A 144,179-nucleotide genomic window follows, 5' to 3' on the forward strand; every position below is an offset into this window, starting at 1 on the left:
ATCTGCCAGGTCCTATACTGTAAGCAATAGGCGGTTCTGTCACCGTTCACATTCTAAGAAATTCTAGTAGGTTTTGGTATCTTATGTGATATCAGCTGGCGCCTCGAAGACGGGTCAAATTCCCCCCGTGCAGGATGGAAGTGTCTTACTGAACTCCCTTGTGTCTAGATCATAAAAAACATCCCATTTGGCACAAATGGTCACTATTGGCAGCAGTCTCTGTAAGAGGCATGGGCTTGAGTGGTCATGGAGGCTGTATTACACATTAGCTATGAGTGTGCCTGTCAGAATAGATTTGAGACCTCTTAGTGAGGCCAGCTCCCTTGCTGCTGCCTGTGGTACAGAACCTATCCTGTGCAGAACGTTGTCAGATAGAAAGCTAAGAAACCCCATGCTACTCCGTGGCCAGAGTAAAATCTCTCAGCGCTCGGAATGGTTTGATTCTTTGCACATTCCTCGATGGACAGGGTCAGTTTCTAGCAAGCAGTCAGACATTTCTCTACTGGCCTATATGGATCTCAAAACTATAAGACAACTGGAATAGGACAATCATCTCCTAAATCCAAGCAAGACAGGCTTGTCTTATCTCCAGAATAATCAGTGTGCTTTGAAAGCAGAAAAATTTTTCTGGAATAAAATATTTTTTATTCCAGAATGGAATTCACATGGGAAGCTATTCCAAAATAGCTTATTCCCTTATAAGTATGCCAGTCAATTTTTCCAGGTAGATAAGCCCTTAATTTCTATTGTTGTCAGTTTGGCACCTTAAACAGTAGTATATTTATGCACTGATACTAACCCACTCAGGAATTCAGTTCTGTCAGTAAGAAATGTGAACACAACTGCCTTCTGCCCTTTGTTTTAAGCTAATAGAGTTATGACTAAAAGGAAATTCAGGATGTGGTAGAAACTTATCTTTACCAGGATGGGTGTGTTAGAACTGTATGTGCCAGGGTACATTTAAAGGCATGCTTGTTTTTCTATCGTCGCTTATTGTTCATTTATAATTCACCTCACATGGAAAGGGGTCACATGAAGTCTCTATCAAGCAGCAAGGTTTTTAAAAACAACACTATTTAAAGCAGCTTGGTTAGCGGATGGTTCCCTTTTTGGTAGGCACAGTCTGAACAACTGGCTAAAGATGCCAGAGTGAGCATCACCCTAACAACCCTATCTCAGGAAAATGAGGAAGGGTCGGCAACAGGACAAAGAATCTTGGAACATCTTTGGAGAGTCATTAATGGCATAACTTTGAGGAGCGATTAAGGTGGCAGGCACTGAGCACTTTTAAACATATGGGCCTTTGTAATTAAAGACCAGATTTTGACATCCTTATTCATGTTGCATAATACCTTACACATGAGTGGTCCCACCTTAACCCCACCCCCACCTTTGACCCTATTTGCTTCTCTAATTACCATCCCATCTCCTCCTTCGTCTAAGATCATTAATACACCGTCTACCATCACTGTCTGGAGTTCCTCTCCTTCTGTTTATTTCCTAGATATTTTCCAATCTGTCTTTAATCCCTTGCATTCCACTTGAACTGCTCTCCCCAAAGTCTCTAATGACCTTTTCCGAGCCAAAGCTCAGAACCAATACTCTATTCTCATCCTCCTTGGCCCGTCAGCCTTCTTTGACATCAGTAATGCTCTCTTTGAAATCTTGTCCTCCATTGGCTTCCATTTGTCTGTCCTCTCCCAGTGAACCTACCTCTCTAAGCTTTCCATCAGCGTTTCATCAGGAGAATCCTCCTCGGCCCCCCTCCAGCTTTCTGGGGGAGTCTCTCCTGGCTCCATTCTTGGCTTCCACTTCTCCCTCTTTACCTTGTCCCTGGGTGATCTCATTCACTAACATTACTTCAGCTATTAGCATTATGCTGGTCATTTATAGATTTACCTTTCCACTGTAGTAGACCTCTCCTCTCCAAACTAAAATCTCAGTCTCTGTTTCTGACATCACCTCATGGATGTCATCAGCTGTTACTTGGAGGTCTTTATGACCCAAAAAGAAATCTTACCCTTCCCCCCAAAACTTCTCTCACCATTCTTTTTTCAATTACTGTGGACAGCCATCTTTTCCCTCTCACTCAGGTCCATAACCTGCGTGTCATCTTTGACTCTGTCCTCTCTGAAGGCCTACACCTCTAAATGTAGAAATCTTGCCAATTTTCCTGCACAGCGTAAGATCCAGCCTTTCCTTTCCATTGATAGGGCTAAAATGCTCCTCCAAGCCCTTTTTCATGTCTCACCCACTGCAACATCCTCCTTTTGGGCCTGGGGGAATTCAATCTTGCCTGAGTTGTGTCTGATCAAAAGACTACTGCAATAATCATTTTTCTGGCTTGTTGTTTTGATCACATAATCCCTGATTTTGCAATCCACTGCTAGTTCTCACTTCTCGACCACAAACAAACACAGATCTATTGGTCGTCACTTTTAAGGAACTTCACAGCCTATTCCTACACTACCCCTTCTATACAAACAAGGTACCAAATTAGGTTTCTGTTTGGTCAGTAAGGCAAGTTTAAATTGCCTAGTTGTCAATATTTCCAACAAGCACCTTTGTGGTTTCTTCAGCGTTAGCCCCATGCCTCAGAGGAGCTACTCAAAACAACTGCTAAGCCACCTCATTGTTTTCCTCCAAATCTCTCTTTAAAATTTTACTTTGCTGTGATGCCAACAAGAAAGGTTACAATGTTTAGGTAGCTGGTATGCTGTGGTCGCTTCTTACCCTGCTGACTGGTATCGTCGCTTTGTTACCTGGTGCTCCCCTGTTTGTTGTATCCACTTTTCGCCTTTTCATCTTATACTTGGATTAGAAGCTCTTGAGAGACATATTTTGGTTCTGTATTTGTACAGCACCTGGCACAATGGGGCTCTGATCCTTGACTGGGAGCCCTAGGTTCTACAACAATACAAATAATAAAAGGGATAAAAATTTGGCCCGAAGAAATTAGTCACATATTGAATTGCAAAGAAATACTAGAGCTTAGGCTCTAATAAATTTGTTAGTCTCTAAGGTGCCACAAGTACTCTTTTTTTAAAAAAAAAATAAAGAAATACTATACTCTCTAAAAGTTTTCCAAGGAACCTGGTGGCTGCATCTCTAATGCCAGTCAAGAGCTAAGGATGCATCCATTAAATATTCAGTGTTCACAACTTGTTTACTTCATACCATTGGCCTTTTAAACCCCAATGCTGGGCTAAGCAAAGTTAGTGCAAATTTATTTTTTTAGGAGAGGGGATTGGCTGGAATATCAACAAAGGATGTTCATGTGTAAAAATACTGTGCTATTCAGGATTCTGCTTCCGGAACCAAAGATCACAGACAAAAGGTGTTCATCAAGATACGCTGAGAAGACAAGTTACCTATGGTTTTATAAAGTTAGGTTTAGAAATATTTAACCGCCAATGTTTTTTTAAATTTATAAAAGCTGTAAAAAACATTAAAAAACCCCCAATAGGCTGTGTGTATAGACAATGGCACTAAGTTGTGAAATTTTGACAAAATAGTTGAAGATTTATTTTCAAAAAATAGTTTTGGGTTTTGATCAGCGTGCAGAGCTGGCTGGAATTTTTTTAAAAATTGCAATTTCAATGACAATTTTTGGCAAAAATGGTCACCATTTTTCATCCCGCTCTAGTGCTCAGTTGTATGTGCAACACAAATGTCTTAGTAAAACAGTCAAATGGATTTCACAGACACTTAAAAGTTGCAGCTGAATAACAGATTCATGAAAACCCAAATATGAACTCCAAAGTCTGGGTCTGAACACGAAGCAGATTGTTTTACCACAACTCAGCAGACTGTTATACCATAATGGTCACTCCTCAGACCAATCAGACAGTGATTCTAGAGTTTCTTTTCCATAGCGTATATTATTATCAAGGTTCACATGATAGCTGGTAACTCTAAATAGCCTGTAAGCAGTTTTGTATTATCCTTCTCTATTAAATCCATTAAACCACACTACCCTTTGCAAATAGCTCCTTTGATGACATTCCAGGAGGTGCTAAGCTTAGTTTTGGCAAACAAGTTACTGAAGTTATCAGACACCAAACTCAAACAAGCTGGTTTTCCCTGATTGTGTGGGTTTAAGCCAGATTCTTGATATTTTGTGTGTGTGGTTTTAGTCTCATTTTGTGCTTTTTAAAATAAAAATAAATAAATAAATGAATGATGACATGGATAAGACAATGTTATAAAGGGATTCTTTGCCACCATGACCATCTACTTATTGCTTAGGAACTAATTCCCAGACGGTCATACTGAGGTCCAGAACCATTTCACACCTCAGGGTTGTTAATTAAGGCCAATCTGGTTATCAAGCCTGTTCATCCACAAAAACGAGAGAGCCTGATGGCTTAAAAATGAGAAATAAGTGGTTGTGTCAAGTATTCTATTTAAAAAGAAGGTGGGGGAAAAAATTGGGGAATTTAGTACTATACTCCAGTTACCACTGAATCTGTGCAGCAGCAACAATCCCGGCTTCCCCCCTTTGCCTCATTACCCTTTCTCAGCCTTGACATGGAGGAACCACCTTTGTGTATGAGAGAGGGTTAGTAATTCTCCTCGTCCATATAGCACCAGATTGTGCATCACTTACTCCCACGGGTAAGCAGCTGCAGACTTCAATATAACAGCTCACCCATGAGAGTAAGTGAAGTACAATCTGGCCCTTAAAAGATTTATTTTTAAGGTGCAGTCTCTAGAAAAATTGTACCTGAATTTGCTCTTTAAGTATTCATATCATGGTGCAGAACAAATAGTCAAACAGCTAAAATACAGTGGAACTAATGATCCTACAGCCCTCAAATGGCAGCCTCTTCGAAAAATCTTGGCCAATACAATTGCTATTCTTCACATGCTGGTAGATATTAGCCTCCATACTACATCAAGCAGTCTCAAAATACGTTTTGTTAACAATCCATTATCTTCTACCATTATCAAAGCATCACAAGAGAGACAAAGAGCCTTTCTGCACCCTCAGCAGATTTACAAACTGTAAAGTTTTAGATTTCTTTTCAGCAGCTCTCCTTGACAGGAAGAGACAGAAAATACTGAACAAGCAACAGAGTTCGCCATGCAGCTTTTAATAACAATTCCTCTGGAGGAGGAGGTGGTGGTGGTGCTGGTGAGGGAGACAAATGGGGAAAAAAGACTACAACTTCTACTAGATCAGCTGCATGTCAAAATCTGTAATCCCCATGATTCACTCAGATGGAATTAATTTATGTTGTAACAAAGAGGCAATTATTGCTTTCCCATGCTCAAATTTTATTCTCAATTGCTCTTTCATTATATCACAGCCCTGCATTGCCTTATGCTGAAGGTCATGTCCCAGGATGCCACCTGCAGTTCATTGTTAGCATTGTAACTTCATTTATTTTTGCTAATGTGAGTTACACCATTCCAGGGAAATGTAATGGGGGTGGGGGTGAAAGTCAGGCTGCAGATGGATTAGGAAACTAATACTATCAGTGCTATCTCACCAGACAAAATATGGATCCCCCTTTCCAGTGGTCCTGAGACTGCCTTGTGTACCCAAGTGCATAAGGCTTGAGTCACAGCTGCTGGGAACCCAAGACAAACAGCTGGATCCTGTAGTGAACTTTTAAAGGGAAAGGAAGAGATAAAAGAGAAATACTGGAGGGCTGTTATGCTGGGGTTAAGGGTAGGGCAGGAGTCTATGAGCATAGGAGCTGGCCATAGGGTGGAAAGTTGGGGGTGGGGTGGTGGGGGGAGATAAATGGCCTGTGAAGAGTCACAAAGGGGTCATAGGGAGGTAACAGTGCAGTGGCAGGGTGGGGAAGGAGGGGACTAGAGACTGGGATTTAAAGACTGGAGATCTTGCATTGTTGGCTATTGCTATGCCAACTTTCTCAGTCAGCTGGGAAGGAGAAAGCACCAATTTTCCCTTTTCCTTCTCTGTAGGTAACATAACAGGCACTCTCTCTCTTCACACCTTATCACGTCCTCTTTGAAAGTGGAAAAGATATGATCTGGGTGAAGTTCAAATGTGAAATCATGACACATTAACAAATTGGAGTTCCATTTGCATGGAATTAAATCTCCTTTAAAATTATATTAAGGAGCCAGAGAGCCTCCTGTTTCAAAGGGCCATGTGAACATTGTGTAATGGAAACTCTGTGACTGTCAGGAGTGCTGCAAGAAATACTAATTCAGTAATGGGAAATAAATTCTTCTGATATATTCAGTGCGGAGTTAAATGTGGATTGTTAATAATGCTTAAGCAGAGCCCGTCTGCTTTTTCTATCTCAGCAGATGCTGTTTTCCATCTGAGCCACAGACTGTGCATGACAGAATGCTAGCGCCTTCTAATAAACAGGAATTTAAAAAGCAAGAGTACACCCCTCAATGTGTGTATGTGTTTTCAATCGGACTGAGTAGGAGTCCAGGGTAACCCTTGGTGTATAAAGAAGATGCATCAAACAGCTGCATTAAAAGTTGTTATTCTGGCCTCTGCCCTGATCCTCTTGGAGCCAGAATTCGTGGAGCCAGATTTTCAAACCAGATCAGCTCCTCTTTTGGGACCAAACTAAGATGTCTGACATGGTAATGAACTCTCTCTCAGAAAGATGCTCAGACAAAAGATTATATCTATAATGGCACTGCGAGCTATTTGCATTTCTAATGTTGTAAGGAACTCATGCAGTCCGTGCAGAGCTTGTAATTAAATAGCATAGCTTACCTTCATTGATTGCTGCCCACGCTGGCTCTAGAAGAGCTGACTGGCACTTGTTTTGTCTACACCAGAAATGCTACACCGGCACAACTTCAGCTGTGATGCCATAGTGTAGACACTAGTGATAAAAGAGGCTCCATTGACCTAGTTCTGTCTACACTGGGGCTTAGGTCGGCTTAATTATGTCATAGCGATGTAGCCAGATTGACCTAACTTTTTAGTGTAGAACCAGCCTGCAGCATCTGCTCAGTGTTGTGGCTGCCTTGCTCTTTACCCACTAGGTGCTGTGCTGTAGTCTTGGAATGCCTGATGCTGCTTCAGCTGAATCTGGGTGTGTTGTAAGTAAGTGTTCTTGTTCCATGACATGTATCCATCACCAGGGTATCTACAGAACCTATTACAGTGCTCAGACTTCACAGAGCTCTGTCACTGTACCTTGCCGTTTAGAACAGATTTAATGGGACCAATAGAATCCAGACTCCTGCTCTTGAACACTTAAGTGGAGGCATGAAATGGTACAATCCAGTGAACAAACTGATGTGTTTATCACTGATGGACTTCTCAGACCAGGCAGGCTTTAAGGTGTGATCTAAAAGATGGGCTAACTGGGAGTCCATTAAGTTTATTAAAGTAGGCAGGAAATTTGGGCTAGGAGAAGCAGCACTGAGCAGAGAGGCACTAATGAGTAAACTGAGATCAAATGCAACATCTTGTTCCCAGCAAGGTCCTGATCTGTTTGGGAGTCAGTCAATCCAATTGTATTTAAATAAGGTATAAGGACAACCAAATGAACCAGTGGTTTAGATAAGCTTAGAACCTATGTAACCTGACTCACTGCCCCCTCTGCTTCTCAGCCATTGTACGTGGCCTTCCTCTGAATGCCAAATGATGGCACAAAACAAGATATAAAGCATGAGCATAAGAACGGCCATACTGGGTCAGACCAAAGGTCCATCTAGCCCAGTATCCTGTCTTCCAACAGTGGCCAAAAATGGTGATGGTGCAGCTCTTCAGCAGGGGCATTTTAAAAGAATGTGTTATTTTTAAAAAAATAACCCATTCAATAGCTGAGTTTGTAGGGAAATGGTTGCATGTGTGCCACTTAATGTTTCTTGTTGATGTGCATAGACTTTTAAAACACCTACATCATGAGTGCTTGGCAGGTAGCCAATGGATGCTATTACAAAGGTAGCATTTTCAGTACCAAATTGTAGGGAAGGGGTGTCCCATGTTGTCCAAGAGCAACCTCTGGGAACAATTAACTATCAGCAGGTTCCAAAAGAGTTTATTCTGGCTGAGATCAAGCATGAGGTATTTCAGCTCACTGATTTAGAAAGGGGTAAGCAAGTGTCAATTGGGAATTATAGTGAAAGGGTCTTAGCAGTGCACTCTCTACCAGAACTGTTCAGAAAAATTCTGACAGAACCATTTTCTATCGGAAAATGTAGTTCCTTTGAGATGCTTCAACAAATAGTGTCTATTTCACCAACATTTTTTGTGGAGAAAAGCCCTTCGCCCAAAAGTTCTGACAATGTTGGAATGTCTGTTTCTACATTTGCAGAATGAAATGTTTCAGCTTTTCATTTTGAGATGATTTTCTTTTTCCATTTTGTATAATGTAATATCAGAGACAAAAAACAAAAGATTTAGATAATTCCGAAAGGTTTCAGAATTTTCCTTCTGAGAACTTCAAAATTCAGGTTTCATTAGGATTCCAAATTAAGTCAAATTTCAAGCTCCTTTGTGAATCAGAATGGTCACCCTTCCATCAGCGCTATACTGTACCAGTCAGTGTTTAATAGAATTTCCTCAGGTGCGTCCCTTATCAGGAGTGACTATTATTGCAGCATGCTGTATTTCCAGTTATTGTATTAGTCCCCACTCCCAAGAACACTGGTGCACGTTTCACTGTATGCCTAAGAGTAGTCATGTTGACTTGACTTCAAGGGAAGCACATGTATAAGGGACTGCAGGCGTGAGGCCTTACTGGTGTTTTTTCATTAAATACAATCATACTCAGGGACAACGCAGGAAACTCACACTTATGGCTCCAGTTGCAACTGCAATGTTGCATTAACATCCGTTTTGCATTTATCTTTCCTCACACTTAGTTAATGTGTGTGTTTTTTTAAGAAAAAAAAAGTGGAAAGAGCTGAGTTGTGAGGAGGAAATGGTGCCTAAAGTAATGTTGACTTCCATTTGTCACATACTCAACTAAACATGCATACGCTTATTTGAATGTGCAATATAAAATTGACATCTTGCATCTCGTGTTGCATCTAGTTTCCCCAGACATCCTTCCTCCTGATTCTTCCATCTTAAATGTACAGTACATTGTTCATTCAAAACCAGTAGGAAAGTGGTCACTTTTAATATAGTGTTATCTTTGCTCAATAGATACCTCAGTATAGGCCTGTCACAGGGACCATCGCTCACTGTCAGACTGATGCCTCCTCCTGGTCACTCTGGGGATTAGCTCAAGGCCAACACGCCCTGTCCACAGCTTGCACACTATCACGCCATCTCTGCATCTGCCTGCCACCTTAGGAACCGCAGAGTCCTCTTTGTGACTCAACCCTCCGGCTGTGTCACCATCCATGTTCCCCCGCCCTTCCAGGGGTTAGTGTCTCAGTCCAATAAACATGCCACTTCCCCAGTGGCAAGTGCGTGTGTGTGGGGAAACTGGGGCTCACCCACTACTCCAGGTCCCAGCCCAGAGACCCTGTGGATAGCAGCCTGCTGCTGCACCTCTAGTTCCTCTCACCGCTGCTGCAATCCCCAGAGTCACTTCCCCATGGGCCCAGCACCTTCTTTACCCTTGCCTCAGGGCACTCAGTTGCTTATTCCCTGGCAGCAACTGACCTCTCCATGGTGCTAGCTTCCTTTCAGCCTGCGAGGGACACAGTGGTCACTCCATGGGCTCCCCAGAGCAACTGACTGTCTCTGACCTGCAGCTCCTTTTATGTGAGCCCTCTGGGCCCTGATTGGCTGCGGTGTGCAGCCTCCCTCCAGTTGGCTGCCTCCTGTGCAGCCACCCTAGGCTGCTTGGAGGATGCATCTCCATTGTTCCTTTTTGGGAGAGGGTGTGGCAGGCCCAGCAGCACTCTATTAACTGCTTCTTCTCTGGGTGTGGGGTGAACATCCTATCACAAGGCCTGGTCCAAAGCTCATTGAAATTGTTGGGAGTCTTCCATCGACTTCAATAACTTTAGGATCAGGCTCTGTTTGCATTATTACCTATCCTTACCTAAAGTCATTAAAGGGAATATAGCGTGTTTTCACTTAGTTATCAAAGGCAGCAGGCAAATTTGTAAGAGTGACCATTGTAGCCTAGGACTAGTCACTGCTGGTGGAGTAGCATGGTACCCACAATCTTGTAGATGCCTTAAGACATAGAAGGGACATGGGCTTGATCCTTATCTCCCTTACCACTGTAAACAAGGAGAAAGTCTAGTTTATAAGACTGCACACTTTTTGGGGCAGTGTCTGGCTGTCACCTGGATATTTACAGCAGCTAATACAATGGGACCGCGGTCCTAAATGAGGACTTCGGCTGCTACCATAATACAATAAATAATAATTGAAGCAAAATGATTAGGTTTGGAGAAGTAACTGGAATCATAGATGGAAAAAGCCCTAATGTTACAGGTCTTTCTGCTCTGTACCTATATTGTTTTGTTTCTTCTCAGTCATTCTAGTTAATGAGGTATCCACTGCAGTTGCCTGGAGTTTTATCTACTAACATAATACCAATAACAAACATCTTCACAGCATAATAGCAATTTAAACTTAAGCATTAAGAATAGAAACCAATTTTAGGTCACTGCATTTCAAAAAGACACAATTTTCTGTGCACTCAAATCTTCTAAATGACTTCAGTGGCATTTCAGGGGTGCACATAATGAAGGATCAGGCTTTAAGTGTAAGCAGTGATATATTTTTGTACATGGCATGCTTTGCTATATTCTTTATGGCGAGTTCTTACATTACAGTCCTTGTAAGTACCAAAATCATGTTCACTCACCATTCAAATTTGCTTTTTGCTTGTGTGACAACCCTCACTAACAAAACAAATAAGTGCTTGTTCTTTTAGATAAAAGTTCAAAGAAATGAATGGTGTACCTGATTCTCATCTCAGTCACACCAGTATGAAGCGAGAATAACGGCAATGAATTAAATGAAGTTAGATTGGTACAAAACCATTTTAACAGAACCTGTTTCCGTGCTAAAAAAAATTCTCATGGAATGACAGGCGTGTAGTGGCAAACAGTCCTCTAGTCCCTTGCTGTTTATAATGAATGTCAGAATCAGAATTCTTATTATTGATGTCACAGAAAAGGGGAGATCTGATAATTGCAGTTAAACCCCCTGGTTGACATTCTAACAAGGTGCTTTTCTCCCCTTTAATCTTACCACAAGCTCTATTGATTTTGTCAGCAAGATCTAAAAGGCTGAGGTAAGATGAGGCGATAAGCCTGAAGAGAAAAATGGTATGGTTACTGAACCAGGAGCTCGAAAAGTGAGACTACTTGCCAGTAATGGGAGCCCTTGTTGTATTGTCATTCTAGATCCAATTTGGAAGGCTGTCACCATGAATGTGAGCCATGGAATAATTCAAGGGAGTGGGGGGATACCCACAGTATTCTCTAACATCCAAACATACCCTGACAGTCTCTGGTGCCAGGATGTCTACACTGCAATTCAATATCACAATTGGTCTGTGTCAGTTGACTTGGACTTATGGGGCTCATGCTGCAGGGCTGTTTGTAGATGTTGGGGCTCAGGGTAGTTCCTGGGCTCTGGGACCCTCCAGAGCTTTGTGGAGTCCCAGAGTCAGGCTCCAGCCTGAGCCTGAGCATCTACCCTGCAATTAAACAGACCTGTAACCTGAGCCCCACGAGCCCAAGCCAGCTGACACAGACCAGCCATGGGTGTCTAACTGCAGTGTAGACAGACCTTAAAAGGCCCAGCCCCTATGCCCAACTTCACTTATTGTTGTTTCCATTTGCAAAAAGGTTGTGTAACCACCACTCTCTCTTAGCTAGCAATAGTAAAAGTTAATATGAGTTGCAGTACTAGTTTTAGTGCAGTTATGTGACTGGATCCCTGGGAGGATGGTTAAAAGACATGTGCATCTCTGAGAACAGGAGTCATTGGTTTCTTTGAGAGTCAGTCAGTCAATCAAGTTGTACATTGGACCAACTGTAACAAAGTGAACCAGCCAAGCCTCTTTATTACAACAGATCAAAATTACATCTGTGCACCAAACAGTTGTAAACATAGTTCGAAAACAGTAATGCTTGACAATAGAATAGCCAGTCAGCCCTCTTGTGTGAAATTACATTAAAGAATTGAGAGATTAATTTAATGAACAACTTATTCACTGAATTTCACCTTTTGTGTGTTGATGTGGCCATGAACAGTCTGATTTTTCTCATGTGCATTCACTTTTCAAAGCTATTCACCAAATGATTCTTGCCCTGTCGTTGGTGTGCAAGTATTCATTGTGAGTATTCAGTATACAAATGAGCTGATTTGAATGGCTGCACAATGGATGACATGTTTCATTTCCTTAATTGCATGAACATAACTCTTAGAACCATGCTTCCTTGGCGATCACTTGTAATTAAAAAAACCCAAACATTTACCTTCAGCAAATGTTCTGGAATCTGCACTTAAATTCAGTGCTTGGATTAACATTCCTGCCCCAGTAAACTCAAAAGTGAATTAAAAGGGCATGAAAAGAGCCAAATGATTTTGTATTGCACAAATTAACGTTTGTATTTTATAAAAAAAAATTCCAGGAAAATATTTTTGCTCTATTTGCACAGCTCAAATTATTAGTCTGTCTCCACCCAGTGTAACAGGGGCCTTGTCCTCTGTTCTATTTGCCTCAAATAGAATGACAAATGGGGATCTCAGAAACCTTGAGGTTATGATTTTTTTAAAATCAGCCTTCCATGAGAGGATATAGATAGAACTCCATCAACAAAACACCTACATAACATAGCTCAGCGTGTTGTCTCGCTCTTTAAATTTGGCAGTTGCAAGCTCAGTTGACTTTACTTAGTCCTCTTCTTTCATTCCACACATTTTTTGTGCTTTCCTTAAGGAGTATAGCCATTCAACTTTAGTTTTAAAAAAGTATGAAAAGTGTGAACGGATTTTTAAAAAAAGGCAAACCATGGAAACAGCAAAACATCTGTATCCAGTTCTTTATTGCTCCCTTCCTCCCAAGTGCAAAGAGTCTAGGAATGCGAATAGGCACATCGGCCTAAACACCCACTTAGGTCCTGCTTCAATACCAACAAAAATGGTACTTTTATTTGTTGATGTCAGAGCACTTAACGAGTGTTACCATCCCCGTTTCACAGGGGGAAAACAGTCAGAGGTGAGATGACTTGTCCATAGTGACACTGAGTAAATGGTAGATTCTGGAATTGTCCAGCTCCAGATTCAGCAAACAAGGTTGTACAAGGCTGTTTGTCATCTAACGAAGCTATGTTGGAGCAGAAGCTGAACTTACCAATTGTTTTAAAATGTCCTATAGCGGCCACCGGTCCCTTGACCTAAAGCCCACTAAGGAGTCAACCTATCCAGGCCAGTCCTGCCTTGGGGGCAGTGCATGGGTATACCCCTACTGCAGGCACTCAAGGAAACATAATGCCTCCCAGAGCTCTAGAATCCACGGCAGCTCTGCAACCCTTTGTAACAATGCAGCATGTATTCTCCTCTGTCCACCTCATTTTATTGGCCAAAGGAGTCTGTGCAGGCCTCACACAGACTTCGGTTCAGGGCTGTCATTGTTCCAGCCCATGCATAGGAGTGTGTCTGAGAGAGAGTTCATTGTGCCTTCTTCCCATCTTTGCACACCTGATCAGGGCCGGGAACAACCTTGTGGTATGACAGCATGTTTTCTGGAGGCTGAGCCTCTGCTAGTCAGTAGAAGAAAGCTGCCTCTGGAAATGCAGCAATGAAAGGGAGGCATTTCAGGTAACTTGCCTTCAGTGATGCTAAACGTTTCTGCAATTAAGTAAATTTACATCTTATGTAGGGTTGCAACACCTGCTTTTTGTTTACAGACACAGTAATTAGGAGCCTGGAGGCACATGAGACAAATAACAGTTTAAGAATTGCTTAACCACACTGCAGGAGCTGGAGAGAGAGTTCTGGTCCCCTACAAAACTCCATCCACAACATCCTCCAGCAGGGTATCTAGTGACAATACACCTACCTGGTGAAACTCCACCTGAGAACCACCATGTATCATTCTCATTATTTATCATTTATATTCCAGCCATGCCTAAACGCCCATAGTGCTAGGTATTACATAGTCACAGAATTGAAGATAGTTTCTGCCTAGCACTTACAATCTAAAAGATAAGACAACCAGCTAACGACAGACCACAAACAAAGCAAGTTGCCAAAAGTGAGGTACACTTTCTCCCTGCTTTCCACACATCACAACCCCCTCACCCTTCCTCCTCTCTGTTCAGCCAACTCCAAGTTCCCTTCTTCAGCTTTACCCATCTCCCATAGGGGAGCAATCAGCCTCACTCTGGTTTCATCAGCACTAACTTGCACTGGCTGGTTGATTAGGGTACAATGCTGTATCAAACGACTTCAAAGAGCTGTCTTTCGCAAGTTAATCCTTTCATGGCTGTCACAAATAGGAACTTCAGGAGCACCTATAATATGAAAAAGCGTGTGAATATTTTGCAAAAGGGACTCAGGTTATAGTTGCACTGCAATCAGGGGCTGTAATTGCAGCACGTGGAGACATAGCTGAGGTAGCTTATTCTAGCTAGCCCAGATACTAATATAGCAGTGAAGTCACAGCAGCACATACTTCAGCATGGGCTAGCTGCCCAGGTAATTACCCAAGATTCTAGGCAGACTTCTACAGCCCACGCCCAAGCCCATGCTGCCACGGGTGCACTGCAATCCATACCCAAGCTAGCTATACTAAATCTAGGTTGAGTGTGTCTACATGTACTGCAATCACCTGATTGCAGTGTAGACATACCCTAAACGCTAACTGTGCTAGCCCAACATTCCCACACGAAAGATAGCAGTGCAGATGCCATGGCATGGGCTTCAGCATGAACTAGCCATGCATGACCAGACCTGGGATCCTTGCTGTGCTTATACAGGCCGTGCTGCTGTGTCTGTGTTACTATTTTAGCTGTGCTGCAATCACACCTCAACCTGAAGGGTAAACATACACCTAGAGATTTGGTACCTTAAGTCCCATTGAAAGTCATGCTCAAAAAGTCAAAGCCTCATGAAAGTCAAAGGCTACTCTGTGCACAAAGCCATATCTACACTGCAAACTTTTGCTGTCATCACTGTCAGTCAGGGATGGGAAGAGAGGTGATCCCTGACCATCATAGCCATGCACCGACTGTCGGTGCAGTTATATTGGCAAAACACTCCCAGTATAAACCTAGCCTAAATGGTTTTTGAGACTAGGACTGAGGCTCCTAAGTCCCTTTTGAATATGTCATGCTACATTACATTGAATGCCCTTAAAATGCATTTATTGCGTTAAATATTTGTGACAATTCCACATTCTAAGAAATACCACAATTACTATCATTACTGCAAACATCATACATAATGGTAGTTGATGTCCACTGGGTTGAACGTATCTGTAAACACACACACAAGTATGTCACTACAGAAATGTTTAGGACCTGACCTACCTGTAAAAATAGAGTGCTCTGAAAAGCATGCAACAATCTCATGGGAAAAGATAAAAGAAGGACAATTAGGAAGACAGACAACTTTTCCAGAGGGTTTGTCCTCATGAAGATATTTAAAACTGTGTGTGTTACTGGACACATACACACTAACATATAGAACATTTCTGAAAATCAGAGAAGTAATACTTCCAGACTTCATGAACTCTGCACAACCATGTTTTCAAAAAGTTCCTGCAACTCTCCAGCTGGTGCACCCAACAATAAACCAAAATTATAAACATGTAGACACTAAAGAACTCAAATATAATGGGAGTGGGGTGGGGGAGGAAACCAGGTGTCTGCAGTGAAGAAACCCATCTGTCCAAGAAATGCATTAATATATTGGAAAAGGAACTCTTTCCATTTTCTGCACTGCAAGATCATCACCTATCTCACACACATAACAGCCTGAGATTTTGCTGGGTTTTCATAAGACTGAGAATGAAAAAGAAAATTAAAGGTTGTTGAATTTATCTTTATTTCATTCACACCTAAGAACATCCAGTTATTCAGATGAAATGTGTTGCTTTTTGTGCAATACTTGATCAGGGTGTTTTTAGGTGATAAATGAAAAGTTGAGCTTTTATTTATTTCGGTTTTGTTACATAGCCCCAGTGCAAACTGAGTAGCGGGTCTTCAAGATGCAAAAGTGCCTCGAAGAAATTGCCACATCTCCCCTGCCAGTTAAAATTGCCACTTAGTTAGGGAAGTGAGATAAGATTTTATTTTGACCTCATTACATAGCATTTATAAATGACTGTTCTTTACACTTGCACCATAAACAAACAAAATTTATCCCCAGCAGTTCAACATAAAGGTTTTGTCTTTTGAGTTAGGGTTGCTACTTGCAAGTATTTGTCTAACACTGATCATCAGGATGACTTAAGGGTGGCTTCACTGGATGGTAGATTAAATCTTACCAAATGCTAACATTTGCTGACCATCCATTTTGGTTTTTAAATATTTTAGGTGGTTTATCATTTCATTGTGTATGAATAAAAACAAGTTGGACAATACAGCGTTGTATTCATATTTGCATTATACAGTCCTCTTCAGTGCTACTGATATAGAGTGTGTATATGTAACCTGTCATATTCTCTCAAATATACTTTTGCGGTCTGTTCATGTTGTGCAGAGAGCTGGTGGGGAGAGGGAAAATAGAGAAAGAAACGGAAAATAATAGAGCAAATACTCTGGTATACAAAGGCTACTTTGCAGTGCTCTGGTTGAGCAAACATCCCTACATTGAGTTTAAGTGGCTGCTTGGGGATTACATGTGTCTAGGGGAATTGCTAAGTGGTATAGAGCCATGTGCCTCCCCCAGGTAATGGAAACAGGGAGTTAGTGCAGTGTAAGGAGGGGGGCACCTATCCTTTTTTCCCTGCCCTGACAGAGATCTTGCCCAGGCTCTTATCTCCAATCTTGGACACTCTAACCTCCTCCTTTGCCTTCCTAATACCCATATTGACCCCACTCAAATCCCTGTAAAATACAGCTTCTGTGATGCAATTGTGCTGTGTAGTTCTCAGATCCTACCACCCCACGTATAGCATTTGTGCAGCCATGGGATCCTCCGTGGTTTTGGAGGAGGGCATGAGCTGTGGTCTTTGCTTTGCTCTGCTCAGAGAGATAGCTGTCTCCTTGCCTGTTCCCTCATGGGCTCTCTAGACCCTGCTACAGCCTCCTCACAATATTTTAGAGCACTTCACCTGGAACAATGCATTCCAGTGAAAAGGAAACTGGGCAGTGAGGAGAGGGAAAAGAATGGAAGAGAAATTGAGGGCAGAAGTGTCAGAATATTCCAACATTATTAATGAGGTCAGTACTGCCAATCGACAACATATCCTTTAGCAAAGATCTTACGCAAATAATGGAAATGAGTAGATGCCATGCTCTTTTTCAAATAAATCTCCTATGGATAAGACAGACCAAACAAACCAGGCATCATTCTCACTCCCTTTCCAGAGAAATATACTGCACAGATACTGGCTGTTTCTATAGTCTGGCATATAGATAGATTTTAACGTTAATGGAAAGGACAAAGTCCACCTTTGTGTTTCCACTGAAGAATACGTTTCTAAAGAACCTCCCTTAACACGAAAGGGAACTGGGTCTGCTGATACCTATCTCGTTAATTACCTTCTGGCAATCTCTTCTGTGGCTCCACCTGCTGCTTCTCCATCTGCTAGATTTTTTTTAGATCAAAGAAGCGTTTCTGAATTATACAACGAATGTCAGGCTTGTTGCAAAAAGGCTTATGGCTGATTTTAAGCAGTTTAAAAATGCTCATTATGAGTGTGTGATGGTTGCACCCCTTCTTTATATTGAAGTAACTAAATTTTAAAAAAAGTGAACCATCAAATACAGATTAAGAATATGACAAACACTGCAAAGAAACAAACATGGAGCTATTAAAGGCTAAATCTTCTCTATTGCACTGGTAATTCAGGAGTGACTGTTGAAATTAATGTACTTAGGCCTGATTCACAGCAGTATAAATGAGAGCAGCATTCAATCTTTTCACATGTGACTCACATCTTGGGCATATATTTATTTTTTATTTGTATTACAGTAGCATAGAGAGCTCCATTTGAGATCAGAGCTCTATCGAGCTAGACATTTGACAAACCGACACAGAGTGAGATTGTCCTTGCCCTGGAGAACTTAGACTCTAATTAGACAAGATACACAAAGGAAGTATTAACTCCATATTATAGATGGAAACTGAGGGCCAGAGGACTTGCCCAAGGTCACACAGCAGTCTGGCAGAGCCGGCAATCAAACCCAGATTTCCTGAGTCCCAGTTCAGTGCTTTAACCAAAAGATGACCCTTCATCTCACATTATATTTTAGAGTGGAAGAAAAAGAAAAGGAGTGGATTATTGAAAATTCACCCAATGATATCCATTTTCTTAAGCAGCCACTTAGGGCTGCCTTCTTTGGGGATGAAGCTGTTCTCTTCAGGCACATAAAGCAGTATAGGGCAAAAAGTTCCTTGCTGTGCTTTCCAGCTCTACATCTGAGTTATGGTACATCTGGGAATGACATTTACAGTGCTGAAAGGATTGATCCTCCCACGTTCTAGCAGCAGCAGGTTCCATGCGGATGGAAGAGGTTTTGTCATGCTAAACGTAGCTCACACTGAGCCTTAGCTGGTGTAAATGGGTGCAGGTCAACTGAAGTCCATGATGTTGTGCCTATGTGCATCAGCTGAAGAGCTGGCCCCACGATCAGGGCTGGCTCCCTTTAAGGAGCCTGGTGTACTGAACTTCTACCATCCACACTTTCCCTCTGCATTCTAAAGGGGGAAGAATTTGGGTCTGATCCAAAGCCCACTGAATTCAATGGAAAACCTCCCATTGACTTTGAATCAGGTCCCTGGCATATTCCCTCAGCAGTGGGCCAACTGGTCAATATAAAAGAGGCTGGAACGATGACTCATCTCACACATTTTGACTTAAAATTCCCTAAAGTCATAGGCTTCAGTCTCAGCCCTGCCAAAACATTCCACGATTGATGAAGATACGACCTAGACAAATGGTATCTAAAAAACAAAACAAAAAAAAATCCCCCCCAACAGTTCCTGCCTTACCAGAATGGAGAGAAGACCAGGAAAACTCTTTGAAATCCACTGGGACCTCACCATGTTGATTTGCTTTGCCTGAGAAGAGCTTAGGTATCATGTTATGGGTGCTATAGAAGTCACTCAGATGAGGCCCATTTCAAAGGCCGTTGAAGTCCACGGGAGTTTTGACTGTAACTGGGCTTTGGATCAGGTCCCAGAGTACCCAGATAACATTGTGTGATGCATAAATATTTTATGGATACCTGTCGGCAAGACCAAGATACTGTCCACAACTGCACTTCAAGATGGGCTCCAGCAACTCAGCAAGCAGCACTTAGCAAAGCCTTTGGCGGCAGTAGCCTCCATTCTTGATGCTCTGTATTTGAGAATTACACTTTGATATCCAAGTCATTGGGCTCCATTCATCGCTGTGGTTAAGCCAGGGATGAACATAACCCAAAGTGTTTCCCTGCTTGTCAGGAAACTTCTGGGTTTGCTATCAGGTTTGCCAGAGCGAAAGAGTGAAAGATAGGAAAACGCAATGTGGAGGTGAGTCAAGGAGCAAAGAACCCCAGGAAAGCACATGCATGTCCCAGTGAGGAAAACAAGTTGTCATAAATATAAAGGGAAGGATAAACCCCTTTGAAATCCCTCCTGGCCAGGGGAAAGCTCCTCTCACCTGTAAAGGGTTAAGAAGCTAAAGGTAACCTCGCTGGCACCTGACCAAAATGACCAATGAGGAGACAAGATACTTTCAAAAGCTGGGAGGAGGGAGAGAAACAAAGGGTCTGTGTGTCTGTCTATATGCTGGTCTTTGTCAGGGATAGACCAGGAATGGAGTCTTAGAACTTTTAGTAAGTAATCTAGCTAGGCATGTGTTAGATTATGATTTCTTTAAATGGCTGAGAAAAGAATTGTGCTGAATAGAATAACTATTTCTGTCTGTGTATCTTTTTTGTAACTTAAGGTTTTGCCTAGAGGGGTTCTCTATGTTTTTGAATCTAATTACCCTGTAAGATATCTACCATCCTGATTTTACAGGGGGGATTTCTTTATTTCTATTTACTTCTATTTTTATTAAAAGTCTTCTTGTAAGAAAACTGAATGCTTTTTCATTGTTCTCAGATCCAAGGGTTTGGGTCTGTGGTCACCTATGCAAATTGGTGAGGCTTTTTATCCAACATTTCCCAGGAAAGGGGGGGGGTGCAAGTGTTGGGAGGATTGTTCATTGTTCTTAAGATCCAAGGGTCTGGGTCTGTAGTCACCTAGGCAAATTGGTGAGGCTTTTTACCAAACCTTGTCCAGGAAGTGGGGTGCAAGGGTTTGGGAAGTATTTTGGGGGGAAAGACGCGTCCAAATAGCTCTTCCCCAGTAACCAGTATTAGTTTGGTGGTGGTAGCGGCCAATCCAAGGACGACGGGTGGAATATTTTGTACCTTGGGGAAGTTTTGACCTAAGCTGGTAAAGATAAGCTTAGGAGGTTTTTCATGCAGGTCCCCACATCTGTACCCTAGAGTTCAGAGTGGGGGAGGAACCTTGACACAAGTACATCCTGAGAGTGTTAATCCTATGCAAGTTATTTTTCCAGATAGCGTACAATTTACTCTAACCTCATATTAATGTCTAGAGGGAATGTTCTGGCTGAAGTCTCAGTTGGTTATTTTGCGATGGTCATTTCTTGCATTTTTCCCTTTGGCAAATACAGTTTTCTCAAAACCATTGCATCAAAAGCATGTAGAGCAAATCTTAATGACGCCATGATTTACAGATATAAAAGCAATTAATGAGTCTATTTTGGAGTCATTAAAACAGCAATTAAGGCGGTCAAAATAGGGAAAAAGCATCACACTGTTTTCCCTGGAAAAATGGAATATGGAGAGATTAGTTATTGATTATTTAATCGAAGGATAGAGTATTGCTTTCAGTTCCCTTGATAACCTGGAAACCAGACTCCTAAGTCAAGGAAAAGAGCTTTTACTTTCTACTCACTTTAAACTGTACACTGTTCGCCAGCAGACATCGCTTAAGCAAACAGTATCACAATTGTACTGCCTTTTTTTAAAATATACAGGGCAGACTGTTTTTAAGATGATGTTACAGTAATATTTGTTTAGATCTCGCTTTACCAGGGTCTAACTCAGTTCTGACATTTGCAGCCCACACATTTGTTTTCATTGCACTGCAGGAAATAAGACAAATTGGCATTTAGCGTACCTGAAAAAGACGGTAAGGCAGCCCGAGAGGAAGCTAATTAAAATGCAGCACAGTGCTATATGACTGGATCACACTGTGTTGCCATCGCAACAGTGAGAACTTATGGGCCTTTCAGGCCATCTGAGAGCATGTTTTCAAGAGGTACATGAACCAAAGATATCCCCTGTAGTACATTAAAAATGTTGTTATACCATGAATGATTTGCTGACGTTACCCTAGAAAGAAAAGAATTAACTCTTAGAGGCACCGAGGTCTGGCCCATCTCAGGGATGAATTTATATAGTTCGTATTTTTCACGATCCTGTCCCGTGGCTCCCAACAGCTGGGCATATCTTCCCTCAATAATTCACTTTGATTTCCTGACTCAGAAAAATGAAGACTACCCCATATCTGAGGTGCAGGGAAGAGAAGACACTCAGAAATGTATGACATTTTCAAAGCTTTCTACGGAATTAGGCATCTGATTCCCCAAGGTAGCTTTGTCAATCTCAGCCCAAGTGCAACCGTTCTCAAACTGTTGCCCATTGGTGGGCCATGGAGTATGTGTTTGTCGGCATGGCTCCATGGTGCTGGATCTTCTCATTCGCTTCCATCTGCCAAACCACAATTAAAGGAGCTTAAATCGACATTCATAATTATAAAATTTACATTAAACATTCTTCTGATATCAATTTTCCATTGACGCAATTGCTGTAGTTGCCCTACTGATGTTATGCAATGGCTAATGGGAAGGAAAAAGGACTTTCAATGGGAATGTAGGTGTCTAGTCTAAGATACTCTATTGTGTTGCAGTTCATACTATGAATATGTCTGGGAATCCCTGATCCAGTGGATAAATAAAAGATTTTATTAAACATTTTTAGTATGATTTAGGTCCTGAGCCAAAGCCCAGTGAAGACAGTTGAGTAAACCCCATCCCACAAATTGACATTCGTGAGCTGCAGACCAGGAGCTAAATTATTACTTTTTCTGACTTTTAAATTCTGAGGTTTCAGTAAAGAATATTACTGTAGATGAAAAATGATTGAGAAAAAATTTTAATGCCATTTTAAAAAAAGTTCTCTATTCCAGCTCTCTCTCATTTCAAACATTTATTTAGCAATGCAGCACTGGTAAAAGAGATCTAGGAGTGATAGCAGAGAGGAAATTAAATGTGAGGTTGCAATGCAAAATGAAACCAAAATGCCCGTGTTGTTTTTTTTTTTTGTTGGGGTTTTGTTGTTTTTTTTTTTGACTGCAGAGACCTCACATCAAGTCTCCCTGAACACAATTCTAGTGAGACCATGCCAGGAATTTTACGTTCAATTCTGGGCATGCCAATGCCAGAGAAATGATTAGTGTTGCCTGGCAGATAGGACACTGGATCAGGACTCAGGAGACTTGGGTTCTATTTTTAACTCTGCTACTGACCTACTCTGTGACCTTGGGCAAGTCACATCACCTCTCTGTGCCAGTCTCCTCATCTGCAAAATGGGGATAATGATATTTACCTGCATTAAGATCTACACATGAAAAGCATTATATACGAGCAAGGTTTTATTGAAAAGAAAGGGTCTGAGGAAAGGTAAAAATCCTACTTGTGACAATATGCATCATAAAAAATGTAGATTAAAAAAGTACTGTCGTGCAGGTTAGAGGTGAAACTTGAATCCAAGAATAAAAGAGTAGCCTGAATAACAAGGGAAAGAATTGAAATGTCTCTTTATATCTACATATCCCACTCCAGAGAAATGTATCCAGTCAGCACAGTGAATAGAGAGATACTTAGCTTTAATAAAGAACTAAAATTCAGTGCTGTAAAACAGTAACCACACAATGGGTCTATTTTTGGGAAAACAAATTATAGTCAAATTTTACCTGACACAAATACAGTGCAACCAATCCATCACTCAGCTGGTTTCTCCATATCTTGGTATTTTAACTACCTCGAGATGATGATTCTTCATAGGTTCTTACAATTTCCTGATAAACTGCTGCATTTCATTGTTGATGACCTCTTTTGTTTCTTGATTCTTTATGACTGAATTTATTGTCACTGTCAAAACATCTATTTTGTAAACTTTTATTGAATAAACCACACCCACAAACATAGAGGGCCATATCTTCAGCTGGTGTATAATTCATCCTCCCATCTTTTATACTGCTCCGAGTGTAATTTTTTTTTCGCTGCAACTCCTTCACAATGAGATACTTATCCTGAATTATTTAACATATACTCTTAGAAAGGAAAGAGTGTGCTGTAAATCACCACCAATATGAAAGTTCATTTTTTAGTGAATTACATTTTATTTGCTGCAGTTGAACACCGTTATTTACAGACATACATTAATAAAACACATCACAAAACAATAAAAAAGTTGTTAATATTTATAGGTGCATAGTTCATGCTCAATTACTTTATATATATATATAATATGTATAAACAATTCTCACAATAAGTTAACCCCGAGACAGAGCAATAATATGAAACAAAAAAAATCCTTGTATCAGAAACAATACCAAGTTACTGACAATCTAGCAAGAAAACATGTACAGCTTTAGAAATAAGTAATAGACACTTAGGTGGTTTTTTAATGTTTTTTTTATACTTTTAAAACTTGAAGCCACAATATCCACAGCACGACAATGCCCCTGCCACCCCGTTGTTTCATTTCAGTGGGAGGGAATCACTGAAATGAAAGCTGGGTGCAGACCCAGACACTCGAATCATTGCTGATAGAAGACTTCAGAATACACTGTTAAAAACTGTAATAAAAATAATTAAAAAAAAAATTTACAACTGGGCACATTGGAACTCAGCACTTGTACAGGACAGGACATCTTTGTTAGTAGATTTCAGAAGATAGAAAGAGGGAAGAGATTTTCATGCTTCAGGTTCATAATCTTGATACTCTTCCTATTGAGGAGAGCAAAAATCAAAATTGGAAACATTAAGGGAAAAATCTCATTTTAGGCCCAATTCTATTCCCATTGGAGTCCATGGAGAAAAGGCCACTGATTTTATTTAGAACACAATCTGGCTATTTATCTTTATTTGGTTGGCATTACTTTAACATGTTTTCCAAATACTTAATTTACAAGAGAAAGGTATTTACAGATTAATTAGACTTCCCGTGAGATTAATTTGCCATTCACCTTCCATATCAATGGCTAAGATTACTTACAGCTTTTGATATCTAAAGAATTCCCAAGAGAACTAATGGGCAAAGAGAAAAATCACATTTCTGTGTATAACATGCGCATAAGCCATCCTTATGTATTCCTGTAATTTATTGAAGGAAAAGCTTCATTGACGCTCATTTCAGTGGCAACATATCATCAATCTTAATCCTTGATCTAGGAAAGCATTTAGGTATGCACTTTACTTTAAATTAATGGAGCAGTCTCACTGAAATCAGTGGGATAATTCATATGCTTACAAATTACGTACATGAGTTTGTATTGGAAGGATCAGTACCTAGGACAGAAAACTGCTTTTAAAAAGTTTACTGTGAAAAGCTATATGCCTGAAATGTCATGGCAGCTAAACAGACTGTACGCTTAAAATATTTTCACAATCAATAGTGAATTAACTATTTTCAGCCATATCTTTCGTATTCATTTGGGACCTGATCCAATTTGTACTGAGCTAAATGGGAGACTTTCCACTGACTTCAGTGGGAATTGGATCAGGCTCTTAGTGGCAATTACTACATTTGTGGACTTAAAATTATTATTCCTTTACCAAGATATATCCAGTTACAGTAATTGGGCATGACGCAGGATGTTCAGGATCCTGACAAAGGGAAGAAAGGAGAGCAGCAGAATACAGACCCTGGACTTCAGAAAAGCAGACTTTGACTCCCTCAGGGAACTGATGGGCAGGATCCCCTGGGAGAATAACATGAGGGGGAAAAAGAAAAGGAGTACTTGTGGCACAGAAGTACTCCTTTTCTTTTTGCGAATATAGACTAACACGGCTGTTACTATGAGGGAGAAAGGAGTCCAAGAGAGTTGGCTGTATTTTAAAGAATCCTTTTTGAGGTTACAGGGACAAACCATCCTGATGTGTAGAAAAAATAGTAAATATGGCAGGCGACCAGCTTGGCTTAACAGTGAAATCCTTGCTGATCTTAAACACAAAAAAGAAGCTTACAAGAAGTGGAAGATTGGACAAATGACCAGGGATGAGTATAAAAATATTGCTCGGGCATGCAGGAGTGAAATCAGGAAGGCCAAATCACATCTGGAGTTGCAGCTAGCAAGAGATGTTAAGAGTAACAAGAAGTGTTAGCAACAAGAAGAAAGTCAAGGAAAGTGTGAGCCTCTTACTGAATGAGGGAGGCAACCTAGTGACAGAGGATGTGGAAAAAGCTAATGTACTCAATGCTTTTTTTGCCTCTGGCTTCACGAACAAGGTCAGCTCCCAGACTACTGCACTGGGCAGCACAGCATGGGGAGGAGGTGACCAGCCCTCTGTGGAGAAAGAAGTGGTTCGGGACTATTTAGAAAAGCTGGACGAGCACAAGTCTATGGGGCTGGATGCGCTGCATCCGAGAGTGCTAAAGGAGTTGGCGGATGTGATTGCAGAGCCATTGGCCATTATCTTTGAAAACTCATGGAGATCGGGGGAAGTCCCAGACGACTGGAAAAAGGCTAATGTAGTGCCCATCTTTAAAAAAAGGAAGGAGGAGGATCCTGGGAACTACAGGCCTGCCAGAATCAATTCTGAAGCACTTAGAGGAGAGGAAAGTGATCAGGAACAGTCAGCATGGATTCACCAAGGGCAAGTCATGCCTGACTAATCTAATTGCCTTCTATGATGAGATAACTGGCTCTGTGGATGAGGGGAAAGCAGTGGATCTGTTGTTCCTTGACTTTAGCAAAGCTTTTGACACAGTCTCCCACAGTATTCTTGCCAGCAAGTTAAAGAAGTATGGGCTGGATGAATGGACTATAAGGTGGATAGAAAGCTGGCTAGATTGTCAGGATCAATGGGTAGTGATCAATGGCTCCATGTCTAGTTGGCAGCCGGTATCAAGTGGAGTGCCCCAAGGGTCAGTCCTCAGGCCGGTTTTGTTCAATATCTTCATAAATGATCTGGAGAATGGTGTGGATTGCACCCTCAGCAAGTTTGCAGATGACACTAAACTGGGAGGAGAGGTAGATATGCTGGAGGGTAGGGATAGGATACAGTGGGCCCTCGACAAATTAGAGGATTGGGCCAAAAGAAATCTGATGAGGTTCAACAAGGACAAGTGCAGAGTCCTGCACTTAGGACGGAAGAATCCCATGCACCGCTACAGACTAGGGACCGAATGGCTCGGCAGCAGTTCTTCAGAAAAAGACCTAGGGGTGACAGTGGACGAGAAGCTGGATATGAGTCAACAGTTTGCCCTTGTTGCCAAGAAGGCCAATGGCATTTTGGGATGTATAAGTAGGGGCATTGCCAGCAGATCGAGGGACGTGATTGTTCCCCTCTATTTGACATTGGTGAGTCCTCATCTGGAGTACTGTGTCCAGTTTTGGGCCCCACACTACAAGAAGGATGTGGAAAAATTGGAAAGAGTCCAGTGGAGGGCAACAAAAATGATGAGGGGACTGGAACACATGACTTATGAGGAGAGGCTGAGGGAACTGGGATTGTTTAGTCTGCGGAAGAAAAGAATGAGGGGGGATTTGATAGCTGCTTTCAACTACCTGAAAGGGGGTTCCAAAGAGGATCGATCTAGACTGTTCTCAGTGGTAGCAGATGACAGAACGAGGAGTAATGGTCTCAAGTTGCAGTGGGGGAGGTTTAGGTTGGATATTAGGAAAAACTTTTTCACTAGGAGGGTGGTGAAACACTGGAATTCGTTACCTAGGGAGGTGGTGGAATCTCCTTCCTTAGAAGTTTTTAAGGTCAGGCTTGACAAAGCCCTGGCTGGGATGATTTAGTTGGGGATTGGTCCTGCTTTGAGGTCCCTTCCAACCCTGATATTCTATGACCTTTCGAGGTCCTGGGTACCTGAAATTCCTATTGCACTCTGCAATGCAGTGGGAGTTGCAGATACTCACAGTGACTCAATAAATCACTTAAGCATATGCTTAATTATAAGCATAGAGTAGCCCCATTGATTCCAATTACTCAAGTGCTTAAAGTTAATTATATGTCTAAGTACTTTGCTGGATCAGACCCTAGATGCTCCAGGCCTTTCATGATCAAGCCCATGCATGGAAATTCTGTGAAACAACCAGTCTGATTACTCATGGTGGTACCCCATGCATGGCAGTAATATTGTATATAGTAGGACCAAAGTAATTCAGCATTAGTGGAAGGAAACTATGAGAACAAAGATTTTACTTTCTTGATTGCACTTTCTTGAGCAAAAGTGAGCAACAGTGATTTGCTGCATATTATAAAATGTTATTCACAAAACTCGGAAACTGTTGAAAGAAGACACTGAACATCCATGCGTTTTTTTTTTCTTGAACTCATACATTGACAAAGGTATAATTTCCTCCCATCTCTTATCAAATACAAGAAAAAGGGAATTTATTGTGGATTATTCTAGAATGTGTGTGTGTGTGTGTGTGTGTGTGTGTGTGTACGTGCACGCACATGCATGTGTAAGTATAATTGTTCTCTCAAATATCATTACTGCAAGGAAAATATTTAATGATGTAACACTGTGTTTTGAGAGGTTTCAGAGTAACAGCCGTGTTAGTCTGTATTCGCAAAAAGAAAAGGAGGACTTGTGGCACCTTAGAGACTAGCCAATTTATTTGAGCATAAGCTTTCGTGACGCAGTGAGCTGTAGCTCATGCTCAAATAAATTGGCTAGTCTCTACGGTGCCACAAGTCCTCCTTTTCTTTTTGTGTTTTGAGAGAAGCTGGGTGAGGGAAATCAGAAATGCAAGAGGTGGTGCTACATATGCATATGGGTTAAGGAGGTACTATTGTGGGGGAAGGAAGGGGTTCTGGCTGCATTAAAAGGGTTTGGTTAGACTGCGTGGGCTTCCCTCTTTCTTTCAGGTACCCCGCTGCCACAATACTAAAAGCCACCCTTTACCTTCCAATGAATGAGCAATTCCGGTTAATTTCATTAGGCGCTGTTTGCATGTTTCCAAGGACAACATTTGGCCCTAAAGATTTATTTATTATTTTCCAGGCATGACAGTTTCCTGCTGAAGACAGCTGGCTACACAAAACAATGGGTTGGCATTCATTCTAATGACAGGCTTTATGACACAGAAAGGGTACTGGTTTCAGAGTAGCAGCCGTGTTAGTCTGTATCCACAAAAAGAAAAGGAGGACTTGTGGCACCTTAGAGACTAACAAATTTATTTGAGCATAAGCTTTCATGATGCATCCGATGAAGTGAGCTGTAGCTCACAAAAGCTTATGCTCAAATAAATTTGTTAGTCTCTAAGGTGCCATGAGTACTCCTTTTCTTTTTGAGAAAGAGTACTGATTCACTATTACTTATTAATTACATAACAGAACACTTATGCACAGAGTCCTACAGCCAAGCGTGAATCTGATGCAAATCTCCTCTCCTGGGGCTTGATTGTGCCATTTGGGCTCAAATCAATGGGTGGTGTGGAGCCCCAGGTGGGTGTGCTGCCTTAGGGATGCATTCAGACTTCTTGAGATCCTAGTCACAGAGGCTGCATGTCTGCTACTATACTGCAGCTTCATATACCCCTGAATGGCTGGCCAGCTCCACAGCCTGGGGTGAAGGGGGTTAGAGTCATGGATCTGCCTCATCTTTGCAACCTCTCAACCACTGGGCACCCATAGAGGGGAAGCAACCCTCTGTGCATTCATGTAAGTGTCATCATCATCATGATCATCACATTTCTGCACCTGGATCACTTTGGCATAAAGTCCCTGTGCTAAATGCTCAGATGTCCATTAGCCACATACATTCAGAGAGCACAGCAAAGGAAGAGTTACCTCAGGAGGCATTTCATAAGCCTCATTATCTGGGTCCACTGGCATATCTGTATTATCCATCATTCCTTCCTGCGAGATTCCTTCTTCATTCTAATGTTTAAAACAGGAGAGAAAAGCAACAGGCGGTCATGGGTTCCTTTACGATTCACCTTGAAAAATATGTCTATATCAGTATTATTTTTTCCATTAAGGAGAGAGTAGTTGGTTAGTGAAGGCAAAGGGCCATATCATCCCCTCTGCTGCTTGACAACAGGAGAACAAAAACTGTGGAAATCCCAAAACAGTGGATCCCAGACTGTCAGAGACTGGGGAAGAGGAGCCAGTGCAGCATCACCCTTCTATGTTAGCATCCAGCTGTCCCTTTATGAATACTGTTCAGCTTGTGGGGATATTTTGGCTAGGGGACCTGGACAGTTGGTGGTGGAGCTCTAGGTGGCATCATCTCCAGGCAGCCCCAGGAGTGACCTTAGAAAATCCCCATGGGAATTAATGTTGTCCTTGTAATTGATGTCTACAAATTCTGTGCCCTCTATCCAGGTTTGGTCGTAAGTACAGAGCAGTCCAGGACCCAATGGCAGCACATCTTATTAAAGAGTCATGATGCCAAGTTAAAGGCGGCATTGACTCTCCAAACATATGACCATGGCATGCATAGGCACTGACTCTGTGGGTGCTTCGGGGCTCAAGCACCCATCGAAAAAAATATAGGGGGTACTCAGCACCTGCAGCTCTGGATTACTTCTTTGTGGACCCTGGAGCCCGGGCCGTGCCCCCAGTCCACCTGCGCTCTGCCCCAAGGCCCCAACCCCGCTCAACTTCTTCTCCACGAGGCTCTGCCCACGCTCTGCTTCTTCCCTGAGGCCCCGCCCATGCCCTAGCCCCACTTGGCATCTTCCCCCCAAAGCCCCTAGCATCAGTGGGAGCGGGTGGAGAGACGCACCCACCAGCAAAGACAAAAGTCAGCACCTGTGATGGCAGATACCACAAGAACTGCTGAATTCCCCTGTATTGCTGGAGGGTTGCGACTTCACCCCTGCCTTCCCCAATACTCCTCCACCCACAGGAATGTGTCCAGAAACCCCTCACCTCATGGGAATGACATCAGTGTCAGCTTCTGGAGTTACCCTGAGAAACTTTCCAGTACCATGGGGACTTACCTAGCTCAAAATTAGCAAGTAAATTAGGCTGTTTTGAGGATTACACTGGAAGGGCCCAATCCTGGAAACACTTTTGCCTATGAATAACTTTAGTCAATCGAGTAGTCCCATTGACTTCCGTGTAACTATTTGTGGGAGTAAAACTATTCATGTGCTTCAACATTTGCAGGATTGGGCCACGAGAGTAGGGGAGGCTTTAGGATAAAAATAAGGCAAATGGCTATTCCAATAAGATTATCGCCATATTTGGGGTCAGGAAGGAATTTTCCTCCAGGACAGATTGGAAGAGGCCCTGGGGTTTTTTTGCCTTCCTCTGCAGTGTGGGGCACGGGTCAGTTGCTGGAGGATTCTCTGCACCTTGAAGTCTTTAAACCACAATTTGAGGACGTCAATTGCTCAGACATAGGTGAGAGGTTTATTGCAGGAGTGGGTGGGTTAGATTCTGTGGTCTGCATTGTGCAGGAGGTCAGACTAGATGATCATAATGGTCCCTTCTGACCTTAATGTCTATGAGTCTATTATAGTATAGACTGATGAACCAGTCCTATTTACATGAGCATCACTTAACAACAGTTCTAACATGTTCACAGTACGTGCAAACATAGAAACAATCTGGTCAGAAGGAAGACATATATCAAAATACACAGCATTGTGGGTTTTTTTCAATTTTAGAACATGGAACAAAATTAAGGATACTATGGACCAGATTCTAATATTCTTACGCATATTAAATAGAATCTTACTCCATGAGTAGTTCCATTAGAATTAGTAGAACATAAGAATGTCCATACTGGGTCAGACCAAACGTCTATCTAGCCCAGTATCCTGTCTTCTGACAGCGACCAATGCCAGGTGCTTCAGAGGGAATGAACAGAACAGGTAATCATCAAGTGATCCATCCCCTATGGTCCATTCCCAACTTCTGGCAAACAGAGGTTAGGGACACCATCCGTGCCCATCCTGGCTAATACCCATTGATGGACCTATCCTCCATGAATGTATCTAGTTCATTTTTGAACCCTGTTAGTCTTGGCCTTCACAACATCCTCTGGCAGAGAGTTCCACAGGTTGACTTTGTGTTGTCTGAAGAAATACTTCCTTTTGCTTGTTTTAAATCTACTGCCTATTAATTTGGTGACCCCTAGTTCTTGTATTATGAGAAGGGGTAAATAACATTTCCTTATTTATTTTCTTGACCTCTGTCACATCCCCCTTTAATCATCTCTTCTCCAAGCTGAAAAGTCCCAGTCTTATTAATCTCTCCTTTTATGGATGCAACTCAATCTCAAAGGCGTTGGATTCTAACCCTATAATTGAAAATATTATTATTTAGTATCTACAATAAATTAAAAGAGAGTGAATATTCCCAGGAATGCATTTTCCATATGGGCCAAATCCCATAGTTCTTGCTCAGGCAAAACTCTTATCGGTCTTCATTTGGAGTTTTGCCTGAGCAAGGACTGTAGAAATTGGTCCTAATTTGAAAATACATAACAATGAGGTTGATATGAAGAGCCAGATCTTAGCTGGTGTAAAATAGTTCTTGTTAAATCAATGCAGCTATGCTGATTTACACTTGTTGATAAACCTGAAATAGATATCAAATCAGTTCACATAGACTTTAGAGGAAATTGACTTAAAAGTATTTTCAGTCAATTTCTAGACTTGCAGCATGGAGTTTAATGTAAAAATAAAACCCCATGGACCAATCTAAAGGGACAATTACTGATAGCCTAGGATTTATATGACAGCCATGCTAACGCCAATACATGCTGCAGATAAAATCTGGAAAACCAATTATATTTAAAACCAAAACACACATCTTCCCAGGCTCATACAAATTAGAGACTAACGGGCCCTGAAATGCTGCCTCTGGAACTAATGTATTAAATGGGTGGCACTATATCCCGGTATCCTATCGTCATGATTCATCTCTCTCTCTCTCAATGTCTTTTGATAGAGATCTTAACTCTAAATTAGCATTGGGTACAAGGAGGGTGGCACGAATACTCCGAGATCTGGATTCTGAGATTTCCCCTTCTCCCCATACCCATGTTTGTGACAGCTGCTTGGAACAGATGCATAAAGGGAACTGAAACTAGGCATAGGACTTTAAACTTCATTGTCAGCAAAGATGAGTCTAACTGGGCACAGTAACCCAAACAGCAGGAGTGAACCCAATGGGGGCATGTTACCTGGGAATTCTTTAAAGTGTAACATGAGAAATGCAACATTCTGGTGCACTTAAGAATCCAACACACTAATTTCAAATAATCTATTATTCAATTCATAATTAATTTTCTTCCTATAATTATTTGAAATAAAGGAACACAGTATCAAAGTGCTGTGGTGCTGCATGGGGTTTAGCAGCACACGCTTTTGTGATTTAAGAGAGTCACGTATCTAAAACTCTACACAACACTTCCAAATGACACACGTTTTACAATAGAATTCTTAACGCATTTCATTGTCATTCAAACTTTAGCAGCATGTATCCTTAAAATGAAACTCTGTGGGTCTTCTTTGTTCTCTCAACTTTAATTTCTCTTCCTCTTTGCACCATATTCTCACATCACTGGCTACAAGCTCAAGGGAACAGATCTCCTGTGCTCAGCGTGGAGCCCTGTGTTGCAAGAACAGCATGACCAAGGCCCCCACTTTCATACCCTCTGTGTGTAAGTTGTTATTTTCATTATTATTAATCCTGTTTACTACCCTAGTGCCTAAGGACCAACCAAGAAGGGGCAATGTACAAACAGATTAGCAGACAGTCCCTGTTTCAAAGGCCTTATGCTCGAAGGCTTTGTCTAAGCTCTCCTGCCGACAAAAATCTTCCACACCACCACGAGCAGCAGCAGCTTTGTTGGTAGGAGAGCGCTTTTCATTGGTAAAACTTTTGTCATTCGGGGGGGCGGGGTGTGTGTGTGTGGTTTTTTTTTTCATAGCCCTGAACGACAAAGGTTTTGCTAATGAAGTTCCTGTGTAGACAAAGTCTAAAGAGACAAGACAGACACAGGATGGAGAAAGAGAGAAAACACAGAGAGTGAACTCTGTCATGGCAGCAAATGCACATCAGTTCCATGATATATATATTTGGTGAGGGGTTTAGCTAAGAGGGGATAAGCTAAACGGAAAGAAAAGTGAAGGGAGAAAGAACACTGAAGGGAAAGGGGGTGGGCAGGACAGGGGAGAAGAGGGTAAGAGGAGAAAATATTATGGGAAGCTGAGGTGAAGAGACTATGAGGGCAGCACAGGACAGAAAAAGACCAGTCAAAACTGTAGACAGTTCTCTGAACGTCTGAAGTTCCCTGCGTTGGTTGCTTCTGATCCTACCAGCTGGAGTTTCTGGCTAGTTTCTCCCCCAAGGCCAAATGGCACAGCTGACAGAAGGCACCACCCTCATCCCAGCTTCCCCAGACTGTGAGTGTGGTGGGGGGGGTCTCCCTGCACAGTTCGCTGTCCTCTCCTTCCAGTTACTAAGCAGCCATCTCCATCAAATATGCCAGTTAGAAAAATCGTGCCAAGGACAAATTGCCCACCCCAGATATAAAATATTCGGTCTGAAAGTGTCTGCCCCCTTCAGGACTTTTGTGATCAACCCCCCTGCTCCTACCAGCTGTTTGCAGCACAATAGATGTAGGTTAATCCTGGGCACTTCTCAATGTTCCATGCAGGTCTTTAGCTGTGCCTGCCTAAACTGAAGAGAGAGTTTCTAGTGCTTCGTCTGTGTTGCTCTCCGCAACAGCACTGTATAGGGACTCCAACTGATGTGTACAACCTGGTGTATTAGAGCCACTGCACCACAATCCTAGAAACTGTTACTGGACATTTTACGAACCATATTATTGGTATCTTTATTTAGCCTGGCATTTTCAAAAGTGACTAATGATTTTGGGTTCCCAACTGACACCTGATTTTCAAAGCATTGTTCTGAAAAATTGGGCCCCTTTCAGATGTCAGTCAGGGCACCCAAAGACGGAGGCCCCCAAAATCACGCATCACTTTGAAAATTTAGACTCTAACTTTTAAACCTTTTTCAAGGTCTTTTAATTATTGTTGCTTTTCTGAGCAGGGCAATGCCCCAGCCCACAGCTACCCTGAAGGCAGAGCTGCCACTGACTGCTCCCCAGCAAGTGGCCTACGTTGAATTTGATTGAAGCAGCTCAAAGGGTGTTCTTGCAATGAATAATTTAAAAAGTGTTATTTAACGCCTCATCCAGCACTTTAGTATTTCGGGCCTATATTTCCCAACTACCGCACTCTTTTATTCAGAGTCAGAAAATTCATTTCTGCCTTCCCTATCATTAAAGGGTAGTAAAGCTCGTAATCCATCTGCCAAGTAAAATTGTGGCTGTAATTGTTCTTGAGGCTGCACAAGAAAGGCGGCGTGCAGGCTAAAGTTATCTGTAACAGGACAACAGAAGGCAACTTAAATTGCCAACACCATTAATAAAGATGAAGTGAATGGTTTGTCAACAGAGTTTTAAGGAGGGTTTCACAGCTCATGAGCTGCTAGTCTGCTAAGTATCTTTATCACAGACCTGAAATGCCCATCTGGATTATGATGGACAGAATGTTTAAAAAGAGACCAAATTTCCCGCTAGCCCAGTGGGAAATTCTTTCAGAGGAAGGAAAATTCCTTTATAGCTCCCAGCCCAGGAAACCAACAGAGCTGGTGAAACCGAGCACAAAGCGGCATTCAGAACAACATTAATGCCTCATAGACTCAGACTTTAAGGCCAGACGAGACCATCTAATCCGCACATCGCAGGCCACAGAACCTCTCCCACCCAATTCTCTAATTGACACACAACCTCTGGCTGGGTTACTGAAGTCCTCAAATCATGATTTAAAGACTCCAAGTTACTCTACTTTAAACCTCACACTCTCTTTAATTTACTTTTACAGAAGCAAAAACATACCCACGATACCACACAAATGAAAGAGCTGGCTGCCTGGGAAAGGGTTATCAGTGTTGTCCGTTTGTAACCATCATCTCAAAATGCCACTCGTATCCATTCTGAGGTCAAGTTGAACAGAACTGGCATTTAGTTAAAACGCTAATGGTGCTCCCCAAGGTCACATTTCTAATTGGTTACACTGAAACACTGCTCTACATGTTACCACACCTATCTTTTAATGACAGCCTCGCTGCCCAAGCCATCTCTTCCCTCTGCAATTAAGATTTTAGAAGAGAAAACAATGGCCCTGAAAACATTACAATAATTAGAGGCATGTCCAGGATCATTATTTATTTTAGTATAATAATATAAATAAATGCACCAGCTTTACTTGGAGTGTAAAATCATTTCCCTACTATCTGCATGATGAAGCTAATACTTTAATATCCCCATTCATTTATCAAAGGGAATCGCTTCTGATATTTCAGTTCTCTTATCAGCAACTTCCTCACAGAACATTTTCCAATAAAAATCAACATTCTTCTGTTTTGAAAACACACAGAAAGTTGAATCCTTAGGGAAACCTTTGCATCACAAGCCTTAAAAAGCTCACATACGTGGATTCTTGAGGACAATCTATTTTTAATACAAAAGCTTGCTCTTTTGCACAGAAACAATTTTTTAAAATTAGGGTATTTTACAGAAGAGTAAAGCTGTGATAAGCATGCTGTTAAAGGCAGAGCACGAGGACTCAGTCTTGCCCTGTAGCACCAGCTCTAAGTAACCAGAAATGTGAGCTAACCTTGGCATTTCTACAAGGCTACAATGTTAACAACTTGGGTGAAACGGGCATTGCCTCCTTCAAGTCTCTGTGGTCTAAAACATGAGGGGGAGGCCCAGAGTCCTAACCTAGGCATGAGGCAGAATGTAAAGTACCCACACAGACTGTCCATGGCTACTGCTAAAGCTTCCAGGTTGTAGTAGTGGCTGTAGTAAGATGAGGCCCTGACAGAGGCCTGGTATGAGACCTAAGGCCTGAGCTAAAGTAATGGTCAAGACTTTGCTGACATAAAGCAAAGTTAAGCTGTGAGCCAGAGGCAGGCCCTGCTCACAGAAGCTGGCAAGGAAAGGGCTGATGTTGCATAAAGATATGCTGTTGCACAAAGGTATATCTGAAGTATATTAGATACCAGAGCCATACACAAATGGTACAAGAACATTCTTATACCGTCCACATAGATAACAAGGACAGGGGCAAAAGGCTAGTATGATGGGTAGAGTTGTTTTGTTTGAACCATCATGTACAAGGTGAGAGGTGGCACCTAGCTGTGTAGAAGGGTGGTGCATTGTTATATAGAGGGGTTGCACCTCAGTACGTCAGGAGTGTTATGTAACTTGTTTGTTCCTGTGTATAAGAATGCATCCCTGGGGTGGTGTCTTTGTCCGGCTTAGGGGCCAGTGGAAAGTCCCACCACTGACTGAGCTGAGTTCACTGTCAGGGAGCACATAGAGACTAGCAACAAATCGTATATAAGTTATATGAATCGGGGAGTTAGAGATGGTGTTTCTCTTCGACAATAAACCTGGCTGATTTGCCTTCGTACCTTACTAGAGTCTGTGGTCTTTGGCGGTTCTCTTGGGGTCTGCTGTGTTAGCAATCTGCACAGAGCTGGGGCAGCACGCAGAGGGAACACGCACGCAGCCGATTGTTATCATCATCGAACAAGAGCAGAGCACCACACCGGTGGCATCTGACAACAGTGGCCATGATGGGATATTGCCACCCCTTCCTCCTGCCTTGAGGGAATCTGTGGCTAGTGGATCTGCTCAGTTAAAAGACTCACAGGTCTTGCTCCAACCAGCCTACCTACATGCCCAGTTACACACCTCTGTGTATGGGGTTGCTACGGTGCATGGTTCTGCAGTGCAAAGGAAGCTGCATAATATTCCTTTTTAGGGTTCTCTGCTTTCTGGCCCCCTCACACAGCAGAATGGTGGCTGTTCCATTTAATTTTATCACTTCGACAATCATGCAGGTGAGTGGGCAGGGAGTCATAATTTCACCCTGTAACAGTGTAATACAGTGTATTTACATATCACTGATTCCAACTACATTCTACATCCAGTAATAGTTACAATTGTATTTGACTACAGCTGAGAAAATCCGGGGAAAGGTTTCCCAAAGTCCCCAATAGCATTATCACTATGAAGTCCACCTTGTTTTCTTGGGATGGGCAAAATGTCTGGTACCCCCTACATAACATTGTGGGGGGAGAAATCTGGCAAACTGGAAGTTCTCAGTGACCACCATTTTCACAAAGTATTGGTCAACCTGGTAAAGTTAATCTAAAGGCCTTGTTAAAAATCTAATAACTATAGGAATGAAGTTCTCACTCACCTCCTATCACCATGAAGAAGCAAATGAAAGTGCTTAATGTTTACTTTCTGTTGAAAGATTTTCCAGTCTTTACTAGAAAGAAAATTTTGCTTTTACCGTAGCTTTTAATATTATGTTGTTATAATTATTATTATCATCATCAATCATCATCGTTCTCGTGTTTTCTTGGTGAAAAGAAAGTGATTTTATTTATACTCGGCTACCAATGGAAAATAGAAGGAGCAATCTGCTTGTCCTGTCGCGTTTATGACAGCACCACGTGGGTAGCTGGGTCAGCTTAATAAACGCATTCAGACGTCTCAGTGGAATGCAACTGCACTGAATGCAAGTTATTTCAGTCAGAAATAAGTTACCTCATCTCTACTCATTAACAAAAGCAGCTTACAAAATAAATGAGTTAAATTTGTAATATCAGTAACTACAGCAGCTCCCCCAAAGTTACAATTTACTAACTCTTCCAATCCTGACGCATGTTCCTTCCCATTAAGAATGATGAAAAAGTACTGTAATAGCACATATTCGCAATCTGAATATGTGTGATTACAGTACTGGCTTCTATTTACAAGGTAATAGTTGTATTCTGATGCTGAAGTCTTTATTAGCCAGGGTGTATTTATTAGTGAGGGAGCAAAGGGCAATGTCAAAGTCATTTTTATACCTGACATATTTAATGCTTATGAGCCATTCATGAAAAATATCTGAGACATTTATGCTGACCTTTTTTTGGAAGATTATTTTATTGTAAAAGTGCCTGTAGTCCCCTGTCAGAGAGGGGGTCCAATTGTACTAGGCACTGTACTTATACATAAGAAAAAAAAGACTGCCCCTGCCCTTAAAGGGTTTACAATCTAAATATAAAACAAGGGACAACAGATAAATCACAACAAACAGATGTTATTGTTATTTACATGTTTTGTTTGTTTGTTCTTTTGGTTCAGATTGAATAGAGTATCTGATTAGTATCTCCTATGTCCTGCACCCTGCACTGGAAGGGTGTAGCTTTGATAATTGAATAGTCTTTTCCAGGCTAGATTCTGATCTCAGTTACAATAGCAGAAAGTGATGCATAATTCTGCTGAGCTCAATGAACTGATTCTGGATTTATGCAAGTGTGGTCTTTGTATGAGAGGCTTTTTACACCTTTTCTGTTGTTCCCCCCCTCCAGTTTGGAATAGGCCAAATGGCAGGTATTTTGAAAATATAAACGAGTCTTTCGTCTGAGGATAACCCAGTGCCCATGCCCTACTTCAAATTAAACAAGGCAAACACTGTGATAAGTCAGGCAGTAATAGTATTGAAAGTATCAACTACTCTGCAGTACTTAGGGATAGAAAAATGGTTTTCATCATAAACCCATTTTAGTCAATTGAGTTTTCAGAAATAAAGTAAAAGTATTCTCAAGAAGTTTACAGTATTATAGGTTTGTTTGCAAGTGCTGCTCCCTCATTCCTTGGTTATGAACAAGTATCTAGGTTTAAATGTCAGAATAAGTGATTAGATTCCCTCATCTCTGCTCTTTTGAGCACACATGGCCCCAGGTACATAATGAGCCATCACATGGAAAATTCCAGTATTTCCAGATTCATTTTTGTCCCAAATCAGGATGAAGAGTTATAATAGCCAAATTTTTCACAGAAAGTTCCTAAAAATTCCAATTCAGATAATTTTGTGCCAACATTCCTTAAATCAAAATGTTTAATTTTATCTTGGTTCAGCGTTAATCTGGGTTCCCCCAAAATGCAGTGGTGCCTCATGGAAGGTGTAGTCCGGGTGCCCTCATGCCTCCATTCTGCTTTACGGATCGTCCTCCCCAGGTGGACTATATCTCCCACGATGTACTGTGGTAATGTGACTCCTATGATGCACTGTGTCAATTCAGCCAGAGGGGAGACTATGGTGCATCATGGGATATGTACTTGAATCAGGGTTCTGTTCCATAGAAAAGGGGGCACAAGACAGCCAAACGACAACTATCATGGGTTCCCTCAGCAACTCAAGCAGACAGAGATTAATATTGAATTGACCCAGAATGAAACAAAACATTTTAACAAACTAAAGTGTTATAATTTGGGTCAACCCAACCCAAAATGGAAAATTTCTACAAAATTGAAATTTTCTCAAAGAATATTTTGATTTTGCAGAAGCTGCATTTTCCATTAAAAATTTTTTTCAATGGACAATTCCCAACCAGCTATAACCTATAATCTAATATAAGATTTATCACAGGGTCAGGGAAACATTTGTGAGAGCTCTTTGTTAAAATACAGGCAGCCCAACAATAGTTAATTACTCCTGCCAGGCTCCCCTTTATTCTAATTGTGACAGCTAATTATAAAAAGTTCTTCCTGCCCCTCCACTTGTAGGTGCCTGATGCGGTCAGAGTCAAAGAGATCAACAAAGACTTTCCATATCAAACTGTCAGAGTAAAACAAGAGCAAGACCCAGAGGTACCAAAGCTGGGATAACAGCATAATCAACACAGTGAGAAGATCAATTTAGCCACTGAAAGGTCTTCCAAGGGAATTGTTACAGCTTGACCTTCACCAGCAAGAGCCTTCTGTTTTAAGCCCATTTAAGATTAGCATTTAGATCTGCCTCTACAGAGTCTAAGAGGAACAAATGATGGCTCATAATTAGATTAGCTAGAACAATCCTTCTCCCGTCTGTTATTAACCACAACAGTATACCCAAATGGGACCATGAGGGCCAGATTCTACACCTTGCACACAAAACAGCCTTTCAGGCAGTGCAGTCATGATGCTGCAGGGAGAACGGTGCAAGAAGAATGGTGCTGCCTCGGGACATCCCACCCCTCCTTCCACAGCTCCCAGGAGCATAAAGGGTTGTACGCATGCCGTCTCCTTAGGATAATGCTGTATGTGTGCTCTCCTCTGTGTTTCTCTATGTGGAGGAAAGGAAGGGGCCATAGCCCTGCATGTATCCTACCTGCAGGTATCATGTTGACAAGGACGGTATAAGATATGCACCCCCCATATGCACTAGGAGGATGCAATCCTTGTACTCTCCTGGGTGCCAGATTGTGATTGGGCCTAGTCTTGATCAAGTAGCTCCAAAGGGAAGACTCCTTGCACCCTTGCTCAGAAAATATAAATTAGACTAAGCATTCATACCCGTTCAATCATTTAAAATGCAGGACAGATATATGGGTAAGGCCAGATATTTTCTGGTTAAAGGGAAAGTACTGGCCTAGGAGGTGTGCTTATCGCCTACTACATCTGAGAGACAAAAGATTTTTTTTTGTCCGATTTCATGGCATGAACCTCAATTAAAGCTAATCTACAGCAGTTGAACTGAAACTGAGCAAGAGTAACTTTCCCCATTACCATTACCACGCAATACAAGAAATTATCACAGGGTTCTATCTAGAGAGTTTATAATATGCAGTTGAAAAGTAGAGTGGAAGAGAGTAAGTAGTTCATACACACAGTACTAGAAAATTGAGGCTAATAACCACACGTCTTTTTCCTACAAGTCACATTTACAGTTGACCTGATCAGTACTGACAAGCTGTCTAGAGCAATATAGTAGCTTCAGTTTTGAAGCTTTCACTGTTGCTGCTGCAGAGCCCTTTTGTAGTTTACATGTTTACACTGATATTCAGGGCTGGGGCTGGGGGACAAGAGTACCAGGATCAGGTTACTCACCATTAGAATCCAAAAGATTTCCTGTTGCAATTGACATGAGTACATCTACTTTGAAATAATACATAAAACTCTGCTTGCTTTCATTTCTTGCAACTTTAACGATCATCCTCTGCATTCGTGCTAACTGCTGATCCTTCAGATAAGAGCACAAGATCCAAATCTTCAAAATCGTGCATTCAGAAAGGAACACGCACAATTTACTTGCATGTTTGCCACAACTGGTTGCCCAAGAGGAGTAAACGCACAAGCAAAATGATGGGTTAAAGGCTCAGCTGGTTAAGTTATGTACATACGCAGGTCTGAAGATTTGGGTCTGCCTAGGCATAGATCAAGGCAGGAAGACAAGGTTACCTGGAACCTGAAGCCAAGAATAAATGTGGTGAGTGCGCATCACACAGAGTGTGCACACACAGAGAGAAATCCACTCCTAAAACGTGCTTAATCTCCTGTAAATAATCTGGCTTTAAAACAGCTCATCTTCTTTTCAGTTCAGTTGTGAAGTAACACGTCTACACCTTCATGGACTACTACAATGGGTCCCACTATAATGTAATACTTTTTTGTGTTACATTTACCATGATTGCTCACAGACCAAAAATGTCTACCAAGCAACCCATTTTAGCTCATTTAAGCTCTGGTCCATCAAAGCACTTAAGTGCACACTTCACTTGAAGCAAGGAATCAGTCCCATTTAATTCAATGTATTTCCATAGGCATAATACTCAAGTAACAGAGTGGTGAATCAAGCACTATAACATTATATAGATGAAATGTTCTCTTTCGATTGTTTTGTTTGCTTGCTTGCTTGCTTTAGGAAATTGCCAATGATTACTTTATAAGTCACCAATTGGTAAAAGTAAATAAAAGCAAAACCTTCACTTAATATGAGTTAAATATATGCCCATCGAAATACAAAGCAAACCCCCTTTCCACTGAAATACACAGGCTCAGCATTATCTATGTGCATTTATACATGTTAAATTACCAACAAAAGGGCTGATCTATTGTCCTTTCTATGAAATAGCAACACTGAAAATTACAAGAATAAATTAAAAATCATATATAAAGAGATGACATTCAAAGTATATTCCCTAGTTCATAACAAGATCTATGCAGATGCAAGAACTTATGCAAATCAGAGACAATCTGGTTTCATTTTTTTAATTAAAATGTGAGAAGAGAATGATTTTTTCTACATTCTAGCTGTATATTTCTCCATAAATAGGACACCTATGGAATTAACGTGATTTTTCTATGTGATGTCAATGATTAGCTCTGTGGAAAAGAAGGAGGGAAAACAGTAATATTCCTGAGCTTTGTACTGTCAGGGAGATACCTTCATTGGTCATCTGGAATAAGTCCTTCGTAGACAGTAATGGTAGTTAACTTGTCATAAATTAATCTGTGTCACGACAATGACCCTCAGCTCATTTAAAAAGTGGGAAGACTTTAGTCTGTGACATTACATCTTATACTGCAAATGTTAGAGATTGTAAACCCATTGTATCTTGCTGCTTTAAAATCATAGAAGACTTTGATCATTAAACAGTTAGCTTAAATATTTAAAAGAAAGTCCTTTTTCTGATTGCTTAACCATTTTTAAATCCCGGACACTAGTTCTGATGAATGAACTTGAGTATTAACATAAATAACTTATAGATTTCCCCAACTAAAATGACATTAGGGTTGAGAACTGACATTATTCATCACCTTTTCTGGAAAAAAATAGAACTAAATTTAAATGCAAAAGAGTTAGGGGTTATCTTGTAGCTTGTGAAGATCTCGTGAGGCAGTGACTATGCCTCACAACAAACTTGTGTATCACCGTGAGTGCTAACATAATACAAGGAAGCCCTGCCCCATTATTCCTGCCCAACATCTTGCAAGTAATGGCTGGAGAGCTACTCAACTCTCATTCATCACCACAATATCCACTTTTTAATGAATGGCCTCGATTCTGTAGGGAATGCTGAACACCCTGCCCCCACCCTCTCCAGCAAAGCACTTGAGTAACTGCTTAACTTTAACTATATGCTAAGTGCATTGAGTTGAATGTCACTGGGCTTGAGCTGAAAATTAAGCACATGCTTACGTGGTTTGCTGTGTTGGGACCAGAACGCTCAGCACGTAGCAGGATTGAGCTCTACGGGTCTCATCCAAAGTCCAACAAAGGCAGTGGAAAGACCCCTATTGACTTCATGGGGCCCCAGATCAGGCCCTCTATACATTCTGAGAACCGGGCCTTTTCTTATAAGATGATTCACGTACAGCCTCTCTATCAAAATAGCGGAGGGAGTTCTCAGGTGCTTAGCAGAGATTTGAATCTTTCCTGGCATCAACTCACAGAAGTGACATTATTAAGGGTTTGGAGCCCTGATCTCAAAGCATAGCGAGCGTGGGCCATTCTCGTAGACTCTAACAAGAGCTACAGGTACTCGACACCTCTCAGGACCATAATAATTTAGGCCCCAGTCCTGCAAAAACGAACATGGATTTAATGGCCACCATTGCAGGGCTTAGAGTGGAATGAAAAACCTCATAATATCAGGCTTATACTAATATGGGGAAATGTCTTTCTATCTTAATCTTTTTTTGAGCCAAATAGTGGACAGCGCTTGGAGGCTCAGAAAAGGCCGTTTTACTTCAAAATTTTACTTTAAAAAACACTCACTTATGCATGAATAAATCCTTATGTAGCCATCTTTGTAGTGTATGTCAGTTATCCCCCATAACATGAAACAAACAAACAAACATCTTCCTGCATTTTAGCCTCACTGAAGTTTCCTGTGGAAAAGAGTAAATAATGAATGCAGTGTTTTAAAAATGACTTTATTCTTCAGGAAAAGAGCAAAAGTGTGAACTTAATCTCTCAGCACATTCTAAAACAAGGCACTATATGACTCATCAGTTTGAGAAAGGCACTGGGAAAGTTCTGTTTAGATGTTTGAAGTCACCCATTCCACTTTTCTCACACACAAAGTGGATTCTGTCTGTCTGTCCATCTATCTGGCTGGCTGGCCTCCCCACCCTCCAACCATCTTACAACAGTTGGGAATAAATTTACTGCAATAGAAGGATTTCCTTCTCTCTCTTATGAATAGGAGGAGTTGTGCGAACATGTAGAGCACCCTTAAAATAATGCTAATTCCTTTAAAAAGAAAAAGTGGCTTGCAACTGTATTTGAGATAAGACTCCAAGGTTTAAATTAAAGAACAGGGGTCCTCTTCCATCTAGCACGTGGGTACAGAAGGCTGCCATAATTTAATTGCAAATGCTCTGGCAGAAATAGGGAGGAGGCCAACCAGCAATTGACAGCACCACTCTGGCTCCCTGAAGAAATGTGTTGGGCTGGCACAGGAGTGTGGCCACGACTGACAGAGCAGCTTTGGGTACAGGTTTAGTAACAGCCCCTCCTAAGCATGGCCTTCCCAGTATATGGGCCGCATTTGGCCGGCTCCTCCACTGTTTTAGAAAAGCTCCTCTCCATTCTGTTCCACCATGGCTGTGGCTCAGAGAGACCTTCGCCAGATGCTGGGAACCTGATAATGGTCCATGCAAGCAAAGTATTAATCACATTACTGAAATTATTAAGAGGACTCATTTTCATTTAACATAACCTACCCTCACAACAGGGTTCCATCTTTAAATGCTGGAGCTCAGGCCTTGCAGTTTAATTCCCATGCTGATTAATCCTTTCCCATTTATTTCTGCACTTGATTGTTTCCAAGCAGAGAAATTACTTCCTTAAATTAATGAGAACCATAACTTGGTTTGGCCTCATACTCCAGATTATAATAGGTTTCTCTCACTCTCTCTCTCTCTCTCTCACACACACACAGACATGAGAGCTCGATCCTCAGCTGGTATATTTTGACAAAGCCTCACTGACGTCTATGAAGTGACACCAGTTTACACCGGTTGGTCTGTGAAGTCATTTTCTGCCAAAAATTCAGAACCACTGTCAGTCATGACTGAGACCCAAGCATATCTACCACTGGGACTATGGATTAACTTTCCCTTTTAGTGTTTTTGGCAATTTATTGTTTGAGATAAGATATTAGAGATAGGAGCTCTGGCACATGCCAGCTTGCAGGAATTAGACAGCTACGGAATTGAAACATCAGAGATTAACATCTTTTTGGCATAAGTCACTTTTCTTCTTAAAGATATTTGTTTTATTGGCATACAGGGCCAGTTCCTCAGCTGGTGTAAATCTGTTTAGCTCCATCTACATCAGGGTCCAGCAAGTGTTGCATATTAACTAAGGTTTTAATTTTCCCGAAACCATTATGTCCCTAACGCCTAAGTTATTAACACAGCCAATTTCTTTTGAAAAGTAAATTGTACATTGTTATAGAATTCTAATTAAACACACAGGTGTTACATTAACTAACTTGAAAGTAAGATAGTGATAAGAAAAGGAGTACTTGTGGCACCTTAGAGACTAACCAATTTATTTGAGCATGAGCTTTCGTGAGCTACAGCTCACAAGCTCATGCTCAAATAAATTGGTTAGTCTCTAAGGTGCCACAAGTACTCCTTTTCTTTTTGCGAATACAGACTAACACGACTGTTACTCTGAAACCTCAGATAGTGATGTGGCTTTGGGGAAAGATTGGCCAACCATTCAATTGTTGGACACATTTGTTTCCCAAGCAGTTCCATTTTTACTACGTACACGATACCCGTAGTGCTGAGACTGTTCTGATTAGGCATATGAAGTTCCCCATGTCATCATATTAGGTAAGAGCAGATCTTCTAGGCCCTGATTCTCCAGGATTTCACTTGCATCAGTGGAAATAGGAGTAGCTCCACTGAAGTCAATGGAGGTATGCTGATGTAGAAGTGAGAACGGAATCTGGCCCACATGTTTAGTCATCCATTGGCTAGTTAGTAAAAGACAAAGTCAAAGTAATAAAGGAAAGGATATAAAAAAACTCAGGAAAAGTGACAAAAACAAACAAAGCAAATGAAAAATATGGTATAGACAGGAAGCCATGAAAACAACTATTAAATATTTCCTAAATACAATGACTTTGATTAACCACTGTACTACCCTAGTATTATCTAGGGGAACAACTGCATAAAGCAATAAAGTACTGTACTGGTGAGACAGATCCTAGGAGAGGAACTAAACTCACTCCTTTAACCTCTCCAATATATTAATTGTCAGACTGTCGTAGTTAATCGCTGGCCAGGATTTGCTCTGTGAAGAATTGGGGAAATATCTATTTTCTCCCTTCCAAGCATCATAGCTAATACACAAGTTATTTGGATGCCAGCATTTTGGCATGTAAGGAATATTAGCCATTGCTTATTTTTAATGTCTTTATTGTTCCAGTATAACTGCATTTCATTGGCACAAAGCTTATAAAACATTAAAAACAATGTGTATATTAACATTTAAATAGTACTTTCGCAAGATGTACCCCTATTGCAAAACCTCTCTCTATGGAATGGCTACAGAGTTTATACATGATCAGACCAGATGCTCAGCTGGTGAAAACAGCATCTGGCCCAAAGCACTGAAGTGTTTTTCTTGTGCCCACAAAACTTCATTCAGCAGAGGTTTCTGACCTCCACCGCCTCACCCGACTGTGTTTTTTGTTTCCTGGAAAGAGGGAGGAGAGTTGAAATGAGAAACAAAAAATGGAAGTGGTGAAGAGTGGAAGAGAAAAGTGACTGATTTGGTTTGTAGGAAAGTGCTTCTCTCTCTCTGATCTAAGAACTGAGATTATACTCAAAAAGAAAAGGAGTCCTTGTGGCACCTTAGAGATGCACAAATTTATCTGAGCATAAGCTGTAGCTCATGAAAGTTTATGCTCAAATAAATTGGTTAGTCTCTAAGGTGTCACAAGGACTCCTTTTCTTTTTGCAGATACAGACTAACACGGCTACTACTCTGAAACCTGAGATTATACTGGCAGCACAAAATCCAAAGCAATGGGTTGATGAAATTAAAGCAAGATTGGGGGAAAGGTAATAATTCCATGGATAAACAAAACACATGAGATTAAGAGATCACTTCAAAAGAATATGAGAAATCATGCATGAGTGACGTCAGGAGGTGGAAGTATTAGAGAGAGGAACACTGAGATCAGCAACTGAATTCAGCATTAAATTGCCCACTCCCTAACATGTTTGAAAAGTAAGATCCTCCACGTACAAAGATAATGAATTTTTATGGTATAAAACTGGCATAAAGAAGTGGAGAATCAGGTCCTTCACAAATAAAACAATCTTTCTGGAATAGACCTGGGTGCTACAACATACATGGTCTCCCAGATAATACAGAGCATGGGGAGCTGTGATGTTTTTTGACAGTTGTTTTTTCAATGCAATTATTGAAGTGCTTCCCTGTTTTTCCTGATGATTCCCTCATTTCTGCTCTTCTTACAGAATTATATTTTGCTCCAGCTACATAGGCCTATGTGTACTTCCTCCCTAACACATACACGGCACCAAAATATCTTCTAATTTGAAGGGAAGTACTGATTTCTGACTGTAATAGACACCGTTGGTGATGCAGGTTTCCTATGAGTCAGACGTTAGTCATACGGACTGCTTTTGCACTTCTTAAGATACTGGCAACAATTTATTGCAGAGGGAATCAATTGATTTCATATGGCACCACTGACTGAAATTTTGTCAAAGATCGGAAAATCTTCATTTTGGAGTGATAAAGATGTTATAACTTGGTGACAAGGGACTTGCTCCCAGGCTGAGGGTCAGATTGTGGCTGGAATCCTTGTTGTTGTACAGCTAGAGGAAGATGCAAGGAGCGCACAGGCTCCCACAAGTGCAAGGACTGTTCCGAGCTAACAGAGCTATCACACCTAAAATTGCAAGGTGGAGAGGAAGCAGGGCCCAGGTCAACAACTTGCTGGGTGGTTTTGGTGGAAAGCACTTGTTACATCCACCTAATGTGAGCAGCGTTGGGTGAACTTGCCCTGTGTTCCTAGTAGATGCAGGATGCATGCTGCATATTTGAGACACGTCTTCTGCACTTCCATCAGGGCAGTGCAGACGTGTGCCACCCTTAATGAAACTCGGTGCCTGCCAGGCCCAGGTGAGTCATGATGGATGCTGCCCTGTACTGTGCTGTGACAGTAATTGCTATCATGTGACCATGACATAACCTCTGCTTCTAATAATTTGTTCATTTGTTTAAAAAAAAAAAAAAAGAAAGAAGAAGTGTAAACCTGCTGAGTAGTACCAAATGCTGCAAGTTCGGCAGTTCAGACAAAACTTTCACTCCTGTTAAAGAGATGCTGATGTGGGCCATACTTGGACTAGCAAGAAATAATGTGTATGAGCTGCAGGGCTTTGCATTTCACCTTCCCTGTATGGCTGCCAAACACAATGGGCCCGATTCAAACACTCTACACCAAACATAAAAATTGGGGCTTGGGACCACATTTTTACAGTGTTTGGCCTCCACAACTAGGGCCAGGTTTTCAAAAGAGGTTCAGCCCCCCAGCATGCTGAGCTGTTTTCAAAGATCTGGCCCTCTGAGGTTGGTGCCTAAACAGGAGAGGAGTGCTTTTGGAAAATCTGGCCCTTGGTGTGTATCTGTCTCCACAAGAATCAGTACTGCCAATGAAAGCATAATCCCCCAAAAAACAAGGGTAGCTTAAAAAACATTTTTTTAACTTCTGGTTTATGAGCCGTTAGGGTCCTTATTTTCAAACTTTTCTCTGTAATCCTGTGGGTTGAACTTCTTTTTTTTTTACATGACAATTTCAGTTTTCATTAATCACATGATTATAGGAACTGGGGTTCTAAGAAAAACACCAAACTTAATGAGGCTTGCAATTTAAAAATCACAAGAGCTGGCCACACTGATGGAGTTAAAGTTGCATGTGAAACCATGTGGCCCTTCTGGAATTCTGAATGCTTCTCTTACCTGGGGATCCTTACTGTAGTCTTTTAAAAATGGAATTAGTTAAAAGAAAGGGGGGGGGGTAAAAAAAATTAATAGCAAGCACTGCACACTTCAGGGCTTCTGGCTTAAAAGAAAGAATGTATGCATGCTGGTGCCAATCTTCTGGAACTATTTGGGTTGTCATCACTGGAATGCGTAGTTTCTCGCATATTTTAGGAGGCCTACAGGAAGCAGTTTGTCTCCTGAGACCCTAAGAAGCTATGCATCTGGAGAAGGCACCTGGGTCCAGATCCACTGTGATGCTAAGCATTACAACAGCTAATTTTTAAGTGTCTAGAAAATCACTGGAATAACACTGGAATCCACAAAGCCCGAGTTTGGTGCCTAGGCTTCCGAATGACAATGAATTGGGGAGAGATAGGTGCTTATGAATCAGTTCCACAAAAGCCAGCATGCTAGGCAAGGAGCTGCCTAAGCTAGCCAATGAGAGATGTCAAGGGGGTGGGTGTGTTCTAAACTCGGCCCCCTCATAGAGCTTGGCACCTAAATCCAGGCAACTGGTAGGCACCTATCTCTGCTTGCAATCCACAGCTGGGAACCCTCTCCTGGAGTGAGGTGGCTTAGGCACTTAAGTTGCTTCTTGTGAAAATGAGTTTTGCATCGGCCTCATTCCACACAAAATTGAGAGGGGAAGGGGTAGTACCAGATCTCAAATAGTAGTTGTCAATGGAGAATCATCACTGAATAGGAGTGTTTCTAGTAAGTCCCCACAGAGATCAGTTCTCAGCCTGATGCTGTTCAATATTTTGGAAGAAAATGATCTGTAAGAAAATATAATATCACTGCCAATAAAATCTCTAAAGGACACAAAGATTGTCAGAATGGTAAATAACAATGAGGACAGTTATACAGAATGATCTGAGTTGCTTAGTAAGCTGGGCCCATTCAGAATGGGGGACTGTATCCTGGAAAGCAGCCACTCCAAAATGGACTTAGATCATTGTGGCGAAGCAACAGAACATGAGCTGTCCATGCAACGCTATTATCAAAAGGGATAATGTGATCCTTGGATGTATAATCAGGGGAGCAGTGAGTAAGAGTCGGGAGGTGATTTTACCTCTGTAGACGCTACTGACGAGGCCGATAGTGGAATTCTGGTGTCCACGTTTTAAAGAGCGAATTGAAAAATTGGAGTGAGTGCAGAGAAGACACACAAAAGTGAGTCAAAGGCAGGCTAAGATGCCATACAGTGAAATACTCAAACTGTTCAGCTTATAAAAAACAAGATAAAGATGTGATTTGATTATAGGATATAAGTACTTTCCTGGGGAGAAAATACTGGGTACTAAACAGCTCTTTAATCTAGCAAAGAAAGGTTTAACAAGAACCAATGGACAGAAATTAGAGACAGATCCATAAGGCTTTTTTTTTTTTTAAACAGTAAGGGTGATTAAGCATTGGAACAATCTACCAAGGGAAATGGTGATTATCCACCTCTTGATGTCTTCAAAGAGAGACTCGATGCCTTTTTAGAAGATATGCCTTTGAAAATACAAATTATTGGGCTCAGTACAGTAGTAATTAGATGAAAATCGACAGCTTGCATTATGCAGCAGGTCAGACAAGATATCTAATGGTCCCATCTGTCCTTAAAAAGAAAGTCTATAAAGTACAGGCTCAGAGAGTACTGTGCAGTGCTTTGAAGGGTGGGAAATTTGAACTTTTCTACACATTATAAAATACGGTGATTTCAGCCAGAAGCCAAAGAACTAGCTGAATTTTGTTCAAATCCCAAACCTGAATCTTAAGGGAAGCAAATCCCATATGAACTGTGTAGGCTAAGTCGAGCTTACCCCATCCCATCATCCAGACAAACATAGTTCAGTTTCCCATCTGCCCATAGTGAGATTTGGCCATCTGGCTAAACGAATAAAAGTTGCCCCTTATTCATAGGGCAATGAAAAGCCAACAAAAAATTCTGTATAATTTATTCTGTACAAATAGCTCCTCAGCCCTTTCCCCAGGCTCAACTCTTTGGAGAGCCTTACTGAAGGGATCCTTCTGTGCTTCTAGCAACTGACCTCCTACACAGAGCCCACCCCTTTCTCTCAGTTGTCTCCACCCCTCTTGAGGGCCTTTGCAATCGATACAAATAGCTATGGGCCTTTCTAGGGAAAGTGTGTTAATTCTTTCCCTGTCGGCCCGGGAATGGGTGTGTGCACCCCATTACATACCTTCTCTTTCAGAGCATGGATGTCAGTACACATGGTGAAAGTTTAGCTCCCTGCAAGCCCAGGGACACCCCATCAGATGCTGGGAAAAGAAAAACAGTTTGCACACCCCCAGCACCCACAAACCAAAACCACCCAGATTCGCTCCCATGCCATCAAATACAGAATTGAATTGTATTGAATCTGGCCTTTAAATAGTGATTGTTAAAGGTCATCAGATTTATATGGCTGGTAAGTTATCGGTTTTTTGTAACCTCCCAAAAGGAAGATAACTGCGACCAACATAAAATGAAAGCCATAAATACAGTAAAATGAGGAAGACTGAAGAAGCAGCAACAAGCTGAGTGAAACGGTTATTTTTTTTATCATGCTGTACTATCTTGCAGCCACTTATTTAAAAGACATCAGTATCCTACAGTCTTATATGAGGGTAACACTTATAAGACTCTGCCTTTTGTTTTATTAGCTTTCCTATCACATTGTACAAATTTGGTGCTTCTTTTTAGGGTTCCAAGAGACACCAAGGTGATTCCGGGAAAAGGACCACATTGGTGTAGCACCTTGCAGTTAGCAATGTTTTAACCAAAGGGTCAGATATTCCTGATTCAAAAATGACTCTGAAATGCAATCTTCACTCCTTAGACTGAAAGGTGAAGTATATTTGCACTAGATCTGCAAGCTCCTTTCGTAGGGCTGCAATTCAAGAAAGCACTGAGGCATGTGCTTAAGTCCATCCTTCTTAAGCAAAGTATTCGAGTGTGTGCTTAAGTGCCCTCCCTTTGCAGGGATGCTTTTCTGAAACTGGACTTGTAAGGATGAAAAATTCTCATTTGTCCAGAGTTCTAGAGCTTAAAAAAATAAAATGATCAGAAATGGAGGAGCTGGGAGGGAAATCAGTGCAGGAATCATCCAAAAGAAATGTTTATTTCTGGTCTGGGAAAAGTATGGTAACAGATGTGCACTGAGCAGCTTGTATTGTAGCTGAGTCAGACATTAAACAGTATTATATACCATGAAAACATAGATATCATGAAAAATATAATACATTTATAACATAGGTTTAACACTATCTAATAAAAAGGCATGCTGTAGTCTAGACTGAGACAAACTGCTATGGCCTGAGCATTTTCCTGGAGGAAATACACTTATTTAAGGCCTCCTCACCAGCCTAAGGGATGATGTAGCACATGTACTCCCCTTGTGTTCTAGGGGAACTCGAAGTCATTGTGTATTAGAGCTCCCTGAGAAACAGTACAGCTGAACATTATCCCTATTTTATGAATTCTGTGCATTGCTGTAATGTGGCTGCAAGCCTGACTTTTTTTTTTAATGCAGCAACTTGAATTTTTTTATTTTAATTTATTTTATTTTGCCATTTTCATCAACAATTTCTGTGCATTGAGATTTCCCAAGGTGTCTGGTATAGGGAAACACATTTATCCACAGCAGGAAACAGAGAACTGGAAGTAATTGCAGTATTAAAAATACATTAAAACATTTATTTGAAATGTCAAATAAAAATTAGCTCACCAGCTTCTGAATTTGTTGGTTAAATTATATTGGTGAAAGAAATATGGACCCTAAAAATCTTTTTCTTATTTAATACATGAAAAAAATACACGCCCCCTCACCCCACACAAACTTGGCACTGTAGATTTTTAACCTATAATTCTTCTCCCTCTCTCTGACACCTCAATCACATACATAAAATTATGTTTTGTGATGGAGTTAAGTCTACAGCATGGCAGATTTGCATTGCCTGAGCACTAGGAATTTGATCAAGCCTTTATACTTTATCTACAACATAAAACTCAGGTTCTAAGTTCTAGGCAATTGAATTTATCTGTGAGTAAGAAATACTAGGTGCCAGGATTTTCAAAAGTGAAACTTGTGATTTGGGGTGCCTAATTTTTTGGGCTGTCTAATCTGAGACAACTTTAAGGGAGCCAGTTTTTCGGAAGGTGGCTGCTCGGCATTTTCTGAAAATCAGGCCCCCTTTAAGGAGTGTCAAGCTGGGCATCCAAAAACTCAACTCTCCAGAATCACCAGTGACTTTTGAAAATCTTGGCTAGTCTTTCAAATCATGCCCAGTTGCTTAATGACTATTTTTAAGAACCCAAGGAAAGATGACAGATCATGAGGGAGCTGTTATCTTTATCTCAGGCCTCTGCAGCAGTAAGATATCAAAGTACAAACTCTACTTGGAAAATAAAGAGACATCTGAGACGTGTGATGGTCCATTGCACTGACTCACTCTAAATGAGACCCAACAGCCTGAGCAACAAATCTGGTATCCAGCATGGTAAGTCACAAACACTTTCCAAAACATGTTAAGAAAGCACTTCAAATTAACTGTGAGCCCACAATCTGCAATATCACATAAACACCACCCTATGCCGGAAACCTACTGACCGCTATCCTTACCTACATGCTTCTGCTTCCATCCAGGACACACCACACGATCCATTGTCTTCAGCCAAGCTCTAAGATACAACTGCATTAGCTCCAATCCCTCAGACAGAGACAAACACCTACAAGATCTCTATCAAGCATTCTTACAACTACAATACACACCTGCTGAAGTGAAGAAACAGATTGACAGAGCCAGAAGAGTACCCAGAAGTCACCTATTACAGGACAGGCCCAACAAAGAAAATAACAGAACACCACTAGCCGTCACCTTCAGCCCCCAACGAAAACCTCTCCAGCGCATCATCAAAGATCTACAACCTATCCTGAAAAATGATCGCTCACTCTCACAGATCTTGGGAGACAGACCAGTCCTCTCTTGCAGACAGCCCCCTAACCTGAAGCAAATACTCTCCAGCAACCACACAACAAAAACAGTAACCCAGTAACCTATCCTTGCAACAAAGCCCGATGCCAACTCTGTCCACATATTTATTCAAGTGACACCATCATAGGACCTAATCACATTAGCCATGCCATCAGGGGCTCATTCACCTGCACATCTACCAATGTGATATATGCCATCACGTGCCAGCATTGCCCCTTTGCCATGTACATTGGCCAAATCAGACAGTCTCTATGCAAAAGAATAAATGGACACAAATCTGACATCAGGAATCATAACATTCAAAAACTGGTAGGAGAAGAACACTTCAACCTCTCTGGTCACTCAGTAACAGACTTAAAGGTGGCAATTTTGCAAAGAAAAGCTTCAAAAACAGACTCCAATGAGAAACTGCTGAGCTTGAATTAATATGCAAACTAGATACCATTAACTTGGATTTGAATAGAGACTGGGAGTGGCTGGGTCATTACACATATTGAATCTATTTCCCCATGTTAAGTATCCTCACACCTTCTTGTCAACTGTCTAAATGGGTCATCTTGATAATCACTACAAAAGTTTTTTTCTCCTGCTGATAATAGCTCATCTTAATTAATTAGCCTCTTACAGTTGGTATGGCTACTTCCACCTTTTCATGTTCTCTGTATGTGTGTGTATCTATCTATCTATCTTCCTTCCTTCTTACGATATGTTCCATTCTATGCATCCGATGAAGTGGGCTGTAGCCCACGAAAGCTTATGCTCCAATACATTTGTTAGTCTCTAAGGTGCCACAAGTACTCCTGTTCTTTTTACTATGAATAAAATAAGTCTCTATTGATTAGAGTTGTAAAGACTCACACTGCATGAGTGCAAAAACATGTAAGGCTAATTGTGATATCCAAAATATAGGATTGGGGCCTATGGGCCTGATATAAGGACTCCCATTGACTTCAGTGGGCTTTTCATTTTTCATGGCGTGGACAGTCTCATCACATCTTATTTGCAACACACAAAAAGCTGGCACTACCAAAATTCACAACTAGCATGCCAGTAAGTACCGGGTGAAAAGCGTTACGTGAAAAGTGTTGGCAGGTAGCTGTGATATTGGAAAGTTCTGCAGTATCAAAAGTGTGAGCAGAGGTTATAGGAGCCAGGAGTTTCAGGGAAAACAGAAGGGGTGCACCATTCACTCCTTAATTGGTGCACAGGCCTTGAGTTATCCCTCTGTACTCGGGTGAATTTCATGCTCAGCGAGAAGCCCAGCAACAGAGGAAGTGCCTCTACTAGCTGAGAGAGCTTGATGAGAGATTTGCGAAGAATAAGAGACCTGTAGAAGTAACCAGGGTCATGGAAAGAGAACAAACAGGCCAACGACAAAGAATGAGTGACTTCTAGGATACAGTCCTGTCTCTGATATTGACTTCCTCTGAGGCCTGGGATTACTTCAAGTCAAAGCTGCAGAAGCTATCAGAAGCCTGCATCCCAAAAAAGGGGAAAAAATTCACAGGCGGGAGTTGTAGACCAAGCTGGATGAGCAAGCATCTCAGAGAGGTGATGAAAAAAAAGCAGAAAGCATACAGGGAGTGGAAGATGGGAGGGATCAGCAAGGAAAGCTACCTTATTGAGGTCAGAACATGTCAGGATAAAGTGAGAATGGCTAAAAGTCAAGTAGAGTTGGACCTTGCAAAGGGAATTAAAACCAATAGTAAAAGGTTCTATAGCCATATAAAGAAGAAGAAAACAAAGAAAGAAGTGGGACCGCTAAACACTGAGGATGGAGTGGAGGGCAAGGATAATCTAGGCATGGTCCAATATCTAAAAAAATACTTTGCCTCAGTCTTTAATGAAGCTAAAGAGGATCCTAGGGATAACGGTAGCATGACAAATGGGAATGAGGATATGGAGGTAGATATTACCACATCTGAGGTAGAAGCGAAACTCAAACAGCTTAATGGGACTAAATCGGGGGGCCCAGATAATCTTCATTCAAGAATATTAAAGGAATTGGCAAATGAAATTGCAAGGCCATTAGCAAGAATTTTTAATGAATCTGTAACTCAGGGGTTGTACTGTATGACTCAAGAATTGCTAACATAGTTCCTATTTTTAAGAAAGGGAAAAAAAAGTGATCCGGGTAACTACAGGCCTGTTAGTTTGACATCTGTAGTATGCAAGGTCTTGGAAAAAATTTTGAAGGAGAAAGTAGTTAAGGACATTGAGATCAATGGTAAATGGGACAAAATACAACATAGTTTTAAAAATGGAAGATCATGCCAAACCAACCCTATCTCCTTCTTGGAGAAAGTAAAATATTTTTTAGACAAAGGAAATGCAGTGGATCTAATTTACCTAGATTTCAGTAAGGCATTTGATACCGTGCCACATGGGAAATTATTAGTTAAATTGGAAAAGATGGGGATCAATATGAAAATTGAAAAGTGAATAAGGAATTGGTTAAAGGGGAGACTACAGCGGGTCACACTGAATGGTGAACGGTCAGGCTGGAGGGAGGTTACCAGTGGAGTTCCTCAGGGATCGGTTTTGGGACCAATCTTATTTAATATTTTTATTACTGACCTCGGCACAAAAACTGGGAGTGTGCTAATAAAGTTTGCGGACGATACGAAGCTGGGAGGTATTGCCAATTTAGAGAAGGACCGGGATATCATACAGGAGGATCTGGATAACCTTGTAAACTGGCGTAATAGTAATAGGATGAAATTTAATAGTGAGAAGTGTAAGGTTATGTATTTAGGGATTAATAACAAGAATTTTAGTTATAAGCTGGGGACACATCAATTAGAAGTAATGGAGGAGGAGAAGGACCTCGGAGTATTGGTTGACCACAGGATGACTATGAGCCGCCAATGTGATATGGCCGTGAAAAAAGCTAATGCGGTCTTGGGATGCATCAGGCGAGGTATTTCCAGTAGAGATAAGGAGGTTTTAGTACCGTTATACAAGGCACTGGTGAGACCTCACCTGGAACACTGTGTGCAGTTCTGGTCTCCCATGTTTAAGAAGGATGAATTCAAACTGGAACAGGTACAGAGAAGGGCTACTAGGATGATCAGAGTAATGGAAAACCTGTCTTATGAAAGGAGACTCGAGGAGCTTGGCTTGTTTAGCCTAACCAAAAGAAGGTTGAGGGGAGATATGATTCCCTCTCTGGTATTTATCCGTCTGATATATTTATAGAGAGCAGAGGAATTATTTAAGGTCAGTACCAAAGTGGACACAACAACAAATGGATAGAAACTGGTCATCGGGAAGTTTAGACTTGAAATTAGACGAAGGTTTCTAACCATCAGAGGAGTGAAGTTCTGGAATAGCCTTCCAAGGGAAGCAGTGGGGGAAAAGACCTATCTGGCTTTAAGATGAAACTCGATAAGTTTATGGAGGAGACGGTATGATGGGATAACATGATTTTGGCAATTAATTGATCTTTGACTATTCATGATAAATAGGCCCAATGGCCTGTGATGGGATGTTAGATGGGGTGGGATCTGAGTTACTACAGAGAATTCTTTCCTGGGTATCTGGCTGGTGAATCTTGCCCATATGCTCAGGGTTCAGCTGATTGCCATATTTGGGGTCAGGAAGGAATTTTCCTCCAGGGCAGATTGGAAGAGGCCCTGGGGGGTTTTCACCTTCCTCTGTAGCATGGGGCACGGGTCACTTGCTGGAGGATTCTCTGCACCTTGAAGTCTTTAAACCACAATTTGAGGACTTCAATAGCTCAGACATAGGTGACAGGTTTATTGCAGGAGTGGTGGATGAGATTCTGTGGCCTGCATTGTGCAGGAGGTCAGACTAGAAGGTCATAATGGTCCCTTCTGACCTTAGTATCTATGAGTCTATCTATGACTAAGTCCCCTGCTCTGACGTTTCCCCATCTGTATACCAGGCATAACAAGACTTTATAAAATTTATCAGATCAACGCACAAAAGGCCTTATAATTGCCAAATATTAAAACCCCATTTTCCTTCACCGTTTTTGGTAGTTTTCCCTGGCACTTGTGTTTCTGCAGCATTGCACAGGAGTTTTGAATATAGTACTGTGGACTGGATTTTGGCCTTTCCAGAAAAGAAAATGCTGCTAGATATTTTAAATATCCCACTCAGCAGTGGCTGTATTTATCCATGTAAAGCAATTCCTGTGGCATGAGGCAAAGCTAAGCTGGCATCAGTGCTCTCTTTTGCTCTAAGAATCTGATACTGGAAATGGCGGCATTAAAAACAAACATAACAGATGTTAAAAGAAAATGCGTAGGTATCAAGAGAACACATCTTTAGGAATCCTGCTGCTTACAATGAACGTGAAAGGAATAAACTGACAAAAGGTATCGTTACTAATCCAACTTCTACACTGTAATGAAAGGAAATGTCTTGCTAATAGCAGGTGTGTCATTGCGTTTGATTGCGCAGTTCCTCTTTACTTTCTGCTGGGAAATATTTGTGCAAACTGAATGGGAAAACAAGAGAACTCTGGCTATTTATAAACAAACAAAAGGGAAGGGAAACTGAAAACTAAAATATAGTTAGACACATTCCCGGTATTCTAGACATACTGCCATCACTCATGTGTGTAGTTCCTGCACTCTACTTTCAGTTATTTTCTAATGTTGCTGTTAAGTGCCAACAATGCTCATGGTGTGCTTCACAGATATACAAATAATGTGTGAAGCAACATATTGGTGCACTGTCTTGAGTGAATCACCTTCAGAGAAAGAGACCACCATGCACAAATCACAGGCTGTCAAGGTTCCTTCCCCACTCTGAACTCTAGGGTACAGATGTGGGGACCTGCATGAATACCTCCTAAGCTTACTTTTACCAGCTTAGGTTAAAATTTCCCCAAGGTACAAACTATTTTACCCTTTGCCCTTGGACTTCCACTGCCACCACCAAACGTTTATCCGGATTTATTTTATTAGGAAAGAGCCCGTTTGGAAACGTCTTTCCCCCCAAAAGCCTCCCAACCCTTGCACCCCACTTCCTGGGGAAGGTTTGATAAAAATCCTCACCAATTTGCATAGGTGACCACAGACCCAAACTCTTGGATCTTAAGAACAATGAAAAAAAGCATTCTTGAAAAGAAGAATTTTAATAGAAGTAACAATGAAAAGAATCACCTCTGTAAAATCAGGATGGTAAATACCTTACAGGGTAATTAGATTCAAAACAGAGAATCCCTCCAGGCAAAACCTTAAGTTACAAAAAGACACACAGACAGGAATATCCATTCTATTCAGCACAGCTTATTTTCTCAGCCATTTAAAGAAATCATAATCTAACGCATATCTAGCTAGATTACTTACTAAATTCTAAGACTCCATTCCTGTTCTGTCCCCGGCAAAAGCATCACACAGACAGACACAGACCCTTTATTTTTCTCCCTCCTCCCAGCTTTTGAAAGTATCTTGTCTCCTCATTGGTCATTTTGGTCAGGTGCCAGCGAGCTTATCCTAGCTTCTTAACCCTTTACAGGTGAAAGGATTTTTCCTCTGGCCAGGAGGGATTTTAAAGGTGTTTACCCTTCCCTTTATATTTATGACACAGGCAGTTTAATCCTTATCCTGCATTTGTTAAAACTCCACAGATTTTAATCACTCCTGGTGCACACTGGTGTAAGTGAGATCCGAATTAAGCCCTGTGTATTGGAAATAAGCCCACTGATGTTCCAGCATTTTATGTCATTTTTATTACTTACTCTGTGTATTATGGTTACACAGAGACGCCCCAACTGAAAATGGAATCCCATTATGCACTGCACATACATACAGTGAGACACAGCCTCTGCATCAAAGACCTTAAAATCTATATATGTACAAGACAGAAAGTTAGTATATCGATACTCCTCATTCTACAAATTGTGAACCAGGCCACATAGAGATTAAATGACTTGCTCAGGGCCACACAAGAAGCTTGTGGTAGAGCCAGGAATTGACCCCAGTTCTGCCAAGTCAGTCAACTGCCTTAACCCTAAGGCCATACTTTCTACTATTGGAAGAGTGACTCTCTCTGGCTGTGGCTGCAGCTGCCGTGTTAGACAGGGACAGTCTTTTTGTTCTGTGTTTGTACAGTGCCTAGCACAACAGGGGTCCTTGTCCATGATTGGGTCCATTTGATTGTCTGCAAATTGATCAACAGTAATAAATCACCAGGACCAGATGGTATTCACCAAAGAGTTTTGAAGGAACTCAAATGTAAAATTGCAGAATTACTACTAACCTTGGCACGTAACCTACCACTTAAATCAGCCTCTGTACCAGATGACTGGAGGGTAGCTAATTGAAACATCTGTTTTTTAAAAAAGGCTTCAGAGGTGATCCTGGCAATTTACAGGCAAATAAGCCTCACCTCAGTACCTGGCAAATTGATTCAAACTATAGTAAAGAACAAAATTATCAGACACATAAATGAAGACCATATGTTGGGGAAGAGTGCGCAAGTCTTACGTAAAGAGAAATCATGCCTCACCAGTCTACTAGAATTCTCTGAGGGTGTCAACAAGCATGTGGACAAAGGTGATCCAGTTGATATAGTGTACTTGGACTTTCAGAAAGTCTTTGACAAAGTCCTTCACCGAAGGCTCTTAAGCAAAGTAACCAGTCACGGGGTAAGAGGGAAGGTCCTCTCATGGATCAGTAACTGGTTAAAAGATAGAAACAAAAGGGTAGGAATAAATGGTCAGTTTTCACAGTGGAGCGGGGTTAATAGTGGAGTCTCCCAAGGATCCATACTGGGTCCAATGCTGTTCAGCATATTCATAAATGATCTGGGAAAAGGGGTAAACAATGAGGTGGCAAAGTTTGAAGATGATGCAAAATTACTTAGAATAATTAAATCCAAAGGTGACTGCAAAGGGTTACAGAAGAATCTCACAAAACTGGGTGACCAGGCAACAAAATGGCAGATGAAATTCGGTGTTGATAAATGCAAAGTAATGCACATTAGAAAACATAATCCCAGCTATACATACAAAATGATTGGGTTTAAATTAGCTGTTACCACTCAAGAAAGAGATCTTGGAGTCATTGTGGATAGTTCTCTGAAAATATCCACTCAATGTGCAGCAGCAGTCAAAAAATTTAACAGAATGCTAGGAACCATTAGGAAAGGGCTAGATAAGAAGACAGAAAATATCATAATGTCACTATATACTGTGGTACACGTCCACCTGGAATACTGAATGCAGTTCTGGTTGCCCCATCTCAAGAGACATATTCGAATTGGAAAAGGTACAGAGAAGGGTGACAAAAATGATTAATGGTATGGAACAGCTTCCACATGAGGAGATATTAAAAAGATTGGGTTGTTCAGTTAAGGAAAGAGATGACGGGGGGCGGGGGGGAAGGAGGCGGGATATGATAGAGGTCTAGAAAATCAGGAATGGTGTGGAGAAAGTGAAAGTGCTATTTATCTCTTCACATAACACAAGAACCAGGGAGCACCAATGAAATTAATGGGCAGCAGGTTTAAAACAAATATACGGAAGTACTTCTTGACACACCACACAGTCAACCTGTGAAACTCGTTGCCAGGGGATTTTGTGAAGGCCAAAAGTATAACTGGATTCAAACAAGAATTAGATACATTCATGTACATAGGTCCTTCAAAGGCTATTAGCCAAGATGGGCAGGGATGCAACCCCATGCTCTGGGTGTCCCTAAACCTCTGACTGCCAGAAGCTGGGACTTGATGACAGGGGATGGACCAGTTGATTAGTGCCCTGTTCTGTTATTCCCTTTGAAGGATCTGGCACTGGCTACTGTCAAAAGACAGGATACTAGCTAGATGGACCATTGTTCTGACCCAATATGGCCATTTTTACGTTCTTATATTCTGTGTAATTTAGGAAATGGCCAGTGACACATTTGGCTATATTTGTTACTCAGATATCTAGATGGCTAAGAAGTGCCATGAGTATAGTGTGGCTTTGGGAATCCCAACAGGTGGTTCTGGAAAGCTTTATTTTCACTCTTCTCTAGTCCGAGCAATCTGTGTTAGATGCTCCCTGAAATGTATTTCCTGTACTCCCTTCATTCATTATACTCTTATCGAAGAATTTCACTTCCACACTTCTTCCGCAACCAAAATTTTATATTGCTGGTAGAACATATTAGAAACCTTTGACAGATCGCACCACCCTCCCACCTCTTCTTTGCTGTTTGTCTCTCTGAATAGAGTGTACTTGTTTAATTGCCATTTCATTTGTGAGAGTCTCACCAACTCTCATTAAAACCCCAGTTCATTATGTTTTCCTGTGCCGAATATCACTTCAAATTCTTCTTCCCTCTTTCACAGACTCCTTCCATATTCTTTACTTTCTGTTTCAGGAAATCTCAACCTGTAACTTTACTATATGTCATGTTATTTGGAGTAGGTGAACACAACCCCTCATCCAATTTCCAGACTAGTTTAAAACATGTCCTATAACTTCTGCTTAAGAGGAATCTGTTCTGAGAGTCTCATCTCATTATAGAAGGCATTCCTATGATCCATGAATACAAGACCCTCTTCCCTATAACATCAGCTTGTCACTAGTATCGGTCATCCCCTATTTTCACACATTCTTGGTATTGGAAGGATCTAGGAAAATTCATATACATCGAGCCAGCCTTCCCAGCTTCCTGAACTCATCTTTGATTTAACTGAATCGCCCTGTTCTCAGTCTCACAATGGTAACAATTAGTGGAAATTCCTCGGCACTCATTTAAGATATACTACACCCTTCTTCAAAAAGAAAAGGAGTACCTGTGGCACCTTAGAGACTAACCAATTTATTTGAGCCTAAGCTTTCACGAAAGCTTAGGCTCAAATAAATCGGTTAGTCTCTAAGGTGCCACAAGTACTCCTTTTCTTTTTGTGGATACAGACTAACACAGCTGCTACTCTACACCCTTCTTGTCACATCATCACTTTTGGCACCCAGGGTGGAAGTGTACAATCATAGAATATCAGGGTTGGAAGGGACCTCAGGAAGTCATCTAGTCCAACCCCCTGCTCAAAGCAAGGCCAATCCCCAATTTTTGCCCCAGATCCCTAAATGGCCCCTTCAAGGATTGAATTCACAACCCTGGGTTTAGCAGGCCAATGCTCAAACCACTGATCTATCCCTCCCCTACTGAGTCCTGTTTGTCCTGGTTCTTCACTATGGAGTCACCAATCAGGAATGCTGCTGGCTATTTCTTTGTGGAGGCTCCTTTTTATTACTTGATTCTTGGTCATTAATCAGGCTACTGTTCATTTTTGTCTAGTTCTCAGTTTAGTTATTCCTAAAAGGAAGAATATCCGTTATTGGTGACAAGGTTGCAACGCTTCATTGCCGTCTCCCTTCTTCTCTTTTTGTTACGCTCCCTAGTTGGTAAATTTTTCTAACTTCATTCTGTCACCTCCATAACTATCCCTTGCATGGACTCAGCTTGCAGTGTCTCTGATGGCTCCTTGGTTCAAGAGGCCGTTTGGCTTCCATGGTTTCTCAATGTGACTTCAATCATTCTTTCAACTCCTCCATCTTCTCTTCCTTGAAGGAAGCCAGATTGTGCTTCACACACACACACACACACACACACACAGCAACCATGCTCTTTGTTCAGGAAGAGAAACAGAACACCTCTAGGACAGATATTTTCCACCTAATCCATTTTTCATCAGAAAATTAGGTTTTTGACTGATTTTTTTCGCATGAAAAGCATCTGCTTTCCATATAAAATTTTGACTTTTCATTGCAAAGCCACACACACCTGAACATCAAAAAGTTTCTGCTCAGAACAGCAACTGCAGTAACTCATGGGAGCTGTAGTTTGGTCACCTCAGGTCCCATTCTCTTCTATGGGCCAGGCTCCCCAGCTGAACTGTATCTCACATGATGTACCACAATGGGTCCGCAAAAGGATCCTGGCACATAGAGGTGGATTTGGGCTCCAAACTACACCTCTGATAAAGCACCATAGCAGCATTTCTGACTCAAAGTTTGGGGCTGAAAATTTTCTGGTTTTGATTTTTTTTGCCAAAAGTCTACATTTTTGGCAGGGAGAAAACCAATTTTCCTATCACCTCTACACACATAGAACTTCATTGGATCCTTTGATGACCATTCTGTATCCCGCTGACGTTTTTACCTCTAAGAATCTCTTCACCTCTGATGGAACTCATATACATCCAGGCACTTCTGCATCTCACATCTCCTTCTGAACTCCCCAGTTTGCTTTTTCTCTGCCTGTTTGCTCTTTGCATCGTTTCCTTAGTCACAGGTCTTTATGGCTATCTCCCCCCGCCACCCCATCTAATTATCAAGAGTGGGTAACCATCTCTGCTGTTCACTCAGCACCCACACAGACCTTTCAAACACAGGAACGTGGTCCTTAAAGCACACAGCCCAACAATTACTTATCTTTAGTCACTCACTGCTTTTTAAAATACAGTAGCTGTAGTTATTTTTGCAATCCTTGTGAAAGGCTGCTGTTATCTTACCCCTTCCTGTTTGTTGTTTTTAAAGAGAATCGCAGGAGTATTTCTTGGATTCTGTGCCATTTGGATTTTTAACCTGGATGGTTCTCTGTCTGTTCTACTACCCCCACCCCCAATATATATGAGTGTGACATCCCCCACCCCATGTTAAGGTACTACCATCAAAGTGCTCAGCTCTGAGACAATACTTCAGTAGGTAACTGTTGACTCCAAGGTTTGTTCAGATAACGATAGTATTCTGTTGATGAAATGTCTCTATCCCATATTTTACTAGTTTAATGTATTGCCAATCAGTATTCTGCTGGGGGTATATTTCTTTAGGATGCTTACAGATAACTCCATCTCAGCTGCATACTGTAGGTGAATTAATCTCTCCTAAACAGAGACAGTTCCATTTCTGAATTTGCCTCTGGATTCTTGTGAACGTTACTCCAAAGTCAGCACCCCTTATAGATACCAAACAGTTACAAGATATGACTAAGCAACAAGTCTGATAAAGCTAGATACTTCGTCACTTTAACAGATGTGTATATATAGCCATCAAGATGTTTGTAGTGGAACAGGAGTTAATTAGAAGATGTAAAATTCAGTAACCTCTTAACAAAGTGACAAAAATTAATACAGCAACATAGAGTGCAGTATGTGCTGGAGTGCTTCCCAAGTCAAAGTTCCCCCTTCTGGTTTTGTACAGGTAGGCATTTTAGAAAACCCTGTTTGGAAGTCTCCTCTTTCCTGGTCTCTGCCGAAAATACTTGAGCATGGTTCTGTTCTGAGACTGGCAGCCACTTGTTTATTTCTAGCAAATGCTCACGGGAATGAAAGCTGCGCTATTATTTAATTTCCTCCCCTAGGAAGAGCAACAATTTAAAGGCTAACGTGGTTCATGGAACAATATGTCCTACAAATGAAATACCAAGGGGCACAGTTTCCAACAACAAACTGCATAATGTAGTATTTAGAGAGATTCAGACACTGTGTTTTGCATGAATCTTTCATTGTACTGTACAATACTATTCAAGCGGTAGAGAATCCCCTGTATCAGAGAGGCTCCTACCCACTCTGTGCTAACAAAGGAGCCATTTATGAGAGCTTTATTTCGAGCTTTTTATTCCCTATCTACTTGTATAGAGGTGGGAGTGAATAACATTGTTTCTCTATGGCATGTGATTCTGTGGAAGCTGGGAGTTTTTACGCTAGCTCTAGGAATTTTTTCTCTCAGACATGTTGAACAAGATTTTCATGAGTAGCTAGTGATTCTGGATTCATCAATTTGTGGGTGTCCATTTGAGACACTTTAAAGGGGCCTGATTTGCAGAGTGCTGTTGGATGAGTGCTCAGCTCTTAGTGAAAATTAAGCCCTTTTAATGTATTTCATATTGTGCCCCCAAATCACAGGTCACTTTTGAAAATCACGGCCATTGCCTTTAATTACTGCTTTACATTCAATACTTTAACTATGTTTTCCCAAAATCTTTTATTTAAGTTGTTGCTGCACATAAAAAGTTATAGCCAATATCAAAGGGTTACCATGTGTTCACTCAGTACAAACTGAAACACAATAGGATAAGCAGTAATCTAAGTAATCCCCTTTCTGAAAAGGTTCAGAACTAATGCCCTTTTAGCTTTAAAAATGCTTTCATTTAGTGCTAGCCAACCAGGGATCTGTTCCAATGTCCCATACATTACAGTTGTCCTTTATAACTAACACCCACTGATATTCATTTAATCACATGCTAGTTGGTGCTTTTACAATGTTGAATTGAAATCTTATTCCCCTTCTTCAAACAGGGCCTCGTGAGAAAGAAGAAAGCCCCATGAAGACTGGAAACCTTCCCTTCACTGAGCTACAAGAAGGGAATAGCTCACACTGGAAGTCCACATGCCCCCTCAAAAGGCTTAAAGCTGGGGGTAAAGGTAAGAAGACTGAGAAAACTCAGCAATAAGCCACATGGGTTTATAAGAACAAATCTTTTTTTGATCAGACTCCTTTTTTTGGACAGAATTAGTGGATTAAGGGCAGTAGTTAATGTATTTGGATGTTAATGAAGCATCAGTGCTGTGCCTCACAAAATTTTAACTGAAAAGATCATTCAAATTGGCTTACATAAAAACAAGGTCATGTGGATTAAAAATTTGCTAAAAGACTGCAAAGAAAGGGTAATAATAAATGACAGTGTTTCAAGCTAAGGGGAGGTGCCTAGTGGCTCACTGCAGGGACTGGGTTTATTTAAAGTCTTCATTAATGATCTGTAAGAGGAGTAAGCAGCATGCTAATAAAATTCGCTGATGGTAATAAATTGGGAGAAACTGTGAACACAAGTGAGAATACAGAAACAGAGAACTATAGCCAGAGCCCTTCTGCAATTCCACAGTTGCAGAATTTGTTCCCAAATCCACCCTTTGCTGCAAGCAGTGTGCTCCAGAATCTAATTTTTTTGGTAACATCATTAAGGTGGGGGGAGGAGGGAAACCTTTGAAAATGTGAACCAGGTGCAGCTGATGTAGTAATCTCAGCCTAAGTTTGACGATTGCCTGAAATGACAGCTCTGAGAGATGTAAACTCTCCCATTCTCTTCTCTGGGTTAAGTCTGAAATCCAAAAATGACCATTTAAATGTCAGCATAGTTATCTGTTTCACGAGGAATCTCTAATGCCCTTATCCCAAAATCCCAAACTTCCTCCCGCTCCTCTGCAGGTGCCAAAAGCCCCAGCTTCTTCCATCCCAGCTGCCAAAAATCTCCAGGTTCAACTTCCACAATAGTATGCATCTGATGAAGTGAGCTGTAGCTCACGAAAGCTTATGCTCAGATAAATTGGTTAGTCTCTAAGGTGCCACAAGTACTCCTTTTCTTTCCACAATACAGTAACTTGTCATTTATACAAACTTCTTCAGTTCACTGATAATATGGGATAGCATAAAATTAACTATTAAACACATAACACAGCAGCTATACTCCTAAGTGTATTGCACATTTCAATATTTAATTGTTTGAAACCTGCATATTAAATGAAGCTTTTGCAGAATTTCCAGTCTGTTGCACCAGATTGCCACAGAATCCAGGAAATGACAGCAGAATTTACTTCCACTTTGCCTTAGATTATGTGGGGCCTTTATTTGTAGGGATTAAAAACATGGACATAAAATAATTAAAGGAGGTTTATCTTGGGAAAATGACAGCTTGTGCTAAGTCCAATCTCACAGTCTTGGAGTAAAGGAGAGATACGTGTAGAGCAGGGATGCTGAAAAACACCTATGGTAAGGGCTGAAAAAATACTGCAGAAAATATTAAAGAACATTGATGCAAATAAAATTATGTATTCACTGCAATTGCATTCAGAACTCCTTTTATTTACTTTCTATTACTATTCATATGAAAGTGTGATGCAAATAACCATGCAATCATTTATTTGCCAGAGTATTTGCACAGCCGTTTCACACATGGGTTTGGATGTCCTCCCATCAAGGAGCTGGACTATTCCTATGTGACTTAAGTGACCAATCACACAGCACAAATAGCAAATTACAGATAATGAGAACTGCAAGCAATTGTCAGGGTGAACAAGCTGCCATGATATAAATCATTCCCCAAATAATTTTCAACAGTAATCAAATTCTTAGAAAACCAAGCCATTCAGAGGGATTGCGCAGCCACCAAAAGGCAGCTAAATTTCTCTCCCTTTTGCCCGAGTCTTTAAAAATGAGGCGGAGCAATACACTAGAAAATGTACCGTCGGGGAAAGTCCTTGCTGCGGGTGTGGCTGCACCGCAGCTAGGAGGCGTTATGTCCAGTGTGGGTAGACGTACCCACGCTAGCTCTGATCAAGCTAGTATGCTAAAATAGGAGGGTGGCTGCACATACATGAGCAGTGGAACAGGCTAGCCACCCAGGTACATTCCCAAGGCGTCAAGTGGAATTGTACTCAAAATAGCGAGTTTGTATCACCACCCGTGTAGCCACGGCTTTGCAACTCTTTGTAGCATGCTAGCTCTCTTGCAGCTAGCACGGGTATGTCTACCCGAGCTGGAAATTATATCCCCAGCTGCGGGGCAGACATTGCCTAAAATGGAGAAGGACAGAATGATCCTTTCCCCCTTTTCCAACTTCTGGGATTCCTATTCAGGGTCTGGTCCAATAATGGCAATGGGAATAAAAATAATTATTGTCCATGTTAATTTATTATTATATACAAAGGTTTCTTCCAGGTTTGCTCTGTTGCGAAAGATCCCCTTTGAACAATGCAAAGCAGTGAACCATATAAAGCTTTGGAAAATGCAAAGAATAAAAGTGATTGAAAGAGACTTAGATTGGGTTATTTTGATCACGCTTGCCTCGTTTCTTGTGTCAGATGTACATTTGTAAGCAGACAAATACCCCCTCAAAATATCGTTTTCTGAACTGGGTGGAGTTTTTGGTTGTCATAGCAACTACCGCTGTTGCTGAACATCAACGGTACACAGTAAAGGAATGAAAAGATCGGATCTAAGCTCACAGACACCAGAAAAAGGGGCGAGAGTAGAAGAGTTCAAAGTCCTTCTTCATACAAAGCAAGTTGTTATAAACAGCCTACAGTTATGGGATAGAGAAAAAAGCAAACATTGGATGCAGTTCCTCTGTAAAATGAATTGATGCCTAGATCTCCAGTGTGAGTATAGATATGTTTGTGTGTAGTCAGAGGATACACTCTAGAACTGGACAAATAATCTAATATTAATAATATGTTACATTATTTCAATAATACTATTTTTTCAACTAATATTGTATGTAACTTTTTTCCTCATAAGGAAGAGGTAGGGCTGTGGCCTATATCAGCCCACAGCATGGGCTGTGCTCACCTAAGGCAGCAACAACTGAGAGAATAAGCAGCTGCCTGGGCTGGGATTTTAAAGAGCCACAAGTTCAGCTGCGGGTTGTCTGCCCTGCAAGGCAAATTCCATTGAATAACACTGAGTTCCTGTAAAAGGGGCATTGCCTTGTTGCAGGTCAAAGGCAGTTATTTCCTAGCAGTGGTTAATTCAGTCTGTGGCCTAAAATATTTGTGTGTTTCCATTGTAATTTCTTTCTCCTCCTTCTGTGTTTGCACTGGCATTCACCTCTCTGGATCCTTTGAGTGAGAGAAGCAAGGATTCCCTGCTCTTCATGCCTAATCTGTGCCCCAGTCCTTCCAGGGAGAGGTGGAAATGGAAGCAAAGTTTTCTCTGGCCTGTCATCCCACCCCAACCCCAAATATGATCACAAGTATGCTCCACACCACCCTGGCCAAAAACCACCAACAATAGGTATACTGAGATCTATTTGGCCAAACTGAGACTGCTGATGGTTTATTTATGTATGCCTTTATAGATGTTTTGGGATAGTAATGGGAAATTAATGAAGCAATGCCAAGTTATACCAACTGAAAATCTAGTTCTCTAAAGTCCAGCAAAGCTGATGTTGAAGTCAGAGGAAAGACTTCAACAGGAGACAGACACGGCCCAAAATGTAGAAGAAAGGTTCTCAAAAAAATGTGGAAATATTAACATGGTGGATTCTCTGTATCTTGAAGTCTTTAAATCCTGATTTAAGGACTTCAGTAACTCAGCCAGAGATCAGGGGTCTATTACAGGAGTGGATGGGTGAGGTTCTGTGGCCTGCTATGTGCAGGTCTGACTAGATGGTTCTGATGGTCTCTTCTGACCTTAAAGTCTATCAGTTTATGAGAGCAATAGTTTAGCAGTCATAAAATAATTGAAAGTCATGATGAGTAATTTTCAGCTAATGTTGTAACTCGAGGCTAACTTTACATTTTAAAGAAGCCGTACTAATTAGACCCCTTTTCCAGACTATGTAAATCAATTGCACATATATTTTTGAAAGGGTTGTTAAAGTAGTACATGACCTTATAAGGAAATGAAAAACAACTTAAATAGTATTCCTTTCAAAAAGAAAGGTACAAAAGATTTCCCTTCTTCTGGTATCTAATGAACTTTATCTTTGAAATGCATGCGATAGATAATGACAGCCTAAATATTATTCACCTGAGTTAAAACTGAAGAAGATCAGTCATTTTTGGCTTAACACAGACGGAACTTTTGAATTAAAATCCTGCAAGTTCTCCACAGCTTTATTATAGAAAGGGACAGAGAGCCTTTTCCTGATCTATACACTGGTGAAAATCAGAATTTATGCACTGAGGTCAGTATCTTGGAGGTTCCTTTTTACATCTCAATATCTAAAATAATGCTAAATTAACAGGGCCACTCGCAGAGAGTGAAAGTGACAGAATCATCGTGAGTACTATTCAGCATAAGTAAAGGTAATAGAATTTGACCCTATGTGAATAGTCAGATGGCATAATGGAATCCCCAGTATTCTGAAGCACATTATTAATAGTGTTGTCTTGTACAGTTCTGAATGGCCTGGGTGGTTGCTAGTTTTTCCCTGCACATGGACCTGCCACTAGTTGTCCGCTCTCACTTCCCAGAAATAGCAACGTCTACCTACTGACTCTTTCTTTTTGCTGCACAAGATCAAAGCCCCATGCATTCTGCAGTGCAGTTCCTGGGCTCTCCAGCACTCTAGTGCACCAGACTGAAAATTCTTTGGCAGCCTCATTAAAATTAAAATCTGAAGGTTCTTAAAATAATTGGGAACTCCAATTTGGAAACCTGGGTGTCTGAAACCATCCAAACCCTATCTTTGGATGTTCAGACCAACACTGAGGTGTGTAAGTGACCAATTTGTACACCTCACGTGTATCCAGACATCCACATATGGGAGGCTCCCACATTTGAAATCAGCATTGTCTACAAAATCTGTAGATTGTATTCCCAGGTCTGTCCAACAGTGACTTGAAACCCAAGCTTTCTGCCCTGCAGTGCAGATGGACTGGAAACACCTGGTGAAAGGTGACATTTGGCTCTTACTCTCTGAAGTAGTGTGTGTGTTTTTCAGAGTCGACAGTAGAGCTGTGACGATGAAAGTCAATTTACCGGTAATTGTTTTAGTCTTACACCTAAATGAAATACACTCAGGCTAGATTTCTGCAATTTGTTGGTATATCCTTTGATTTTATTCTCAATGTCTGAATAACTTTGTATTTTTTCTGTCTTCCCGAGACTACTCTCTGTGGGCTAGAGTGTGTCTTCAGACACAGCCCTGATCATGGGGACATGTGTAAGCTACCCCACCCTGACATCACTGAACAATGGGAGATCCGGAGTGAGACCAACCATTTGTAATGTAGCAGGTCCAGGCATCTTTTACCATTTTCTTTTTTATTTCAAAATATTTGGGGAGGGGCCCTTTCTGCTCATGAAAAGTTTGACAGCACTCAAGAGCCAGTGTCTTCTTTTTGTCCACCAAAAAGGAACAGCACTGGCAGCTACAAGCTCCCCTACAGTGCCCTGTCAATGTCACCATAATCTGGCAGGTAGGGGGTTAGTCACTCTCTTTAGCCAGTCACGCAAGATGCCAAGCACTTCATCTCCCATGGGGCCTGGCCCTGCTCCCACTGATGTCACTGGTAAAACTCCAGTTGGGAGCAAGACTGAGAGCATTGTCTTGAAATGGAGTTTGAAGGTGCTCAGCGCCTCACAGACGATGCTCAGCCCTTCTAGGGTTGAGCCCTAGCTTTAAAAAAAGCGAGAGTCATGTTCATATCAAAGGTCTATCCATAGGGTATCAGACTGGCCAAATCTGAACATGCTCTGCAGAGCTCAGCGGAGCCAAAGTCAGGTTGGATGAACTTTTTTTTTGTAATGTGTTGGCTATCTTTAAAATGCCTACCTGCATCCTAGGACTATAACAAATGAGGCAGGGAGAACATATTGTCAAGAGACAGTACACACAGAACAATGCTGCTAATGTATTTCATCTTGCTGGAAATAAGCTCATGTGTGAAATGTTTTAATCAAGTAGAGTCCAGGTATTAAGCCATTACTCAAATCCTGAGGCCTCAAACAGAATTAGTATGCAGTGGAAGGCATGGCAGAAGATATTCTCCTTGTGAAATTTGGAAGGTTTATGACACTGAAGAAAACCTTTATATATTTCTCACTGAAAATTTAAAAGTGACTGAAAGGTAGATGGAGCGTGTGACAGACTGACAATATCCTGTAATATACTGAACAAACCTTACGGAATTAAGCGAAGTGTTATTAAATTAAGGTAAATTTTACTGAATTAGGGTTGACATTTGGGGTACATTGTATTAAAATGCAACTGTGTATGTGTTGCTGTGGCATTGTACATACATTCTTTAATAGGAAGGGGCAATGCTAATGTATTTCCTCCATTATCAACCCTCTGAAGTCCCCCCATCCCCGTCCCCCCCAGAGAGAAATACACACACACACACACAATTTCAAACTGGATAAAAACTTGGGATTTAACCTGCCTTAGGGCTTTCTTCCTGCTCCAGCAAATGGACAGGATCTCTGGTCCACAGATGGCCCCCATCTTTAAGGGAGTATTGGAAGGACTTGTCCTACTGGGGCTTCATAAGACTGGGTGCTTGTTCTGAGGTGAAGCTCTGATTAACTTGCAACCACAAAGAGGCCGTTAGAGTGGGGTTTTAAAACACTGCATGTGCCAGAGCCCATGAGAGAGTTGGGATGCACTCTGATAAGCTTATTAGCATGTGTGTGGGTTCTTTTATTGTTTTCTCTGTAATGCTTTTACCTTAAAAATAAAATGTGCTTGCTTAGAAAGAGCTGGGTGCTGAGTTATATCTGTAGTAATTACACTATTATCTGTCTCTGAAGAAAAAGTCAGTGTTTTAGGGCAACCTGTCTGTGCTGGGAATTGCACAGTGAAGGCCTGGAACTGTCCAACATGGAAAATTATCCCAGTCAGAATGGGGTGGGGGGGTGTAGGAGGCAGATTCCACCCAAGAGAAGCAACAGCAGGGGATCTGGAAACCTGAGCATGTCTGCCTTTGCTGGACCACTGAAGGGAAATACAGATGCAGTTGCCAGGGATGAAATCCTGCAGCTCCCCTCCTTTGACAGCAATCCCTCCTTAGAATTTGGCCCCATACTTGATAATTACCAATGATAGTCTTGTCTGATTTTCAAAAATGCTGAGCACCTACAGCCCCCATTGACTTCCTCTGGAGATTTGGATGCCCAGCAATTGTGAAAGTCAGACCCAATTTATCTTTAAGCCAGGGCTCCCTTCCTCACACCCCATCATCTCTGCTTTGTGCTCTGATGCTGATGTTGTAATATAGGACTCTGACTTCAGAATTATTTCCAAAATAATGGATTTATGTCATAAGCAAACAAGTCCTACCTCACTGCAGATTCCAACAGGAGGAGGCACTGGCCTGGGAGAAAACACACCCATTACAGAAAGAGACGGTGATGAAGAGAAAGTACAGACTGAAAGGGAATGAGGAAAGAAGGGGAGAGCATTGCCTAAGGAGCGAAAGGTGAGTTTTAAAAGGGGTGGGGGAGGGAGAATGTATTTTTAAAAAATTGGCATGGGGCCCAAATCTCACTCTGTCCCCTTTGATCATCTCCTGTTTCCTTCCCTCCTCCCCGACCCTGTGTAGTGCGTGTTCTTTAAGTGCAATGAGGATCTACCACATTATAAAAGACGAGGGAATCAGATGCTGAAAGATACATGAAGTGATGCAGTGGAGAAAAAGAAAGAGAAGGAGGAGAACCAAAAGCAACACAGATGCAGTAAGTTACCATTTTTATTATTATTTAGTAAGAAGATCAAAAGCCTTCAGGTAGGAAACAAGCTGGTCTTCCAGCAAGGAAGATACAGTTCAGTCATATTAATGATGTGCAAGACCTTGAACACCTTTACGGACCATATGACATACAATGTAAGTGGATATTACACAAAAAACAATGTTTCAAGGATGCACATGTCAAGACTACAGAATATCTGAGGAATCAGACTACTGGAACTTAGGCTGTGGAAACTGTGAAGCACTGCTGTGCAGTATTAACCTGAATGTTGTTTCATGTATTCAGAGCCAAAGAAACTAACAGTTCTTCACTGATAAGAACATCCTATTCTCTACTTCATATTTCTCAGCCCCTAGTGTCACAATTACACCAGCACTGCCAATCAGGAAGTGGAATGGAATGCCAAATTAGGTTTCTGGCCAGGCACCAAATGATCTCAGATGCTTATTTTCCTCCCAATCTTCAAAAACAAAATTATCTTAATCAGTTTTATATTTAAGTATTCTTAAAGGGAAGAGTGATAGCCCTAAGTAGAAACAGCCCTCATCAAAGACAGGTAAGTGGGATTCTCTGCTCAGCATTTCCAGCCCTGATCTACAACACGCTTTCCATTCCTTAGCTCTCATTAAAATATTTTGGCATGTGCTGCTGCAATTGGCAAATTAGAAGAAAAACATCTACTTTAGAGAAAGCTGAGAACATTAAATTCACAGCACCTGTCACCTAAAATGGGTTCTGTCCCAGTTCCAGAGTTAACTGCCCCCCTGCCACCTCCTGGGTCTGCTTAAGGGCATCTCTTAGGTCTCAGGCCTCAAGATGTTACCTCTGTATGGATGAGGACCCACATCCCTGTCCATCCAGATTGGGGATTTAGGTCTGTAAATCCACTGTGACTATCCCCACAGGTCTGACCATAATCTAACACCTGTGGTTCACGCTCTCTCAGGAACAATGACTGTGTTTACCAGTGACCAACCTGCTTTTGCAAAGCACAGTATGTGTATTTTAGGATCAAAAGCATTAGAGAGAGAACAAAGAATAAAACAAGAAAGAGTCTACATGCATGCCATACATACCAGGTGCCTCCCATCTTCCCCATGGAGACCCTGGCAGATTTTCAGTCCTTCAAACACTTCTAGCCATGTTTTGCCCTCTGAGTTAGTTTCCTATTAATTTGCAGATCCAATAAGGTTCCTGAGTCAGTTCAGGCTGACTCTTTATACCAAAAGGTTCTTTATCTCTTGAGCCTCTTGAAGCCAGTATCTGCAGTAATTACCCACTCATCTGATTTGAGCTCCTGGAAAAGCTCAGACATCCTCCCCTACCATGGAGCTCAAATCAATTCCTACCTCCCAAAGGCAGATATAACACGTGTATATATATGAAAGTTTATGAATATTCCTTGGGCCCATAGTGTCTGGCAAATCTCAGTGTAGTAGTCTTTTGAAGTTTCTACACTTCCAAGGTCTCACATCTGTCACAGGTTACTGAACTGAAATGCCAGTGACAGCCAACTAATAGCACCCTATAACCTTCACTGACTTGTGCTATGCTCCCTGACACAAACAAGCCATCGCTTCCTCAGGAGCTTCACCATCACCAAGAGATGCAGGACAGAGCAAAGAAACAAGAGTGCCTGGCAGGAAAAGCAGTATTCATGCATGCTCAGAATAGTTAGCCCTTGTGCAGCCACGCAATGCATCCCAACACCACAGGAAGCAGCTGTTGAGTTTCACCTACAATAAGATCATTAATTTTAACATCTGTCTAGCAAGTACAATTCTTGACTATAATAAAGCATTTGCTGTTTACAAGACTAAGATGTAAGGAGTAATGGAAAATTAAGTGTTAACTTTTCCCCTCCCACTCAGCTGAGATAATCTATGGTAGTATAAATCAGCTGATATAACTTGTTTTTTTACACTGGATTATTCCAGTTTTTTTTTATTGGGATATATGTACATCATCTTGTTATAGCTTTCAATCTTTTGGGGTATTTGGATTTTCAGGCTGAAGCTCATGACCCTACCAAAAAAAATCTAACCCGGATACTGTAAGTCATTGACATGTTAATTGGAAAGCTGCTTTCACATGCCTGTTAGAGCTCATTTAATCTCTCCAGAAACAAAGGCCACCATGAGCTATACCATGACACTAGAACAACATGCCACTGCACCTACCCATCACAGGACAAGTCATCTGATAGGTTCCTTGATGTATTCAACACAATTGCCACATATCAACAGTGAGAAGCATCTGGGGAAGCTCTGACATGCATTAAGGTGGGCCATATTCTCACAGGGTGCTCTCTCGGAATCTCTGATGGGATTTTTTCATACATGAAGCTACACTGATACAGCTATATGCTGAAGGCATGCATTGTTATATGTGCTACGCTGGTGCGACTTATTCCAGTCTGAAAACGGGAGTTTGAACCAGTGTAACAAAAATCCCTAATGTAGACAAGCTCTTAGGGCCAAATTTTCAAAGGTATTTAGGCACCTGGAGTCACAGATAGGCGCTTCGTGGAATTTTCCCAAGTACCCTTCAAATTAATGGGAGACAGGAACCTAACTTGCCATGGCACTTTTCAGAAGTCTCACTAGCCTCCAATTTGCATACTTAAGGCTTGTCCATACTTGAAATGCTAGAGCGGCACAAATGCTAGAGCGGCTGCATCAGTGTAGACACTACCTATGCCCGTTGGAGGGGTTCTCGCACCGGTGTAGGTAAGTCACCTCCCTGAGAGGCGGTAGCTTCTGTTGACCTAACGTTATCTACACTGGGAGTTAGCTCAACCTAAGTACGCCACCCGGGGGGTAGATTTTGCATACCCTGGAGCGACATAGTTAAACTGACTTAATTTTCCAGTGTTGACCAGGCTGAAGGTACCTATATATTTTTTAAAAGCTGGCCGCTAGCATTGGCATGGTTGACAAGAGTAGTTAGTCTGTGGTGCTAGATAGCAGCAAAGAGTGGTACGCTGCCCATATGATGAATACCTTATATCGTGTCCTACAATATATGAAAAGCGACAAAAAGGCAATCAGGATCCCAGGACACAACAGCATACAAAACATTTGTACATGTTTATGCCACACTATCACGCCGTAATGAGGGACAAAACACATTTGCCAGTTGTTTCCAGTTTCAAGATACTTATTTCTAACCATTATTCAACAGTGATCAGTGGTAAAACTTACCTTTATTCTATTTATTCTCAAAGGCTTAATTGCGGTGTTTTTTTTTTCCTTTCTTTCTTGTTGCACAACTTTATTAGTTGATTGTCTGTATAGAAATCATTTTGGGAACTAGTGAATCGCAGCTCTCTCTGGGGTAAAATACAGCAACTCTTAAAGTCACACAGCTATAGCACAACAGTTCTAGCAGCAGTTCAGCTCACCCCTATCTTCAGTATGATGGATATGAAGATAATTCACAAGTCACTAATTATCACTTTTCATAACACGTTAACCAGATATTATTGAGTCTATCCTCATTTCTGTCTATAGGTATATAGGAGATTTAGGGCCGATTTTCAAAAATGACTCCTAGTTGTGAGTTCTTCAGGGAAAGATATCTAATCCCAAGACAATTGAGTCACGGTAGCCAGCTGGTCTAAACAATCTATTTAAAGATTTTGACAGAAGAAATACAGCTGGGGCGGACTATTAGAATTACATTCTGGTTTGTGATTACCAAATATGATGCTTTCACTGCATCAGTCTATAATATACCACCATATTCTTCTGCCTCTACCAGTCTCCCCTCCAAAAGATATTTAGGGCCAAATTCTTCATTACTTTGAGTAGCACCTTACTCCATGGGTAATCCCTTTGAACTCAGTGAGACTGCTTATGGAGTAATGTACTATTAAATGCAAATAGTGGGAGATTCTGGCACCTAATATTATGAACATAATAAACAGTTAACCATATCTGATGCTACTGGATAAAGCTGATTGCTAGTTGCATATAATTGGGTAGGCATGTTTTTACTAAACACTGTGTTCCCAAGCATTCTGGTTTCTAGACTCAGTTAGCTTTAGTTCTTGCTAATATAAGTTCCAAATTTCAACTGTTAGTTATGTGGAAGTATAACATTGTATAAGTATAGCGTTGTATAAGGGGACATGCTGGATACATTGTATATGAGAGGGCATGCCAAAACATGTTACAAAGTATCTGAGGGAGCACACGTAGGGACAGTTAGCTGTTGAATGGAGAAGCAATTAAGATAGAGCCAGCACGTCTAAGAAGCAGGCATCAGAATGAAAGGTGTGAAGGGCAATTAGTTAACTGGAAGCTGTTAAAGGAGATTGTTAAGGGTGGCAGGTAATTGAAGATACGTGACTGGTCTCAGGGATCTCGAAGGGTGGTGACTAAAATCTTTTTTCTTCTTTTGTCTGTAACTTCTCTGTAACTTGTTCTCCAAAAACTGTATAAATTAAGAGACACAAGCCCCACTCGGGGGGCTCACTTCTAAATGTATTAGCAGAGCAGCTTTGCTAATAAAACAGAGTGGTCTGATAAATTGTGAGTCTGAGTCAAACTTTGACAGTTATTGATCCCGAAAGTGAGAGAAAAGACCATCTGAAAAGCTCCCATGCAGTGTCTGACCGTGACAGAAAGAACTCCCATGCAGATATAAAATGTCTTTCTGGGGCTGATTGTCTCAGTTTCTTAAGTCTGTCTTCAAAAGCTGTGGCACACAAAGAATGACATTCTGGCAGGGTTCCCCTCTTGCTTTTAACAAAAGGAAGCACAACATCCAGTGATCGCACACAAACAACAAATAGAGCTCATAGGAGGTTTTATGCTGCATTTCAAAGTGTCCAAAGATCAAAACATCACCAATTTCTCCCTTCCCCCCCAAAACGCTCCCTAAGCTATGTAATTAAATCAATCTCAACCATCCTGCTTTGAATTATATTTGACGGCTTCACAGCAAGAAGGAAGAGATAGCAGATGAGAAACTGTAATTCAGCAACTGCTGATGTGTTATATAGAGAAACGCTAAAATCATGGCTGAATTTCGAATCAGTGTCAAAAATGACTCATCTAGGCAGGAAACAGTTCACAACAGAACACAAGTTGTAAATTATGGAAAACTTAGTTCTGTTGAAAGGGAGACTGTAAAAATGCTGTTGTGATGCTCTGTGTTTATTGTCTCTCAGTGGCTGTCGGATCAAATATGCTCAGTTTACAGGTAAAACAATGGGTTTTGATAACTGCCAGCCCTGAAAACTCAACCTGGGCTCTGAGATCTTTTCTTCCCACAGATCACTATTAATAAAAGACGCTACAGGCCAAACTATGCCTTAAATTACTACTATGCAGCTACATCATCTTCAGACAATGCAATCACACCTTTGCAAAGCCCATTAGTCTTCAATGGATTTGCACATATGAAACTGAAAGTATCATCTGAAGTTTCAACGTAATCAAGGGTCCAATTTGGCTTGCAGTTAATAGTTCTGATTCATGAGAAGGGAAGAATCCAGCTCAGATTCAGTTTGCAGCACTGACAGTTATTAACAATCAATCATTTTATTTGTAAACTGGTCAAATCTCATATGGAATCTGTGAGACAATGAACATAGAACCCCGCAATGCTATTGTTCAGAGTGTATCCTGATCAGTGCAACCAGAGTTAGAGGGCCCATGTGCCCTCTAAATGAACTATTGTTGACAGGACACCAGTGGAAACAGGGAACAACAGGGAGTTAGGCTGGAAGCAATGCAGCTCCTGTCAGAGATGTCTGCAGGGTTTAATACAGTTCTGCTTGTTCGACTTAGCTTAAATTCACCATCACTTTTTGTGAATTAACATCAGAGCCAGGAGTTCTCTGAAGTGCACCAGCTGGCATTGTGAGCTATGGAGCATAGTCTGAAATCCCCTGGATTTTGCAGACATAAGCCTATCCCAGCAATGGACCCCTGGAAGGAGGAGTCTGAGCTGTACACCGACCTGGCCATGCAGGAGGATGACAACAGTCACATTACCTTCTTGGGGAACAAGGCACAGAGGTCTGCAGCACTCTGAAGCTCACCACTGCCTCAAACCTCACCTCAGTCCTAGGAGCCCTGCAGACTAGTGCTCCCCAAAGTAGAATGAAAGTGGAGTAGCACAGGTTTTTCGATAGTGCCCATTTACTGAGATGCATTTACCATGGGAGGCAGCATGAGCAGGCTGGAACGCAAGGAATGTGGCAAGTTGAACCACTTTAGCAGTTTGTGCAAGAGCAGAGGATGATCTCAGAAAGATTCAGTCGACTTGTATAAGAGGGGGATGGCACAAATGACTTTCTCCTTGAGTCCAAGAGCATATCAGGTTCAGGAAAGCAGTAATGGGCAATACCAACTTGGATGCATAGCTGTGCACAATTCTGGTCACTCGTGCAAGAAAGATTAATTTCAACTGAAACAGGTGCTGAGAAGAGCCGCTCGGATGATCAGAGAAATGAAGATCCTGTCTTAGGAGGAGAAACTGGAAGAGCCTGGCTAGTCTAGTCTCACAAAAAGAAGGCGGAGAGGGGATATGATCGCACTCTGTAAATACATTAGCGGGGTAAATATCAGGAAGACTGAAGAGCTATTTAAGCTAAAGAACAATGTTGGCACAACAACAAATGGTTATAAACTGGCCATGAACAAATTCAGTCTAGAAATTAGAAGGTTTCTAACCATAAGAGGGGTGAGGTTCTGGAACAGCCTCTCAGCAGGAGTTGTGGGGGGAAAGCAACTTACTTAGTTGAGAGAGAGCTGGTCAAGTTTGAGTGTGATTGTATGACAGAGTTGCTGTATGACAGCGACTGTAGGACAGGGTGACAGTAGGGGGTTCAAGGGACCTCGGTCTCATTTATGGTTTGTCTTATGTTCCTAAAAGCTCATGCTTCAGAGTTCAGCTGGCCATTGGCTGGGGTCAGGAAGCGATTCCTCCCTGCTCCCCACCATGTATTAATGTATTCTGGACCAGTTTGGTTTTTTTATCTCTTTCCTGTGAAGCATCAGGAGTGGCTATGGCTGGAGACGGGACAACGGATGGGGAGAGCCCAGGCTCTGAGGTGGCACTGTGTTGTCTCTCCCAGGTGCTTGGCTGGCTGGCTCTTGTTCACATGCTCAGGGTCTAAATGGTTGCTATATGTGGGATTAGGAAGGAACTTTTCCCACAGATGCTGACTTTCCAATGCGCCAGGGGGAGGGTGCTAGACCCCTGGCTCTGCCCCAGGCCCCGCCCTGACTCCACCTCTTCCCCCAAGCGTACCCTGTCCTCGCTCCTCCCCCCAAGAGCCTCCTGCACACTGCGAAACAGCTGATTGTGGCTGGGCGGTGCGGGGAAGGATGGGGAAGCACTGATCGGCGGGGCCTGCCAGCTGGCAGGACATATTGGGGGGAGAGGGAGGTTCTGATAGGGGGGTTGCTGATGGGTGCTCAGCGTCCACCATTTTTTCCCCATGGGTGCTCCAGTCCCCAAGCACCCACAGAGTCAGCATCTATGATTTTCCCCCCAGGTCAGATTGGCAGTGACCTTGGATTTGTTTCTGTGTGCCTTCCTCCACAACAAGTGTGTGGGGGTCACTTGCAGAATTATCTGGTATATCTCACTTAATCATTTCCCTGCCACTGTGGGGCTCCAGCCACTAGTGCACCTCAGTCCCTCCTATTCACTGCCTGTGGCACATAATAATTTAGTCTCCTGTGGGCTGTCTGACTTGAATCTAATTTTGGTTTATCAGACAATTTTGGTTGTCGGATTTAGTGTGTGGGTGCTGGGTGGTGACGGTGGCCTGTGATGTACAGGAGGTCAGACCAGATGATCTGGTGAACCCTTCTGGCCTCAAACTCTATGACAGTTATTGATGGGACACCAATGGAAACGGGATGCTGGAGAGTTAGGCTAGAAGCAACTCGGCCAAATGGACAGAGCAGTGCACAGGGTTTAATAAAATTCTGCTTGTTCAACTTAAGCTGCATGCAGCATCACTCTTTGTGAATGAAACAGAGAAGAACTGCAATTAAAAAGAATGCACTTAAAAAGTGTCTTTCTTGGAAAATGTCAAATTCTTTCAAAATTATGTTTGTAAAAAAAGGAGAGGAACAAAATAAAGAGATGCAAATCGAAAAGATACTTCAGAGTGTCATTTGGTTTTGTATCAAATTGGGGTTTCCTTGGGGATGGCGTTTGGGCCAGAGAGGTCTCCTTCACACTGTACTTTAGCTTACTGGTAGTACTTCATTTGGAATCCAGCATGATCCCCTGTGACTGGTGGCCAACACTTACTCTTCTCATATTAAGAGGCAGATTATGTTCTGCTTGCCTGGCCAAGCAAAATGCCTTAGGGCCTTGTGGGTGTTTTAGGTCCCTTTATTACCTCATGCTGGCTAGCCCAGTCATGAGTAGCTGCACAGTGTGGGGAGCAGCCTCTGCAGGGAGCACAGGCCGAACGGGGTGGCATATCTCTACTACTATGTGAACAATGTGTGCTGCACCGAGTAGAGACTCGGTGGCGTTTACTCCCTTCCCAGACCCTGGGAAGAAGACTGTGGCTCTCATGCATGATCAGGGCAGACTGTTAACTCAGGATCAAGCGCTAGTTAGAGAAAATATTATAGTTTGAAAATAACCTAAATGTTGAATATTTAAATAAACATATTTGCAACAAGTAGTTCCCAACCTTCCTCGACACCTAAAATGGCTTGTCCCTTCAACACCCATGTTACTCCATTCAAATGATGTTTACTCATGCACCCTAGCTCTCCAGGGATATAACCATTCCCAACTATTTTTTCCGAATCAGTAGATACCAAATAAGACACTTTCCTATGAGTTGGCAGTACAAATCAGGATAGGTAGGGACATGCCAGTCTTGTGTAAACTCACAACTCCTTGTGCTGACATAATTGTTTACACACAGCTCCAGGTCTGTCCAAGACAAGCCCCTTCAGACAAACCCAAGTCTCATTTGAATCTGAGTCCCTAAAACAGCCACTCAAAGCCTTTCTGTGCTGGATACAACTTCCTAAAAATAGTGCGTATAAAATGCTGATGTCCATTTCTAAACCATTAGGAGTGGGGTTTTCAAAAGTAATCAAATTCTACTCCCACTGAAGTAAAAATCCCATGTGAAATTCATCACCATGGCATTAATGGCTGTTCCCTGATAGGACCAGAGACATCAGGATGAAACACACGTATTGGGGGAGCTGCTAGCCTTCCAGTATCTACCCACAGCCCTCCCTCCACCATTCCATGGAATGGATATGGAAATGGGGACCAGGGGAGATGCCAGGACTAAGGACAGAGAAAAAGGATAGGAGCCCTGTAATCAAAGCTTTCTACAGCAGCATCACACATTTGTATTTTCCAAAAATTCCCTTTCCCTGCCCCAATTGTGAATGGAGATTTTGGCAGCACTTCATCCCACTGACCAGACTACAAAAAATATGGGTGGCAGAGGTGATAAGCCATTCCCTGCCAAGCCAGGTCTCGACAGCAATCCTGAGCACAGCTGGACAGACCATGCAAGTTTAATATAATTCATCAACATTATAAAAAACAAAAACTAAAGCCCCTCCCCCAAAAAACTGTTAAGAGAAAAGCTAGCCAAGGAATTCAGCATTAACACAGCACAAACAACTTTACCTGCAGTTATCCTTGCTCACTCTCCACATGTAGATCCCCTACTGCCCTCGTTCACATTCTAGATGCTAACCTGCAAATCGCCAAACACTGGACACAAACCTGACCCTCCTTGAAAAGCCCACTGAAGTCTTTGGTTCCTCCAGTTACCTTGCCTGTGCACGGATCACTCATCAGTCTTGGGAACCATAGTTAACCTAGGTTCAAAGAACACAGCAAATGGTATATCTGCAAACCTATTTATGTTTTCTAATCTGAGGTATCATCAAGGAGTTTACCATTCAAGATGGATGCCTAACCAACAAAAACAGATCTATTTTCATTTTCACTCTCTTTCCATTTTATTCCCATTACTGCTCTAGAAACATTTTTTGCCTCATATTTCTGAGCCTATGTGGCAGCAGAAATTTATAAGTTCCACCTGACCTTAATATAAAGCATGCATCTGAAATGAAGCCCTGAGAAAAATCTGCCAAGGGAACTCCAGAAATTTAAAAACCTGGTCTCATAGATGTATGCTGTGTAGGAGGGGGAAAGAAACATTGCTAAAAATGTCTCCTTTCTTGCCAATGCTCAGCCCATACCAGTCTAAAAAAATAGACTAGTGAGTAAATGCTACGTAAATCAATAGGAAGAGCAATACCTCACTGTACCAGTTTAGATACAGAGTCATTACTTGATCTGTTTCAATACATTTCCTCTCATTCCCCCTGCCATCAAAAAAGCCCCTTTATGTGCTTGTAATAAACCAGTTAATATACTAACTTCAGAAGGCACCTTGAACGATCAATTGTTACATTTATATTCACAAATGAACCCCTGTGACTTATTTGCAATACAGTGAAGTTGCATAAATGTTGTGTAATCACCATTTGAAGACATCAGCTTTGATGTGACTGGCTAGCAAGATGAAACAAATGGCCAGGACTAGAAACTAAACTCCTTTTAGCAGTCTTCCCCCAGTTCCCATTGGTCTGATGTCCCTGTCACAGACACCAGCATAACAATTGGCAGTTGGTTGTCAGATTTAACAGAAAGACCAAAAAGCATTATGTGCACAGAATCTAAACTACCTTCTCACACTGTAAATTGGTCTTCCCAATCAGGTTTGAGAGGCTTACTGATGGGGTGATGTGGGGTTACTAGACAGACACTGGCCATGCTGTAGCTAAATATAGAGCACTCTGGTCTCCAGAGTTGTCAATCCAGCCCCTTTCACATGCACTAAACTCACTTAAGATACACTTTTTAACATGTGGGAAAAAAATCCTCTTTCCTCAGTATAAGGAGCAGAGTGGAAGCCACTCATATTTACATCCCCTCTCTAGTGACTTCCCCCTTGACCTGTTAGAGTAACTCTCTCAAGGGATGGAAATTAATTCAGTCTCCATGCTTGTTAATCTCTGACCCTTCTTTACAATACACTTGTATACATTGTATGCCCATCTGAGCTCTTCTAATTATGTCTCGAGGATCTTGTAAAATGAAATACTGTCAACAGGGAAATCAGAAGTGACCAAACCCCACTAAACCTGACACGACTAGGAGGGTAATGCTGTTTTAAAAAGAGAGAGATTTATTCTGCATCAATTCTAGAAATCACAATTTCAATCAGACTTGGGTTAAACAAGTATATAACAAAAGAATGTAATGTTTAAATGATTTACACATGCATTAAATCCTGTAATGAATTACAGGATTAAATCCTACTGTATAATCAGTATCATTTTAAATTATCTTAATGTATGTTGAATTAGGACACTAAATTGGTATTTATGCATAAACCTTACGTACACACACTCTCTAGTATCTACACGGTATAGATGAACTACAGCGACAGCAAATTAATTTGCTATCTGTAAAACCATGCTATGTTATTTCTGTACCTAAGAAGTTTGGAATGCAGTCAGTGAATGTGCTACAATTTAAGGGAAATGCTTAAGTGCCTAGCTGAACTGCAGCCTGAATTGTTAACAATTTATAGTGTTTCAGCAGTTTCATGATAAATACTTCATTATAGGAGTGATCAGAATGCTAGCAGCATCCACTCTTGCTACACCCACTTATACTTTACATGGGTTCCAGTCCTCTGCTCCAAGGTACACATGAAATTAAGAAAACCTCTCATTTTTTAGACTTCTCCCTAATGGCCATGTCTTAACCTAGCTCTATCATTTTTTCCCTGGCTGTATTTTCCACTTTAAGTTGTAAAAGCACAGATTCCTTTAGCAACGGCAAATTACCACTTGGATTGTTGATGATTCTCCCTTTGACTATTTCCCCCTTCCCTCCAAGGGCGGACAATCCTTGCACTGCTAAAATACTCATCTAATCTACTCATAAGGAAGGATTTATTTTTTCACAAATTATACTTACTTTGCCATGGGGAATGATTTCTACCTCATTTTATAACTATATAATCACACTGAGCAAGATTGTCACCCATCTCATACACCTGGGGAATTAGTGGGCATATAGTGTCCCCTTACTCACCGGCATGGGCTACCTCTATTACAGATCACAGCTCAGAGAAGAAAGCATCTTCTGCAGGTCCTGTTGTCCCCATCATAGACAGGTGTGGAGGGAGTGAGCAAGGAACCTTGGTCTCTGCCCTGCCCTACCCTACCCTATCAGCACAGTGGCCAACACAGCTGTGCTGCTGTAGAGGAGCCCTTGAGCTAATGAAGATTACTTCCCTCCTGAAGCAAAGGAAAGGGAGGATTAGACACCAAATTCACACTGAGTCAATCCCTGATCTGCTTCTGGTGGCAGCCCAACTTTGGGCTGCTTCTTAGGGCTGGGGTTAATCCACCATTTTAGCACACTGCTATTAAAATATCTAATGCTGTAGAAGGGGTTCTGCATTAACTGTGTCTGCTATATCAGCTCATTTTGGGCTTAATCCTGACTATTCCAGCCCTGATCCAGCCAAGCACTTGAGCAGTTCTCTTTAAGTTAAGCACATCCTTACGCATTTGGATCAGAGTCGGAGTGCTCCGTCACTTTCACGATCAAGGCCTAAAGAAAACAGCATTGCTGGCTGGGTTTCATTTGGAGTTTCTTACAGATATCCATTTTCAGTGAACTAATGACCCATTTTGATAATTGCATCCAACTGCTCAAAAGGTAACATTTTAGATTAGAGAGCCAAAAACATAAAAAGGTTTCAGATGTCTGTTCTCAGATGGTAAAATTTGATGTATTTGTGATGTAGTCCACTTAGTTTTCCTCAATAATGAATTGTGACTCCCTGGACATATTCTGGGAGCTTTTGACATTCACATTTTGTAAGAAATATTGGAGGGAGGGAAACCCCAACCTACCAGGTACCCTGTCACAAACCAGTTTACTCTCTTTTGTTTAGGTGTCAATTAAAGGCCCAGATAGAATACAGCTGCAAGCACTGCAGGCAGTTTGCACAGATAGTTCAGTGGTAGCCTTTTATACAGATGACAGGGCACCAGAATTGCTTTGCTCTTCACCTGGATGCCGCTGGCTTTTTATAACACTTCGTTGTAATTATGAGAAACGTGTGCTTTTTATTTATGAATACAAAGATTTATTTCGAGCTCTCATGAGATCTCCGATTGAAACAGGCGTGTTTTATAACATTAACTGTGTTTGAAGAGTCGTTATACAAATCCCTAAATAAACTTCATTGTCAAATCTATCTTAATGAATCAACTGTTAAAATTCTTATTTTCCCCTGTTTAAATTTGTAGTGAATTTAATTCTCAGGAATGATGTTTGACTGATATATCTGAAAGCATGAATAATTCTATTCATCCACACAACAACTACTTCCTCTTGGTTCAGTCATGAACTAGAGAAGCCATCTGTATGAGTGAAAAAATAATGTATTCTCAATACTCTCTCTTTGTCCACTCAATCCAAGGTCTCTGCTTAGACGGTCTCTAACGTTATATTGCCATCATCACAGGGGAGCTGGAACAATTTGTATTGTGGGGGTGCTGAGAGCCATTGAACCAAACTGTAAACCCTCGATATGATGGGAATCACTTCAAGCCGGGGGGTGCCACAGCACCCCCTGCACTCCTAGTTCCAACACCTACCACCATGGTATCTAGGACCCTGATTCTCCATTGCATATCTATTCAGCAGACCACATCCCATTGAAGTGCTTTGTTGAATGGGGATGGATGGAATCAAGCATGTTTCACCGCTTCTCTGAAATGGTACCTCAGTGCCCAGCAAAATTTTCATCACTTTCAACAAAAAGTACCAGCTATGATACTCATTTTTATTATGTGGAGACCTATCTACTAGGATCTGGACAATAAGCAACAACTAACTTCACATATCTTCAGAGGGTAACAACTTTCAGTCATTACCAACCTGCGTCCCATGTAAACTGCTGTCCTAGTAAGTGGCGTGTGAATCAGGGTTAAATGTCAGATCTTAAAGGCACTTACTTTAATACACTTTTTGGTCATATGAGGTCAGCAAGATGGGCAAAGAGGCTCTGACACAATACGTAAGAGGCAGGAGAAACTAAGGACGGTGCTATTGTAACTGATGAGGTTTGCAGGCTTGTAAACCTACCCCCAGCACTCAGGACAGACAATAATACAAGTAAGTTTGCACAACCCCTGTAGGTTATAAACAATTATTTCCCATGGGAGGCAGTTGTTCAAGAATCCATTTGTGCAACAGTGGGAAGGGATAGAAATAGCTGGCATGAATATGAATCATCCCTGAATGAACTTGAACACATTCACCCTCTTAGCAAGCAGCATCCCCCTGCATATTTAATATAGGTTTTGCGACTGTATTTAGATCAAGAAAAATACATGCCCACGCACGGTCACAGACAGATACACAGGAAAGAGTGGGACACTGAAAAAGAACTGGTGCCACATTAACTGAAAAGATTTATATAACACACCCTAAGTATGACTAGAATTAGAGGAGACAAATGTATCAGCCTCTAATGTGCTGGGGGAAAATTAAGTTAACTGGAAAGGGTATTAAAGATTAAATGTACAGGAGTGAGGAGAGGAAGCCAGAGGAAAGAATGGGTGAGTGAGAAAAAGCACAGGACGCTAAATAAAGAGTATGGAAACTAAAAAATTAAAATAAATCAATGGATCAAATGATAGTCAAACTCCAGAGAGGCAGGAGAGTATCTGGGGAAGGGGATGACGTAAGAAGCTAGAAAGTGAGAGAATTAGACCAGAAGAAAAATAGAGACAGCCACCTATTCAATCTGAGGTGTTTATATGGCCTCCTGTTACCAGGGCATCTGAGCACCTCACAATCTTCAATGTGTTTATCCTTACAACATCCCTTTGAGATAAGACAGTGCTTATATCCCCATTTTACAGATGGGGAACCAAAGCACAGAGAGACTAAGTGACTTGCCCAAGGCCACACTGAAATAATGTGGCTGAGCCAGGACTTCAACCCAGGACTCTCAAGTCCCAGGCTACCTCCTTGGACCAACCTTCCTTTCTGTTCTTTACTTAAATTGTAAGCTCTTTAAGGAAGGGCTGACTTTTTGTTACATGTTTGTGCAGCACCTAAAACAATGCAGCTGGGACTCCTAGAATAGAGAAAATAGAATGAAGCCACTCAAAAGCCACTCCACCGACTTTTATAGTTTATGGCCGGTGGTATCCAAAGCCGTAAATAGATCTAAAAACTTCAGCATGTTATCCAGTATCTTCAATCAGCAGGAGATGAACCAGTGTAATCTGTGTCATCGCCGTGCCAGACTCAGGTCCATTCCAAAATTAACAAAGTCCAAGTGAATTCCAAGGCATATGGTTACTGGGAGTGTTATCTTGCCAAACCTTAATAATAATTATAAACTGCTATGGAAGATTACATTGGGGTCAATAATCGAAGAGAATGTCCACATCAAATCATGGCTTTCTGGACAGAGGCTAATCATGAGCTTTAAAACTATTCATAGAATCATAGAATATCAGGGTTGGAAGGGACCTCAGGAGGTCATCTAGTCCAACCCCCTGCTCAAAGCAGGACCAATCCCCAATTAAATCATCCCAGCCAGGGCTTTGTCAAGCCTGACCTTAAAAACTTCTAAGGAAGGAGATTCTACCACCTCCCTAGGTAATGCATTCCAGTGTTTCACCACCCTCCTAGTGAAAAAGTTTTTCCTAATATCCAACCTAAACCTCCTCCACTGCAACTTGAGACCATTACTCCTTGTCCTGTCCTCTTCTACCACTGAGAATAGTCTAAAACCATCCTCTCTGGAACCACCTCTCAGGTAGTTGAAAGCAGCTATCAAATCCCCCCTCATTCTTCTCTTCTGCAGACTAAACAATCCCAGTTCCCTCAGCCTCTCCTCATAAGTCATGTGTTCCAGACCCCTAATCATTTTTGTTGCCCTTCGCTGGACTCTCTCCAATTTATCTACATCCTTCTTGTAGTGTGGGGCCCAAAACTGGACACAGTACTCTAGATGAGGCCTCACCAATGTCGAATAGAGGGGAACAATCACATCCCTCGATCTGCTCGCTATGCCCCTACTTATACATCCCAAAATGCCATTGGCCTTCTTGGCAACAAGGGCACACTGCTGACTCATATCCAGCTTCTCATCCACTGTCACCCCTAGGTCCTTTTCCGCAGAACTGCTGCCTAGCCATTCGGTCCCTAGTCTGTAGTTGTGCATTGGGTTCTTCCGTCCTAAGTGCAGGACCCTGCACTTATTCTTATTGAACCTCTTTTGGCCCAATCCTCCAATTTGTCTAGGTCCCTCTGTATCCTATCCCTGCCCTCCAGCGTATCTACCACTCCTCCTAGTTTAGTATCATCCGCAAATTTGCTGAGGGTGCAATCCACACCATCCTCCAGATCATTTATGAAGATATTGAACAAAACCGGCCCCCGGGACCGACCCCTGGGGCACTCCACTTGACACCGGCTGCTAGACATGGAACTAGACATGGAGCCATTGATCACTACCCGTTGAGCCCCACAATCTAGCCAACTTTCTACCCACCTTATAGTGCATTCATCCAGCCCATACTTCTTTAACTTGCTGACAAGAATACTGTGGGAGACCATGTCAAAAGCTTTGCTAAAGTCAAGAAACAATACATCCACTGCTTTCCCTTCATCCACAGAACCAGTAATCTCATCATAGAAGGCGATTAGATTAGTCAGGCATGACCTTCCCTTGGTGAATCCATGCTGACTGTTCCTGATCACTTTCCTCTCATGTAAGTGCTTCGGGATTGATTCTTTGAGGACCTGCTCCATGATTTTTCCGGGGACTGAGGTGAGGCTCACTGGCCTGTAGTTCCCAGGATCCTCCTTCTTCCCTTTTTTAAAGATTGGCACTACATTAGCCTTTTTCCAGTCACCTGGGACTTCCCCCGTACGCCACGAGTTTTCAAAGATAATGGCCAATGGCTCTGCAATCACAGCCGCCAATTCCTTCAGCACTCTCGGATGCAACTCGTCCAGCCCCATGGACGTGTGCACGTCCAGCTTTTCTAAATAGTCCCTAACCACCTCTTTCTCCACAGAGGGCTGGCCATCTACTCCCCATGTTGTGATGCCCAGCGCAGCAGTCTGGGAGCTGACCTTGTTAGTGAAGACAGAGGCAAAAAAAGCATTGAGTACATTAGCTTTTTCCACATCCTCTGTCACTAGGTTGCCTCCCTCATTCAGTAAGAGGCCCACACTTTCCTTGGCTTTCTTCTTGTTGCCAACATACCTGAAGAAACCCTTCTTGTTACTCTTGACATCTCTTGCTAGCTGCAGCTCCAGGTGTGATTTGGCCCTCCTGATTTCATTCCTACATGCCCGAGCAATATTTTTATACTCTTCCCTGGTCATATGTCCAACCTTCCACTTCTTGTAAGCTTCTTTTTTATGTTTAAGATCCGCTAGGATTTCACCGTTAAGCCAAGCTGGTCGCCTGCCATATTTACTATTCTTTCGACTCATCGGGATGGTTTGTCCCTGTAACCTCAACAGGGATTCCTTGAAATACAGCCAGCTCTCCTGGACTCCTTTCCCCTTCATGTTAGTCCCCCAGGGGATCCTACCCATCCGTTCCCTGAGGGAGTCAAAGTCTGCTTTCCTGAAGTCCAGGGTCCGTATCCTGCTGCTTACCTTTCTTCCCTGTGTCAGGATCCTGAACTCAACCAACTCATGGTCACTGCCCTCCTTAAGGAAAGCACTGACAATCTCCTCCATGAAAGGACCAATCCTTTCCCACTGTCCATCATCCAGGAAGGCTATGGACAGATTGTGCCACAAAACCCTCCTACCACTTCCTGAGCAACACCGGCTGAAACCCAAGCAGAGAAGACCTAGCATTTGCCCTATCCAGATGCTGTCCTGCCTCCCTGGGTGGAGACGCTTTTACAGGTACCGCGGTAAAACATCGTTGCCAGCAATATAGTATGTAGGGTGGGGACAGCCATCTAAAAGCAAAGAACTTCATTTGCATTTTAACCAATCTATCATGTCACTTCTCAAAAGAAACTTGAATGGTATTTCTCATGTTTTCCTTCTCATGGGATTCGAAGTCGGGAGGTTTCTCCTGCTATCTCTTTTACCAGGAGACAGTAAATTACATTTTGTCTTTTAAAACAATTCTAACTACCAACAAGATACCAGGTGTGGGGTTTGGTAATTGAACAGAATTCTGACATGCTCCTGGATTCCTCCTTTCTTGAAGACTATGGACCACACCACCATCCTACCTGTCACTCAGGACAGTAACCTGGGCATCATCTTCAACTTGGACCTCTCTCTAGGCCCTCACATCTCAGCTATAAGTGAATCTTGCTGATTTTTTCTGCATAACCTTTCAGGATATGGTCTTTCTTATTCATCCGAACAGCTAAAACTTGTGTCCAGACTCTCATCATCTCACATCTCGATTACCGCTACATCCTTCTCTCTGGCCTTGACAAATGCCATCTTGCCCCACCCATATCCGTTCAGAGTATAACTGCAAAGATCACCTCAGCACCTGGTTTTCTGACCACATCACACCTCTCTTGTCATCTCTCAACTGGCTCCCCCTTCTCTATTGCATCCAACATAAGCTGCTTGGTTTTGCTTTTAAAGGCCCTTGACAGTCTATTCCCCCCATTCCTATTATTCCTCATTCAGTACTGAAAGGTTGATTCCTGCCTTTTACTGGCCCACAATGCTAGCCTTCATTGCTCACTTGTTAAACAAGTGCCATTCTGCTTTCTCCCATGCTGCTCCGTAAAGCCACTTCACTGTTCTCCTTCAAACTCTCTTTGCCATGACTCCTACAAAAATCTTGAAAATCCTACCAAGCTGACCAATATTGTTCCCTTGCACTTCCGCAACTGTTTGTATCCATCTGTTGTTACTTAGATTGTAAGTAACAACAGGCAAATAATGTCTTTTGTTCTGTGTTTGGTCAGTGCTTACCACAATGGGTTCGTTCCTGGTCCATGACAAGAACTCCTAAGCCAAGTGATGATACTTGGGCTTAACTCTTCTACGCCTGGCTCCTTGTGTCAGTTGTGCGTGTCCTCACCAGGAGCACTTTTATTGACCATACTGTCAGTGGGGGGCATGGTGGGACAGCCCCTGAAAGCCAGTGACAGTCGATATAAGCAATGCAGAGTCTACCCTGACATTGTGTCGCCCTAACTACATCGACCTTGACTCTATACCACTCGTGGAGGTGGAGTTACTAAGTTGGCACAGCGGGGCAGTTACATCAGATGGAGTGAAATTTAAGTGTAGACTCTTCCGGGGAGGGAGGGATAGCTCAGTGGTTTGAGCATTGGCCTGCTAAACCCAGCGTTGTGAGTTCAATCCTTGAGGGGGCCATTTAGGGATCTGGGGCAAAAATTGGGGATTGGTCCTGCTTTGAGCAGTGGGTTGGACTAGATGACCTCCTGAGGTCCCTTCCAACCCTGATATTCTATGATCATAGTTAGGTCAATGTAAGCAGCCTTGCATGGACTTAACTATGTAGTGTAGACCAGACCTAACTGCTCCCATTTTACTCAGTGGGTGTTTCATCACTCACTTCATTACAAACAGAGTTAGGCCAATTCTGAGCACTGGAGAAATTCCCACCTCATATTTTCTGCTTATATTTAGGACACATCGAATTACCACTGAAATCAATGGGCATCACTCCACTGATCTCAATGGGCTTCTGAAGAGGGCATAAATGAGTAATTTCTATTCCATGTAGTGTTGAGAACTACAGTAGAACCTCAGAGTTATGAAAACCTCGGGAATGGAGGTTGTTCGTAACTCGGAAATGTTTGTTACACTGAACAAAATGTTATTGTGGTTCTTTCAAAAGTTTACAACTGAACATTAACTTAATACAGCTTTGAAAGTTTACTATGCAGAAGAAAAATGGTGCTTTCCCTTTGTTTTTACTAGTTTACATTTAACACTGACTGTACTTGCTTTTGGGATGGGGGCTGTCTCTGCCACTGCCTGATTGTGTACTTCCGGTTCCAAATGAGGTGTGTGGTTGACTAGTGAGTTCATAACCCTGTGTTTGTAACTCTGGGGTTCTACTGCAGTGCTAATATATACACAGGGATTTTGTTTTGTTTTTTAAAAATTAGGCATTTCAAATTTTGAGGCAGTTTCCCCAAGATAATAACTTTACTGTAGGTCAAATTTTGAGCCTAAACTACTTGACATTGTCAGCAGAAGTGAATGTGTGGAAGACTTTGCTGATCGGGTTTTGGCATTTTCTATCCATTTTAAATGAGATTAAAATCATCCTGTGTATCGTTTCTTCCAGCTACAGGAGTGATAGTTAGTGCATTTGAAGGAATACCCCAAAGCCCTAGTCCACATTACGGGGTGATGAAATCTTTAAAGATGATGCATCACCCAGTTTTTTGAAGTGTGTGTTTAACAGAAAGGAGAAAGAAAAAGAAAAACAAACATTTAATCAATGAAAAATTAAGCCGGAGCCATTTAAGCGATGCTGATGCCTAATGCCCATTCAAATTGGAATTCAGCCCAAGTGTACAAATAGTAAGTGCATGGACCTCACTCTGGCGCCGGTTGGCTGAATTCGAATTAGAGTTGTTCCGGTCTCACCAACCTTAAAAGGAACATTCCACACATAAGAGTCTCTTGTGGTACTTGAGCCACAACCTCTTATTGGGCACAATGCCTCCCCGAGCTCCTCTACACACCAGGGGATCAAAGATCCGTGTGGAGAGTCATTTGATCAAGGTGACCCCAAGAAGAGAGGTAGGGACTGGTAAAAGTCAGCAGGTGTATGGGAAAAGCTGGTTGACCGTGAGAAGTAGCAAAAAGAGGCAGCTGAATTACAGTCGCTTTTATGTTGTGTTCTTCAGCTGGCCTAACTGGCCCCCTTTCACTGAACAGCCATTGTGGAACAATGATTAAACTCTTCTGAAGAATCTAGCGAATGACCAGGACAGGCTCCAGGCACCAGCGAAGCAAGCACATGCTTGAGGCTGCACATTTCCAGGGGCGGCCTTCCGGCCATCCTTTTTTTCTCGGGGCAGTTGCGCTCTCGGAGGTGTGCCACTTAGACGGGGCGAGGGGAAGGGGAAGGGGAAGCCCCAGCCCCGGGATGCTGAGTTGCCAGGGCCCAGCTGCTACCTGGGGAGGAGAGGGCGAGTCCTGCCAGGAAGCAGGGGCTGCACCACCTCCTCTGCACATTGGCTGCTGCACTGCCTTGTGCCACCCCTTATTTTGGGGCTTCTCTGTGCGGCCGGGCGGGAGAGAAGGGAAAGCCCCTGCAGGCGCCGTGAGAAGGGGACATCACTCCCTCCACTTCCCGCGCCGCCTGTGAGCCCCAGCCCCACCTGAGCTTGGGGCGGCAAAAAACCAAGAGCCAGCCCTGAGAATGATGGCCATCTTATATCAAGAGGGAAAAAGGAAAGGGAACTTGCAAAATTCCTACTGTTTTTATGCTTTTGTATTCATTTTCATGTGCAAAATACACTAATAAGGGTTTTCAGTTGAATGAGGTTTCCTGTAAAAAAGAATTATTTAACATCATAGTCAACAAAATCCTCACATAACAGGTTTTTTCCCCAGTGAAAGCACGGTAATTACACTGATGAACTATATCACCCCGCCTCACATACTGTATTTATATACTCACAAGCACAATTCAGCCTGCCACTTTAGAGTCCCTGTGGAAACTGGAAAGCCTTTTTTGTTCCACTGTAGGATTTACAAGAGATCAGATATATAAAACTAAAGACCTTAAGGAGAAGGCGTGCAAGTCTATTTCATTACACAATAAGCTCTTCAAGGCAGGGACCAGGTCTAAACATATGTTTACACTGCGCCTAGCACGAGTCTTGATCTGGAATAGGGCCTTTGGATGCGATCACAACATAAAGAATCATCACTATCTTTACTAGAATTAAAATGCACCCCGAGATTTGTTTATGAGCTGTAACAAAAGCTAAATCCAGGTGAGTTAAAAACCACAACTTTAGTGTGTCCTTTCCATGGTACTCCTTCTTTAACTCTCCTTGATGCTAATGGCAGCTACATGTGGTGTGACTGAAGCAAACAGACACCCAAGGGATTTAGTGGCTGGCTCTCTATACACGGGGAAAGCATATTCTCTTACTGTAAATATAATTATCTTATTTTCTCCATTTTTCTCCTTGATCATTACGAGATTAAGAGTTATTACCAAACATGACTCATACAGTACACAGATGGGGGAACCAAACAAAAGTTGAAGCCAAACATAGAACCCAGTAACTCAGCATCTCGATTTCTCATTCTCATTTTACACGAGTAATATGTGTTATAGATGATATACACGTGGATGGTAATAGGCAATGATTATAAGCAACTACTGACTTTTTTGGCTGTATAACTATCTATAGGAATTGATTAACCATTTATTAAAACATTTTCCAAAAATTTTCTAACCATAAATAATTTTAAAGGAACTTAATATAAAGTGTGACACTTCTTCCTTTGCTATTCACAAGTAAATTCCTCCCAAATCATAAAACCCATAGGCAGCACTGAAACTGCCAATGAACAAATCAGCCCTGTGAACCAGTTTAATTTGTCACTAAACCACTTCTCAGTCAAGGTCTGCCTGCGTCTATAGTGTTGTTAGAATTTGGGCTGATAGTTCATGGTAACAGAAGCCTTCCAGTCCGGTCTCCAGTTAGATCACTAACAGTATTTCTCATGTTTCCAGGCCATGTAGAATGATACACAGCCAATGTTTAACTTCTTAGAGGAAGTATTAAAGATTAATATTAGGCACCTTCAGATGGATGTAGCCCACACAGAAAGCATTTCTCCAAGCAGCTGATCAGAGTTTATACCACAAGTAGTTTTGCAGCTACCTATGAACAATACATTCTGCTACACCTGTGATTCCTCTCCCTAACAAGGAATTTGAAAGGCACAACTAAGCTGCTATTTGCTCTTGAGAATAATGCCAGCGATCACTTAGCTAGTGAAACGGTTAATCCGTGATATAAGCCTTCACAAGTGCTAGTGTAAATCTTGAGGGAATCAAGTCCAAACAGTTCAGGTAAGAGGGACCTGGTAATGCAGAGATATTTCATTTCTATCCTGCTTTATACTTCAAGATCATCAAATGAAAACCCCTTCCTAACCTCAAAAAGCAGTCACATGAAACGGATATTAGTGTCTAGCGGTTTTGACAGTCCTGCAACCAAGTATTTATAGAGAGCTGATCGCAACCATCTCAGACGCCCTGATCCTGCAACTGAAAGTGCGTGGGCAGAGTGCCATGCCCACATAGGGTCCCTCCAAACCTATATCAGTTTGCTCACATGCGGTCATCTGCAGAATCCGGGCCTAATCGCTTAGGCAACATGAACTGGGAGACACAATTTATCAAAAAGTTGGAAGCAAACTCAGAAGGTGACACCACACTAGCAAACATCCTGGATTTGTGTGCAAAGGAAACCCCAGCTCATTACCCTCTTTCTGTCCAATTCCAATTAATATGGTTTAATTTCTAGCTTTACAAAATGAGAAATGTCGTGAGAGCAGTATGCAAGCTCAAACCTTGCACACAGGGATATTAGATCATCTGTTTTGTAACATCCCCGATTATTAGTCATCCATGAGGGGGGAAGCTTGGGACACAAAGGCACAGACTTCTAACAATTGAGCTAAAGGAGTTAGTTTACTAGTAAGAGTAAAAGGTTCTTATTCGCTATGGACCGGGCACCAAACACAGGTTATGAACTATTTAATTGACACAGGACATTTTATATATATATACACACACACACACGCTACTTAAAGTTACATCCAAATGTCCATTGTACACTCCAATTTCATATGCTCAGACACGTGCTATTTGAAAAATACTCAGTTTTAGCCGAAATGTTCCATTCTTGGCCTCAGCCCAAATGTGAACTTAACTGGCAAATTTGAGCAAAATCCATTCACTCATTTTTGTATTATACAGAAGAGAAGCCCCCACCCCACCTTGCTATAAAAAGAATTTAAACGGTTGTAACTCTGTAACAATAAGGCAGAAATTCTCAAAGCTACCTAAGGGTATGTCTACACTACGAAATTAGGTTGAATTTATAGAAGTCGTTTTTTTAGAAATCGGTTTTATATATTCGAGTGTGTGTCCCCCCACAGAAAATGCTCTAAGTGCGTTAAGTGAATTAACTCGGCGGAGCACTTCCACAGTACCGAGGCTAGAGTCAACTTCCGGAGCGTTGCACTGTGGGTAGCTATCCCACAGTTCCCGCAGTCTCCACTGCCCATTGGAATTCTGGGTTGAGATCCCAATGCCTGATGGGGCTAAAACATTGCTGCGGGTGGTTCTGGGTACATATCGTCAGGCCCCCGTTCCCTCCCTCCCTCCGTGAAAGCAAGGGCAGACAATGGTTTCGCGCCTTTTTTCCTGAGTTACCTGTGCAGACGCCATACCACGGCAAGCATGGAGCCTGCTCAGCTCACTGTCACCATATGTCTCCTGGGTGCTGGCAGACGCGGTACTGCATTGCTACACAGTAGCAGCAACCCATTGCCTTATGGCAGCAGACGGTGCAATAGGACTGGTAGCCGTCATCGTCATGTCCGAGGTGCTCCTGGCCGCGTCGGCCGGGAGCACCTGGGCAGACACAGGCGCAGGGACTAAATTTGGAGTGACTTGATCAAGTCATTCTCTTTAGTCCTGCAGTCAGTCCTATTGAACCATCTTATGGTGAGCAGGCAGGTGATATGGATTGCTAGCAGTCGTATTGTACCATCTTCTGCCAGGCAGGCAAGAGATGAGGATGGCTAGCAGTTGTATTGTACCATCTTCTGCTGAGCAGCCCTGAGATGTGAATGGCATGCAGTCCTTCTGCACTGTCTGCTGCCAGCCAAAGATGTAAAAGATAGATGGAGTGTATCAAAACAAGAAATAGACCAGATTTGTTTTGTACTCATTTGCTTCCCCCTCTCCCCCATCTAGGGGACTCATTCCTCTAGGTCACACTGCAGTCACTCACAGGGAAGGTGCAGCGAGGTAAATCTAGCCATGTATCAATCAGAGGCCAGACTAACCTCCTTGTTCCAATAAGAACAATAACTTAGGTGCACCATTTCTTATTGGAACCCTCTGTGAAGTCCTGCCTGAAATACTCCTTGAGTAAAGCCACCCCCTTTGTTGATTTCAGCTCCCTGAAGCCAGCCCTGTAAGCCGTGTCGTCAGTCGCCCCTCCCTCCGTCAGAGCAACGGCAGACAATCGTTCCACGCCTTTTTTCTGTGCGGACGCCATACCAAGGCAAGCATGGAGGCCGCTCAGCTCGCTTTGGCATTTAGGAGCACATTAAACACCACACGCATTATCCAGCAGTATATGCAGCACCAGAACCTGGCAGAGCGATACCAGGCGAGGAGGCGACGTCAACGCGGTCACGTGAGTGATCAGGACATGGACATAGATTTCTCTGAAAGCATGGGCCCTGCCAATGCATGCGTCATGGTGCTAATGGGGCAGGTTCATGCTGTGGAACGCCAATTCTGGGCTCGGGAAACAAGCACAGACTGGTGGGACTGCATAGTGTTGCAGGTCTGGGACGATTCCCAGTGGCTGCGAAACTTTTGCATGTGTAAGGGCACTTTCATGGAACTTTGTGACTTGCTTTCCCCTGCCCTGAAGTGCATGAATACCAAGGTGAGAGCAGCCCTCACAGTTGAGAAGCGAGTGGCAATAGCCCTGTGGAAGCTTGCAACGCCAGACAGCTACCGGTCAGTTGCAAATCAATTTGGAGTGGGCAAATCTACTGTGGGGGTTGCTGTGATGCAAGTAGCCCACGCAATCAAAGATCTGCTTATATCAAGGGTAGTGACCCTGGGAAATGTGCAGGTCATAGTGGATGGCTTTGCTGCAATGGGATTCCCTAACTGTGGTGGGGCCATAGACGGAACCCATACCCCTATCTTGGCACCGGAGCACCAAGCCGCCGAGTACATAAACCGCAAGGGGTACTTTTCAATAGTGCTGCAAGCTCTGGTGGATCACAAGGGACGTTTCACCAACAACAACGTGGGATGGCCGGGAAAGGTACATGACGCTCGCATCTTCAGGAACTCTGGTCTGTTTCAAAAGCTGCAGGAAGGGACTTTATTCCCAGACCAGAAAATAACCGTTGGGGATGTTGAAATGCCTATAGTTATCCTTGGGGACCCAGCCTACCCCTTAATGCCATGGCTCATGAAGCCGTACACAGGCAGCCTGGACAGTAGTCAGGAGCTGTTCAACTACAGGTTGAGCAAGTGCAGAATGGTGGTAGAATGTGCATTTGGATGTTTAAAGGCGCGCTGGCGCAGTTTACTGACTCACTTAGACCTCAGCGAAACCAATATTCCCACTGTTATTACTGCTTGCTGTGCGCTCCACAATATCTGTGAGAGTAAGGGGGAGACGTTTATGGCGGGGTGGGAGGTTGAGGCAAAGCGCCTGGCTGCTGGTTACATGCAGCCAGACACCAGGGCGGTTAGAAGAGCACAGGAGGGCGCGGTACGCATCAGAGAAGCTTTGAAAACCAGTTTCATGACTGGCCAGGCTACGGTGTGAAAGTTCTGTTTGTTTCTCCTTGATAAAACCCCCCGCCCCTTGGTTCACTCTACTTTTCTGTAAGCTAACCACCCTCCCCTCCTCCCTTCAATTACTGCTTGCAGAGGCAATGAAGTCATTGTTGCTTCACGTTCATGCATTCTTTATTCATTCATCACACAAATAGGGGGACAACTACCAAGGTAGCCCAGGAGGGGTGGTGAAGGAGGGAAGGAAAATGCCACACAGCACTTTAAAAGTTTACAACTTTAAAATTTATTGAATGCCAGCCTTCTTTTTTTTGGGCAATCCTCTGTGGTGGAGTGGCTGGTTGGCCGGTGGCCCCCACACCGCGTTCTTGGGCGTCTGGGTGTGGAGGCTATGGAACTTGGGGAGGAGGGCGGTTGGTTACACAGGGGCTGTAGTGGCAGTCTGTGCTCCAGCTGCCTTTGCTGCAGCTCAACCATACACTGGAGCATACTGGTTTGGTCCTCCAGCAGCCTCAGCATTGAATCCTGCCTCCTCTCATCACGATCCCACCACATTTGAGCTTCAGCCCTGTCTTCAGCCCCCCACTTACTCTCTTCAGCCCGCCACCTCTCCTCCCGGTCATTTTGCGTTTTCCTGCACTCTGACATTATTTGCCTCCACACATTCGTCTGTGCTCTGTCAGTGTGGGAGGACAGCATGAGCTCAGAGAACATTTCATCACGAGTGCGTTTTTTTTTCTTTCTAATGTTCACTTGCCTCTGGGAAGGAGAAGATCCTGTGATCATTGAAACACATGCAGCTGGTTGGGGAAAAAAAAGGGACAGCGGTATTTAAAAAGACACATTTTATAAAACAGTGGCTACACTCTTTCAGGGTAAACCTTGCTGTTAACATTACATACATAGCACATGTGCTTTCGTTACAAGGTCGCATTTTGCCTCCCCCCACCGTGTGGCTACCCCCTCAACACTCCCCTCTCCCCGTGGCTAACAGCGGGGAACATTTCTGTTTAGCCACAGGCAAACAGCCCAGCAGGAACGGGCTCCTCTGAGTGTCCCCTGAAGAAAAGCACCCTATTTCAACCAGGTGACCATGAATGATATCTCACTCTCCTGAGGATAACACAGAGAGATAAAGAACGGATGTTGTTTGAACGCCAGCAAACATACACTGCAATGCTTTGTTGTACAATGATTCCCGAGTACGTGTTACTGGCCTGGAGTGGTAAAGTGTCCTACCATGAAGGACGCAATAAGGCTGCCCTCCCCAGAAACCTTTTGCAAAGGTTTTGGGAGTACATCCAGGAGAGCTGCGAATGCCAGGGCAAATTAATCCTTTCACATGCTTGCTTTTAAACCATGTATAGTATTTTAAAAGGTACACTCACCAGAGGTCCCTTCTCCGCCTGCCGGGTTCAGGAGGCAGCCTTGGGTCGGTTCGGGGGGTACTGGCTCCAGGTCCAGGGTGAGAAACAGTTCCTGGCTGTCGGAAAAACCGGTTTCTCCGCTTGCTTGCTGTGAGCTATCTACAACCTCCTCCTCCTCATCATCATCTTCTTCATCCCCAAAACCTGCTTCTGTGTTGCCTCCATCTCCATTGAAGGAGTCAAACAACATGGCTGGGGTAGTGGTGGCTGAACCCCCTAAAATGGCATGCAGCTCATCATAGAAGTGGCATGTTTGGGGCTCTGACCCGGAGCGGCCGTTCGCCCCTCTGGTTTTCTGGTAGGCTTGCCTCAGCTCCTAAAGTTTCACGCGGCACTGCTTCGGATCCCTGTTATGGCCTCTGTCCTTCATGCCCTGGGAGATTTTGACAAAGGTTTTGGCATTTTGAAAACTGGAACGGAGTTCTGATAGCATGGATTCCTCTCCCCATACAGCGATCAGATCCTGTGCCTCCCATTCAGTCCATGCTGGAGCTCTTTTGTGATTCTGGGACTCCACCATGGTCACCTCTGCTGATGAGCTCTGCATGGTCACCTGCAGCTTGCCACACTGGCCAAACAGGAAATGAGATTCAAAAGTTCGCAGTTCTTTTCCTGTCTACCTGGCCAGTGCATCTGAATTGAGAGTGCTGTCCAGAGCGGTCACAGTGGAGCACTCTGGGATAGCTCCCGGAGGCCAATACCGTCGAATTGTGTCCACAGTACCCCAAATTCGACCCGGCAAGGCCGATTTAAGCGCTAATCCACTTGTCAGGGGTGGAGTCCGGAAATCGATTTTAAGAGCCCTTTAAGTCGAAATAAAGGGCTTCATCGTGTGGACCGGTGTAGGTTTACATCGATTTAACACTGCTAAATTCAACCTAAAGTCCTAGTGTAGACCAGGGCTAAGAGTTTTGAATGCTAATGGGGTGGTTGGCCAAAGAAGCCCAGAGGGCTTTGATAACCTCAGCCTAAATAAATAGGAATGAATAACTAATGACAGTGTAAGAAATAGAAAAATTGGTTCTCACATCCAAAAGTACAAAATCTCAACTATGCTTAGACTGTATTATGCTATTTATAGGATTGTGGAATAATACAAATATACACTACAGATGTTCTTTGGTTCTATGGATGGGATTTTATTCTGTTATTGCTCATGAGTTTCATAGCTATATACGTTTTTCACTATGCAAAGTGGGATTAAACAGTAAAATCAGTACAGAGTAGTGCTTTTCTTAAAAAAATACAAGGAAATATAAATGTAGATTAATGTAATGTTAAGGTTATAATTTTAAAAGTCAGGAATCACAAACATTAGGAGTTGCTAAGAGTGAAATGGTAATCATATACAGTAGTAAAATTGATGCCTATGACACTGCATAGAATGCTTTCAAGTTCCAAGAGCTACTCAACAGCAAAGAATGCAATTCTCTCTGTAAAGCCACTGAAGAGATACAACAAAACTTAGCAGAAAATAAGGGTGTGGGCTCTATAACTTTTCACTCATCTCATCTCCTGACAGTTCATTACACATTTAATTTTCTAAATGCTACAAAACAGCTTGTAGAAAGCACCTGGGACACATTAAGGCAGCATTTTCTTTACATTTGAATTTAAAAGGATTAAAACATGAAAATTGCTTGAAAAAAAAATAAGAAAACCACTAATGTGATGTTTTGAGACTAACCTACTCCTCCTATGCAACAACTGCCCACTAACAGGGTAATTCTTTTTCTAAAACAATAAAGAGACTCTTTAAAGTGCATTTCTGTCTAGTAAGGATATAGAAGAGTTACTGGAGAGAGTTCAATTTTAACAGCTTATCTTGCTATTAAATGGGAAAAAATTACACAGAGCAATTTATTCAGTCTAAGTGCAGCATAACAACCTACATTTAAAATCCATTCTTTTGCAAATGTTTTTTTCTTTTCATTCTCCTATTTTCCTCTCACTTTAAAAATATTTGTGCATAATACATAACATAAGTTGTTTTACTTCTGTCTTTTGGTTGTTTTTGTCCCAAGAGATCAACATACACCATGATTGTCATTAAGAAGTCATCATTTATCAACAGTTACCACACTTTTATATCTGAGACCATACTTTTTCTCTGACGTAAGTATAGAAATATCATGACAGTGTATCAAATACCAAAATGTAGGAACTGATGGTATAGAACAACTGATAATGGCAGCCTCTGGGCTGAAACAAAAATAATGGCAATTATTTTTATACAACACGCTAGAAAGGAATCTGACCTGCAGAAGTCGGAGAAGTTCAGAGGAAGCTTTGAGTTCATCTTATTATAGGTACGGAGGTAGCAGTCTGCTGCAAAGTTTAGATTTGGATCAAAACTTTCTTAATGTTTGAGCATGCTAATGTAATTAACTGGTGAGGATATGTTACACCGCTCCTTCTGTGCCCAATCCACAGAGGATATGAGTTGGCCCTTGAACTCAAGTTGTAGCAGCTTATGCTTTTAGCTCTGGAGGTCACTTGTTCAATCCCCAAAATGGCAGCCATCCCATACAGTTCCAGCATTCTAGTTTGACCCATTAGAAGGCATTCAGGACCATCCTTAATGTACATGTTTCTGTTTTGTAGGCTGAGATTTTCAAAGGAACCAGAAAGGAGCTACAAGCTTAACTCCCATTAAAGCTCCCAACTTCCTCAAGCCCTTTGCTTTTTCATTTCTCACTCATGTAGCAACGTAAACCTCACCACATAAATACCCTCCACAAGATCAAGAGACAGACATATATGCTTGCAGCCAGCTACCAACATCACCCAGGTCCTTTACATCGGTGGACTCACAGAGGCCCCATTGATTTGGTCACTTCCTCACCTTCCAAAAAAAAAAAAAAATCTGGTAACTAAAACAAACCTGTTTGGCCAGCTGATCCTTCTTGACTAAGCCAGTGGCTGCAGCAATCGTGCCTGCTCCTTCCACTGTCTTCTGCGCTACTGCCGTCACTCCCGTCACCACAGCTCCCCCGACGTTAGACACTTGTTCTTTGGTTTTCTCAGCCACTGTAGAAAAGCAAGAGATTAACAATACATTACAGTACTGCGAGATGAAGGTTAGTCATGGAATGAGAGGATAAAGTGGCTTATTAATACAGAAGCCAACAGTGCAGCATCAATGGACAGACAGTGAGACCATTACAATTTCTGTACATCCCAAGTGAATCATAAGCAATGAAACATCATCATTTGATCATACAAATAGTGGTAGCACAACTAGAATTAAGGATCTATTTGTGGCTCAACTGTTGTTGCTTGGTAAGGCTTTACTGACCACATCCATTCATTCATTTAGTTATCAGGTTGTACTGTGTGGGACAGAGTTTTTTAGCAGAAGGCCATTTATTATGCCCATCTACATTTCATAACATTTACATTCAATGAAACGCAAAAACCACATTTTGATTAGTTCACAGAACACACTGACTGCATGCTACTGCTAATCAGAAACAATTCAGTGAACTAGTCAAATTCCAGTTATTAATTTCTCAGGATTTTTAAAAAACGTTTTCCTAACAAACAGGAGCCATTGTTTCTCAGCCTGTGAGTAACATTCTGAAGACCTCGTTCTCAGAAAAAGGTTTACTCCAGTGTGGGGTTTTAAGCCCATGTCACACAAAAAATAAATACAAACCAAACCAAAGCTATCAGAGCAAACTGAGCTAGTGGCCAGATCTATGGCTCTAGGGAGACAACAATACATTTACCCTCCATACACATCAATAGTTCTCCATTCTGCCTTGTGGAATCTTACAGTGATCTTTCCGGTCATTCACTCCCAAAGGCTCTCCCTCACCAGCAGCTTGCACTGTAGTGAAATCAATCTAGAAAGCAGGATTAGGACCATATCACTCCGAGCTTTAAAGATACAGGTCCAGATTTTCAAAAGAGCTCAACTCCCAATTAGTCACCAACACCAAGGGTCAGACTGTCAAAAGTGATCAGCATCTAATGTGGTGGCTTCTCTTGAAAAAAATCTATCTGATCATTTATTTTGGTGTCCAAATGGTTGATAAACTCTTCTGAAACTCTGGCCCACAAGATGTATCCACACCCACAATTTTACTAGTAAAATAACAGAAATCAGATCAAGCTGTACCCTGTAAGTGGTGCACAAACACATTGCTCTTCTTCTGGCAATTTTCATTTCTTTCCAGCAATTAGATTCCTTCCATTTCTTATGGAAATAATTTCAGCTTCCTATATCAAATGGCTCATTCTACAGATTACTATAAGCGATTATACAACATCAACAGAAAATAGCTGGGGGGGAAACAAACAAACAAGTGTCCCCATTAGAAAATTTTATTAACAAGTTAGGTAATAAAGGACAGCTTGCAGGAAGTCTATGCAAATGACTTAACTCTTTGTCATACCCACTGCCAATGGAAGTAAAATAGAAGTGGGAAGTTGAACTTCAGACTGTAACTGTTTTCTTATGGTTATTATTTGTATTGCAGTAGCAGCTAGAAGCCGCAGCCATGAATCAAGACCACAATGTTGTACGTGTTGCCTTGGGGAAAAAAACTGCAGAGAAGAGCCTGCCAGAGACTCCAACCAAAGCAGGGACCTGTGGATGCCCAGAGAACTTTTGACAGTTCTGAGTGAACTTTCTCTGCCCTGAACTGATTAGCTGTTTTCTCTCCAGTTTATTTAGAGTGGGTTAAAGAATTGTCAAAAGCAGAGCTGGTTAAAAATGGTGAGTATGTTTGGAAAATATGTCTGAAAAATGTTGCATTTTAAAAGAATCATAAAAATGTTGACGTTTTCCATTTTTGAATAAAGAAATTAAAAACTGAACAAATTGTAAAGGCTTTTGTTATTTGTCCCCCTCCTCCTCCAGCTTTTTCCTCCTTCCAGTGGCAAAATGCAGGACAGGGAGAAGCAAGAAAGGTGAAAAAAGTGGGTGAGGACCACAACCCAAAAACAACTAAACAAAACCTCAACAAACAGATTGTTGTGTTGATTTTTATCCAGAAGTCTAATGTTTTTCACTAACATTTTTTATAAAAACAAGCACTTTTTGAGAAAAAAAATTAAAAACTTCGACCACCTCTAGTCAAAAACAGGAGCACTGATGAAGACAAGAGGCGAAATTCTCAGCTGCTGTTGACTAACAGCTCCATTGTTTTCAACAGAACTATTAGCATAGCTGTATTGACTTCAATCCAATCATGCAGATTTATACTATTTAAAGATCTGCCCTATTAACTCTGTATCACTGACAAAACAAGGAAAAATATACTGAAGTTTGGGGCCCCACAGATGTATTAATGCAGTTGTGATATACAATGGCTCGTACACAATGCCATTATTAAAACCACATTTCTTAGATTACATTAAGGTGACAACAGTTGACATATAGCAAGGGTGATTGTCTATTGACTACAGTTGCTAATACACTACAGTGTATAGAGAAAGCCTTCTCCCTGGGCGTATGTTTTCTTTTCCTGAAAAGGGATGTATTTCTCCTCAGGAAAGTTTTAGTACATGCATGCAAACAAGGAAAAGGGACAAGGAATCTGACTGCTGTCACTGGTTTTAGTAATATAATTGTAATAAAAATTCAAAAGATGGGAACCAGAAGAGTAGCTATAGAGTTCACCTCCCAGTACTGTAGGTTAACCTGACAGAAGAGACACAATAGGTGCCATTAAAGAGATTTACTGTTTACTGTGGGACAATATAAACAGCTTGTTGTTACAGTCTACAGGAGAAATTGTTGCATTAGGTCCATATTTAATAGCACCCAGTGTATGTAAAGAAACAGGAAGACAAACCAACAGAAATGCAAAGTGTAACTGCATCCTGCTGGCTTAGAGGGAAAAGAATAAAACACATTGCAAAAGAAAATAACAACGCGGAGCATTGAACCCAATGTGCACCTGCCTCTGTGCACACAAGTGAAGGCTTGAGAATACCCCATCTGCCAGTTTCTCTCTTACTACCTCAGACACCATTGCCAAATCATTAGTCTGGGCTGGGATACAGATCTCAACAATCATGAGAGGCTGCTGAATAGCCTTCCTGGAAAAAGCTGCTTTCTCCAGAGACAAAATATTCATTTGAAGTGCTTCCATCTCGAAACAATAAGCAGGGATGATTTCTGCAGAACGTGAGTAAAGCAGGCCACCCAAAGCATGTTCTCTCCCAGAAATACAATGTTAGTATTATACTGGGTTTGCCAAGAATAGATTTTAGCTAATATTCTCATATAAAAATTTCAAAAGCACGAACGTGAGCTTTAAGTTCAATTTTTAAAAGTCACTTAGTGTGGATTTACAAATGTGCCTGAAGATGCTGCTAGGTACCAAGGGGGATTTTCAAAAGCACCTAAGCAGGTTAGGTGTCTCCCACTGAGTCACAGAGGCCCATACTTTGGCGTAAGATTAGGGCTAGAGGTGCTGAGGCAATGATCTCTCAGATCCCTTCATATAAGTGCAACAAACTGCAGTTGTGGAGAAGATGTCAAAGTGCATGCCCCCTCCTCTGCTAAAAGCAGAGAGAGACTTGGAGAGTGTTTCCTCTTATCTGCTTGTAAGGAGTATTGATACGATTACAGGGAACTGGTCAGCCTTTAAGTTGATCGGCTCATATTGTCTATCTCAAGCCCTCACAGTTTCTGGAGCCCATGTTGCTTATCGAAAGAAATGGGCAATACAGAAGTCAATTTTCCCTCAAAAACCAAGATACCTGCTCAGGTACCAGTTATAAGAGGATTACAAGGCAGTTCTATGTACCACCACTAGGTGCATCAAAGAGTTGTCTCTTATTTACTCTGGAACTCCTCGGGAACCCTAACTCTAAGGAAGAGCCATCCAAACCACACAAGCTTCCATTTGATATAATTTTACTGTCTATGCTAAATAACAAAACAAAAGCACACGTTTATTTGATTTGTTTATAAACATAACCAAATTAGAATGAAGTGGATTAATATCAAATCATCAAATTAATCTAATCAGGTTGATCAAACCATATCCCATACAAAACTCTATGTAGTAATTTGGGAATGCAGCAGTTTATCAGCCCCCACAGTAATACAGCAACAGCATGCTGAGGCAGCAAGGGTCCACAGTGCCAAATATCCATGGCCACTTTGTATAGCTTTATTCTATGTGTCTAAAAGCCCCACGGGGTTATTGCAGATCTGGGTGCAGCCAGATTAACCATGGACAATCACATGGCTGCTGCCAGTCCATGGCTGAGAAAAGTCCCCTCAAGGTGATCTTCAGGGCTCGAAGAGTGGGGGGACTATCTCCAAGGCAGGCAATCTGACTAATAAGTGCCAACCAGCAGTGACTGATTATGACGTCAGTCCTCTCCAGGCCATTTCTCAATAATACATCCCTATTCCTGATAAAATCAAACCATCTTATGCCCAGTAAAAGCGGCAAAGGGTCCTGTGGCACCTTATAGACTAACAGACGTATTGGAGAATAAGCTTTTCGTCGGATACACGAAAGCTTCTGCTCCAATATGTCTGTTAGTCTATAAGGTGCCACAGGACTCTTTGCCGCTTTTACAGATCCAGACTAACACAGCTACCCCTCTGATACTTGATTATGCCCACTAGTTGCTGCTGACAATGTATATGAAATGCCTCAAGCCTTCTGGTGCTAATCAAGATATTCGCTGTATCAGTTATTTGGCTGGAACCGGAAAGTCAGAATTACTCCATGATGCAGCTAATGTTGAGAGTACAGCTCTGAAGCCACTTAAGGCAGCCTGCCTGAATTACTGGCTAAATAATCGTCAATCTCTTCCCCTCTGGTTCCAACACAAGGTTATATGAAACATTCCAATCCCATTCAAGATGACACAACTCATTACATTTCATATTTCAATCACACATTTAGACAAAAATAGCATGATTTATCAGGATTAATTTCCATGGACTGGTCTACAGGACACTTTATTAGCATATATGACATAATCATTAGCTATAATGAAATACAAATCTGAATCCACCCACTATCTTTCCTTTCCAGACCAATTGTTCAGATCCAAAGATTCATTTCTTAAACCCAATTTCCCCGGTTTGTACTGGAGGGAGCAAGTTCTCTAGTCACTTACTCCATATGAAACCATACTGCTTCACTTTAGAACCTGCGTTCTCCAGCTTTTGAAGCAAGTTTGCTCTATTCACTGTAATTGTACAAAGGTATGACCCATTTCATATTTTTAATTTACATTCAACAATCCAAGTCCATTACTGGAGCTCAACTGCACAGAATTAAATAAAAAATATTATGGAATTACTATCAGTAAACCTAAGTCTTGTCTATTCAGCTTGGTGTCAGCCTTTTCCTGAGCTGGATGAGACCTATCATCAGTCAGTTATGTTGTTCTATTCTGGTTTGCCTAAAATTCATAATGATCCTTTTGTGGTCAATTTTTTTCACTGAAGCAGCATTTAGCGGAACTGATGCCCTTATGTTCTTTGTCTTACAAACAAAATTTAACGTCTTCCCTCCCCCTCCCAACCCTCTCATACGCGTAATGCATCCAGCTGGAATCCCCCTTCTCATGAATATCAGACATAGACTGGTATTCACAGGATTCACAATAAATCATTTCTACTTTCTTCATGATAGGCAGCTTTCATCCCTGCTAGGCTGCTGCACAAAAATATTCGAATATTTCTGCAAATTCAACAGGTTCACAAAGTGTCCTTGGACTTTTCAAGTTCAAGTCCAGTTGGTCATTATCACCACCACTTAATTATCTGGATGTCCATGCTGGTTGTCTAGATACACCACACATCGGACACACCAATCACCACAGATCCTCTGCTAGTTCAAGTGGAGTCTCCTTTTCTTCCTCCTTCTACCCCTTAACTGAGCTCTGGCCAGCTTAGATTGATGTCAGGCTGCAAACCTTATAGCCGGGATTTGTAACAACTTAGAATGCCTCAGCGTGTGTCCTAAGGCTAAATTTTACAGCACTGTCACAGCTAGCTGCTTAGCTGCTAAAACATCCTCCTTATTCCTCAACCATTCATTTGGCATATGATGTGAGACAGGGCTAAATAAGCCTCCCAAGAAGTTTTTCTTCAAAAAATGTAGGGTTTGTACAGCTGAGCAATCAATCAACTGCTATTTATCTCCTCTGGGCTTCTCGGTGGGGCAGTAGACAATAGAAAAAGTCTTTGTCTTACCCCAGACTTCTTTCTTTTCTAATTCCTTATCTGAGCTATTAACTTTCATAGTGGTCTTCAGAATCGCTGAACTTCTTGCTCAGGTATTTTTGCAAGCCTTTAAGTAAATGTTTATGCTGCAGCCGGAAGCGTGCCTACGAGCATGCTTAGACAGACATGCGCTAGATCTGCTCGAGATAGCATGCTAAGAAGAGTAGAGTTGATTTCGTGGCACAGGCTAGCCCTCTGTACCCCTGGGTCCATTGTCAGGTGGATAGCTCATGACACCATCCATGCCACATCATCCTCACTGCTATTTTTAGAGCTAGTGTGTGTCTATCTGCAAGGGTTGGGAGGCAGTACCCAGATGAAGTGAAAATATGCCCTGCGTTGATCATTCCAAAGAAGATAAATTGCGTGGAATTCAGTGTACTATGCAGATTTTTCAAACAGCTTAAAAGCTTAAGTCCTAACTGCTCTGTGTGGATATCAAAGAGTTTCACTGACTTTGCATCTTACTGATTATTGCACCATAGTGCTTACTGATTTTTGCCTGACCACACCTGTTATTGTCCAAATCAATTCAATGCACAGATTCACTGACTTTTAAACTGTACAGCTAGTAAGGTCATGTGCATGCCCCATGAAGCCTATTTTTCAAATTGTAAAGTGCTAATGTTGTTGAAATAGACTGTACTTTGCAAGGACAATTTTAAAATCTTCATAACTGTGACAAATTCAAACCAAATTTCTTGACAATTCTGAAAGGCACTTCTCCCAAAAGGGCAATTTCCCTGCCAGCTTTTAGCCTCCTATTCCTGCCTACTTCAGTGCCAGACCTTAATTAAAATCACAATAATTTTAACAATGGGAGAAATGTTATTTTGCCCTCTCCTTATTCTCAAAAATGGCTGAATTGTTTTTGCTCAAACTTTCTAGGGGGAAAAAAATCGTCCTCAGGAAGAGGCCAATTTTGGTAAATTTCAGGCCAAAAAGTGACAGTTTTGGAAAGTTCTGAGCAGTTGAAAACAGAGCAATAGAATGTAAATGCTTAGACACTGCTTGCTAGAGCTCCAGTTTCAGATAGATTAAATGGATTAGACAAACACAAGATCACCTGCTGTGTACAAATTCAGACAGGTATAGCTCTACAGATAGATGAAGAAAATTGGGAAAATATCACTTCCACTCTTCATTATGGACCCAATCCAAAGCTCCATGAAGTCTGTGGGACTCTTTGCATTGATTTTCATAGGCTTTGGATCAGGCCCTATGAGTTCAATTCTACTGTGTCCCTTCATATATTGAAATGGTGCAAAGAGAACCATCCGTCAGTTCCATACTCTCTAGTGCCATGGAAGAGTTTCAAACCCTGTGACTCATTCAGGTTTGAGAACAGTACGAGAAAAAGAGGGCATGGCTCAGATCAAAAAGCAGAGGTGCCACCTGTGATACAGACCCCAGAGGTATTCTCCTCGGGGGGGCCTTGGAATATCTGCACAAGGTGAAAGCTTACATCACAGCAGCTCCAGCATTGCCTAAAACGCTCCACCACTTATTGACTACTGACACTGGTCTCTACTGTGTGCTTCAAATGCTCCCTACTTTCCTACAGCCTTTCCTTCCCATGTGCTTTGCACAATCCCTGGTATGAGTGACCTCCTGACCATTAGCTTCTGCATACTCTGCTCCCTGTCACTGGTTGTGTAGGTCCCAGTTCCTAATCCCCAAGTAGCATCAGCACTCTCCACCTCCAGGCCAACTGTCACCCACTTTACAACACCCTCATCCCCCAAATCATCTGGCAGCATGGGTCTCAGTCCTCCTGACAGATACACAAGCATCCTACTCCACCTCATATCCCCCAAATACATTCCCTTTCACCCTCTCCCACATTCAACACCTGGTGCCCTTCTTGCCCACGCAAGGAGAAAGAGACTTGCCCAAACAGGGCTGTCAATCTCTATGGTGGAGGCTGTGCAAAGACGAAGAACCCATTTAACAGATAGATGGCTGATTTGTCATAGATTTAGATAAAAAGACAGTTAAAATAATGTACTTGTGTGCTTACCTGTTGTGACACCATGAACAACTCCATCCCTGGTCCTGGAACCTAAACAAAGCAAAAATCATTTTACAATGAAGTTATGAGCATTCGAAATACCAGTTAGCAAATACTGGTACAAGTGAGTGGGTGATGGGAAAGCAGTAAATATAGCACAGCTGATTTTAATAAATCGTGATAGTGTCTCATAAGATGTTTAAAATTAATTCAAATTGGGCTTGATATAAGTAATGGCTTAAGGACTGAAGATCACCTGGAGAACCACCAATAAAGGGTGAAGATAAGTGGCCACGTTTTGAGTTGTGGAGTGGGGGAAGCATCCATGTTAGGTGTTCTAGTAAACAGCTTGTGAAGTGAGCACCCAATCCTGCAAAAACTTTTGCACATGAATAACCTCACTCATGTGAGCAGTTCAACTAATGTCGCATATGCATAAAATGACTCATGTGTGTAAGGCTGTGTAGCTTCAGGACCCACTTAGCATATGTGATTTACAACTCAATCCTGCAGTCTTTACTCTGGTCGTAATCTGGGGGGAACTGCAAAGAGTTAGGGCAGGAAAATGATATAATAGGGCACTGCGGTAATAGAAACATGGTCATGAAATTCATTTTGGAAAAGTGCAAGCTAATATTTCTGTGGGAAGTAATCTGAAACAAATGGTTTAATGAGAGTAGAATCTGGAAAGCAGCTATGCTGAGAGATGCCTAGAGGTAACAGATATAATACTGGACATGAGTGTACAGTGTGATGTGGCAGCCACAGATACCAAACAAATTTTGGGATGCATATGCAAATGCATCCTGGCTCTTTAGGGAAAAATCCTGCATTGGAAAGGAAATGGGCTCTTTCCACTGGAGTCAGTGGTAAAACTCCCATTCACATCAGTGGGAGCAGAAATAAACCTACAGGGAGTGCTTTTGAAAATCCCACTCTTAATGTCTTTTTCCATCCTGGACTTCTAGTTCTCTGATTCTATAACTTAGCTACATGTGAAGGGGATGAGCTCATCTCTGGCCTACCATGCTTAGCAATTTACAGTGCAGAGAATGGGTATGTGATACATACCATGGAAGGCAAATACCATAATACCATTGGACTAGGTCTTCAAGGGACGGTATTGAGATCTAAATTTTAAAAAGCATTTCGTTTCTTTATTATGCACATTATTATATAAGAAAACATTTTTCCAAGGAGTTAGTATTTAGAGACTTCTAGCTATATTATTTTTTTAATTTGGATAATTTTTATGTATCATATTCAGTATACACACATTGTTTTGCGTACAGGGCTTTTCAACAGTGTGCATATGCACTGTTTCTTTAAATCTGTAGTAGGAAGCCAAACAAGAGGCTCTAGGGAAAATTCTAGGCAGAAGCTCTACGGTGAAGCAGGGAGAAAGTAGCATGAGGTTTAACATTGTTTTCCTTATTCTAATAAAGTTTTTTGTTTAGCGTTAGAAGAAAGAGACAGTCAGTGATTCTTTAGAGTTGTCACATTAGGGTACCACACTAATATAAATGTAAATATTGTAGAACAGCACATACTCTCCATCAGCATTATGTTTCGTACTTTACTGGTGCCAGTTTGTTAAACTAAAACCCTGGGGTTTATTATCTGTACTATCTGATTTATGAACTTTTACATAATTGAAAATGTCTTGTTACTAAAGAGTAAGAGCAGAATAAGAATAAGGAGAGAGAGAGAATGAATGATTTCTTTGTGTCATGTGAAATGACTTCATGCTCTAGCCTGGAAAATGAAGATGCCAGACTTGCCCTGGGTACTTTGGAGAAGATTGTCTCTGTCTGAAAATTAGGTAAATAGCCAATGATCAGAACAAAGGGTAAAGAAAGGGTGTCCTTTCCTCTTTATATTCATTGTTCAATTTGTGCAAGGAAAAACACAAGATGTTCTTCTCCATTCCAAATGGTATCATTGCAAGGTTTCTGAGCTATCTGATTAAAAACAAAGCAGAAGTCGTCCTTTCAATGTGTAAGGATTCCTCTTAAATCACCAGGGCTCAATCCCACATGTCATATATGCTCTGGCCTCAATCCAGCAAAGCATGTTTCACTTTAAACACACGAGCAATTCCATTGACTTGTAGAAACGGCCTACAAAGCACTTCATTGGCTTCAGTAGGACAATTCATGTGCTTACAATTGAGCATGTGCTTAAGTGCTTTGCTGGATTGGAGCCAGAGCACTCAGCCCCTTGCTGGATTGACTCCCTTGCTATTATGGGCTAAATCCTTCAAGTGACATAAGAGCATGGTTATGATGTTTAACTGTACAGCTGGGGTAGGGAGAAATGGGGTAAAGCAGCAAAAAATCCTCACAGAGGAATTCTCCACAGCAGATATCTCCAGAAAGGAATATATATCTTGATTCTTACCTCACTTACACTAGCGTTACACAGGTATAAGTCCACTGAATTCAGTGTAGTTAGTCCCGATTTACATTACTATAACTGAGATAAAGAATCAGGTCTGCGGAGAGTGGGCCTGTTGCCCACATGAGAGTTTGGCCAGTGGATCCATCCAAAGCACAGATTTTCATAAGCAAATTCATACTTGGCAGAAGGTAGTAGCCAGCTAGCTATGCAGTTTTCCTGGCTTCACACTTCATGGTGATATCTTACTTGTGCTGTGTTGTAGCACAGCTTCCCTTTTACTTAGGCTTTGCTCAGCGTCAGAATACAGTCCTGTAAGGACAGTGGCTGAATTCTGTGGGACTAATTCTGGCTGGAGAGGCCCAGGGGCTCACCGAAGTAAAGTTGCAGCCAGTAGTGGGAGCATATGATGGGAAGTGGCTGTCTTTATTCTGGCCACTCCAAAACATCATAGAAAGGGTGCTCCTCATGCCCTGCATGACAGGGGCTGTGGAAGGGGAAAGAGCATGAACTCGCAGGCAAGAAGCATGGGCTGCACGTACACTCTGATTCAGCAATGGCCTCTCTGCACAGATTGCACAATTCAGGCAGAATAGTGGCACACGTGCACACTACTTTTCCTGTATACATGGTTCATGTGATTGCACAGGAGGAGGGGGGTGGACATTACTCCTGTTTTCAGGCAGAATTTGGACCATTGGGTGAAAAGTCAAGAAATAATAGATACCACTCTTCCTTCCCATTTCAACAGTACTTGTCAGCACTATTAAACTTAAGTAGCTATTTTGTGTGTTGGCAACGAGACCCAATCCTACAAGGGGCTCATTTCTGAGCACTTCTTTAGAGGTGCCGAGTATTTTCAGCACTTCACTGAATTGGGACATAGGGCTGGTTAAGGCCCTTTCTGCAGTGGTGTAGGCACCACTTTAAGCAACAGCTGGTTGGGGACAGGGAAGCATGACCCCACTTAGGAAGAAGAGAGATTATTGCTTCTGCTTCTCAGTGTTCCTATAGGGAACTGTTTCCACAAGGACTTTAGCAGGGATTAGGCTGCTCATTCTTCCAGCAGATAGAATTGGAATATCTTTGCTATCTCACTAGCCTTTCTGCTGCCAAAGAAAAACAACATATGCCTTGAGAGAAGGCTGCAGCAGAGGCATTTCTATGATCTAAACAATATGGGGAAGGTACAGTTTTGTAGCCGTGCACCTGCTGTGGGTCAGATCAAATCTACACAAATATGAACACCAGAGCTTGAGTGCAGTGGAGAGGGGGAGCTGACTGGGAGAGTATCCCACCTACCTGATACTGAGCTATCCAGTGTAAGTTAAAGCTGCAGAGGGGGGCACTTTGTCCTACACCAAGATCACACAGCAGCAGAGAAACTGGAGTAACAAAGCTTCACTCTGCCACACGCCATCTCCTGACAAGCCTCATCCCTTTTCCCTGAGATAGTGAGAGTTTGAGGCCAAGATTAGAAGACTGCAGTCCCTGATTCAGAGCATCAAAGCTATACTCGGAGTCAGATTAAAATACTCTTTCTTGCATTGAGTAGTACCACACTCCTCACACAGTCTCACTGAAATCAGAATCTAGTCCTTACTCACTTAAATGAAATTGGCATAAAGATAAACATGGTTAAGTAATCCCTATTTAGCTTCATAAACTCATACGTGCAAAGCACCCATAATTTCTAATGAAGACAGTGGGACTCAAGTTTAAACAATCTGGCCTGAGTGACTTGCACAGGCCACCCAGCAAGTCAGTGGCAGAACAGAAACTAGAACCCAGGCTTAGTTGCTGAATGCCCAGTCCCCTTCTCTTAGTAACAACTAATCAGCATGGTTCCTTTGTAAGTTATACCTTCACTATGAAGGATCTGATGCTCAGCGGATGTGAATCAATGTAGCTCCATTGATTTCACTGGACCTATGCTGGCACACACAAGCTAAGACTCTGAACACAGAGTGTAAGAAAGAAGCTAACTCAGGGCCTAATCCAAAATCCATCCAGGAGGGGCTTTCCAGTGACTGCAACGGACATTGGATCAGGTGCTAAGAAAGGAGGAAAGAAACAATGGGAGAGGAGAACAGCATTCAGGATGAAGATAAGTAGAATAAAATCCAAACTTTCTCAAGTCTTCCACAGCCCCCTTACCCACAGATAGAAATGTTCCTTTGTGCCCTAGAAGATTAAACCATTACAATGATTCCATTGCTTCCTAGACAGTGGATATTTTTCCATGGGATTCTCTTACCACCTTTTTTTGCACTAGATATCTTTTTTACTATGCTCTGAATAATAGGTAGCAGTAATTTGGACAGGAAGAATTCAGCTTCTCATTAATCTGTCCCCAAGAACTTATGACAAAGAGTCATTGACTAGTTGACAACTGAAATTTAAAAATTACTATCAAGACGCTCTCAATTCTGGTCTCAATAGGCTCTTTTTGGGAAGGTGTCAACCCGTAGCATGACAGAACCCACTTGTAATGCACCCAGTTATAGCTGCAACTCTACATACAGCCATGTGGAGTAAAAATCCTCAACTGCTTCCATGCATTTCACTACATTATAAATGAGTTCCACTGTACTTTAGGAATTTAGCCATTCTCCTCCTCCTCCTCTGATCTGTCTGAGCAGGAGAAAAGAGAAGTTACCACTGCCCTGTGCTGGGGAGGTAAAAAGAGGAGTACCTGGCTTCCTTTTTTACATCAGGGCATGAAGGAGAATCAGGCCAACCTAGATCAGTTGACATTTTTAACTACAATTCCAGCTGGGGAAGAAGAACTTCCAGAGGCAAGACACACTAGCTGTCATCACTCCTGGGATGAAGGAGAGTGGATCTTTTGCCAGTAGCTCCTTTCCTGTTATCGTGAAACTACATATATGTTTATGTTTCCTTTATGAAAGAAATCAGTTCAGTGTGGGATCACTCCTGCACTATTATTAATTATTAGTATACAGACCCTACCCCTAAACAATTCACAATCTAAGCATATTGAAGACCATGGGAATTTTGCCATTGATTTCACTGGAAGCAGGACTGGGTTTTAGCATTCCTAGTATCACAGCAAATGGAAAAGGCATGGAGATTAACTCAGCATACACTTTATGAGCATACCTAATAAAAAGAAATCACAGAAGAGCCATCCTGATCTACAAGGAAATAAAACATACACCACTGAAAACTAATAATAGACAATGAAATACTGAAAGATATTCTGATAATTGTGCAAAAATGCCTACATACATTGAAAGATATATTCATTTCAAATTTAGTTTGCAAAATCACTGCTTTCTGTGTTAAATGGAATTTGCTATGGCTTAACTGGAAAAGAATGTTCAAGATGGGCTAAAATGTGTAGTCTAATGTATCTGGAGCAGATATAATTTGTTAAAAACTAATGCTAACCTGGAAGGGTATTGGGATTCAGGAAAACAAAAATAGGAGTGTGTGGCAAACCCAATACTTCATAGCAAGGAAATTATTCCAGTTTTCAACCATCCTCTGAAATCTGTGCACATCTCCCTAAGTACACATACCATACCAGTATTTACCTATAAAACCTTGAAAAAACAGAAAGGATATACTGAAAGGAATATATTATTTCATTCACATTTTTCCATGACCTAATTTAACTTATGCCTCCATTTTTTCCTTTGTTTCTTTTAACTAACCAACCATTTAATCATCATGTGTTTTACAGGTTCTTTCCTATGAATTTTTCATCACAGCCTTTGGAAGACACAGTTCTCCAGAGCTTGGAACCTGCTAAGCAACGAAGATGATCCTGTGGTTAAAACATTGGACAGGAATTTGAAATGTGAATTATATTCCTAGCTCTGCACAGGCTCCCTGTGTGACATGGGCAAGTCACTTAACCTCTCCTTGTCTCAGTTTTTCCATTTATAAGATGGGTATAATAATTCCTCTATGTCAAAGGGTTTCAGTGCTCATTCTTTCATGACCCATGGAAGGAAGGTGCTATGGGCCTATAATGTAACAAGTAACCATTAGAGAAAACGCAGTCAAGGGAGGTAAGGAAATGAGATGCTTGTACACAGAATACTGAATATCAGGAAACTTTATTTAAAATCTTGAAAAACAACTGATTATATTCCCTTCCAACTACTGAATCATCTTTGCTTTATACAGTGAGGAAGGATAGGGTTGGATAAATTGCCAAATTAACTGACTTTTTCTTTAAAATAAAAGTCCTTAAAATCCATATATTCAGTAACATTCTGGTTATAAAGCCACCTGTCATTCTGTCTTTGTATATTGTTAATTACTGTACCAGCCTGTGTGCCCTTAAACTTTTAGGGCTCTTGGACAGTTATTTTTGGCACATGTCTCCTACAGTACAGTGTAATGTAAGGCACAGATCTCCTACGGTATGGTATCTATGGTTTTAGCACCATGCTAAAATAACGGGTGGCTATCAACAATGCAATGACACCCCAATGGACTTTAGGTCATTGTCCATCTTTATAAAGGTTTTACTTCCGACTTAGGACTCAACTCTGATCACATTTCCATAGCTGTAGCTTTATTATTGAGTTACTCTATACTTATAGCAAGGTAACTCTGGATCCTCATCTTTTCACTGATCATTCAGTTCAGCAAACAGAAGCAAACAGGTTAATAGAAATTGGTTTTCTATTGCCCACCTACCTACATAGAGAACGCCCTCTTTCGTCTTTCCTGCTGCTTCTGCCACACCCTGTTTGGTTTTTTCTGCTGCTGCCACAACTCCCTCTTTAGCCTTGGAAAGCCCTTTCATGAATACATCCATGGCTAAAGATTTTCTTTACACAGCTCTAGGGGAAAAAATCAGAAACATTTTGAATAAGAAAATATTTTTCAGACAGGAAGACTGATCAAACTCTGACTGGAACGTTATTTATAAAAAGATTCTATCTGTCTGTCAATCATCTATATCCACATATTATATATCTTCAGACATATATATCTGTATCTGGCCATAGTAGCATTCAATATTTCATGCAGAATAAAAGTGGTTCAACAAGTGCATACAACAATAAGCGCAATTCTACAAACAGCCTTCATGGCTTCTCACTTTCTACGACACAAACAAGTTTAACAGTGTTACAGACACACATTAGGTTTATGCAGTACTCTCACAAACCAAGTAGGACGAGCGTAGCCTTTTTAAAAAAAAGCCATATAAATGAAGAGGTTTCAATTCACTGTAGAAAATAATCCATTTCTGACAGGGAGGTGCACTGGTTGACTTGACCGGTTTTTTCTAGATCCCTTGATTCTTGACTGAGACACAATTCCCACTGAAGTGAATGGGAGTTTTGTTCGAAGGACTGCAGGATTTAGCTCTTTGGTTAGATGATATTCCTCCACATCTCCTCACTCAGAGCCACCAGTGTGGTTAAAAACACACCATCAACTTAAAAACTAAACAAACAAAACAAAACAAAAATCACACCTCTCTCTGAAAAACCTACTATTAGTACAAGTAACCCCTATTATAATTATATTATATCCCTATATTCACAGTGGTCCCTTCTAGCCTTAGAATCTATGAACTGAAAGAGGTTAGGAAAAAAAATCTATTTTCCCTGTGTGCTTGCTTAGTTCATCTGATAGCATTTAGCCATAGTCAGTTTCTCTTTCCCCCCTGCCATAGTCCGTTCCCCCTGTTATTTGTGTGGGTCTTTTGGGTGGCAGAGGGGGTGAAAAAGCCATTTATAATAATCTGTTAAAGGAAAATGTGATTGTAAAGCCACAAACATTGGCAGGTGGTTTCAGCGCCAGGTGTGGGACCAGGACCTTCATTTAAGTCCTCAAAAACAAACAAACAAACAAATAAAAACCCTAGCAATGTCCCTTTAACAAATTAACTCTGGATCCTTTATTTCTCCACCCACACAGAATAAGAGTCTATTGATGCCTGTACCTCCCTTTTTCTTGCGTTGCTGAGTAGGAGGACCGGGTGTCTAAAGAAACATCTGTAGCCACCACTACCAACTTGTGATCATTTAAATGCGAAAATAAAAAATAGGAGCGAGGTTTGTGGCTCATTAACACACACTGCAAAATCCTTCCCACAGAAAGAGAACAGCTTTCACATTGCTGAAAATAGGAATGTCAGTTTAAATGCATGAGACCTCTCTCTCTCTCTCTGCCTGTCAGACAATCTCTCTGGGAGCTACTAGGGTGAGGCAAGATCTAACCAGACTTGACACCTACCCTCATCCGCAGGGGAAATCTCCAATTCCCCTTTTCAAAACCCGCCCTCCCCCAGAAGGATGCAGCTACCTGGACACTGTCCTAACGGAAATTACCCCGAGCAGAGAGAGGAGGGATGAGGCATCTCTGTGCACGTGTGCAATGACCGTTCAGACGACAATGTCTTCAGTCCCTTATCCCCCCCGTCCCCCGAGAGTTGCACTATTGGACCATAATTGCCTCCTTGGTGAAGATTCCTGAGGCGGAAGAGGGACTAAGCGGAAGGATAAAACTAAGTTTGTGCAGCACATGCTGGGTGTGGGAAAGGAGGGAGGCTCCTGCTGGAATCCACTGCAAAGCCCCGCCTTGGGGCAGCGCCACCCCCGAGCGAACCCACAAGCAAATGGGGAGGAGGGCACCTGACTCCCGCCCAGCACTGCCCCCCAGGCCGAGGGAGCGGCTTCTCCACCCTGCAACACACGTACCCTTCCTGGGGACAGGCACATACGGACCCAGCCGCCCAGAGAGACAGGGCAGGGGGCCAGGATCACACCGGCACATGCAGCCCGGGTCACACAGAGACAGGGCAGGGGGCCAGGATCACACCGGCACATGCAGCCCGGGTCACACAGAGACAGGGCTGGGGGGCAGGATCACACCGGCACATGCAGCCCGGGTCACACAGAGACAGGGCTGGGGGGCAGGATCACACCGGCACATGCAGCCCGGGTCACACAGAGACAGGGCTGGGGGGCAGGATCACACCGGCACATGCAGCCCGGGTCACACAGAGACAGGGCTGGGGGGCAGGATCACACCGGCACATGTAGCCCGGGTCACACAGAGACCTGGCTGGGGGGCAGGATCACACCGGCACAGGTAGCCCGGGTCACACAGAGACAGGGTTGGGGGGCAGGATCACACCGGCACATGCAGCCCGGGTCACACAGAGACAGGGCTGGGGGGCAGGATCACACCGGCACATGCAGCCCGGGTCACACAGAGACAGGGCTGGGGGGCAGGATCACACCGGCACATGTAGCCCGGGTCACACAGAGACCGGGCTGGGGGGCAGGATCACACCGGCACAGGTAGCCCGGGTCACACAGAGACAGGGCAGGGGGCCAGGATCACACCGGCACATGCAGCCCGGGTCACACAGAGACAGGGCTGGGGGGCAGGATCACACCGGCACAGGTAGCCCGGGTCACACAGAGACCGGGCTGGGGGGCAGGATCACACCGGCACAGGTAGCCCGGGTCACACAGAGACCGGGCTGGGGGGCAGGATCACACCGGCACATGCAGCCCGGGTCACACAGAGACAGGGCTGGGGGGCAGGATCACACCGGCACAGGTAGCCCCAACATCCTGTCTCTCTGGCAGACTGGGTCTATATGGGTCCCCCCCCCGAGAAAATCACACTCTGCAGGGATAAGCACGTACAGATCCACCCAACACACAAGCAGCCCCGCATCCAGGCTTCAGTGAGAAGCTTTTTCCACTTCGCTCAAACTACATCTCCCCCCCCCGCCCCCCAAAAAAAAAACCCGCGTCGGTAAGGCTCCCCCAGCCCCGTTCACCCCGGGAGACAAACCCTGGAGCACCCGAGCGCTCCCGCCCCGCGCGCTCCATCCCCGGGAGGGGAAGCAGCGCAGCCAGGGCCAGGTCACTCACCGCCGGCCGGGCTCCTCAATCTGCAAATGCGTTAAAACCGGCACCAAGGGGAGGCGAGGGGTGCACAGCGGAGAGTCCCCGGGGCAGCGGCCCCCCTGTTCAGTACATCCCCGACAAAGCAGGCGGAGGAGAGGCGGAGAGGGAGTCCGGCATCTAACGCACCCAGGTCCCAGCTCCACAGGCGGAGAGCGAGGAAGAGAAGGGGAGGAGGAGAGCGGGGGAGGGATGTTCATCCACTTTCAGCGTGCGAAGCAAGCCCCTCTCCCTCCTTCCCCACCCTCTCGGGCTGATTTGCCAGGGGGAGGAGAGAGCCGGCCCCACCCTCCCATCCTTGGGGGCAGGAAATCTTCTCCAGATCCACTCCCACCCACCAACCCCTCCTTAGCCTGAAGTGGGGCGAGAAGAGAGGGACAGCGCTATGGCTTCAGCACCCGCACGCCTTGTGACTGCTAATGGGATTGGCAGTGGAGAGTTTCGTCCACACAGCTATTTTTAGCCCCAGTTTGCCTACTCCCGGGAGCTGCTGGCTCCTTGCTGCCATGTAGACATACCCCCAGAGACTGGGGGCAGGGAGGGGGAATAATATTGCATCATGCCCTCACTGCTGCGGAGGGCAGGGGCCTGGCATGGTGCAGGCAATCATTAGCTTCTCCAGCCCCCTTTGATTCATTAACAGCATTAAAGCTGGGTACATAACCAATCCAGGGTAGCAGACGCATGTTTATTTAAATTCACACACATTAAGACCCTGCAAGATACCCAAGGGATAAAAGGGAAAGGTGGATCCTACTGATCTTCATCTTTAAGCCCCCAAATTGACTATGAAAAGAGAATAGCAGTAAAATTTTCCAAAGTGCCCAAGGACCAAACTTTCAAAGGCATTTTAGCATCTACAGTTGCAGCTAGGCCACTGACAGGGTTTACAAAGGTTCCTAGAGTTGGGAGTTAGGCAGTTTTCAAAATCTCACTAGTCACCTATCTGTATTTTTAAGCCTTTGGAAAATGCCTTTGGAAAATGGTCCCTAAGTCACTTTGGAGCTTAAGTCCCATTGACTTTCTATAGGAGTTAATTCACTTTTGAAAATAGGCAGGTTTAAAACAAACAAAAGGAAGTATTTCTTCACACAATGCACAGTCAACCTGTGGAACTCTTTGCCAGAGGATGTTGTGAAGGCCAAGACTGTAACAGAGTTCAAAAAACAAACTATATAAATTCTTGGAGGATAGGGTACTGGATTAGATGGACCTTTGGTCTGACCCAGTATGGCTGTTCTCATGTAAACTTTTTTTAAGTTGAAGTTTACTTGTTCTTACTGAACTCACTCTCCCCCCCCCCCCCGCAAAAAAATCTACACCCCAAAACATGAATGTTGCAAAAACCTATATCTAGAACCTTGGTCCTACCAGAGTCTTTCAATTTTTGGCCATCATGGTATCCCCCGCCATCCCCCCTAATTATACAGCATGAATAGAAAATAAGACAACTTTCCTTCCTCACTAAAATAATCCAGGGCCTGATGCACTAGACATTTTTGCAGTGAAAGTTGGAATAATCAGACTTGTTCTCTAATTTGAAAATGCAATTTGATCTCACAGGAGGCCAAAAGTCAGCAGGATCCCCCAAGCACCAGCTTTTCTCTTATTTTTATTGCATCACCTAGCCTGGAGCAAGGGGGAGGGAGACAATTGGGTGAAGGAGGAGAAGAGGTAGAGAGCTAGACTTCAGGGAGTGTCACACTTCCCCTTCCGTCCAGCACAGGATCCAAATGCTCAGCACAGAGACGTCTTCCATCCCTGAAACAACAACAGGGTTTCTTCCCCACGCAATTATGCTAGCAGAAGGCTGGCACTTCCTAGATCATGAGTGAACTTCTAATGCCTCTCTACAGTCTGATAAACTTTCATTTGGTTCATCCTCCTACTGACTTCAAATTTGCCAGTTGTTCAGAAACCCGGTTTATTGCTCCCTCTAAGAGGAGGCTGATTGAGGATACAAATCTCTTCCCTTAGGTAACCCTGCCCTCAAGACAAGGTTTTTCCTCCCTTCTTCCTCCTAACAATAATTGCATTACATAAAGGTGTTTCGTCTCACTTGCCAGTGCTGTACAATTATACTCGAAAGGGAGTGTGTCTTGTGGGGGATACTAGGCCTTCCCTCCTGCTGCTGGGGAGAGAGGATCATAGCTCTAATTTATTTGTCACATGTTGGAGGGGATGTGTCAACACATAATGATTTGTGTTGTTTTATTGCAAGAGTGGGATAGCAGGATGCCGGGTGATCAGATTCTAGCTTCTTTTATGTAATTTAAGCCTAGAGAAAAGCCTAAAGAATTAAGAGAAGCAGTTTTATTTCCTTTTCGTTGCTGAATACAAGAGAAAGTATATCCAGTGGAATGAAAAGATAATCTTATAGGGTTGTGTTGCTTATATGTCCCAGTTCTTTCTGGACAATTTGAAGAGTGTCACCAGTGACACACTGAATTTAAAAAAAAAAAAGCCCACTCTCAATAAACCTTTGAGATCAATAGGATTTAGGCACCTATTGGCATATTTATATGCCTAAATGAAAGTGAATGGTATTTAGGTTCCTAAATCCCGTTTGAAAAGATTCCACCAATGGGCATAAGCATTGTAATAGATGAATGTCCCAGCACGCAGGATTTATTTGCCCAGTGAAATCCTTAAAGTGGTTTCAAGAAATATTAACATGTTATTCAATTGTGTCACATGACACTGTTGTACTACAGCAATGACAGGCTGCTGTCAGCATTATATAAACCTTTATGTCCACACACACACACACCCCCACACACTACACCAAGGTACTTTTATACATATAAACCACACAAAAGGTTACTTTTTACATAGAAGAAATCAGGACTCTGAAGGGTTTTGTTATATTTTAGATTAGGCCTTCACCTCTGTAGCTGTGAGAGCAGCTTCTCTAACTGTGAAAGAGAATTAATCAGAATCTAGCGAGAACCTGCTAGGTTCCAGATCAATGGAGAATGGACGGGTTACAGAGACTGCACAGAAAGCCAGGTTAACTGTCCTGGGAAACAGACAGACAATTATAGAGAACTGAAAGACAAATAAGAGTCTGCTTGTGTTATTCCTATTAAACAAGATATGGTGGGATTAGCAGCTGATTTTGATGCCTGTTTTAACTCTCACTTGAATTTCAAGTATTCAGACACCAGAGATTTAAGAGCTGTTTTTTGTACTTGTTCCATAGAAATTCTTTTTTACCAGCATCACACAATTAACTCTATGTAAGTCTAGACTTGTTCCCATGCCGAAACCCAGAGACTTTAGGCTCACAGAGGGGCCTGTCCATACACAGCACATTATTGGGGCAGGCCTCAATGGAGGATTTGACCAAATGAATTATTTCTAACATTCTAAAAAGAGATGCACGTTTGTTGTAAAAAGTATTTGCCATCCCATGCGCTCTCTTGTGGAGATGTATGGCACAGTAGGTACATCATGACAGTTTTCTCAGTTGGCTCACCAGTAAATTCACCAAACAGTATCTCCTTTCCCAGGGGCTGATTTATTAACAGAAAGTTCAAAAGAAACCCAAGAAAGGCTTTCACCTAGGCTTCTCAGTAGGGAAGCAGACTCCATTTAAGTCTATCAATCCCATATCCAGACCCTTTACCTAGAAGGTATTCTTGATCTTAATTTCCTTCAACAGAGCCAGGGGATTTCTGCCAACTTCAGCTCTTCTCCACACAAGTCCTCAGACCCTTACAAGTACCTGAAAGATCCCACCCAATTCCTTTCCCTAGAAGCACTGTTTTTCAGCTGAGTTCTGGTAGCCTTTATCAGGTTCAGGTGCTTGTTAATCATTAGCTGCCTACCAGCCACCTGGGCAGTTAGTTACTTACAGGTGGGCTTGTCCTCCTTAAAAAACCCTGTCACGGGTAGACTGGCTCCAACTTCCCTTAAGTCAGCCACTCTGACAAGTGTATTAATTTTCAAGAACAATTCTAATCATGTAACTTAAGGTATGTTTTTTCTTCAGGGACCATATCTTTCAGTATAATAATCAAACAGACACTGAAGAGTAGCTAACAGACACTTGCCTATATTTTCTGAGAAAGAACAGCTGATGAACAGGTTGGATCGGCTGGTGCCCCTGACTGGATGCTGTTACCGCCTCTGCAAGGGGTCCCCACTCCCCAGACACCACTCTTCAGTTTTTGACCCTCAAAAGATGACCTTAACAGCAATTCTTCACCCCTGCAATCTCCCTTTCTCAGTGCAGGAGATCCTAAATACAAGCAAGTTTTATTGATAAACTTTTGAAAAACAGAACAAAATAAGACATAATGGGATATAATCGCATCCAGCAGGACACTACAAGCACCAATAGGATGCATACCTTCAGTCTTGACCCTGTTACTCATTAGTTGTCCCCCGAATTCAGTTGGTTCCTGGGTCCAGTGGTCCCTCCCGCAAGGCTGGGGGAGGGGCCTTTAGATGTGGGTGGGCTTGTGCCAGCTCACCTCCCAAGATTTCCAATAAGACTAATAGGATGCACAAGACTTGCTTTATGGAGTATGGAAATATTACCTACAGCAAGCTGTAACCCAAACAGCACAGCAATGCAAGAGGCTTGCTGGTATCTGGTAGCCAGTTTCAGCTGGCTTGACCAGTTCATTGTATTCCAATTCATTAATGTCATAAACTGTATCTGATAAGTGTCATGTAAAGTATCACTGGAAAACTAATAACATACTCTTCATTCATATTCTTCCATGGTGTATGTATGGTAAATGCTCAAGGGACCATGCGGCTATGACGGAAACATGGAATTAAAATGTATTTACCAGACAAGTCTGGAGAGTGGGTAAACAGGTTTCTCCAACACAAAGGACTAGTCAATGCCTCCAGGTATCATCAGAGCTGATTAACAATAACATGTCAAGTGGCCATCAATTTGCATTTTAGCAAATGGCAGTGGTGGAAGAAACTGCCATAGAACTTCCTTCCCTACCAGACTTCATGTCTTTTTTCCTCACAGCTTAATGAACTTCATTTTGGACAGTAGCCTGCAGAAGAATCTATTTCAAAGGTTCACTGGGCTATGAAAGAGAGGAGAAAAGAACCTGAGATATCTTTCGCCCAAGAAGACACAGAAACTGAGCATTTTGTCTTTGGGTAGATAGAGCTCCTGACCAGAGAGGCAGTCAGCCATAGTGCTAGAAGAAAGTGTAGCAAGAATCTTATCTGATACAGAGATAACAGCTTGTTAAAGTTTTAGCATTAGAAAGCATATTTTAACTTCTGCTTGTTTGTAATCCTTTCTAACTTTATTTCTTCTACTTCATAGCAAATCCTTTTGTTAACAAACTTGTTTTACTTTTAATCTAAACCAGCCCTCTGCTGTGTTTGAATTGAAGTGGTTAATTGCAGTTAAAGTGATAAGCTATTCATTCTGTCTCTTCAGAGGAACAAAGGAACTGTATTATTTCTCTGACTAATTCAGTGTTAAGGGCTGGATATTGCAAAACACACAGTTTTAGGAAAATTCAGGAAGGCGGTTTGTTTGTGTCATCTTTCTAGGTGTAACCCAAGCTGCTGGATACCAGAGTGTGTCTGGGGTGTAACAAGCAGACGGCTGGAATCAAATTTGCTGCATTAGAGCTGCTTAACATACAGGGATTCAGTGTGTCTGTTTCTGCTGGCTGTTGGCGTCCAGGCTGTAAGCTACAATAGCAGAGCATTTAAGGCCCCACGGTTACAGGACAGGTAGTGACAACTCGTCGCTGGTCTGGATTGTAACCCAGAACGTGACACATGGCTAAGCCTAAAAAGATGTCTCTTGCTGCCAAATCAGTCTGTATCCCAATAAGCAAGTCTACCCCTTTCCCACTGTTGGTCAGTACTTTAAAACATTTTCATTGTCTTTTCTGAACTCCCGTCCCTTAATAACGAAGACAATAGGCCATCCGTTATCACCTTCCCCAAAGCAGCTCAATCTGCCTCATTTTATCATAATTTGTATAAACCCTGGGCGGTCTTCTGTGTAACCACCTTCTTCCAAAACTGTACATATAAGGCCAAATTATTGTAGTGAGTAGAGCTACCCTAATCTACTCCAGCAGAGAATTTGGGCCATAGTCATTAGGGTTAATCATTCTCAAACACTTTAGCACTGAGCCTTTGGTTGTCTGAAGACTCCGGAGTTGTATTAGAGTCTAGGCATATCAGGGAGGAAGACCTTGTGAGGTATTTGGTTAGGATCAACGGCTAGTTCCTCATATGCTGCACCAGATGCTTTGTAACTCTGATGACATGAAACAGCTGGAAAGAACAGGGGGTGCCCATATGCTATAGAGCTGTCGTAGTAACTGTCAGAAGGAACACCAAAGAAATGCCCTTTTTTGCGGGGGGGGGAGCTATGGGGGGGTAGGAAGGGGCAGGAGCCCCTCTCCCCCAAGTTTCATACAGGAGGTGTGCAAGCTCCTAGGTGGAGCTCTTAACTACAGCACAGCTGTAACGATGCTGGTTCTGGTGGGACCCAACTGAGAGTGCCAGTTTAGGACACATTGCTTAAAGCAGGGCAGTTACAGCCCAAGGATGGGGTTTTTCCACCTCTAAGGCAAACCAAACCAGCCAGACAGAGAGGACTTTGGTTTTACCCCACTGGCTAACCACAAGTCACACAAGCAATTCCCTTAGACACTCCAGTTTCCCAGAATCACCACCAGTGATATAGATGAGAGCTAGAATTGGTTAAATCAGGGGTGGGCAAACTTTTTGGCCCAAGGGCCACATCGGGATTGCAAAATGGTATGGAGGGCTTGGTACGGAAGGCTGTGCCTCTGCAAACAGCCTGGCCCCCACCCCCTATCTGCCCCCTCCCACTTCCTGCCCCCTGACTGCTCCCCTCAGAACCCCCAACCCATCCAACCCCCCCCCCGCTTCTTGTCCCCTGACTGCCCCCTCCCATGACCCTCTGCCCCTAAGCGCCCCCCCCAGGACCTCATTCCCTATCCAACCCCCCCCGCTCCCTGTCCCCTGACTGCCCAGATCCTATCCACACCCCCGCCCCCTGACAGGCCCCCCAACCCATCGAGCCCCCCGCCCTACTCCTTGTCCCCTGACAGCCCCCTCCCGGGACCCCCCGTCTGTAACTGCCCCCCCCCGGAACCCCACCCCCTATCCAACCCCCCCTGCTTCCTGTCTCCAGCATCAGTGTGAAATGTGAGCTCTGCAGAGAAAATCCATATTTTGTTTACAAACAGAGGCAGGGTGATTAAGATAAGAAAGGTCTGGTGATTAAATTAAGGATATGGAAGCTTAGCCTGTAAAAAAGGACTCCCTCTGTGGAGGTGGGAGAGAGAGGAGGGGTTGTTTTAGAGAGAACACAGGGAACTCAGAAAAAACACAGCGAAGCACTGAACCAAGGTTACATTCAGGAAAGGGGGAGATTGGGGGCATAGGTGAAAAGAAGGGGTCAAACCCAGGGAAGGGCTAGCAGTGTACAGAGAAGGTCCCACTCTACCTGTGGTACTTATGTGGCCCCATCACCATGGTATCTGAGGCTGCACCTTGCAATGTCTAACCTATTTCTCCTCCTAGCCCCTCAGTGAGGTAGAGCCATGCTGTTATCCCCATTGTACAGGTGGGGCACGGAGGCACACACAGACTAAAGGCCAGATTTTCAAAGGTATTTAGGCACCTAGTGAGATTTTCAAATGCACTTAGAAGGTTTGGTGCTCTGTAAACCCCACTAGATATCTAGCTGCATCTTTGGATGCCTAAAAACCTTTGAAATTCTGGCCTTAAAGCACTGGCCTGGGGTCAGACAGGAAGTCCATTGGGGTCGGGGGGAGTAGAACCCAGGTCTTTCTGGGCTAGCGCCTTATCCAGCAGACCAGCCTGCACGCTGCAAAAAAAGAAAAGGAGTACTTGTGGCACCTTAGCGACTAACCAATTTATTTCACTCACTTCACTTATTTATTTATTTAGCTCACTTCATCAGATGCATACTGTAAGCTCACGAAAGCTTATGCGCAAATAAATTGGTTAGTCTCTAAGGTGCCACAAGTACTCCTTTTCTTTTTACGAATACAGACTAACATGGCTGTTACTCTGAAAGCTGCAAAAAAAGAGGACTCTGATAGATGAGAGCAAAACCAAGGCGGCCAGATCTCTGAGACTCCAGCAAATGGTCCCAGGATGGATGTCATGGTTGACAGCATGAAAAGCAGCACAGAGGTTAGGAAGGCTAGAAAATGAGAGTCAGAGGAGAGGCGATCACTTAACTCCCAAGAAGTGGCAGGTTCTGCCCCATGCTTGGTTGTACAGCAATGCCTGCTGTGCAATTTTACATTTTAACTGAAAACCTGCTGTGCAATTTTACATTTGAAGTGAAAACCATTTTGTTCAGTCATTTTTTGTTCTGAGATTGAGAAAAGGAAGGAATGAGAAAGTGTTGTATGAGTATCAGATGTGTTTATGCCTCAGATTCTTAGGGTCTCAGCTGTATCCAGGCCAATTCCAGAACAAAGAACAGAAACTGCATCCACAGAGTCCATACAAAGTCAACGATTATTGTCACGATTTGCATTATTCACTGGGCACCATCTGTGTGCTCAGCACTGTTCAGAATATGCCAGAAAATCCAGGCCATGAGCCAATGCATATAAGACGTGTAACTCTGGACAAGATGGCTCAGATATGTAAGTATGAAGTGTATAGTTATTGACCACACGTTATCACATGTTCACTGTGATGTTTAATCTATGAGTGGAAGCACTGATGGCAATAGAAGTTTTACTTGATTAAGAACTACAAGATTTGACCCTCCAACTTACTTTCTAGAGGAAGAGCTGCCGAGAGCTCCTGTGCTTGTTTTTTCCCCTTTCCTGCCTGCAGTGGCCCTGATATACCTCAGAAGTCTACATTTTTTCTCAGCTTTAAAATATAGAATTTTCTTGGTGTTTCGTTTTAAATATTCTCCTGTGAGAACTGCAACTCAATCACTGTAGTGTTATGTTTAAGAGCCTTCTGGAAAGTAACTAGCCTTTAAACAGAAGTAAAAGCAGTATTGCCAACTCTCATGATTTTGTCATGAGTCTCATGATAATTGTTTTCCTTAAAGCCCCAGCTCCTGGAGTCAGGTGGATATGTGACCATTTCAGCCTTCATTCTTAAAGAAAAATGAAGTTTCTAGTCCTCATGGCTGTAGAGAAAGCTTCAAAATGTGACCCCAGTCCCCCCGAAAGGCTCAAAAAGCAGACAGCAAATAAAAAGAACCCCAAATCTGTTATTTTTACATAATCTCATTATTTTAAAGCCAATCTCCTGATTTTTAGTGAGCCTGATTCATGATTTTTGAGCATTTGGGATTGGCAATACTGTGAAAGTGACTTGAAAGTGTCACGTTAGAGACTAACCAATTTATTTGAGCATAAGCTTTCGTGAGCTACAGATCACTTCAGAGTATGCATCCGATGAAATGAGCTGTAGCTCACGAAAGCAAATGCTCAAATAAATTGGTTAGTCTCTAAGGTGCCACAAGTACTCCTTTTCTTTTTGCGAATACAGACTAACATGGCTGTTACTCTGAAACTTGAAAGTGTCAGTTTCACTCCTGTTTAAGGTTAAAAGAAAAGGAGTACTTGTGGCACCTTAGTCTCTCTTAGTACTCCTTTTCTTTTTGCAAATACAGACTAACACGGCTGGTACTCTGAAACCTGTTTAAGGTTAGTTTCTAGTCTATTATTTGTAGTGAGGTAACACCCCTAGAGCCCCAGGCAGGTGCAGTATAAACTCACGGGGCCTTGCCCTAGTAGGATGTTTCCAAAGTTAAATGATCTATTCCAAGCTCGATGAACTGCAAAAAAGTGATAGAAAGTAATCTAGATTTTTCTACAATTGTTTCAATTGTTGTAATCAAGAATTAGTAACAAAGAATATACATTAAAATTTTAAACCTAACCAGTGTCCCTTAAGTGACTTGACACAAGATGTGAGAACATATCAGTATAGAGCTGAGTGGGTCTAATATTTATTAAATCCTCTTTTTTTACATAGGAATTAGATACAGTGCCTTATCAACTAATTTCTAAGTTACTATCTGCAAAAAAACCCTAGCTATGATTCTGCTGCATTCAACTGATCCCTTGCTGCCACAACAGGCTCTTGGATCTGTGGGCAGCTGGCATAAGTTCAAACAGTCCTGAGGGTATTCTGATTTATACTCGAAACCAGCCTGGTCCCCAGCTGGCCCAAGGATTTGTAAAGAACAAAACTCGTTTAACCCCATTTTACCCTCCTCCAGTTTTATGTGAAGTCAGGCCCAGCAAATGTAGCCCTGAAGGTATAGTTTATTCATTACTGAGCAGTTACTGAATTCCCCATTCAGGCATAATTTGTATTGGCTTCAGGGGGTCATTTGACTAAAGACTGATTTAGAGCCAAATTTTGCTCTTGATTATATTGGAGTAAACGTGGATTAATTCCATGCAAGTGAATGGATTTATTACAGACTTACAGTGGTGTGCTTGCGAGCAGAATTTGGCAGTAAGTAAGGACATGGGGTGGGATCCACAAAAGTACTTAGGTGCTAAAATCCCCGTTTTAACTCCACTGCAATCCACAAAACTCCATCTGAACGCTGAGGTGCCTAAACTCACTCAGAGTCTACTTTTTAAGGTTAAAATTCATGGGGGCAGGGCTCAGCACTCCCACCCCCCGGTTTGCATCTCCCAGTAGCGGGCATAGGGAGCGCTGCACCTAGCATGTTAGCTTTTGTAGGTGCTTATCTCTCCCTAGTCAAACAACAGGGAGCCTAACCACTTCATGGACCAGTGATATTCCTGGATTTTCTAGGTGCTGTGACACTCAGTGCTGCAATGCCTAAATCCTTTCATGGATCCCACCCTTGCTGTCATGTACTCAGATGTACTTGTTCCTTAAATTCTGTTAGGAAGGGGCAGAGGTTTACAGCTACAACTCAGAATAGTTGGGTCTCTTTTCCTTCCTGTGTTTACCAAGAGACTGCATGGTATCCTGGCATTAAACAGTACAATATAGTAGGATAATAAAAGTAGGCATCTAGCATTAGAAGGGCAGGGATGAGAGAGAGCAACTAACACAGTGAAAATAAAAATTAAAAAGTCCAGGATCGATAGAAAAAGGCCATTTTTAAACAATGACAGAACAGAGGAAAATAGATGTAGTAGGAAAAAGCTATTACATATAGCAACCCAAATTCAGACATGTAAGTGGATGGAGCTTCAATGAAATGTATGGAATTACACTAGTGCTGGAATTGGCCCCACATCTCTAATGATTAGTCATGTTAAGCAACATTTTCTACAACAGCTGGTTTTAGGTTGTCCCCATAGTACTATTAATGTAACAATAAATAGGTTCTCGCCTGCAGCTTCTCTTGACTGGAGAAAGGATAACAGCAAACAGATTGCCCTCTGCTCACATTTTAAACAAATCTTTATTTAATGGTGCTGTTTACTTTGCATGAGCATCTATTGTAAGAATCAATCAGTTAAACCATAATGAAAACTCCTCAATCAGTCTTGTGCTGTAGGATAATTTATGGGTTGAGTTGCTAGTGATCAACTAAATCTGCCTTAATCACTCTGGAAAAGAACAATTACCAGGGAAAAACGTTGCAAGATAAAACAGTGAATTGAATTCATTGTGTTTCCTGAAGTTTTTTTTTAAAAAAAACGTCTCCGGTACATACAGAGACACTGAAAACACATTTACTTTGACACCATTTCTAAAGTTAAAAGCTTTCCACTGTAGATTCAAGGAGTGCCTTAAGCTTTCAATTTTATCGTACGGCTGCTGTGATGCATTACACAGAGATACAGTACCTTCGCAAACCTGAAAAGCTGCTTCATGAAAGGAAGCCATCTTAGGCTGCAGTGATGATGAAAAAAAAAATGACTAGAAATGGGCAAGCTAGCTATTACCAATTAGTAATCTACTGCAGGCTTTTTCACTATTTACAAATTATCTACAATCAGATCATGATTTTCATGACCTTGTTAATTGTGTGAAATTTGGCAAGGGTTTTATGCAACATAATTCAGCCTTTGGATTCCTTACGACCCACCCGCTGGTCACTGTGATGATTGTTCTAAACACTCGTGTTCACAATTCAAAGTTTGCATAGTTTTAGTTGGACAAGATCTGCTTCTATTCCATTCTCACCCTTGCATGCATGTGGAGCTCTGTCTTCACTGGGACTCCATGCAGACATAAGTGTCTGTTCAGGCAGACAATTAGAGGGATCAGGGACTCAGACAGATTCTTAACTTTAAGCAGGGTCTGGTGAAGTTAATGAAACTATTCATGTGCTTACAGTTAAGCAGTTCACAAATGGCTTGCTTAATTGGGGACTAATGTGCCAACCCTAATGATGTGTGCACATTTGTAACTTCATACTCTGTAAGGGTATGTCTACACTTGCAGAGTTTCTCCAAGAGCTTCGTTACTGATAAAAAAAGTGCTTGAAGAAAATGGCTGTTGTGTGTCCACATTGTCTTCGGCTGGTGGCATACCATGTTCACACTTGCATCGCCAATAAGAGCAGTGCAGTTTGGGTAGCTATCCCACAATGCAGCTCTCCCCCTTCTGCAATTAGGTCTTGTGGAAAGGCGGAGGGATTGCGGTGCATAACGGGTCCCAGCTCAATGCCCTGTGATGCACGGCTTTCCGTCCCAGCATTCCATGTGCTTCCGTTTTCAGTTTGCGGCATTTTTCAACGTCCCTTGTTTTCTGCTTTCCTCACTACATCTATCGGCAGGAATGGATCCCACAGTAATCTCCAAGCTCTCAGTAGCACGTCGCGAGTGGCAGTGGAGTTATTTTTGAAGTTACAAAGGTAATGGCAGTCACAGTTGCCTGACGTGATCTGACGCGGAAAGCAGTAACATTAGATTGCTTTTGGCATTCATGGAGGAGCTGAGCAGAGCAGAGTGGAACATCACTTTTGGGCTTGGGAAACCAGCCCAGAGTGGTAGGATTGCATCGTTATACAAGTCTGGAATGACAAGCAATGGCTGCAGAACTTTCAGATGTGGGAAACCACTTTCCTATAAGGTGTGTTGAGCTCACCCCAGCCCTGCAGTGTAGGGATACCCACATGAGATCTACCCTCTTGGTGGAAAAGTGTGTGGTGATTGCAGTGTGGAAGCTGGTGACTTCTGACTGCTACTGGTTGGTCACGAACCAGTTTGGAGTGGGGAAGTCGACCACTGGGGCTGCATTAATGCAAGAGTGCACGACCATTAGTTGCATTCTGCTGTGAAAGACAGACTCTTGGCAAGGTGCATGAAATTGTGGATGGCTTTGCAGACACAGGTTTCCCTAATTGCGGAGGGGTGATAGATGGCATGCATATTCCAATTCTGGCACTGGACCACCTTGTGACCAAGTAGAATGACCGCTGAATGTGTGTTTGGGTGATTAAAGGTATGCTGGCGATGCCTAAATTGCAGGTTACACATGAATGAGGAAAATATACCCATGGTTATACCCGTGTGTTCTACGTTGCATACTATTAGTGAAGGGAAGGGCGAATGGTTTACTCAGGAGTGGACTGCTGAGGCACAATGTCTGGTTGCTGATTTTAAGGAGCCAGATACCCGGGCTATGAGCAGTGTGGGGCAATAAGAATTAGGGATGCCTTGAGGCAATGCTTTCAAGCTGAAAACCAGTAATGTTTGTTGCTGTGATTGGGACTGTAAAGGTTAATTACATTTGGTAGGCTAGGAAGTAGTTGTGATTGAATCCTAAGCCTTAATAATGTAAGGAACTAATGAAAGTGCCTGTTGATTTTCAAGTGCCATGAGGTATCTATCATACCTTGTCTGGAAACAAACAAAGGGTGCTTATAGTTTTAAAACAGCTTTGCTTTCACTGCCAAATAAACCACTCCACCACATGGACACATACAGTGTTGGTGGGGGGAGAAGGTACAGAGGGCAGGGGGCAGGCTGATTTTTGTTGCTAAGTATAGGTCCAGCTTTCATTTGAAAAGCTGTCTGTGAGGGTGGTGCAAAATGGAGGAAAAGTGCAAAATGCCTGAGGGTAGAAAGGAATGCACAGGGGGAGTTTGGGGAGTGCATGGGAAAGAGTTCACAGTGTTGTGAAGGGGAGGGCGGGCACGCATCTGCTCAGTCTGCAGTGTTACGAGAGTCTGGAGCATGTTGGTTTGATGCTCCAGAACTTTAATCCACCTCTCTGTGGCATCCCTGTTGTAAGAATCCTTCTCTTGTCTTTCCTGCTTGTCACTTTCCCTCCACTTCTTGCGTTCAGTGTTTTCTTCCTCCGACTGCTGCACTACCATCCTGAACATACACCACTCTGGTCCATCTCAGCCATTTTCTTATCTTGCACAGATGCTCAGCTGCGGTTGGAGGGTTGGTTCTCAACGTGAAGTGTGGAGCGGCATACTTCACAACAAACAGAAGCGCTATTGTCAACTACCCACACAGCATTGAAACAGTAAGATTAATACACTGCTGGTAACAAAGCTATCACTGTCTCGGTGACCCTAGGCAAGCACACATGAGGCAGAAGACCAAGAATGGTGAGTGAACTCCAGGGTAGGGGCCTTGTGTATTGCAGAAAAGCAATCTGGAAAGGTCACAGGGCACTTATGCAGGGGGCAACACTCTAAACTTTCCCACTGTTTTTAACAGGCAGTGGTCACTATGGGAGATCTCACTCCTGAAGGTAAGCAGGGAAGCAAGGGTACATCTGCTACACACTTGCTGCTTCTGCCCTGGTCCCTACATTGCTTGCCTATGTGCAGCTTTGGTCCCTGCCCAAGTAATTGCAGAATGGCATGGGAAAGAGTCTTTCAGTGGGGGAAAGGAACAAAGCAGCTCTGCTAAGGAACCTCTGGCAGAGGATTACTGAGTACCTCCAGGAAAGTTTGCTAGCAATCTCTCTGGAGGATTCCCATGAAATCTCCAAGCGCATCAACTCCCTGTTCCACCTAGCTGTGTGGGGAAATACCCAGCACACAGAAACAAAGCCAGCCTTCTACATTTCCCTTCCCTCAACCTGCTTCAGAACTTCACAAAGCAAAAATCACTTACCAGGGGTCTCCTCTCCTGCTTCTGGCTTGCCAGAGAGCGACTGCAGGGACTGGCGAGACACCTCTGGAGTGGAGAGCAGCTCCTGACTGGACACACCACCAGGCAACTCTGCCGTGTGCTCCACATCTTCTTCAGCCTCCACCTCTTCAACAATGACTTTCTCTTCTGGATGAGGTCCACTTTCCACGGGCTCCAGACCCATCAAAGTATCTACGGTGCTCTTTGTGGTGGAGGTGGGGCCACCACCTAGGCTAGTGTCCAACACTTTATAAAAAACAGCAGAACCGGAGTGATAATTTGCCTCCATTGCCTCTTGGACGCAGAACCGGAGTGATAATTTGCCTCCATTGCCATGTGGTATGTGTGCTTCAGCTCCTTCTCCTAGGCTCTGCACTGCAGCATATCCCAGTCAAATCCCTTTTCATGCAAGCTGTGTCAATCTTGCCATAGGTATTGAAATTCCTATAGCTGGAGCACAGCTGGGACTGGATGGCCTCCTCTCCCCAAACACTTGTCAGATCCAGTAGCTCTGCCGTGGTCCAAGCAGAAGATTGCTGTGTGGAGCCGCCATGTTCAGCTGGGAAGATGCTATGTGAGCTCTGCACACTGAGCAAACAGGAAGGGGAATTTCAAAATTCCAAGGGCTTTAAAAGGGGGAGGCAGAAAGTTGTTTACCTGGCATCGGATTTGAAACTGCTGACCAGAGTGGTCAGGATGGGCATTGTGGGGCAGCGTCCGGAGGCCAACAAGAGTGCTAAAAATCAAGCACGGTGTCTACACTGGCACTACGGCTCTAAAACCTTGGCGCAAAAAACCTTAAGACTCACGTTGGGGTGGTTTTATTGCAGCACTGCAACTGAGAAGTTTTGGCGCAAAAGAGTGGCTTTGCCATGTGCACGCTCATGCTGTTTTGTCGCCAAAAGCTGCCTTGGCAGTATCAAAGCCTTAGGCCAAGTCTACACTATCAACTTACATCAGTATAACTACATAGACTCATAGGACTGGAAGGGACCCCGAGAGGTCATTTAGTACAGTTTCCTGCACTCATGACAGGACTAAGTATTATCTAGACCATTCCTGACAAGTGTTTGTCTAACCTGCTCTTAATAATCTCCAATAATTGAGATTCCACAACCTCCCTAGGCAATTTATTCCAGTGCTTAACTACCCTGACAGTAAGGAAGTTTTTCCTAATGTCTAGCCTAAACCTCCCTTGCTGCAGTTTAAGTTGATTGCTTCTTGTCCTATCCTCAGAGGTTAAGAACAATTTTTCTCCCTCCTCCTTGTAACAACCTTTTATGTACTTGAAAACAGTTAGTTCCCCTCTCAATCTTCTCTTTTCCAGACTAAACAAACCCATTTTTTTTCCAAACTTCCCTCATATGTCATGTTTTCTAGATCATTTTTGTTGCTCTTCTCTGGACTTTCTCCAATTTGTCCGCATCTTTCCTGAAATGTGGCACCCAGAACTGGACACATTACTCCAGTTGAGGCCAAATCAGCATGGAATAGAGCGGAAGAATTCCTTCTTGCGTCTTGCTTACAACACTCCTGCTAATACATCCCAGAACTTTTTCTTCAACAGTGTTACAGTACTCCTTCCTAGGCAGTCATTTCCTATTTTGTATGTGTGCAACTGATCGTTCCTTCCTAAGTGGAGTACTTTGCATTTGTCCTTATTGAATTTCATCCTATTTACTTCAGACCATTTCTGCAGATCATTTTGAATTTTAATCCTATCCTCCAAAGCACTTGCAACCCTTCCCAGCTTGGTATTGTCCGCAACCTTTACAAGTGTACTCTCTATACCATTATCTAAATCATTGATGAAGATACTGAACAGAACCAGATCTAGAACTGATCCCTGCAGGACCCCACTTATTATGCCCTTCCAGCATGGCTGTGAACCACTGATAACTACTCTCTGGAAACAGTTTTCGCACCAGTTTTGCGCCCACCTTATAGTAGGTCCATCTAGGTTGGACTTCCTTAGTTTGTTTATGAGAAGGTCATGCGAGACAGTATCAAAAGCTTTACTGAAGTCAAGCTACACCATGTCGACTACTTCCCCCCCATCCACAAAACTGGTTACCCTGTCAAAAAAAGCTATCAGGTTGGTTTGACATGATTTGTTCTTGACAAATCCATGCTGACTATTACTTGTCACCTTATCTTCTCGATGTTTGCAAATCAATTGCTTTAATTATTTGCTCCATTATCTTTCCACGTACAGAAGTCAAGTTGACTGGTCTGTAATTCCCCAGGTTGTCCTTATTTCCCTTTTTATAGATGGACACTGTATTTGCCCCTTTCCAGTCATCCTGAATCTCTCCCATCTTCCAGGACTTTTGAAAGATACATCACACAAAGGTGAGAAAAATCCGCAGTTATACTGACCTAACCCCCAGTATAGACCGTGCTATGTTGACAGGAGAGCTTCTACCATCAAGATAGCTACCGCCTCTCACAGAGGCGCATTACCCACATCCCAGGCAAGTGTCCGTCCACTGGACTAACAGTTATAGGGTAGGCACTGGTGGGGGCACTGCCTCCTCCTCCAACAGCATCCATTTTGTGCAGCATGAGGCATGCCCTTAACTCAGTCCTGCAAGAAGTGCCTTTTGTGCGTAAGCCACCTGACTCCAGGCAGAAGGTTCTCATTTGTTGATCACAAGCAGAGATATGTTCCTCTCCCTGTGAGATGGTGTGACAGGGTGTTCCACTCACTGCTGTGCTGGCACCTCCTGTTTCAGACAAGACGAACCTAAGCACCTCTAGCAAGCCGAGTGCCAAGGCCAGTATTTCCTTTGATCACCTCTCCAACTATATAGCCCATAAATATCATAGAAGGAAACAAAAAGGGAGGAGAGACACACACACAGAGCAAGAGCTTCCTTTAGGTCATACCACACCTGCATGCTTGTGTTAACGGGCAGCAGTTAGTTAAATACTTGGAACACAGGAACTGCCATTCTGGATCAGACCCACAGGCCATCTGGTCCAGCATCCTGTCTCCGAGGTCAGTGGCAGATGCTTCAGAGAAAGGTGTTAAGAGATCTGGGTTGCCTGCTGCAAATCTGGGTTTTCTGAGCCAGTGCAGATAGTGTACATTACCTGGATGTCGGCACTCCACCAGAGATTGTCTACTTTAAAACAGCTGCCTTCCTACTTAATTAGGTTAGTCACGATTACACCCACTGCATTATCGTAACTGCCAGAGAGGATGACTACACTTACTTTTATCTAACTACTCCTCTTTCCCTGCCTGCACTTCCCACACCAACTCCTCCACAGAATGGGTCAGGTTTACAAACACTAGTTGCCTTTTTTTGCTCCTGAGAATTGCAGGCATTAACAACTTAGGACTCAAGGGAGCATTTTACTGCACCCTTGCAAGGAGAGCCCTGTTTTTAGGCTGGAATGCAGCACCTGTGCAGGTGAAACAGGAGTGCTGATGTGTCAGTATGGACTACACTTGTGCCAGAAGTTTCATTATCACTTCAGGTACCTTTAAGCATATATGCTATTTTAATACATGCAAGTGCCATCAGATATATGAAAACTTGTATGTTTTGGGGGCTCCTGCCACATATCTTTAGATGACTTGACCCTTTCCTTTTGTTTAATCTTAAAAGATTTTCTTCCACTCTTTGCTGTCACACACCCATTTGAAGGGACCTTCAGTCTACTGCCTTTCCTACATGTATTCAGTTAAAGGTCTTGCACGTTATATATTCAGCTGATTTCCTGTATGGCACTATGAGTGTGTAGGCTGATGTTTCCCCTGCTATATAACACAGCACACACTCGAAGAGTTGATAGCAAATCTCTAACAGTTGGTCTTGTCCTTTTAGCAGATGCTAAACCACTGGAAGAAAAGGAAACGATGGGTTGTCAGTACCAATAATGACGAACAGTACAGTTTTCCTATCATATGACCAAATACCAATTGATACAAAAACAGATCGAGACGTCCCTTAACGAAAATGAGAAAGAAGAGCTACAAAGAGCCTGATCCATCATGTCCATGCCTGTACCTTGGGCAGTCACTCACACCAGTGCAAAGTGATTGTAAATACCTACCAAATATAAATGGCAGAGTTTTACCCCATCCATTCTGGACTGACTTTAAAAGGTGCAGGAAAATGTTGCATCAGGCCCCTATGTGTATTATTTTGGGGGAGTTCTTACCTAATATTATAGGACTGGAATTAAGTGTTGAAGACATCATCATAAATTAGATACAGGCAGTGACAAGAATATCGCATAATAAAGTTAGTTATCAACAAGGATGTAAAGAGAAATTACTCAGGATTTTCACTGTGACATGTAAATATAAAATTCCACAATGAAAGATACAGGAAATCTAAAGTGAGGCATTTATTACTCATGTGTATAGAGATGGGCCTGGATCTGAATACACACTAACAATGGGCACTTTGAATCGGAACTTTATGGATAACCTCCGCTTTTAAATTGGTCTTAGCCTCTAGTTTACACCAAGGGCCAAGCAGACCCAGATTATGGGAAGAGCTAAGGTGGCTTTTAACCACTTTTGCCCACCTGCACCTATTCCTGTTCCAAGTAGAGGAACAGAATAACAGATTCAGATGCAATGGTTACGTAATTCCCATTTTGATAGTAATCGGAACTGCCTGAGTGTTTAGTAAAGGGAGGCTAGTCCTCCAGATCTTAACACGAGAGAGAAAATTACATGTAACCCTAATGGGGCAGAAAGGATGCCTCGTTTTATTCCACCTGCCTTATCTGTGCAGTGTAACCTTTCTGGGCATCGATCATCTCATTTACAGAGACAATCCAAACCTTGTTTCACTACCCCTATTTGGTGAGGGGAAAGAGAACACAAATGGCCACAAAATCAGCATTGCAGATCTCTTATGTCAGGAATCCACCCCCCTAATGTTCTTCTCTGAGTCACTCTGGTGTCAATCCAGAGAGTTTTCTTCTGAAGACGGTTTACACTGGCATTGCTGAGAGGAGGATCTACATCACTTCGTTCTGAGACCAAAAAAACTTTGGTAGGGTTGAAAGTAACATAACAGCAAATTAGAGTAAAAATCTCTATAAGGACATTTTAGTAGCTGCCTTGATGTCCCCAGTTCCCTTTTTCACTACCCACTGATC

At 42.4% G+C, this 144,179-nt stretch overlaps 1 protein-coding gene across 1 annotated transcript; it reads right to left on the reverse strand.

Annotated features, from left to right (window-relative positions):
• Positions 1–24,095: 24,095 nt before the first annotated feature.
• On the reverse strand, positions 24,096–120,851 carry SNCA (synuclein alpha). Its single transcript, XM_077814382.1, has 5 exons — positions 120,731–120,851; positions 113,666–113,707; positions 105,316–105,461; positions 29,151–29,240; positions 24,096–24,128 (listed from the first exon to the last, which is right to left on the reverse strand). Exons 1-5 carry the CDS (start codon positions 120,849–120,851, stop codon positions 24,096–24,098), a joined length of 432 nt encoding a protein of 143 aa, XP_077670508.1.
• Between the last annotated feature and the right edge of the window lie 23,328 nt (positions 120,852–144,179).

This window comes from Eretmochelys imbricata, chromosome 4, assembly GCF_965152235.1.
Source record: "Eretmochelys imbricata isolate rEreImb1 chromosome 4, rEreImb1.hap1, whole genome shotgun sequence".
Taxonomy (NCBI): Eukaryota; Metazoa; Chordata; order Testudines; family Cheloniidae; genus Eretmochelys; species Eretmochelys imbricata.

Excerpts from the sequence above, each read along its gene's own strand:
- SNCA (XM_077814382.1), bottom strand. The coding sequence starts at position 120,851 with ATGGATGTATTCATGAAAGGGCTTTCCAAGGCTAAAGAGGGAGTTGTG. Across the intron at positions 113,708-120,730 it reads AGAGGGCGTTCTCTATGTAG|GTTCCAGGACCAGGGATGGA; the intron begins GTAGGTGGGCAA and ends TGCTTTGTTTAG. Across the intron at positions 24,129-29,150 it reads CTTATGAAATGCCTCCTGAG|GAAGAGTATCAAGATTATGA; the intron begins GTAACTCTTCCT and ends TCTCCTCAATAG.